This window comes from Humulus lupulus, chromosome 9 (assembly GCF_963169125.1).
Source record: "Humulus lupulus chromosome 9, drHumLupu1.1, whole genome shotgun sequence".
Taxonomy (NCBI): domain Eukaryota; kingdom Viridiplantae; phylum Streptophyta; class Magnoliopsida; order Rosales; family Cannabaceae; genus Humulus; species Humulus lupulus.
Window position 1 is genome coordinate 43,722,661 of NC_084801.1, and position 144,179 is coordinate 43,866,839.

Genomic DNA, 144,179 nt, shown 5'->3' on the forward strand with positions numbered 1-144,179 from the left:
CGAGTTGATTACAGTACAAAATGGCCACTACTGTTTCAAATTTACAATCCCCGCCGACCTAAGCGGCAAAAATAGGGTAAACCCCCTAGTCCCTCTAAGAACTCCTTGGCCGTGGTGGTCAAGCGGCCGCATATGTACACATCACCACCTAAGCTCTCCACTCAAGGCTGGGTGAGCTTTTCCTTCCCTTTACCTGCACCACATAGCACCCATGAGCCAAGGCCCAGCAAGAAAACACAATAAAGCATGATATAATATCAACAATGATCATAATAATCATTCAGGACTATCAGTCCAAAACATATAGGTGACAGTAGCAAAAGTCACAAAAGTGGGTACAACTCCCTCTAGCCATGTGACGATAGGGTCACCAGGGCTTAACTAATAAGTGATCCTTTCGAAAGTTTTACTGGGATAGGTGTATGGTGAATAGTCACCAACATAACCTTCCTCATGACCATAAAGTCACAACCCTGGAACATCGTTCCCTAGCCATGTGACCACAGTCACCGGGGCCTTACGCTCTGGCTCTGAGTACTAGTCTTAGACTAGCCAAGCGCTTATAAGTTCATCGACCTAAGGGTCGGTCCAGCATTAATGTCATAGAGCCATTCAATGTTGATATCGATTAGATCTAATCTTCATTTGGCTCGACGTTCATAACGCTATGCCATTTCTGACTCTTAGGTTAGTGTCCCTGACTAGTCAGTGCCATATACAGATAAACAATATTTGCTAGCATTCAATATGCAATCCATGTCCACATTTATCAATCAACATGCCTCAATACAAACACGCATGTCACTTATACACAGGGTGCAGTTTTCTTACCTCTGGTTCGAGTGGAAATAAATATAAGAACGACTCTTGAGAACGATCAATCTTTTAAATCCTTAACGGTCACCTGGTCATAACCAAAATATAGGATTCATCAATGAAAATGATAAGCAAAGGTTCCCAAACCAAAACCTAGCCTCCAAGACATCGAATCCTACTAAACCGGGTAGTAGGATCGATCTCGAGGCCTAAGGTTTGAATCCCCAAGCTAAAAACTCATTTCTAGTAAAAAATGCCCTTATGGGCTGCGACCCTCCCTAGCCACGCCGCGGCACGCCCCCCAGACAGAGGCAGCCTTCCCTGCCATGCAACGTGGGCCACAGCTCACCATAGCCATGCCGCGGCTCATTACGCAAAACAGCAAGAACCAGAATTTCTTCCCCTGCGTTCTCCTTGAAACCAACCCATCAAACCAATTCCAAACATCAAACTAACACCCAATTCAACCCCTAAACTTCATCTACAAATCACCCTCATCAAAACCCAAGTTAAACACCAACCTAGCTTCCATTAATTCCAACCATCCATAAGGAAATTACAAGCTGAAAACTTAAAGCCAAAACAGAGTAAAACCATAAACCAATGGCTGAAACTCACCTCAAACTTGAGATTAAACCCCCTTCAACGAATGAACCAACCCTATGAACTCAGCTCCTTGATTTCCTAGCTTGATTCCTCACTTTGAACTCAAAAACTCCAAAGGAAGACAAAGAGAAGGTGATGTACGGGAAGGAGAATTCTTTGTTCTGTTTTGTTCTATTTTCTACAGCCAACTAAAGCCTCATATAAATCCATACCAAATGACCTAAATGCCCCTAGGTCATTTAAGGTTTCTAAAGTCATCCCAAGGGTAAAATCGGTATTTTCCCCTATCTCGTTAATCATAATTAACGCTTTCCAATTCCCGCTAATCTCAATATTCCCAAGTACCAAATATTCTTATCCCGTTACCCTCTAATTCCTGGTAACACTCTATTCACCAAAACACCCTGAGACTCACCCCGAGCCCCGAGCCCCGAGCTCAAGCCTGTTATGACCAAACCGATAATTTACATTTAAAGATCGTCTCATGCCGAATAACTCGAACCAATCCACATTATAATGTGGCCTCACAATATATCATTGACATGCAAACAAATATACAATTATGCCCTCAACGGGCCAAATTACCAAAATACCCCCTGTAACCAATTGTGGACCCACATGCATGCATTTAACATCATATTATAATATAATTCTCATAAACATGCATAAATTCATTTAATGGCATAATTAAACAGTTATGGCCCTCCCGGCCTACTAATCCAGCCATTAAACCATATTAGGGATTCTGGGGCATTACACCCACTATGTTTCTTTACTTTGATACCGAGTATGGTATCAACTTCTCCAAGATCTTTCATCTTGAAGGTTGATGATAGAAACCTCTTCGTTTCTTCTATCCCTTTCATGCTATTACTTAGAATAAGCATGTCATCCACATATAAGCAAACAATGATCACATATCCCTTACAAGTTTTGGAATACAAACACTTGTCTCCATTGTTATGTCTAAACCCATTAGACATGATGGCTTGATCAAATTTCTCATGCCATTGCTTAGGAGCTTGTTTCAATCCATAGAAGGATTTTACAAGTCTACATACTTTATGTTCATATTTTGGTAGGACAAACCCTTCGAGTTGTTCCATATAGACCTCCTCATTGAGGTCACTATTAAGAAATGCTGTTTTGACATCCATTTGATGAACATACAAGTTGTGTATAGAAGCTAAAGCGAACAAAATTCTTATAGAAGTTGTTCTTGCAACAGGCGCATAGGTATAGATATAATCGATACCCTCTTTTTGCCTAAACCCTTTAGCTACTAATCTAGCTTTAAAGGTTTGGATAATGCCGTCAGTGTGGTATTTTCTCCTAAATACCCACTTACACCCAATTGGCTTAGACCCCGGTGAGAGGTCTACCAATTCCCAAGTGTAGAACAAGTGTAGTACCCTATGTTGGGTTTTCTTCCTTTCCATAACTCATATGGAGATATCTCATTTTTCTTCATCGGTATTCGATTAAGAATGTGACAAGCGGTTAAAAGCGCTTCATCCCATAAGTTGAAGTTCAACTTAGAATACACCAACATAGAATTTATCATCTCTAGATAAGTCCTATTTTTCCTTTCGGAAACACCATTGTGTTGTGGTGTATAAGGTGCAGTGCACTCATGAATTATACCATTTTCTTCACAAAATGTATTGAATTCATTAGAGAAGTACTCTCCTCCTCTATCACTTCTTAGCACCTTAATCTTTTTATTTAGTTGATTTTCAACTTATAATTTATACAATTTAAAAGCATCAAAAGTTTCATCTTTATGCTTTAAAAGAAACACATAGGTATATATACTAAAATCATCTATAAAAGTAAGAAAATACATTTTATCACCTCTAGTTAAAACACCATTTAATTCACAAAGATCACTATGGATTAAATCTAGTAAATTAGATGATCTTTCTACACTAGGAAATGGTTTCTTAATCATTTTTCCTTAACACATGTTTCACATTTACCATAGTTTTTAATATTGCATGTGTACGCCCTGATTTTCCCACGGGCTGATTAGCAGGACGAGCCTCGGACTAATCAGGTTTAGTCCGAGGTGCCCACAGGACGAAGATCCTATTTCCAGGATGGATCTTCTCAGCTCGAGAGGGGGCATCAGAAGGCCACGCCAGGAGAACAGCTCGTAATACGAGCTGTTCGTGTCACGAGGAGCCCAGGAAGCTCCGAGCCTTTATGAAGTCAACGCACGCAAGATAAACGTGCATATATCTGACATCACGTGTCTGATATCCCCCTGACTTCTCGGACACGCAGCAGGAACGTGCGTGTCAGACACCCACGGATGGGTTGGGCCGTGCGACCCATTATCTCCTTCCATGATGATTAGACCACACTTATGTGTCAGGTTTAGGAATTAATCATGAATGCCACAGAGTTGATATGACAAATGGTAAGGTCACGGGATGACCTCCCTACCAACTTCCAGGTGCCTTCTCCTATAAATATGGAGACCCCGGGAGTTGATAGGGGTTGGAAAAAATAGTCTTTGAAGAACTATATACTGTGTAAACCAAATACCCAGAAGATATCAATAATATCGACTAGTGGAGTAGGAGGATTTTAACCTTCGAACCACTTAAAAAAAGTGTCTGGAGTCACCTAGTTCATCCTATAAGATTTCATATCTGTGACGGTTCTACTTTCAGTACTAATCCCTTTCTCTTCTCTTAATTACCTGTTGGCGAAGAACCGCGTCAACAGCATGCAATCATACCACATTTAACTACTCTTTTCATAGTTGAAAAACCTATATGTGATAGTCTAAGATGCCAAAAAAATAAAGAATCATACTCAACAATATAGGCGAAATTAGCATTTTTATTGATAACATTGAAAGTTACATCATTGGTGCACAATTTAACCATACCCTCACAAGAGTACCCCTTTCCCAAAAATACATTTGATTTGGTAAGTATAAGTTCACCAGACTCAAAAACAGCTTTAATGCCGGGCTTGCCAAGCAAATCACCACTTACCAAGTTTCTACTCATTTCGGGAACATAAAGTACATTCACTAATGTAACTTTCTTGCCGGAGGTGAAAAAGACTTCAATGGTACCTTTGCCAAGTACCTTGGATTTGCCCTCATTGCCTATTTGAATCTCATGGTTTCCCTTTGACTCTTCAAAGGTCTTGAACAATGATTTGTCATAGGTGACATGGACGGTGGAACATGTATCATACCACCACCCTTTCACCTTGCCTTGGACCGCATTCACCTCACTAAGGGTAGCAACTGTGTTTTCCTCTTGAGTTGCGTTCACCTTAGGTCCTTGTTGGTCTTTTCTATGCCTACGCTCTAGCATAGTGACCCTTTTTCCCACACACAAAGCAATGACCTTTCTCGCCCTTAAACTTGTTTGGGTTGGTTTTTGGACCCAAAGGTTTCTTGTTACCCTTTTTCCCTTTGTTTTTGTGATGTTTTAGTTATGACACCGCATTTTCTTTGGAAGTCTCTCCATTAGACCCCTCCACAAGTTTATCTCTACATATCGATTCCTCTTCGATTCGAATATGCTTTTGGATTTCCTCCAAAGAATAATCCTCATTTTTATGAAGGATTCTTTTCCTATAGCTCTTCCAAGTTTGTGGTAATTTAGTCACTATAGCACCAACTTGAAAGGCCTCGGGAAGCTCAATCTTTAAAACTTTCAGTTTGTTAACAATTATTTGCAATTCATGAATTTGAGGAAGAATAGGTTTATCACTAAAAAATTTGAAATTGAAGTATTGAGATATCAAAAACTTTTTGGTACCTTCCTCTTCCGCCTTGAACTTTTTCTCAAGTGCATCCCATATCTCCTTTGCCGATTTGGTCTCGGTGTAGAGGTCATAGAGCCTATCGGATAGGGCATTGAGGATATGACCCCTACAAAGGAGATTGTCCTCCTCCCTCTTCCTTATTTTCTCCACCTCCTCGGGAGTGTCCTTGTCATATGGCGTTGGGAGAGGTTCTAGAGTGGATTCTAGAATGTAGGCGATTTTGAGAGTGGTCAAAAGGAATCTCACCTTGTCTTGCCACCTAGTGAAATTGGACCCATCAAACCTATCCAACCTCACTAAGTCTTGATTCATGATTTTGATGGTCTCACCTTCCATTGAAACAAACAAAGGGATAAGCTTTTGAATGTTAGGAAAAAAATAGATTGCCTCAATGGAAATGGTAAGAAAATACAACTCTATGCAATATATTACAAATAAATAATGATTGATTAAATGAGTGTTACAACTCTATAATTGAAAATACAAATAAAAGGAGACGAAGATGTAAGATGATAGAAATAGAAAGTACAACTTTATTACAAAAGATACAAATAAACTAGAAGTGTTTGAACAAATGAAATAAAATGATTACAACTCTTAAACAAAAGTACAAGTAAATAGAACAAAAAGAAAAAGAGGAAAAGAAATAGAAGAAAATAAGAACAAAAACAAAAACAATAAACTCTCACTCACACAACCAAAGTGAAGAGTGTTGGGGATCACCAACTTGAACAAGGTTTGAAACCTTTGTCCAAAAGCTTATTTCCCCCTAACTCAATCACTAAGGGATCTCTCACAGATATTGGAAATGCTTTATGGAATTATCAAGCCTCAAGGTGTTTCTAGCCAAGTGCTCTAATAGATAGAAATCTTGTGTCTTTCAAGTGAGCTATAGGCTCCTATTTATAGAGTTTAGAGACACCATTTGAATTTCAAATTCCACCAACTCCCATGGTTGTTACCAATGTTTAATTGGATTAATATGGAATTAAAAGTGAGATTTGGGAGTTATTTGGGTTTTTTGAGTCGTTCAATAAAAATTGAAAAAACTGAAAAATTGGTTAGTTTTTGGCCTGTGGTCGCGGCCAGAGACATTAGTGGCCGCGGCCACTACTTTCTATCCCACAGGCCGCGACCACCAACATTCAGTGGCCGTGGCCATTGACCATTTTCAGCACAAAATTTTGTGCTATTTTTCCAAACGGTTCCAAACCCTCCCAAATGATTTTGTAACCCCCAAAACACATTATTAGGGTTAAAATCATATCTCTAACAAGCCATTTCTCAGATGGCTTTATGAAATTCATCTCAATATTGTGTAACACCAAATTTACACAATAAATGGTAATATTTGGAAGTTACAAATTTGTAACACCAAATATGTTACATTATTTGGATATGTCTCATATATCTAAATATTGTAACTCTCTATTATATGTTACAATATGTGATATTCTTTGTCACATTTATTTAATCTAAGACATTATAATATAATATAATATAATATAATATAATATAATATAATATAATATAATATTACATTATATTATAAAATAATATAACAGCAAATGCTCTAAATGATGTGTTTTGCAAGTCTAATCCTATTGGTTCAACCTAATGACGGTGCCTACTGTATATATGGGTCAAAAACAATGATTTGGGAGACTTGATCACTCTCTCTAATCTCTCTCTACCCTCATTCTCTCTCTAGCTCCAAGAATCTCTAGTTTTCTCCAAGAACTCTCCAAAAAAGTGCTTGACTTGGAGAGTTGAAGGCTTGTTCAATCATAATCCTCATTTCCTCAAGAGAAGGCCTCAAGCATCAATGGTGGCTGGGAAATAGAGTATTAGGACAGCGTTTCTCAACGTGTATAAGCCTTGGTTCGTGTTTAGTTTGCTCAAGGGTTTGCTGTAACGATAGTTCAAAGTGATGATTTGCCTAGGGTTTGAAGCTTCATCAAAACTTGAAGAACACCGTTGTTCTACTTGGGTTTGCATGTTCTTTCTCAATTTTTTAAGTCTCTATCAATCCAAATTTTGTGTAGATTCTATTTTTTGTGGTGGTGTTATCTCAATCTCCCCCAACATATACCACCTCTGGTCTCTTTGGAATATCCCACAAACATGCACAATTCAGTGTAAGATTCCAACTTTCTAGTCTTTCCTTTCAGCACGTGTGCTGGACACCCCCAAATACAAAAATGGTGTAACCTAGGTTCAATACTATTCCATAATTCCAACAGTGTCTTCTTGATAGACTTGGATGGAACGACATTCAATACGTACATTTCACATTGAATGGCATAGCCCCAGAATGACAGTGGCAATGATGAGTAACTCATCATTGATCTAACCATGTCTAATAACGTCATTTTCCTTCTTTTAGGAACACCATTCTGTTGTGGCGTTCCTGGTGCGGTGAGTTGGGATTGAATTCCATGCTCACACAAGTGGTCATTGAATTCATAATCCAGGTACTCTCCTCCTCGATCGGATCGAAGAACTTTAAGTGATTTACCTAATTGCTTTTCAGCTTCAGTTTGGAATTCTTTAAACTTACCAAAAGTCTCAGATTTCTTTTGCATCAAATATTGGAAACCATATCTTGGATAATCGTCAATGAAGGTGACGGAATATTCAAATCCTCATCTTGCTTGCAGATTAAGTGGTCCACACATATTAGTGTGTACAAGTTAGAGTGGTTCTATGGCTCTCGAGCCTTTTGCAGAGAAAAATCTTTTAGTCATCTTGCCTTCCAGATAGAATTCACAGACTAGAAGAGAACCAATAGTTAATTCTCTTACAGGTCCATCCCTTCCTATCTGTTAATTTTATCCAAACTAATATGCCCCAATCTTAAATTCTATAGATATGTTTCACTGTCGGAATCAGTCTTTTAACGTTTAATAGACCCTGGGTTTGCAACTTTTAACATTTCAGAGTTGTATACAGATCGCTCTTTTGCCTTTTATACAACCCATCATTGGATTTTGCATAACATATTTCAATACCAGATCTTAAGATAACAATCGAATTATTATTGAAAGAAGTATCAAAACCTTGTTCATGCAACATAGAAATAATAAAGTTCCCAATTAATAATCACATTACTAATCATAAACTAAAAAATTTCTAAAACATTAGTTTTCTTGTTCTAAATAGAAATAAAAAATCTCTAAAACTAAATTAAAGAAATAATATTGTTCGAAATAACAACAAATTTCTAAAACTAATGATGGGCCTTCTGCTTGTTCTTTAATGCCAATGTCTTCCCTTTAGAAGTTGACTCTTGGAGGAAGATCTATCGTTTATGCAAGGAACAGAAAAATAATTTTAGAATCATGCATTATAACATTCATAATGTTAAATAATACATCAATCACATAAGTGTAAAAGTAAAGTAAAGGCAAATATGAATTTACCTTATGTGTCCTTTTTTGCTAACTCCATTATATTTGGAGATCCAACATCTTTATTTATGAATCATATGTCACAACTCATACAATATATTGATGTGTTCGTACTTGTCTTTGTACCCTTTTGGCAGTCTTTTGAGTATACAAAACTGCCCCATGTTATTATTTTTTAACCATTTGGTATATTTTTCATGCATGTTATAGATATGAACTATAGGTGGTTCTTCAAGCGTTGGTTGACATACAATATAAGAAATCCCAATTTCGCTTAGAATGTACAACATACAAACGTGCCAAATGTGAATTCTTTTGGGATCAAAATCAACATTTACTAGAGTATAGTTAATTATTACTAATTCCGCAATAAATTAATGGACCAACCTTAGGGTAGGCCAGACTAATCTCAAATTAATTTTGAGACAATTCCCAAATTCATAAGTGAAAACATAAAATCAACTGTTTTCTCTTTTGACTTACGAACAACTGCTTATTTGTCAAGATTAACTAGTTTGCTCAAAATCCTAGTTAAGCTTTGTGATTGTATTCCATTATTTTAGATTAATGATTTAACTCAAGAGTGTGCCTTAGGGTCACTCAAACTTGAAATACATCATCAATCCTATTTTTTTTTATAGAAGTTAACCTTGAATAATAATACAGTCAGAAACCTTCCTTAGGGAATGCAAACAAGCCCCGATGCCCATTCCATGAAACATTAGTGTTAACTAATAATAGAGACCATAGGAGTTATTCCATGAAACCGAGTTTTGAATCTTATATTAGCAAGTTAGGATTGATCGATATATTCAATCCAACTTGAGGGGGAATGTAGAAAAATGTAAATTAATTGGGAAAATATTTTTTTTTCTATTTTACTGGAAACTTTCTAGGAATAGAATGTACAAATTTATCTTTCCTTGTATAGTTTGGATTCTCCTAGTATTTTAGTCAACTATGTATTCTATAAATGCCTTGGCATGATTATTTTTCCTCCAAACTTTTATGTATTATATATTATTATAGAAATTTACGGCATAAATACATATGTAGTTTGACTTGTTGCACTTAAATGCTTATGTAAATATTTTGGCTGCAAAAATATTTACCGTTACTCTTTTGGTGCAGACGTTGGCCCCTAACCAAAAATACTTACTGTTACTCTTTCGGTGTAGACGTTGGTTCCTGACCATTAAAAGAGTCAGGAGGTACACGTGGTGTCACTCGATTGAGTCAAATTAATTTTAATTTATTAAATATATTAAAAACCATTAAAATTTATTTTTAAAAAATTAACTAATGTAAACAAAATAAAAGAAATCAATAAATTAAAAATAAATCATATAAAAAAAATCTTCAAATTTAACTAATGAAAAATTTCAAACCTAAAATTTAAATAATAAAAACTTAAAAACTAAATCTAAAAAAACACGTTGTTACGTTGTTCTCGAGACCCACTTATCCCATGCCCATTAAAAACTTCATACCCAGTCATCCCAAAACTCCTCTGTATCTGCCTCTATTGTTGTAACTTCTATTGTTGTTATACTTTAAGTCATTGGAAGTTTTCTTGACTTGAGAAACATTTGCTATACGTCCATTAAGATCGAGAAGAGTGGTTTCATAAATGGATGACATTAATCAACTGAAGAAAAATGCAGAGAGAAAAGTTTGAAAGAATAGAAGCTCAGTTAATAATGAGCTTACTACTGCATGACATTCAAAAAATTCTAAAATCACACCCAAGAAAAACCCAAATCAGTATTAGCTCCCTGCATCATAGCCAAGAAATCATAGCAAAAAATCATACAACCTACAGACGGATAGTTCTATTGTGATTTAGTAAGGTGTAGAGTTTGTTCCGTGTGACTTTCATTCTGTTTTAATTTTGCTCTTACCAAGCTTGTTAAAATGTTTCTTTTTCTTTTCCACACCTTTTTATTTCCTTCCCTTTCCCTTAACTTTTTATTTCCCAACTAAATTTAAAACTGCAAACACAACCTACAATTGATGCGACTCGAATTTGAAAATTACAGCGACCATAATAGATATTGTCACATCAAATAAAGTTTAATCAAACTTGTATAGTTGGTAGAAATATCAATAAACGTGACTAATATGAATTTGAAGCACCTAAACACTAATAAGGACATGTTCTTGTCTCTCCCCAATCTTCTACTTCTATAATTGTCTTGCACAAGGGCCCTACGTCTTATTCACAGAGCTTCATCATAAAGAACCACCAAGAAAAAACTCCAAGTTGTGGTGACATCGATCATATAGAGTTGGCCATAAGACAACTACTGCTCTTGAACGAAATGGATGGAGTGTACGCCTCACTTAAAGAGCTAGCAACAGTACTAAAAGTAGTGGTATCTCTGTAATCCATATCTGTTAAATAACTTGGCTTCGATCTTGCGTTGTCTATTTCAATATCTCCAACGAGCATTCCGGCCACGCGTGACATTGGTGGCCGAACTGTTGGAGATCCTTGAGTGCATAAGAGAGCCACTTTTATCATTCTCTTGGCTTCTATTTCGTCATATTCAGCTAGTAAAGGATCCACCAGCTCCAAACTTTTGTTGCTTTCATCTAATGTCCAGGCCTGGGGAACAAGTCCACACATGAGTAGTTGATAAACTCTAGCTACTTGATACATTAAAAACAAGCATTTACTATTCTAGCCATTTCTATTTTCAGTACAATTTTCACTGTCTATTTTTAAGAAATTTGGAAACTATCTCTCTGTTTTACAAGCTATCAGTACAAACTCTAAGCTCGTTTTTTGTCAATTTTTTTTCTTCTTCTTACATGTTCCTTTGCTTTAATTAAAATCATCAATTATATTTTATCTATATTCATGTTAATTTCTAATAATATATATAATTATGAAATGGTTTGATTAAAGATGAATTTAGTGTTTATTGTGGTAAATATTGTAAAAATAGATGGCATTTTTGAAAGTTTTGAAACTAGTATTTAGCAAATAAATAGAATTAAATGATATATTATATATATTTAGGGAGTGACTACAATGTATTCTTTTTTTTGCAATACCGATTTATCTTTTTTCTATTTCAGCACCTGAATAGTTATAATCCTAAATTTTTTTTTATATGAAAGTGTACATTATAGCTATCTAGAACATCCTACAAATTTTCAAGAAATTTTGAATAAATTATGGTAACGAAACATGATTTAAATTGTCTGTTGCACGCGTGTCTGTTTTTTTGTGTACGCATGTAAAATTTCATATTTTGAACTCTGTTTTCGGCTTCGTTAACTATTCAAAATTTCTTGAAAATTTACAGGATATTCTAAATAGCTACAATGTACACCGTCATATAAAAAAATTGAGGATTATATCTATTTAGGTGCTGAAAATAAAAAAATAATGCACCGATATTGAAAAAAATAAGATGTGTTCTAGTCATTCTTATATATTTATATAAATTCCCGTAAGAAAAAGAAAAAGAAAAAGAAAAAAGAAACCCCTATGATATGCTATACTATTTTTAATCTAAATACCTAATGCCTGAGAAATTCTTTATCATACCCGTTCAAGAAGATGAACATTGTCCTTGCCATGGCTATAAAAGTTGGGTTTCCCGCTTAAAATCTCCAAAGCAACAACACCAAATCCAAAAATATCAGCCTTTTCTGTCAGGTGGCCCCACATTGCATATTCCGGAGCCAAGTATCCTCTGCAGCATATCATAAATCATATGGCTCAGTAATCTTTTCATCTAATCAATTCTTATTATGTAAGCTTCCATGTCACGTCTTTCTAGAACTAAAAAATAAATATAATCTAATGAGTTCATTAGTTAAAAATGTATGTGTAGGAGCTTACATTGTCCCTGCAACTCTTGTGCTCATGTGTGTTTTTTTGTCATCATAAAGCTTTGCCAATCCAAAATCTGATATTTTCGGACAAAGTTCTTCGTCAAGTAGAATATTACTAGCTTTGACATCTCGATGTATAATCCTTGGCCTGGATTCTTCGTGAAGATAAGCAAGCCCTCTTGCCGTACCTAAGCATATATTGAATCGGGTAGGCCAGTCTAGGCGCAAATTATTCTTCCCTGCAATGGTTAGCAACTTATAAGTAGTTTCTTCCAATCAAATGAAACTACAACTATCATAGAATAATACTAAAACATTTAAGTCATGATAATATAGAAACTGCCATAAGAGATAGTTCAATTAATGAAGACTACGACACATTGAATGGAAGTGTAAGATAACTGACTAGCTATATACCAAATAGTGCTTGATCAAGACTCCTGTTTGGAAGAAACTCATAAACCAGGATGTGCCTATTTCCTTGAATGCAACATCCATACAATTTCACTAGATTGCGATGTTGTACAACTGATATTGTGGCAATCTCAGCTATAAATTGAGTCTTTCCATGGTTAGAATTTACTGAAAGTTGCTTAACAGCTACTTCCCTTCCATCCAAAAGCGTACCCTACAAAGTTGAATTCAAAATCACTTTGTTTCACTCTTCAGATTGAAAATTTATTGTTTGAAAGTTGAAGAAAATGTAATACCTTATAAACGTTGCCAAATCCTCCTTCTCCAAGCTTGTTTGAAGCACTAAAGTCCCCTGTGGCAGCTCTTAGTTCAGCATAGGTAAAAGTATCTGGTTTGGGGCCTATTCCAAGTAATTCTGTACAGATTGAAGTAGAAAATATAACATGTAAAACACTGATATGCATATCAACAAGACTTGACTTTTAACTATTCTTCTTTTAATGATCTACTTATACCTTCATCCCTATCATTTGGTTTTCTCCTCATGTAAAATTCAATTAGCAGCCATGCAAGACCCACAACCACAGTAGGGATTACAATACCAAGAACCAGCCCTGTCTTATTGTCTCCTTTTTGTGGTACTTTGAAATCTGATCAATATATATACATATAAATACACAACATTTCAAAGTGTCAAATATTTTGAGCAGTGAAGCATGTTGAACCCATTGACAATTATATATGTGTAGCCATTACCAGCAGTGGCATGGACAGCCGTTATCAATGGACCGTAGTAACCACGTTTAGGTATGCAACATGTCCCTTTACCAGCCCAGAATAAGTGAATTTCAAGATAGTTCTCTGTCACATTGGCTCTGAAAGGCCTTGAGATTGCTTTCAAAACTCCACCCGCCTCCTTAGATATGTCAAAGTCCCTTTTTACGAGAACTCCCTTTATAGAAAATGAAGAAATTATAATAAGTTGAACATAAATGTACATGTTTTGTGGAAGTGCACAATCATTTCCTTAATACATTTGACAAACTTACCTGAATGTAAATATTGAACACACGCCTTGCTAGACTAGCCCACTCATTTGAGTTTCGACCAGGAAAACCAATTTCTGCAAAATGCAAGGTCACATTATAATATCCATTGACAAGACCAAGACCATAGTATCTTAGTGATCCTTGGGACATTCTTGCAGTCTGAAAGAACTCTGGTTTCTCATTATTGGTCTGTGTGACTTGTTCCGCGGTGTCTTGAAGATCTAGTATACTATCTGCATTATCCAAACCCACCTTGCATACTGCCCACTTCTCTGAACTGGTTAAAGCACATGTTGATGAGGCAATATTTGTAGCTTCATCGTCATACACAATCCCGTTTGATGCTGTCAGTTGGTGTCCTCCACACTTGATTGCGAATTCCGTATTACCGTCTGTGTGATTTAGTGGAAATGTGTCATGACTTGATGAGTGATAATGCTGAACAAGAATATATACTGAGCTATGTTTGATCTTGTAACGTTTGTTATGGTCATATTTCATTTCTTTGTATGGAGATATAATTAAGCCTCACTGCTATAGTGAGTTATATAAATAGAGATATGATTATGAGATACTCTAAGTAATTCTATTTATAATTTATATAATTTTTGCCTCAGTTTTTATTTTTTAGTAAAATTAAAGGAAAGGTTTGTGCTAGGGAATACGAGTACAGACTCTTCTGACTATTTATCAGATTGACTAGTACAGTCCTGATCCCCACTGTAGACTTATCCTAAATTACATACCGCGCCGTATTATGCACTTTTACCCATGTGGACAAGTTAGCCGAAAATAGGGTTCAAGATTTCCAGTACAATTGAGGACGCAACAATCTGTTTAAATACTGTTTTTGACCCCCTAAATTATTATACAGAGTAAAAAAAAACTAGGATTATAATTTATCTACACGTGTAAAAATGTATAGTGCTATACCCTAGGAATTCCCTAACTTACCTATTACATCCAAAATCGTATAAATTAATATATATATATATAAATATCTATATTTTATATATTAAGTATTCAGTAAATAAGAAACACGAAGTACTCAAATGGAATGGAAGTGATTACGAGGTGGATTAATGCAGGGGAAGTTCTTTTGGAGACAAAACCATGTACGTGCATCACGACTGCAGCCAAAAAGTAATAGTTAGTCTTCTTTCATGTCAAATACAAGAGTGCTTCTCAGAAAATATGAGAGAAAGAGTGGTGAGAAGATAAGAGAGATGAGAGAGTGAAAAACAGAAAGGAGAAGCTTCAGTTTTAGCTCTAAACTTTTTTTATTGTCAAGAAAACTACTTATATTTGCTGCAATTAGTAGAAAATTACATCTTGAATTTTATTTTATTTTATTTTTATAGATAAGATATTTAAAAAAAAATGACATGACCACGCTCTTTAGTATACGTATCAACGTTTGGCATACCAAATGTATCAATTATTTTCATATGGTCGAAAGTTATGGACAGAATATATATCATAGTAAATTAATTGTAAATAAAATATATGAATTGATAAAAACTAGAAGGCAAATTATAGGATAATTTGTTGTGTTTATCATGTGTAGTTTTCAATGCTCACTTTATGCCTGAGTCGCTGACTGTTAAGTTGTTGGCTGCAAAGTTCCTGTACAAGTTGTTTGTTTACCATCATATATTACTATTCAGAAATCTAAAACTGCGAAACTTTAGAAGAAAAAGATGCAAAAGACATACAATTCTAACTGGAGGCCTGACCAACGCGGTAAATTTCCTGATAGGTTATTGTAAGACAAGTCTCTGAACATATTACAGTGTCAATGTATAGTAAAGAAAATTTTAAAAATTAAAAAACGAACTTGGGTAAAAACATCATCAGATAATCATATTAAAGAAAAAAAATCCAAAGAAAGAAATTAAAGTGTCATTAGTAACGTGATAACACGAAAAATGCACAGAAAACTTCAATTGGAATATATATATATATATATGTATATATATATAACAGATAAAAATAAGATGAAATACAAATTTATTTAATTTTAAAGTTATAAACATGTTTATTTATTTTTATTATTTTTTAATTATCATATAAATTTTAAATAAATAAACAATATCATAAAAATAAATAAAATATGTTTAATATAATGTATGACATAATTTTATTAAAAAAATAGGACAAAATATTATCTATAATTTAATAAAAATCAGTTCATTTTTTTTAATATATAATAGAATGAATTATAGTTCTATAGTATATATAAATATTGATATTAATAATCTCTACATATATGACATCTAAACACAATGTTGACATAGATATATATTTACATGGCTACATGACATATATATAAATTATAATAATATTTAAAAAGAAATTAATAATAGAATAGAAAAAATCATAGTGTAGAGTAGTATAAATGCATCAATTATTTTTAGTTTCTAATGTAACTTGCAATGTTTTTTGGTGAATTTAACGAAGAAAATGAGCTCAAATCATATTAATATTATACATGGATTTTAAATTTTAGTTTATTGCTAGTTTTTTTTTTTTTAAAGAAGTTTGTTTCTAGTTGATAGTAGATTATATTATGATATATGTTTAATATGATATTATTCTAATACGTGAAGTTTAAGTTTAATTAAATTTTATTTAAGTTATAAAACATATGGTTTTATTATTTTTAAATAATTGTGATTGTAAAATATCTCAAAAATATTATATTTTAATTTGTTTAATTATTTATTTATTTAATTTGATTTTAAGTTTAAATCATGTTTACAATCTACCGTTAAATATACTATAAGAATATTATGTTATATATAAGAATATTAACAAAAAAACCGTTCAAATCAAGAATTTTCGTTATTTACACACTTATTATATAGAAGAGATGTTGAGATTTCTAAAACAACATCTTAAATATATCTTATATCAAGAACAAAATGAAAAAGTGTTCCTACTTTTGCTCATTATTTGGCGTTGAACTAAAAATTTGAACAAATCAAATGTATCTACTCGATTTTGCTATATCATTTTGCCTATGCAATGTGATCAATTGAGTTTTCCCTAGAGATAACAGTATGATGATATTTTAGCAGAGATTTGGTGTCACCCTAAAGCAGGCAACTTTTCGCTAGATGCGATTTCAAAAGTTTAAAAAATTGGCACGTGATGTGTCGCCTCTTGGGTGGTGACGCGTCACCTCGAGGCCTAGTCTACATCTCCAAAAGGAACCTAAAACACCTTCAAATGTTTCCGAATTTTTTGGGCATGCCTACCCCATTATACCACTTTAAACCAAAAACTGTAAATTTAGAATTAGATGCCTATAACTCAAACTCAAATTTCACATTCATTATGTGAAATTGTTAAGGGTTTTACACCAACTTGTGTAATACCATTGGGGCTTTGTATTTTAACTAATCCTAATAGAAAATGTATATTGGCCCTTCGTGACTTACGGTTGCATAGTGAATCTATGTGTTTGGTTGCATAATGCAAGTATGTTTGTCTATAGGTCTAAACGAATCTAGTAGTGTTGAACCTTGATTTGGTCAACGACATGGAGTCAAATAAACGAAAAAGAACAAAAAGGAAATCAAGAAGAGAATCAAATGGAAAGAAAGTGACACAAGCGATTTATAGTGGTTTGGCCCCAACTAGGTGGTAATAACCTACGTCTACTTAGTGTTCTTATTGATATTGAATCCCAATACTGTGATCAAGGAACTAGGGTTCTTGAGTTTCACAGGTCTTAGGAGAATTACAATTTCGGTGGATAATCACCCTGCTTTTCTCTCTGAATACAAAGATTAAAGGTGCCAAAGTCAAAAGTCCCTCCCTTGAGCCCTTTCCTTCTTATTTATAGGCTCAAGGGGGTTAGATGGGCAATGTGCCTTAATTACAATTAAGATCAGCGTATCAAGGTAATAAAAAAAAATATAATGTATATAATTATTACAAGATTGCATATCTCAAAGGAAGTAAATGGAAGTATGCGACCAGCCGGGTCGCACTTAACCGTGAGACTTGACGAATCAACACTTATTTGGTCGATGATCGAACAAGATCCCTTCACTCAGAACTGCCACGTGCCAACTACGTGTAAGAAACTCTTGCCACGTGTCATCATGAGCCATTTTTGGGTAAATATTTGCCCCCTAAGTTTATTTTACTGCGAGCAGCATACAGTAAACTTAGGAGACCAATCCTTCACATGCCCCATCAAATCTGTCAGAGCCGTCCATGCCTTCTCGAAAAAGGCAACTAATCATGTCTTTTCGGTTTCCCAAAACTGGTTTGACGGCTACTACACTTCCCCATGTCTTGAAAAGTTACCCTTTATGATTACCTCGGTAACTGCTCCTCGACTAATATAAATAATCCTTAAGAATCAATTTTTACTTTTTACATTTTACGTAAAATCTTTATCCTCAAGAAAACCGAAGAACAAGGCGCAAAACCTCCAGAAACTCAGACGGTTCTTGGATCCAGAAACTCAGACGGTTCTTGACGATCCACAAAGCTCCTGCCCAGCCTAATCGAGTTTGCGTCTCAGAACTCTACTCCATCTTTTATACAAGTACTTTTCTCAAACTTTTCAATTGTTGATATGCCATGCAATATTTGTTTTATCTCTATTTTTTATTGCTAAGTTTATGAGTTCTTTAGCATTTTTTACTGTTCTTGAAAAAATTTGTTTCGGGGTAAAATGGCACATAGACTTGAACTTGAAATAATACTTGGTAGGGGTTAAGGATCAGTTTGGTAGTTAGGATCATGAATTTAGGGCGTAAAATCGAAGTAAAAATTCAATTTTTAAGCTTGTAGAAAAACTGGGTTTTTCCCGCTCCTTCAGAGTCGAAAAAGTTTTTCCTGAAAAACTTTTTACTTATGCTTTTTTATCCGTTTTCCAAACTGCTCGTATGTAATTTAATATTTTTTCTAGACCCAACTTTTTCACTTTATTGTTAGATTTTTAATTATTTAAAAAGAAAACTGCTTAAAAAATAGTTACCCTATTATGAAAGTGTAAATTGAGAAAATGAATTGATTGTATTGTATAGTCTTACTGTACAAAGTATATAAACAATAGAGAAAGCCAGCTGCAGCTGGGTACAGCTGTCGAAATAGAATAATTAATAGCCTAAAGTATATACACTAATTACAGTAACAAAATTGTAACATAATCCTAACTAGCTAGAGACTCTCTAACACCCCCCTCAAACTTAGGGTGGACAAAGAGACCACACTAAGTTTGTCTCGTAACAACAGAAATCGAGTGCTAGAGAGTGCCTTTTTTAGAATGTCAGCAGTTTGATCATGAGCTGGTGTATGTTTCACAAGGAGCTGCTTGTTGAAGATCTTTTCACGAACGAAATAGAGGTCAAGCTCAATGTGCTTTGTTCTCGCATGAAGCACGGGATTAGCCGACATGAGAACCGTGCTTTGATTATCACACTAGATTATAGGAGTGGGAACTTGTGTGAGTTGAAGTTCTGACAAAAGAGATTGGATCCAAACAAGCTCTGTTGTGACAACAACTAAACTGCGATACTCAGCTTCTGTACTTGAGCGAGAGACTGTCCGTTGCTTTTTGGAAGACCACGAAACCAGGTTTGAGCCAAGATAAATGCAGAAGCCAGTGGTAGAACGCCTGACATCACGGTCGGAAGCCCAATTGGCATCACAAAAACCAGTAAGACTTAGCTAAAAACACCTGCGTAAAAGCAAACCATGGTCCAAAGTGCCTTTAAGGTACCGTAAAAGCTTCTTGACAACTCTAAAATCACTTTGAAGTGGAGTTTGCATAAACTGAGAAACTCTGTTTACAACATAAGTAATCTCAGGCCTTGTGATTGTGGCATATTGAAGAGCCCCAACAAGACTGCGGTAGAAGTACGGATCTAGTATTGGATCACTCCCAAAGGCCAAGAGCTTTTCTCCAGCAGTCATATTCGTGTTGAGACTATTAGCAAACTGCATTTTGGCTTTACACAACAAATCAGTAATGTATTTCTTTTGGCATAAATGAAGACCTTGAGCAGTGTGTTCAACTTGAATGCCTAGAAAATAATTGACATCACCAAGGTCTTTAAGTGCAAATAGCTGATGAAGTTGAGTAATTAAGGCTTAAATGATAGGAGCTGAACTACCTGTAATTAAAATGTCATCCACATAAACAAGCACAAAAGAGCAATGATGAGGAGTAATGCAGATAAACAAAGAGGAATCAGCCCGAGCACAGGAAAAACCAAAAGTAAGTAAAGCAGATTTCAGCTTATCAAACCAAGCTCGAGGTGCTTGCCTCAAACCATATAACACCTTGTGAAGCTTACACACCAAATGAGGAGATTGAGCATCTTAGAAACCAGGAGGTTGGTGCATAAAAACCTCTTCATTGAGCTCTCCATTAAGGAAAGCTTTATTAACATCCAGTTGTTTGATTGACCAGCCTTTAGACAAGGAAATAGTGAGGACAATCCGAATAGTTGTAGGCTTCACAACGGGACTAAATGTCTCTGTAAAGTCAAATCCATACTGTTGCAGAAATCCTTTTGCAACCAGCCGAGCCTTATGCTTGGCAACAGTACCATCAATATTTTCTTTGAGCCTATAAACCCACTTACACCTTATGGTATTTTGACCAGTAGGTAGAGGGACTAAAGACCAAGTCCCATTTTTATGTAAGGCATCAATTTCAACCTGCATAGCAGCTTTCCAATCTGCACTTTGTAAAGCATCAACAAGAGTAAGTGGTTCTTTGGAGGCAATATAGACCTTAGATTTATAAACCCGAACTTTGGCTCCAGTAACCATGTTATGTGTGTTGGTAGTACCTGTAAAAGATTATGTTGGTAACACTGTTTGAGTAGTTGTAGTTGTTCGGGGTTTTATGCCCTAATTAAAACCAAAATTCTTTGTAATATCATTTTATTATCAATAAAAGAATAGAAATCATTTTTTGACTTGGTCAATCACTTTGCTCACATGTTTTATTTTCATGATTATTTGTTTAATATAAACTTCTATTAAATCCCGAGCATATAGCTAATCTTATTTATAGTGACGTAATCACAGTGGAATATAAATATGATTATATGTTCAAAATAAGTTAGTCCTAAGATTAGTCAGTGCACATGATTTACACTGACTTGCCAATCTACGATATGATCGACTTACACATTACAGTGTTATGTTCTTTCCAGAACATTAGCAAAGTAGATAAGATCGGATGTATTTGTTACATCAGACAGGACCGATATTGACAGTTGATAAGATAAGTAAACATACCGTTATTATCTATTCTAGTCATATCATATAGTTGACCATAGGTCAATTCAATCTCAATTCTGAATGGTTAGTATTCTAACTGATTGTATTATTTGAGTTCTTTGACTTGTTCGTTACCAGCTTACCCTACGGACTAGCCCATACTTACATCTTGGGAACTCGGTAGTATAATTGAGTGGGAGTGTTAATCATAGATATGAACATCTATAGCTTCTGATGAAGAAGTGAAACGATGGTTTCCTTTTAGTTTGGTTCAAGGTGTTAAATGATAGAGATCTCATTTTAGTAATTAAATTAGTATACTGAAATATCATTTACAAGGAACTAAGTGTTTTAAGGATAAAATACAATGAGGGGTAAAATAGTGTTATCCAGATTTCCGGATAGCGTTTAGATTGATGTCCTCGGGGAAGCAGAATTATCGACGTCTTTCACGGTAGGTGACCAGAGCTCGCGGATCCACAGAAAGGCTTTGCCTCTCCTGTTTAGTATCCGGATTACTCTTCCAAGCAAGCACAACACGGAAACTCGTCGACTCTCCCGGACTCCCGAAGGATACCCCTCGGGGAGGCCCTTCCAGGAGAGGCTCTTCGAGTGGTCTCCGCGGAAACAGTTCCGTGCCTCGTACAGAACAAAACCGATCGGTCGAGTCCGGGAGAAGGCATATTTGGAATGATATCCGTCTGACACAGGATCCCGCCTGACACGCCCGTCAGGTCAAAGCCGCACACATCCCAGCACGCCTAAGGGTACCTTTTCGCCTATTGTTCCGCTGACAACTTGGAAAAGACGGCTGACTTTGTGTGTTCCCCATACTTTCACGTAAATATACCCACATAGAGTCTTGTAGCCATGCTACTACAGTAATTGTATCCCCTATTTATGGCTGGTGTAATTAAGACTCATGTACGTAGAGAAAAACCCTAATCCGAAACCCTAGCTATAAAGACCCCTTCATTTTACAAGAAGAGGGACGAACAAATCACATAGCAAAAACTCTACTAAAATCTCTCTAGCTTCATCTTCTTCAAGAGAACCCGAGAGAAACACTGTGAGTGTGTGAAGTTCTTGTGCACCAGCCATCTTACTGTAACCTTTTCCAAGTATAATAACATCGACTCGTGGACTAGGGCTTGTTAACGCCTGAACCACGTAAAAACACTGTTTGTTTAGTTACATTTCAGCATTTCTACAGTTCTTATCTTTTTATTATTCTGTTAGTTATTCTTTCCGAAAAACTCGGTAAACATTTTGGTGCTTTCATTGAGAGCTGTAGGAAGTTGTTAGTCAGCTCTTTTTCTGTGTACATTTTTCGTATTCACTTCGTGCTAAAGAGATGGTGACTACGAGAAAATCCGCTGTTGACAAAAATGCTACGGTCAACCCCGATACCGTGATGGAAGATGTGGTGCAAAGCGAACCCTTGGACTACCAAGGTGAAGACCCGACATCCCGCCAGGATCGGGTCAGTACCGAAGATACAACATACTTAGAAGACGAAGAAGAGTATGTCCAAGACGGTTATTACAAGGACGGCTGCTACTATGAGAAGGACCCAGAACTGGTCCAAGTAGCCGAAGAACTGGAGGTCACCAAAGCCAAGCTTGCTGAGCAGGAGCGCCTCTCCGAAAAAATGCAGCGCATGATGGAGCGCCTCCAAAGCAAGTTCGGAGACCTAGGCGACTCGAACGAGGACGCCTCTGTTTTAGGTGGTGCTGATGCCGCTATACCGGATCCAGCCGCTGCTGGACCATCCAAAGCCGCCCCTAACAAGGGCAAAGAAAAAGTTGGAGAGCCTGTGCGCGCTGACGCCCCTGCACCTCCTAAAGGCGTGAATCACAAGGCCGACTGCCCCCCCCCCCCCCCCCCCCCCCCCCGCGCGCAGAAGGTCTCTGGCGCTCCTAAGCCCAGACGTCCTTCAGCCCCAAGGGGGCACTCCGTGCCTAAAGGGCCCGGTGCTAAGGCACCCAGGCCTAGGGGAAGGAACAACCGCCCCAGTGATTCCGTCAACCAGGACGGTCGGGCTGCGAACTCGCACTCCGAAGATAGCTGGTCCACGGTGGACCTAAGAAGAAGGTTGGAGGCCAAGTATGAAAAGGCCAAAGGAGAAAAGGCCCGGCCTCGCGGAGATGACCTCCGAAATCATATTAATGACAAGCTCCGGGGACGTGACCTCCCGGAGAGTGATACGAAGAGGCTCGAGGAACAGATTGCTGCCTTGACCAAGCTGGTCCAGAAGCAAAGTGGGGCCCTGTCAGACTCTGAGGAGGAAGACCCGGAACCATGTATTCGGAGGATCGCAGAAACGTCCCTCCCGGATAACTTCAAAATGCCCCACATAGAATTATATGATGGGAGGACAGACCCGCGTACCCACCTAGCTAAATACAACAAAATGATGCAAGTGGCGCGTGTCAGTGAGGACGCCAAATGCATGTGCTTCTCACTCACCCTTACCAGGTCCGCGGAGGACTGGTGGAAAAGATTAGCTCCCGGATCAATCCACAGTTGGAAGGAGCTACAGTCCGCATTCAGGAGGCAGTTTATTGCTGCCCGCGACCACGACATGGAGGTTGGTTCCTTAACCAACATCAAGCAGCAACCCACTGAGAACCTCAAAGCTTTCATTCAGAGAATGATGGAAGCTGCTGCAAAGACCAAGGTCAGCGATGACATGAAGCTGATCGCCCTCCAATCGGGCCTTACTGTCGGCTCCCTGCTATGGGGGGAAATGCAGAGGAGACGGGCAGAAACGCTGTCTGAATTCATGTCAAAGGCTCAGGGAATCATCAACCTTGAGGATGCCTACCAGCAGGCCTTTGGAGTTCCCCCAGCTCCAACGCCTTCCGTGACCGCGCCGAGCTTTGCTTCGCAAGCTCCCGCACCAGCCCTCACGCTTCCAGGAGCCCAATTCACTCCAAGTGTGTACGGGCCTTCCGCGTCTGCTCAGACGCCGAGTCAAACCCATTTCTCTGGGTACGGAGCTGTACAAACCGGATGTAGTATCGCTCCTGGCATGCCGCAGCCGCAAGCGGAAGCCCCAGAACGAAATTTGAGCCAATCGCGGAACAAACGAAGCGGAAGAAACTCCAACCGGGGAGACCATTCAAAGAAGCCCCAGAAGGACTATGAGCCCAAGTTCACGGAATATACCAGTTTGATAGACTCGCGAGAGAATGTCTATCGGGCGACCTGTAATATGGTCAACTACAGGAAGCCCCCGAAAGTGTCTCACGGAGGAAGACGTCCGCGAGACTCCAATAAAAGGTGTGAGTTCCACGGAGACGTGGGGCACACCACGAACGAGTGCCTTCAGCTGAAGGATGAGATTGAGTCCCTGGCAAGAGCGGGACACCTCGGTCAGTGGGTGAGGATACCCATTATCTATCCCGGACAGGGGGTAGTTCACGGAGCTGCATATTCCCCGGGACAGAGGGGGACCGCTAGCGCTCCTGGAGCCGGTCACCCCCAAGCTCCCGGGTCTCAGTACCCGGCGCTTCCTGCTCCACCCGCTCCGGCGCCCATTGCCTTGTTGGCTCCAGGACCGGGCAACCCATATCCGCCCGGCCTTGCTCCGCCACCCGTTGACGGACACGTAGCCACCATTTCCGGAGGACTGCACCTTGCCGGAAGCACCCGCAACTCCCAGAAGAGGTACTTGAGGGAGTTAGAACACGCCGAGGAGATGTGCGCCTTGGTTCAATCACCTGCTCAACGTCCCCGAATGATGGATCTTCCCATCACCTTCACGGAGGACGATGCTCGACATGTGCACTTCCCCCACAACGATCCCCTCGTGGTGGAAGCCCAGATTGCCAATAAGAAGGTCTCGCGGATCTTGGTCGATAACGGAAGCTCCGTAAACATCCTCTTCAAAGCGGCCTTCCACGCGATCGGATTGACCGAGACAGACCTGGCCCCATGCCCCATCCAGCTTCAAGGGTTCAATGGGGACGCACTCATGCCATTAGGCAAAATTCAACTTCCAGTCACCCTCAGAGGAGAAAGCGACGCTTGTGCCTTCAAGCATAGCACATTCGTGGTGGTCGACTGCCCCACGGCGTATAATGCCATCTTAGGCCGACCGGTCCTGATCGATTGTGGGGCCATAACCTCGATACGCCACTTATGTTTGAAGTTTCCATGCGACGATGGGCGTATTGGCACCCTCCGAGGAGACCAAAGAAGTGCACGGAGCTGTTATAACGTCTCCGTCCGATCCGTCTACACGGTCCAAGAGACGTTTGCTGCCATTCCTTTGGCGGAAGAATTACCAGAAACTGGGGATGCTCAGGAGGCATACTTTGACGAACTCGACCCAAGAGTGGGAATCGAGAAAGCAATAGAGCCGATGGAGGAAGTCGAAGAGGTGATCCTCAACCCGGGAGAACCCACCAAAGTCATTCAGGTGGGGAAAAACCTGCCGTCGGCCATTCGAGATAAGATCGTGGCCACTGTGAAGGATAATCAGGATATCCTGGCATGGTGCCACGCTGATATGACGGGGATTAATCCCAATGTTGCGTGCCACGCACTCAACATAGACCCATCTGCAACTCCAATTCGCCAAAAGAGGAGGCCGCTGGACCCAGTGAGAGCCGAAGCCGTCAAAGCTGAAGTGGAAAAATTGATGTCCATAGGCTTTCTCCAGGAGTCGCACTATCCCGTGTGGTTGGCCAACCCAGTTCTGGTCCCGAAACCCGATGGGTCCTGGAGAATGTGCATTGACTTCACGGACCTAAACAAGGCCTGCCCAAAAGATTGTTTCCCTCTTCCGCGAATCGATCAGATGGTAGACGCTACTTCCGGGTACGAACTCTTATCCTTCATGGATGCGTACTCCGGATACAACCAGATCAAGATGCATGTCGCGGACCAGAAACACACCAGCTTCCTCACGGACAAGGGTGTCTACTGTTACGTGGTCATGCCTTTCGGTTTGAAGAATGCTGGGGCGACGTACCAGCGTCTGGTAAACAAAATGTTCAAGGACCAACTGGGGAAGAACATGGAGGTGTACGTGGACGACATGTTGGTAAAGTCCAAGACCTCCGGGGACCACAGTGACGACCTTGAGGAAGCTTTCGCCGTGATCCGAAAGTACGGGATGAAACTAAATCCAATGAAATGTACTTTCGGGGTCTCGTCTGGGAAGTTCCTCGGTTTCATTGTCAGCTCCCGCGGAGTGGAAGCCAACCCTGAGAAAATAAAGGCGTTCATAGATATGCCTTCCCCCCGGAAACATAAGGATGTCCAGAGCGTTACCGGAAGGATAGCTGCTCTCAGCCGCTTCGTCTCCAAGGCCACTGACAAGTGTATCCCCTTCTTCAATGTGTTGCGAGGAAACAAGAAGTTCGAGTGGACCCCCGAATGCGAAGCAGCCTTCCAACACCTCAAAGAACATTTAACCCGAGCTCCCATTCTGTTCAAACCTGTCGAAGGAGAGGCGTTGTTCTTATACTTAGCTGTGACTCAGCACGCAGTGAGTGCCGCTCTCGTCCGGGAAGATGGCCGTATCCAGCTCCCTGTGTATTACGTAAGCAAGAGGTTATTGGACGTCGAGTCCAGATATTCAATGATCGAGAAACTCTCCCTCTGCTTGCTAATTGCTTCACGGAAGCTGAGGCCATATTTCCAGGCGCACACCATCAAAGTACTCACCAACCACCCTCTCCGACAAGTCCTGCAGAAGCCCGAGTCTTCTGGCAGATTTCTTAAGTGGGCCATGGAACTGAGCCAGTTCGACGTCCACTACCAACCACGTGTTTCCATAAAGGGTCAAGCTCTCGCGGACTTTATTGTGGAATGCTCGGGAATGAATGACCTCCCGGAAGATCCTGTCCCGGAACTTCCCACCTGGAAGGTCTATGTAGACGGAGCCTCAAATGAAAAAGGAGCTGGGGCGGGGGTCATCCTAATATCTCCCCAAGGGCATCAGCTCCAGAGTGCCATCCGTTTCGCGTTCCCAGCATCCAACAACGAGGCAGAACACGAAGCCATGTTAGCTGGGTTACGACTGGCCAGAGAAATCGGAGCCCAAAAAATCGAAGTATACAGTGACTCCCTACTTGTGGTAAACCAAATATCCGGGGAATACCAGACGAAAGGCGAAAGGATGGGTCCTACGTGTCTCTCTCCCGCGACCTACTGCAGCATTTCAAAGGCTACCAAATCCGCCAGGTCCCCCGGGACCAGAACTCACTCGCGGACACGCTGGCCAAGCTTGCAACAGACCCGGAGATTGAACAGTATGGCTTAGTCCCCATCGGGCACTTAGAAGCCCCCAGTACTGAGACACGAAGGATAAACGCCATCATCGACCATTCCCACTCCTGGATAGGACCCATCCTCAGATTTCTCACCACCGGAGAGCTCCCCACTGATAAAGCTGACGCAAGGAAGCTCCAATATCAAGCTCCCCGATACGTGGTTATGGATGGAAAGCTTTACCGCAGGGGGTTGTCCATACCCTTCCTTAGGTGTGTTGCCGGAACCGAAGTCAGCACCATCATCCATGAGATTCACGGAGGCTTCTGTGGCGATCATACCTCCGGGCTGAGCCTCTCCAAAAAGATCCTTCGACAAGGATACTTCTGGCCCACCATGAAGAAGGATTGTGTGGATTATGTCAGGAAATGTGAGCAGTGCCAGAGGTACGCCAAGGTTCCGCGAGCGCCGCCTACAGAAATTACCCTAATGACCAGCCCCTGGCCGTTCGCCGTTTGGGGCATTGACCTAGTAGGTTCCCTCCCAACTGGAAAGGGTGGAGTGAAGTACGCCATAGTCGCGGTAGACTACTTCACCAAATGGGCTGAAGCTGAACCTATGAACACGGTCACATCTAAAAAAGCACTGGACTTTGTCATCAGGAATATAGTGTGTCGTTTTGGGCTTCCACGAAAAATTGTGTCTGACAACGGAAAGCAGTTTGACAGTGAACACTTCACGAACTTCTGTGCTTCGCATGGAATTATCAAAAGCTTTTCCGCAGTCGCCAGACCCCAGGCTAATGGGCAAGTGGAAGCTGTAAACAAAATATTAAAGACCACGTTGAAGAAAAAACTCCAAGCCTGCAAGGCTCACTGGCCGGAAGAACTTCCGCGAGTACTTTGGGCCTATCGCACAACAGAGAGAACTTCGACGGGGCACACGCCTTATTCCATGTCCTTCGGTTGCGAGGCTGTCATCCCAGTAGAAACTATGATCCCCTCTCACAGGCAAGATACCTACGATCCTACCCGGAACCATGCCCTTCTCCAGGAGTCCTTGGACATGATTGAAGAGCTCCGGGAGCAGTCGCATGTCCAACTAAAAATGTACCAAGGCAAGATAGCCCGACACTTTAACACGAGAGTCCAGAGCCGTACATTCGAAGTTGGGGATCTTGTCCTACGGAGAGTATTTCCTGCTACGCAGGATCCGGGAGTAGGAGTCCTCGGACCCAACTGTGAAGGCCCCTACGAAGTCCAAGAAAAAGTGGGCCATGGGACGTATCACTTAAAGAGACTCGACGGATCTAAAGTCCCGCGCGCCTGGAACGCGGAGCACCTCCGCCGTTACTACCAGTAGGCCCCGGACCATCCAGTCGGAAGTCCTTGGTGAAATTAGCAAAAGTGAAAAATGTGGAAATAATCCTCCCTGTTGTAAAACTCACGCCTAGCAGGCTAATTTAATGAAACACGGAGAGATTCACTCCGCTTTTACTGCACTTTTTATCCCTGTGTTCAAAGCTGCGTTTTAACAAGTGACCACGCGGTCCGGAGACGTCCGGACCCCACGCTCACTTGGGGGGTATACATGGCTAAGGCATAGCCATACGCCCCTTGAACAAAACGTACACAGAACACCACTTATGTGCTAGCATTGTGTTTGAAAATTTTAAATTGTTTGAAATGTTTAAATTGTTAAGCTTAGGTTTATTTGTTGCCATGAACATGCTTGCATTACGTGTCATATGTGCATTATGTGCTTATGTGAAAATTGCCATGGAAATGCCTGCCATTATGTATCATGAAAATTATCTCCTGTGTAGCCCAGCGATGGACGGGACTGGGGGTTGAGGCACGTTCATAGAGCTACGCCAAAACACCCCCAACTCCCTGACAAGTCCTTTGCAGAATTCTCCGCGATCGCTGTAGAGCTTTGCTTTGCAAGCTCCAGCTCCGGGTCTCGGAAGGCGAAAGATGGCAAGATCCGCGAGCGCTGTAGAGCTTTGCTTCGCAAGCTCCAGCTCCGGGTCCCGCAAGGCGAAAGATGGCAAGATCCGCGAGCGCTGTAGAGCTTCGCTTCGCAAGCTCCAGCTCCGGGTCCCGCAAGGCGAAAGATGGCAAGATCCGCGAGCGCTGTAGAGCTTTGCTTCGCAAGCTCCAGCTCCGGGTCCCACAAGGCGAAAGATGGCAAGACCCGTGATCGCTGTAAAGCTCTGCATCGCAAGCTCCAGCTCCGGGTCCCGCGAGGCGAAAGATGGCAAGATCCGCGACCGTTGTAAGCCTTGCTTCGCAGGCTCCAACTCCGGATCTCACAAAATAATGCATGGCAAGCTCCATGGCCATTGCAAGTTTCAGCTCCAGAAGCAGACATGCTCGATCCCCCACTCACAGCCGGCCTTGCTTCGCAAAGCCCCTGCTCCAGGATCACACCTGGTGGGCGTGGCGATTTCCCCGACAGCAATGAGCCTTGCCTCGCAGGGCTCCATGCCAGGTCCCTGAAGTCAGCCACCATGAGGTTCGCAACAACAGTTAGTTTTGCTTCGCAAAGATCTAACCTTAAGTCTAGCGACGCTCACCAAAAGAACTCCCGTTCCAAACAATGGAACGACTCACCTTAGCAATCCCAGCGAACAGTATAACTACAAGTCCCGGGATTGGCTATTTGCCTCAGGAAAGCTGAAATACGGTGAAAGGAGCCTGGCCGTTGGAACCAGGAAACCTTCGTAACCTAGAAACTACGTGGGAAAAGACATCATCCGTTAAAGCTTCAAGTGGGAAGTGCATAGGTTTTGGCCGTTGGAACCAAAACCCCATACGCCCCTACAACAGTTTCTACCGTATAAATGTCTACCCTAAGCGCAAAGATAAATAAAGAACTCGGCAGAAAAGAAAGGAGAATGCTATGATTATGGAAAAAATGTCCGCAATGAAAAACTCAAAATGAAAAATAATTAAAGATAAAATCCCTTCAAGCATTGGGGGTAACTACAGCTTCCACGACCGCAGCTTCGGGGGCATCGGTTTCAACTGAGGCTGGCGGAGTCGGCTCATTGGAAGGCGGAACTTTGTCATGAGAAGGTTCAGAGGTCCCCGCCTCTCCGGGATCTCCCGCCTCAGGAGCTCCAGCACGTTCGTCAATGTTGTAAGTTTGGACGTACGCCTCTGGGCCCTGATCCCACACGAGTAGCTTCTCCCTCATGGCTTCGGCATCATCTCCCAGATAGCCTAATACCTCCGGGTTCACTTTCCAGAGTTGATGCATGAGGACCACATGCGATATATTAATCGTCCTGTTCAGTATCACCTCAGCATCCTCCTTCTCCTTCAAGCGCTCCGCCTCGGAGGTTGCCAGCTGTGCCTCCGCGACAGTTAGTTGAGCCCTCAATTTTTCCATTTCGGCCTTGGAGGCATCCCGCTCCCCCTTAAGAGAATCAATCTCCTTGCGCTGCTCCCTATTTTGGTTCAGCACGGATTGCTTCTCGGTCACATGCCCCCTGGCAGTGAATTGCAAGGCTCCGATCTCTTTATCCTTCTCGGCGAGCCCCAACTGCAGCATAGACACGAGATCCCTGCTCCTCTTATGGAGTTGCTCCTCCTCGTGCAGCTTACTCTGAAGAGTGGAATATTCCTCTTGCCGCTTAAGGAGGATATCATTTTTTGATTGCAAGCGAGCTTCCAGGGTATCCTTCTCCACCTTGGCTTGGGACAGCTCTTCCCGGAGCTTGGAGTTTTCGGCCTTCATCCCATCCGACCGCTGTCTAAACTCATTCTCTGCCTTGGCCCGGTACTCTTGATATTTGGCAAGATATTTCTTCTCCGCCTCTTCTTCAGCCGTGCGCCGGGCCTGATCAATCTTCTCCGAAGCCCCCAAGGCCTGTTGGGTCAGTTTCTGTTTCTCCGCCTCCAAGGCCTGGCGAGCCAGTTGGCTCTCCTCCAGCTGAACCAGAACTGCACCAACCTCCCGGAACGAGCGTTCCGCGATCATAGAGGCCTGCAAGGAAAGACAACAGAATGAGCTAAAGCCGGACCAAAAGACAGGTGATCCCAAAAAATAACAACTGACGGCTTACCCCGGACAGTTGCTGCTTCACAGCGTGTGTCAGCAACAACGGATCCTTGCTGCTACTGATGACCCATTTCTCAGAATTGAGCTCGCATAAGCTCAGGGCCATGTCCTCCATCATCTCAGCTCCGAACGGCGCCAATGCACGTCCGAGCCTAGGCACCAGCCTCTTCTCCAAGGCTGGACCATCCAGAACCGCTCCGGCCGGGTGAAGGGATCTCACCCCCTCGGCCAGCTCAGCTCTTTTCACGGCAGACAAGTTATCTGCCCTTCCCTGAGTAACAGCCTTCTCCGCCTCTAACCGCCTCTTCAAAAAACTATCGGCCCGTCTTACACCCTCCAGGAGGGCAGCGGGGAAACTGGTTGGCATCCGTGGGAAGTGGAACTTCAGGCCAGGCAGAGGAAGGTTGGTTGTCTGAGAAGAAGGAGACCCCGGAAGGGTGGACCCCCTTTGGGCTGGGGGAGGAGGCAGACGGGGTATTAAGGCCCCGGTCTGTTGCTTTTGCTGCTGCGGCAGCAGAAGTAATTGCCCTTGTTGCTGCTGCTGGTTTGGATGTTGTGGTTGCTGCGGCTGTGACGTTGGTGATTGTCTCTGTTGTTCTTGTTGCTGCTGTTGTTGTAGTTGTGCTTGCTGTCGTTGCTGTTGTTGTTGCCTTCAACCAGGAGAAGAGTGTCTAAGGCGTTTCTTCTTAGCACCCTCAGCATCTTCTCCGGGACGCTTGCTCACCCCAGTTGTCTTCACGGGGAACACAAGCCCTTCCCCGTCGCTGCTGCTACTCGAGACCATCATGGTCTCGGAAGGCCCGTCAGCAGGAGACTTCTCTACCCTCGGAGACACTTGCGCCTCGCCACTCGTCTTCTTGGGGGAGGAAGTTTTACCTCCCCTACCAGCCTTGGTCTTCCGTCCTTTCCCCGTGGACGGGTCTTGGCTAGTGGCAGCCTTCTTAATGAGCAAAGTCACTCTCCCCAACATCTTGGCTTCTGGATACTCTGCAAGAAACGTACAAAGCAAGGTTAACGACCCAACAAGCAATGAGAAAGAAAATAAGTAAGAAGCGGCAATCAACAAAAAAGCACAAGCAAGCGCGCCAGCAGGGAACAAGAAACGAGAAAAAGAAAAGTTTGAAAAGGACGACCATGCACGAGAAACGTGGATGGCCTTCCCCGAGCAAAACAAAACATCGCTTCCTGCTCCAGGAAACTCCCGTACTCCTTGAAGTCCGGGAATGACATGCTGAGGGAAGAAGGGTCAACCATGATGACACCTTCTGGCAGACTACCGTCACTCAGACACCCGAGGAGCTCATCTACCCTATCGCAATATCTGTCGAAGGGTATCCTACGCGGATCTAGCCTAAGGAAACGGGGATCAAACCCCATCTGAGAGGTCCGAGAAACCTCAGACAGGCTGGGGGTGTGGATCAATCGAAACTTAGTCTTACCTCTCCCGGAGGTACTAGCCCCCGGAGCCCCTTCGTTAGGGTAAGCCGCAGCGTGGCGAGCCTCGATCTCCTCTTCCTCCGGCTGGGGGTCGGGGAACCTCTCCGGCCAACTAGGAGATAAAGTATTTTCGTCCCGGGCTGCTTGGGTGATCACCTTAGACAGCTCCAGGGCAATCTGCTCCCGGATGTCAGCTGACACCTGAGTTTGCCCCCTGCCACTCACTGGCTCGATGTTTTGGAAGGAGGCAAGTAACCCATACTCCCTCAACGATTCGGAGGTCACAAGTCCCTCCACTTTCAACTCTTCCTCAAAAAGCCCTTCGTAGAACTTGGACCTCCTTATCATCTCCGCGCAGCGAGGTGTCCGCGGAACGACTTCTGCAAAATTCAAATACGAGCGTTAGAGATCCTACCAAAAGGCAAATCAAACGCAAAGAAACAAAGTTGAAAAGGAGAGGAAGGAACACTTACCAGGGATTTTGAAGTCCAAAGATAGGGCTGGCACCCTCTTCAGCGGAAAGCCAGTCGTCAGGAACCAGTATTCCCGGAGGTCTGGAACCCTCGCGGTATGACAGGTGGGGCACATCACGTCCGGGTGCCTTTCCAGCCTGTAAAACCCCACCTTGTCTGAATGACCCCTCATAGGCTGAGACTTCAACCCGTAGAAGTACAGCACCTCCTCCGGGGTAGGAGCCTCCAATTTCCGGGACTTGCAAAAGATGAACCACCCTGCTAAGAGCTTGTAGCTGGGAGGAATCAACTGGAAGGGGGCAATCCCCGCCTTCACACAGAAATTGGCAAAGTAGCTCCTTAGGGGAAAGTGCGCCCCACACACTATGTGTGCCCAGCTCCAGGCACCGAAGCCTTCATGACTATGACTAGCCGACTCGCCCAGCACCGACAGACAATGCCACATCAGACCTGGGATGTTCTTCAGGCCTGCCTCGGAGGAATACAGCTCCAGCATGCCATAATTCCTGAAAAGGTTCGGCTTTTGGTCCATTTCCCAGATGGAACTATTGGAAGTCGGTGGACTAGCCGCGACCACTTTCGCCTTTCCTTTCCCCTTTGCGCCAGCGACAGGGGAACCCTTCTCTTGGGCAGAATCAGCCTCCCCCACAGCAAGGAGTTGTTCCTTTGGGATGTTCGTCACTGGACAAAAGAAAGAAAGAAGAAAACACTCTAAGCAGTCAGCACCCTTGTCATACCCTAGTGGTATCAAAGGCGTCGGGGAGACCCTCCCCGAAAACTGCTTGGAGAGGCTCCCACCGAGCTTACCGAGGGATTGGCACCATGCCACCCGAAGGGCAGCAAGGAACCAGACTCCGACTCCGAGCCTAAGCCCACCAAAAGAAGTGTTTTTCCAGAGAAAAACACCCTAAAGGTGTTCATGCTTATGCCCTAAAACAGCATGAACATGCCTACTTATCGACTCACATCAATCACATGCCTACCAAAGCCCTATTCACACATGCACATAAGCAATAATGGCAGAAACATCTACTCTAACAACTACCAACAACCTAAGGTTTGGGAGGAAAGAGCAAAGTAGAAATACTTACTGATATTCGGGTAGTTGGAGGTTGAAGGGGTGACTGGATCACTGCACAGCACGATCGCGAGAAGTAAAAGCTGCAAAGACGAACAGCGATTCAAACCAGGAACTTCGGCGAATAAACCCACTGCCAAATCAAAAGAAAAGTTTCCAGATACTTACCAAAAGAAATGGCAAGTTCGGGGGAACGTAAGCTGGGAAGCCTGAGAGTTCGAAGGTTTGGAAATCTGAAAATCCTAAAGATGGAGAATCTGAAAGCGTAAAGAGGAAGAAAGGTCCTTTCCCTCGTTTTTATAGCAGGGAGGAAGTCGTTTCGAATTCCTCAAATGAACGGTCCCGATCTTCCCATTCCGTGTGCATCAGATCCAACGGCTGGAGAGGAAGCGACGATCCTATTTATGACTCCTCGGATGGGAATAAAGTATTTATTTCCCATCATTACACCACCTCGGGCCCGGAGTACCATTAAAAACCGTCAAATCATTATTCAGATGACTGACGCACGCATACTCAACCAGTCGCCTCACGCACACGTCTTGGTCGCAGAACCATTCCCAGAATGACACGTGGTCCTTGCCGCACTTGAGTACTTAAGTTCAAACAGAAGAAATTCCCTTTCTTTTTCATACTAACACTCAGGCGGGAAAAAGGAACCCTTCCGGGAACACAGAAGGTACCCCCTCGCCTAATCTAAGAAATCAAAATACCCGGAGGACTGTACAAGCTCCCGGATCTCTCAAAGCTCCGTGACCTTGGGGGGTAAATGTTATCCAGATTTCCGGATAGCGTTTAGATTGATGTCCTCGGGGAAGCAGAATTATCGACGTCTTTCACGGTAGGTGACCAGAGCTCGCGGATCCACAGAAAGGCTTCGCCTCTCCTGTTTAGTATCCGGATTACTCTTCCAAGCAAGCACAACACGGAAACTCGTCGACTCTCCCGGACTCCCGAAGGATACCCCTCGGGGAGGCCCTTCCAGGAGAGGCTCTTCGAGTGGTCTCCGCGGAAACAGTTCCGTGCCTCGTACAGAACAAAACCGATCGGTCGAGTCCGGGAGAAGGCATATTTGGAATGATATCCGTCTGACACAGGATCCCGCCTGACACGCCCGTCAGGTCAAAGCCGCACACATCCCAGCACGCCTAAGGGTACCTTTTCGCCTACTGTTCCGCTGACAACTTGGAAAAGACGGCTGACTTTGTGTGTTCCCCATACTTTCACGTAAATATACCCACATAGAGTCTTGTAGCCATGCTACTACAGTAATTGTATCCCCTATTTATGGCTGGTGTAATTAAGACTCATGTACGTAGAGAAAAACCCTAATCCGAAACCCTAGCTATAAAGACCCCTTCATTTTACAAGAAGAGGGACGAACAAATCACATAGCAAAAACTCTACTAAAATCTCTCTAGCTTCATCTTCTTCAAGAGAACCCGAGAGAAACACTGTGAGTGTGTGAAGTTCTTGTGCACCAGCCATCTTACTGTAACCTTTTCCAAGTATAATAACATCGACTCGTGGACTAGGGCTTGTTAACGCCTGAACCACGTAAAAACACTGTTTGTTTAGTTACATTTCAGCATTTCTACAGTTCTTATCTTTTTATTATTCTGTTAGTTATTCGTTTCCGAAAAACTCGGTAAACAAATAGTATTTTAGTCCTATCTCATTGTAAACCGTCTATAGAGGATTGAGTGACAAATTATGGTTGTAACAATGGATAATTAATAGCGTATCTATATTTTTTATAGAGCGTTCTATGAATTCAAGAGTGCAATTCCGAGTCTATAGTGGAGTCACGAGGAATTAATAAGTTAGTAAATTTATTTGTTATATTTATGATAACTTATTGGAGCTTGATTTCACAGGCCCATGGTCCCCATTGTACCTTGGATAAAATCATCTAGACAGTCTCAATTAATTGATTTAATTATCAATTAGAATTATCAAAGTTGACCAGGTCAATTTTGGATAGTTTCACAGAGTTGTGTAATTTTGAGAAGAAAAGAGAAATTATGGCAGATTTATTAATTAAGATAAATTGGTATCTAAATTTATAAATAAATTTAAATCAAAGTTCAAATTATAAATAATTAATTTGATAAATGATTTAAATAATTAAATCAATTGAAAATAATATAGGTCTTGATTTTAAGTCCAATGGACTTATAATCAAATGGGAAATTTCACGGGCCTAAAGCCGATGATAATTTCGACCTAGGGCTTTAAAATGACTATTATTTTATTGATTTTTTAATTAAATTAAATGACCTAATTGAGTCTATAAAAGGAGTGCTTAGAGAGAAGTCAAAACAGAAGTTTAATCACTGGTTTTCTGATAGTTTCAGATTCTCTCTAAACATAAGTCCTTTTCTAAGCCTCTTTGATTATTTTCTCTTCTTCTTCTCTATATCTATCTCATGTGTTGAGAATTGTCCATACTAGTCTAGGTGGTTCTAAGGATACATTGGAAGATTGTGAAGAAAATAGAAGATCGGTTCAGTTTCTTGATAATACTCTGCAACAGAGAGGATACAAGAGTTAGAGAAACTGAATGAAGGACTCTTTCATTCTGATGCGTATACTGTAAGTATTCTTGTCTTTGTTTCTCTTTGAATTCAATTTTAGAAACATGTTTTAGTCTATCTTGTATTAATTTGTTTAATATTAGATATACATGAAAATAAATAAAGATCATGTATAAGTTTTTCCAATAGTAGTGGGAGGTGGAATGGGAGATGTAGGCGCAATAGAAGGAATGACAAGAGGTGAGGAGGATAAGGGTGGGTCAGAAATGATAGGAGGAGAGACAAGATTCGATGTGGAGGAAGAAGGTTGGGCGGAATGAGGTGAAGAGGAAGTGGAAGAAGAATGTGAAGTGATAGGTGAAGAAGTAGAAGGAGTAGATAGAGAGGAATTAGATGATAGAGTGGACTGAAGTGGAGAAGAGAATGAGAAAGGAGGAGAATGATGAGAGGAAGTCAGAATGTGAGCAGATGTAGAAAGCAACTGAGACAAGGCAGTGGTAGTGGCAGTAGTATGATGTGAATATGGAAAAGAAAATTCATTAAAGATCACATCCCTTGAAATATAGACCTGACCACTAAGAGATAAACACTTATAACCTTTGTGTTGAAGACTATAACCAAGAAAAGTGCACTGGACAGATCTGAATTCTAGTTTATGTTTATTATAAGGTCTAGTATTGGGGAAACAAGCACAACCAAACACCTTTAATTGGTTGTAATCAGGGTTTTTACCAAAAAGAACTTTTAAAGGTGTTGAGTTGTTAAGAACAAGGGAGGGCAATCAATTTATTAGGAAGGTAGAAGCCTGAATAGCTTCATCCCAGAATTTTAAGGGCATGGAGGCATGCGCAAGTAAAGTAAGGGCAGTTTCAACCAAGTGTCTATGTTTTCTTTCAGCTAAGCCATTTTGTTGGTGAGTCGTTGGACAAGAAAGCCTATGATGAATGCCATTTTGTAATAGATAAGACTTGAAAGCTTGGTATTCACCTCCCCAATCAGATTGAATGGCCTTAATAGAATAGTCAAATTCTTTTTCAACTTGAGTTTTAAAATTAATGAAAGTTTGTAAGGCATCTGACTTAGCTTTTAAAAGAAAAATCCATGTATAACATGAATATGCATCAATGAAATGGATATAGTACTTATAGCCACTTGAGGAGGTCATGGGAGAAGGACCCCAAAGGTCCGAATGTATAAGCTGTAAAGGTTTGGTATATTGAGTATTAGACGTAGGAAAATGAAACTTGTGTATTTTACCCTTACAAAGCATCACAGAAATCAAGTGAAGTTTTATTAATATTGGGAACATTATAGTGAGGCATTATTTGCTTGACAATTCTAGCAGATGGATGTCCCAACCGACTATGCCACAAAGAAAAATGAGAATTATGAGAGGAATGAGATGAATTACAAGAGCTCTCTTGAGCATGATTGACAGAATAAAGGCTGGAACTAGGCTGAGAAGAGGAGGAACCAGGTGGATGAACAAACTTCATAGTTGAGGGATGGAAGACATAAAGGCCATGCTCAACCGTGCCTTTCATTAGAATTTTCTTGGAAGCCTGATCTTTCACAAGACAAAAATCAGGAGAGAATTCAAAACAGACATGATTATCTTTGGTAAATTGAGAAACACTAATTAGATTTTTTGTGAGTTTAGGAACATGCAACAAACGATTGAGAACAAGATGTTGTGAAGAAAGATTAGGTTGGAAAACAACCTTACCAACATTTTGAATAGACAGGCTTGCACCATCACCCATATGAACCTGATTAGTACCAAAGTAGGGCTCCTTTTGAATGAGATTGCTTTCATCAGCTGGGCAATGACTTGTTACTCCAGAGTCAAGGTACCAAGCTGAGTCTAAAACCGTATCGGCAGTGGCAATATTTGCATAGAGTTATCAACATTAGCAGCACCAACACCAGGGAAATCCATGTTTAAACGTTGATAACATCGAGAAGCAAGGTGGCCTGTGCGAAAACATAACTGACAAACAGGTCGACCACTAGTAGGGCTAATGACGTTAGCACTCCAAGCAGAGGAGATACGACCAGAACTGGCAAAAGGACCACCAGTAGTGCTTGAAAAACCACCTGAGTTGTTGGAGAGACCACTACGATTGGAGACAACATAAGGATTCCAAAAGGCACGATTACCACCACGACCAATAGAAGTAGGAACCGAGGATGGAGTGAAATGAGATCTGTGATCAGTAGGAGGAGAGAAAGAATTCTTGCCTCTATAAAGACGAATGTAAGAAAGATTGACAGAGTCCAAATCCTTAGCATGAGAATCCATTCGATGTTCTTGTGAAAGGAGCAAAGATTCAATTTTAGCAACAAAATAAGGTTGATTTCTTGAATTGACAGAGATAACAAATGTATCATAGTCAGGAGGTAAGCCCTTGAAAATTGCAGCAACGTGTTCCTTAACAGGAACATGATGGCCAACAGAGCCAAGACGATCCACAATAGCTTTGATGCGTAGCAAGTAGTCATTGACAGACAATGAGCCTTTCTTGATGTTCTGTAATTGAGTTTGAAACTGGTCAATTTTAGCAGAGGTTTGAGTTGCAAAATATACCTCAATTGTTTTCCACACTTCAGCCGAGGTCTGACTGCCAACCACACGCTTGCATAAGAACTCCTTCTGTCATGGAGGAGAGCAACTGATCTTGAACCTTCCATTGAGTAAACTTAGGGTTAATCAAGTTTGAAGTTTGATCAATTTCTGTGAGAAATTTCTTCAGCGGAGTGACAGATTTAGAAATGAAGTCATGAAGCTGATGACCTTTGATCTTTGAGAGAACTTGTGGACGCCATAGAAGAAAATTATGGGTGTCAAGTTTGACAGAAATCTTGCGAGAAAAAGTAACAGGAGATAAGGCAGCGGAATCAGAAGTATTGGATGCTGGAGTAGCAGTTTGAGACGCCATGGCCGGAGAAGACGATCAGAACCGAAGAAGAAAAAAAAAACAATGTAGAGAGAAAAAGGATCATAGTGGTTCTGATACCATATTATGAAAGTGTAATCTGAGAAAATGAATTGATTGTATTGTATAATCTTACTGTACAAAGTATATAAATAATAAAGAAAGCCAGCTAGGTACAGCTAGCTATCGAAACAGAATAATTAACAGCTTAAAGTATATACACTAATTACAGTAACATAATTGTAAGAGAATCCTAACTAGCTAGAGACTCTCTAACATACCCAACATGACCGATGGGTTTTAGGTCACAATTTTATCAGTCTAGTCCAACATATCTAGCTCATTGACTAATAAATTTTGGGGACTATAATAGGAACGTGTTTCTGTAATTTTCTCAAGATATGATTATACGTACTTCCCCTAAATAATGAACTAGTTTAATCTATTTAACTGGATTATTTGGATTTTTTTTTACTGAATATAGAATTGGTCGTCCCTCAATTGATCAACAAAGGATATTGCCAAAACTTGAAGACTTACATTCTCAAAAGACTAACACTACTCTTTTCCTGAGGAATCTTGCCTGATAGTCTATTGCTTCCAAGAAATCTGACATATAGTAGAATAAGCAAAGTTAATTAGGGTACCATAAAAAAAAAAACTTAAACAAAAGTCGAGGATGGTCTTTTATTAGGTTTTAAATTCTGAATTCTACAGAAGGAGAAAAAAAACTCTAAAATGCAAAAATAAAAGCACTACCAATTAATTACTTACAAATTTTCGAGAACTTTCATGTCGAACAATGAAGTAGGGATCTTTCCTGTTAACTGGTTGAAACTCAAATCACTGGAAATATCCATGAAAAAGTTAAAAGGAACAAATACAATAAAATTAAGCTATTAAAAGTCTTTGGCTTCTATTTTATTTATGTACATGTTAATACATACAGAGTTTTCAACTTTTGCAAATCTCCAATATGAGGTGGAATTGGACCAGAAATCAACGCATCCCTTAAAATTCTGTCAGAAGAAAAAGAAAATAAGAAACGGCAATGACAGGATACCAGTATTAGTACTCAAATTATAATAAGAATGCAAAAATGAATATGTTGATTTAATCTAATAATGAAGTGAGTCATTATATGATATACATCATAATAACTTACAACTCAGTCAAGTTCTCCATATCTTTATTGATAAAATGATCAAGAAGGGAAGGATTCCCATTGTATAGATCACCAATTTTCCTACAATATTAGTAATTTAGTAAAGCACATATACATATTGTTAACATAAACTATTCCTGTCCTTATTAAGGTATATAAATATATAAGAAATATTTTATTTACAAATTAGAAATGGCTGAATTTTTAAATGTACATAAAAATTATTTCTATTTTAATGTATATATTTTAATTTTATTCATTAAATTAACTTAAGTTATTAGTATTTATATCATACTATAAATACATATATATTCCCCCTAAAAAGAAACATATATTTATTCAAAATTTCTCACAAGTATACATAAACTTACAGAATTGTCAATGAGATCAGTTGAGAAAAACTAGACGGTATGGGCCCTTCAAGAGAGTTCCCTTGAAATGTCCTGCATAAAATTATTTTAGAGCTATGTGAGCTTATTTATTTATTTATTAAAAAATGCTCAAATTAAGAATTTTAAATAATTAGCCATAATTAAAATAACATCATAAAACTGTTAGATGTTCGAACACATACAAACTTGTCATGTTTCTCCAGTTTCCTATGAATTCTGGTATCTTTCCTGAGAGAGGAGTGTCTAGTGCATTCCTGAAAAATAGCTTAAATATAAGACACTAGAATTTGAAAGCTTAATTACACACAATTATGCGCACTCAAATCACTTCAGCTGGACAAAAAAAAAAAAAAAAGAGTAAAATGTGCAGGATATTTTTTGGAGTTAAAAAGGGCAAAAAGAATGTACATAATTTTCATATTTGTAAGCTTGGCAAAAGTATCTGGAAGTTCACCACTAATTCCAGAGCTGTCAATGTAACTGCAGGAGAAAGAAAAAGAAAAGAAGAACTGTAATTTGAAGTGATAAACATAAGATAGATGACTTTCTTACATAAATTTAAAATATATTTTACAAATAATCTTTCAATTAATATTTAGTACTATGTACTCTATATGGCCACGTTTGTAACATATGATTAGAATGTATTTGATAAAAAATATAAGTGAAAAAACATAAAATAATGAATGAGTTGATCATTGCCAATACTAAATCACAAGAAAATAAGTTGGATACAAAGTAATAAACTTTTTCTTATCATTGAAATACATAAAGATGGGGGATTTTTTTTAAAGGGAATTCATTAACCCAGCAACGGACTACAAATTTGGATGAGGTAACTCAGCTTTTGCAGCTGAAATCACACAAAAGGCTTACTTAGCTAAGTTATGGACATGAACATTACCCCTCCCATTTAACATGCAAAAAAAACCCCAAAAGAAACTCTCTGAACCAAATTCTTTATATCATTCAGAATAGTCCCATATTTGTATAAAATCATCCTTTTGCCCCTAAAAGCTTGTACCACCTGGAGGCCGTCCGATTCCATCATGAAATTGTTGAGATTGAGTTGAAACACCATTTGAACTCCCAACAGCAGCGCTCTAGCTTCAGCAGCAGCTACTGAAATCACCAAAGGTAACCATGCATCAGCAGGCTCAATTAGCATCCCATGATCATCTCTGCACACAGCTCCCTAACTAACCTCACTGTTATCCGTGTCCATAGCAGCATTTAAGTTGATTTTGAACATACTCTGAAGTGGAGATTTTTAGGATATTGGTTCTGTAACTGCTCTATCCTCCACCCCTCTATTAGTTGTCTTATACTCCATAATGTAGTGTTAAACAATGATCTCTCATTAGGCTACCTTAATGACACAATTACAGCTACATGATATTTTTCGCTTATCCTTCAGTATGTACACGTTGCATAACCATTTTCTGTTACATTCTTGGGAATGCTGAACCATGACCCTATATATGTAGCTTGTATCCTTTCTTCTGTTCCCATGGAATACAACATTTATTTTCCTTCTTACCGTTTTTTATATTTTGTCATGGTATCATACCATTAACAGCAGCATGGCTTCAAGCATTAGGGCAGCTCCAACCGGATTGCAAAACAACAAATATAGTGCTAAAAATGCACAAAATCAAATCCAACCCAACTCCATTTATCTCACCATTATGTTGTTAAGCTACAATACCCCACCAAATATGGTGGGGTACTGAAGCAAAAGCAAAAACAAAAAGCAGTACTATTTTAATTTTTATATTAGTATTTAACAATAAATATATATGTGTATTATTTTATATATAAGATAAAATAATAAAGAATATACTTTTTGGTGTAATTTTTGGTGTTGTGGTTGGAATGAAAAAAAAATGGTGCTAAGATTCCTTAGTTTTTGTGTTGGTGCAACACCATATATGGTGTTATGGGTTGGAGATGACCTTAGTACTACTGCCTCTAGTGGTACCCCACCACCGCCTGCACCGCCCATTCCACCACTCTCTACACAACATACTGCCACTTCTGACACCCCCACCCATACCCCTGTCCCTATGTCCTTTTCGTTGACCCCTCCTTTGTAAGGTCTTGAGTAGTTCCTTGATGGTTCTTATTCTTGTCCTTCTCCATTTTCAGATGTCGCTCAAACCCAACCCAACCCAGAGTATCAACAATGGCAGAGATATAATCGCCTGGTGATGAGCTGGGTTTACGCCTCTATCCATGAGTCTATGCTTGGCCAAATCGTTGGCTACAACACTGCTTCTGAGATCTGGGTGGCTCTTGAATAGATCTACTCATCTGCAGCTTTCTCTCATATTTCTAAGCTTCGGTAGAAGCTTCAAACCATGCAGAAGGATGGCCTCACTACTCTTGCATATATCCAGAAATTTCGTATAGCTTGTAATATACTTGCTTCTGTCAGCGGCTCTGTTTCTCATCGAGGCCAGCTGCTCTATTTTTTGCAGGGCCTCGGACGTGAATATAACTCCTTTATTGATTCCATCAACATTCGGGTGCCTAAACCCTCTATTGAAGAGCTTTATAGTCTCTTTCTCACCTGTGATGCTCAGTTGGAGAGGCAACTTTCCACAGACACTTTGAGCTCCCTTCAAGCCAACATAGCTCATTTCCCTACTCAACCAAAGAAGCCTAAACAGTCTCCCCATCCTTTCTCTTCATCTCCTCAGATCCCGACCTCTCGCTCAAACACTTATCCTCACCCTCGCCAAAACACTTATCCTCGTTCCCCTGACCATTCTCGGCCCTCGTGGTCTCCTAAACCTCCTTACTGATCCTGTTGCCAAATATGTCTCAAGCCTGGACACAACGCGAATTTTTGTTACCATCGTGGCAATTTTCAGTACCAACTTGCTCCATCCTCTCCCCGAAATTTTCACACCACCACCTCTCCCAACCCTTCCCCTTCCCTACCAATGCTTCGTCCCACTACTGCTACTTCCCTTGTTTCGGATCCGAGTTGGTACATGGACTCCGGTGCTACCCATCACTTTACACCAGGCCTCAACATGCTTGAATCTGCTTCTCCTTATCATGGGTCTGATCAGGTAACGATTGGTAATGGTAAGGCTTCCCCTATTTCTCGCGTTGGGTTTACTTTTCTCCCTGCCTATAATACGACGCTTAAGCTTTGAAATGTCTATCATTCTCCTGCCTTAACTAAGAATCTCCTTAGTGTTTCTAAATTGTGTCAAGATAATCAAGCATTTATTGAGTTTTATCCTTCTTTTTTCTTGGTGAAGCATCAGTTCAGCCGTCAAGTACTCCTCACGGTTTTCTTGATCAGGGCCTCTATCGCATTTGTGTTCCTTTTCCTGCTTCCTCTTCGTCTCCTTCCACCCCTCAGATTCACTTGGCAGTTAGCAATCCGTCCAACTTGTGGCACTACCGTTTGGGACACCCTTCCAAAGATGTTGTTCATTTTTTAATATTTTCTTGTAATCTTTCAGCTGCAAAAATCAATTGTATGGACTTTTGTCCCTCTTGTCAATTAGTGAAATCGCATAGGCTGCCCTTTCCTTCATATGTATCATGGGCTTCTTGTCCCTTTGCTTTAGTTCATACTGATCTTTGGGGGCCTTCCCTTGTCCCATCTGTTACTGGTGTTAAATATTTTATCTTGTTTATTGATGATTACTCTCATTTTTCCTGGCTTTACCTCTTAAAATCTAAAGATGAAGCATACTCGACATTTGTTCAATTTAAAACGCTGGTTCATACTCAGTTTCAAGCCACTATCAAACATGTTCGTTCTGATTGGGGTGGGGAATTTCGTTCCCTCTCTACATTTTTTCAGTCTCTTGGCATTCATCATGAACTCTCTTGTCCTTATACTCCCCAGCAAAACGATAGTGTTGAACATAAAAATCGACATGTTGTCGATACTGGTTTGGCTCTTCTTGCTCACTCTTCTATGCCACTCTCCTACTGGCTATATGCATTTAGTACAGCTGTATACTTGATCAATCGCCTTCCTTCTCGTTACCTTTCCAACGTCTCCTAATTAGATTCTCTATACTAAGTCTCCATCCTATACTCATCTCAAAATCTTTGGCTGCCAATACTTTCCTTTTCTCCGTCCCTACAATTCCCATAAACTCGAATTTTGATCACGTCCATGTGTTTTTCATGGCTACAGCAGCCATCACGAGGGTTATCTCTGTTTGCAGGTTGATTCTGACCGTCTGTATGTCACCAGACATGTTGTTTTTAATGAGCAGTGTTTCCCTTTTGCTCAAACTAGTCTTTCAGCCTCCACCTCTCCCGTGTCTCCTCCCTCTGTTATATTTTTTCTTCCATTTCTTGGTGGTTGTTTTCTACCTTGACATCCTCCCTGTCCACATCCCACTTCTCCTCTCTGCCCCTCTCCTATTCGGCCCTCATCTCAGCCCCTCTCCTATTCGGACCTCCTCTGTCCCGTCTTGTTCTGCATCTCCTCCTGCTGTACATTCTCCTTCTAATTTTTCCTCAGTCCCCTCCCCTTCTCCACCTGCTCTTCCTCTTGTTGTTGACCTTTAGAGTACTCTCTGTCCACCTACGAAACCAACCGTGAATGAGCATCCTATGATAATGAGATCTAAAGTTGTTATTGTTAAACCTCGTGTATTTTTTAGTGTAGCTGCAGGTACCCCGTGTGAACCATCTTCTTTTTCTGAGGCACACAAAGATCCCCATTGGCAAGCTGTTATGCATGCTGAGTTTACTGCATAACAAACTCAGAAAACTTGGTCCCTTGTTCGTTTGCTTCCTGGCTCTCATGTGGTTGGCTGCAAATGGGTTTATCGAATCAAGCTTCGCCCCAACGGCTCCATGGATCAGTATAAGGCTCGACTTGTGGCTAAAAGGTTTCCATTAAACTGCAGGCTTGAACTACCACGAGACCTTTAGTCCAGTTATTAAGCCTACCATGATTCGGCTTATTCTCAGTGTTGTTGTGTCTCTTAACTGGCCACTTCATCAAATTGACATTCAAAATGCTTTTCTTCATGGCGATCTTCACGAGGATGTGTTCATAACCCAACCCCAAGGCTTTGTTGATCCTCACCATCCAAACCATGTTTGCAAGCTTCACAAGTCTCTTTATGGTCTCAAGCAATCACCTTGCGCTTGGTTCACTAAGCTTAGTTCAACTCTTATTCACTGGGGTTTTACAGGTTCGAAAGCTGATACTTCCATGTTTATTTGGCATCGTCGGGGTCACACCATTGTTGTTCTTATCTACGTCGATGATATTATTATTACTGGTTCTTCTACTGAGTTTATCTATCAATTTATGGTCTTTCTTAAGTCTTAGTTTGCTGTTAAGGATCTCAGTCCCTTGCACTATTTTTTGGGAGTGGAAGTTCACTCTTTCACCAACTGTATTCACCTTAGCCAGACTAAATACATTCGTGACCTTCTTCAGAAAACTGGTATGACTGATTCGAAGCCTCTTCCTACTCCTCTGGCCCTTGGCTCTCTCTCCTTGCATGATGGTAATCTTCTCCCCTCTGCCATTGAGTATCATAGAATTCTTGGCGCGTTGCAGTATTGCACTTTGACAAGGCCAGACATCTCCTTCGCAGTCAAAAAATTATGCCAGTTTATGCATGCTCTGACTGATGTCCATTTTCAGGCAGTCAAATGGGTTTTGCGTTATCTAAAAGGGACTAGACATTATGGACTCTCTACGCACCGCAACTCTGCTTCTTCGTTAGTTTGTTATACTGATGCGAACTGGGCATCTTGCCCCGATGATCGTCGCAGTACTAGTGCCTATTGTATTTTCCTGGGCCATAATCTTATTTCTTGGTCTTCTTCGAAGCAGCGAGTGATTTCTTGGCCCAGTACGGAATCTGAGTACCGCGTGTTAGCCAATGGTGCTGCTGAGTTATCTTGGATTTAGTCTTTGTTATGTGAGCTTCTTATTCCACTGTCTTCTTCTTCCATTCTTTACTGTGACAATGCCAGTACCCTGCATTTGGCTTCCAACCCGGTGTTGCATTCTTGTACCAAACACGTTGAAATTGACCAACATTTTGTTCATGAGAAAGTGGCTCAAAAAGCCTGGACACTGGCCTGTGCGCCTACCTCCGACCAACTTGTAGATTGCTTAACCAAGCTGCTCGTGATAGCTCGCTTTCAGGAATTACGTTTCGAACTTACAGTCCTTCCCTGGCCTGTTAGTTTGCGGGGGGATGTTAAACAATGATCTCTCATTAGGCTACCTTAATGACACAATTAACTACATGATATTTTTCTCTTATCCTTCAGTATGTACATGTTGCATAACCATTTTCTGTTACACTCTTGGGAATGTTGAACCACGACCCTATATATGTAGCCTATACCCTTTCTTCTGTTCCCAAGGAATACAACATTTATTTTCCTTCTTTATTACCGCTTTTTATATTCTATCATGTAGTCATCCACCCATTTTCCTAAGTGAGGATTCATAGTAACAGACCTCCCATGTAGAATATTTTTTCTGTCATTCCATAAATGCCACATCATAGTAATGAAATATTTGAACTCAGCAGCCAAAATTGTATTTGATACAGAAAACAGAAACTCACCATGGTCCTTGGTAGGGGGAGTTCTTATCTTTTTACAACACTTACAACTTTTCCAGTAATTCCTTACCACGTGGTACTTGCATAGACAATGAACTATAGTTTCTTGGGCCACTCCACATCTTAGGTATCTAACATCAATAGACATACATCTCTTAAGCAAGTTACATCAAATTGGGAGCCAATCTCCACCCAAAGTGTATTATTTGTCCTGGGATGTTGAGTTTCTAGTAACTTCTCCACCAACCGCTAGTGTCATTCATATTAAATGCTTAGGCTAGCCTTTGTGACCAATGGCCTGTTTTGTACTCATTCTGAACATTGTATATACCGTCATCTGTGAAGCCCCATATACATTGTTCATAGATCCCACTGGTATTGCCAAAATCAGCCACACATCAGCTGGGTCAAACAGTTGTTTCAATAATATGGTATTCCAAAATCCATTTGCCAATCTTAGGTATGCAACACAAACATTGTTAGGGATAAACAGAGAGTTAGTAAACCCAACCTCATCCTTTCGGAAGAGCCGCTAGTCACTAGTAACCTAAATGTCATCTCCTGAACCCATTCTCCATTTGCAACCCTTCTCTAATATTTCCTTCCCCCACACAAACGAAGCTCTGGCCCAACTCTTAACTGTAAGTAAATCAGTATTAGGAAAATATGAAGCCTTAAGCACCTTGCTGATCAACAACTCCATGTTTTCCATTGTTCTCCACCCTTGCTTAGCTAGAAGGGTTTTGTTAAAAGCTTCTAAATCTCGAAACCAAGCCTTCCCATTTCTTTCGGTGTACATAACTTCTCCCAACTGCCCCCAATGCATCTTGTTTCCCCTCGTTTCTACCCCACCATAAATTAGCCATCATTTTGTAGATGGCATTAATAAGAGACTTGGGCAACCTAAAATACCACATGGAATAGTTAGGGATTGCCTAAACCACTGCCTTTATTAAAACCTCTTTTCTGGAACTAGAAAAGTTGTGAGATTTTGAATATTTTTCACTGTTTCATTATATGAGGATATATATATATATATACAACCTAGAATCTGAACCAATAAATACAATTAGCTAATTCTAAAAAATACAACATTAAAATCTCATAATTTTAGAAAGAATAAATATACAAAAATATTTGGTATTAATACCAAATTGATTCCTATATACACCTGTGTCAACTTCCTAATTAGGAAATAAATCCCCACTCCCCCTCAAGCTGGGTTGTGTATATCAAACATCCCAAGCTTGCACATCAATTCTTCAAAACCGATTCTTGGGAGAGCTTTGGTGAGGATGTCGGCTATTTGAAATCTTGATGTAGTATAAATGGTTTGAGCAATGGCATTCTCAATTTTCTCAGTGATGAGTGTCTATCTATCTCAATATGCTAAGTCCTGTCATGATGAATAAGATTTCTTGCAATATTAATGGCAGCTTGACTGTCACAAAATATTTGTATAGACTCTTCTGTAAATACTCCAAGTTCGTCAAGTAACTTTTTCAGCCAAGTCCCTTCACAAATGCTGAGAGCTAGAGCTCTAAATTCGGCTTCAGTTGAGCTTCTATAAACAACTGATTGTTTCATACTTCTCCATGTTACTAGATTTCCTCAAACATAATAATAGTAACCTCAAGTACTCCTTCTATCTGTTATATCTCCTGCCCAGTCTGTATTAGTGTAAACTCTCATTTCTTTATTGTCATTCTTCCTGAAAAGCAAACATTTTCTTGGAGTCATCTAGAGGTATCTAAGGATTCTTGTAACAACTTCCATGCGTTCTTCTGTTGGATTATTCATGTATTGACTCACCACACTAACAGGAAAACCAATATTAGGTCTAGTGTGAGATAAATAAATAAGGCGTCCAACTAGCCTTTGATATCTCCCCCAGTCCACAGGTGTTTGATCCGTCTGTGAGCCAATTTTCTTGTTTAAATCCATTGGAGTTGAGGCTGGTTTACACCCAAGCATTCCTGCTTCCTTGAGTAAGTCTAGAACACCTTTACGTTGAGAAACAAAGATGTCATGTCTTGATCGTGCAACTTCCATGCCAAGAAAATATCTGAGATACCCGAGAACTTTAATCTCAAATTCCTTTGATAAGAAACTTTTTAGCCTTCCTAGTTCCTCCTTATAATTGACTGTCAATATTATATCATCAACATAAACAATTAGGATAGTTATCCTTTTATCTGAGTTGAGTTTGACAAACAATGTGTGATCTGCCTGACATTGAGTATAGCCATTCTGAATGATTGACTTAGTGAATTTTCCAAACCATGCTCGTGGAGATTGCTTAAGGCCATATAGTGATTTTTTGAGTCTGTAAACTTTGTCCTGGTTGGATGAATTCTTGAAACCAGGAGGAATATCCATATAGACTTCTTCTTCAAGATCTCTATTCAAGAAAGCATGCTTAACATCGTGGTCACTCTTGATTTGCAGCAAGAGAGAGTAGAAGACGGATGGTCTTGAGTTTAGCATGGGCGCAAAGTTCTCTTGATAATCTATCCCGTAAGACTGAGTGAACCCCTTAGCAACCAAGTGAGCTTTAAAGCTTTGAATGCTACCATCTGCTTTATGTTTAATAGTGAATACCCACTTGCATCTCACGGGTCTTCCCAGTTGGTAATTTTGTAATTTCCCAAGTACCATTCTTCACCAAGGCATTAATCTCATCTTGTACAACCTTTTTCCAACTAAAATCAGTCAGTGCCTCTTGAATTGTATGAGGAATCTGTACACTATCAAGAATAGAAACAAATGCCTGATAGGATGGAGATAAGATTTTATAGGACACAAAGTTGTCAATGGGATGTTTAGTACAAGCACGAACTCTCTTTCTCAAAGCAATAGGTAGATCATCATTTATATGAATAACATTATCATGACTAGGATTACTCAAACCTGAATGTATTTCTGGAGGATGTGGATCCAGTTTCGATTCATGGTGGTCCTCGAGGTGTGTTCGATCTTTTAATTCTTTTCCAGAATTTTTTCTTCTTTGGTAGACACGAAGCTCTTTAGGTTCTGGTTGAGACCTAATAGTCATAGGTGGATCTTGATTTTCTATGATTGAAGAAGTAGATGTAGTGTCCATGGCTGGATTGGAAGAATTATATGGACCTTGATTTTCTATGACTAAAGATGTAGATGGAGTGTCCATGACTAGATTGGAAGATTGAACAAGAGGTGGAGTATGAGTATGAGTAGCCGGGATAATTTTAGTATGGGTACCTGGAATACTCTCCCAAAGATGAGATTCATTTACATTCTCCCCCTGAATCTCAGACTTGTAGTAAGCATATTTTTCAAAAAAAGGTTACATCCATAAAGTTACAGGTTTTTCGAGTAGTGGGAGAATAACACTTATAATGTAACGACCCAAATTTACTAATAAGGCTTAAGGGCCTTGATTAGTGCGTCAGGAGGGCATAATTGGATTATATGTGATTTATTGATCTAAAAGCATGTTATATGACTATTTGAGTATTTGTGATGCATGACTATGTGTATTAGCATGCATGTAGGCCCTATTTAGGTTAGAAGGGCATAATCGTAATTTTGGCCTGTTGAGGGCATAACTGTATATATTTGTGATAAATTGTCGAGACCACATTATTATGTGGATATATCTGTGATCTGTGATTCGAGATGATCCTAGTGAGCGGGTTAGCGAAAAAGTCACGGCGGGGATTTATACCCGGCTCGGGGTGAGCCTGGGGGTATAAATGGGAATTTAGAGAATATATTGGGGTCAATTTTGATATTGAGGAATATAATTGGTGAATAATTAGGTATCGGGAAGTAAGCGGAAAATAATAGAGACACTCGAGGAATTATCGGGAATTAGGTGAAATGACCAAAATGCCCCTAGGTGGATTAAAAGATTTAGAATTAAAGGGGAGGGTATTATGGTCATTTGGCTTATAAGAGGTAAGTATTATCAGGCTTTATACTTAGTGGAATTTGTAGAAGGGGCTAGAATGCTGAAGGAAAGATAAGAAAGAAAAAGAAGGGAAAGAAAAGTGAAAGAAAAACAGGGCATTTCCAAGGTCGGTTTGAGATTTCTTCACCATTTCTTGGGTTCCTTGGGAGCAAAAAACTCAGGAGGAGTTTGGGTAAGAGCTAGAGCTAGGCTCCCTGTACTAGCTTTAGGAATTGGTAGAGCAATCCATCCAGTTGAGGTAAGACTTTGAGGTTTTCTTTGGTTTCTGGTTTTGATGTTGAACTAAGATTTCTAAGCTGAATTTGGTGGGGAATTCTACGGAAATTGGAGCTGAGCTTTGAGGAGGCCAAGCTTGTGAGGAGGACAACCTAGGCTAAATTTATCCAGCAAGGGTAAGGGATTCTAGTTTGAACTTTGTGGTTTCAGTGACTGTTTTGCTGAGTTTTTGAATTCTAGGTTCAACTATGGTGAAATGTTGGATTAGGGGTGCATGTATTTAAGTTTTGTATGGTTGGGATGCTTGGGATGAGTTAGACATGTTAGTAAGCTTGATTCTAAGTTTGGTGGAAGTTTGGAGAAGTTTTGATAAGGTTTGGCTCGGGGAAAATCGAAGGAGGGAAAAACAGCATTTGCTGTTCTGTGACTAGCGCTACAACGCTAGCCTTTGGGCGCTGTAGCGCTAGGCCATTTACCCAGGGATGATTTTGGGCTCTGTTTGTAGCATTGTAGCGCCCTCTTTAGAGCGCTGTTGCGCTACCCTGTTTCCAGAAAAGGGTTTTTGAGTTATTTTCAAGGGTTTTTTCCTGGGGGTTCGGGGTTCGATTCCACCACACCGTTTGGTGGAATTGGGGCTTCCCGAGGGCTCAGGATTGGTCCCAAGGCTAGGTTTTGGACTAGAGGTTTGGTGATGATTTTGATCTATGTTTGTGACTAGGTGTGCGCTAGGACTCAAGAGGGATCATGCTTGAGGATCAAATCGAACAAAGCTAGCAAATCCAAAGGTAAGAAAACTGCACTCGGTTATGTGTTTGTGATGGGACTAAGTGCTCCTGATATCTGTATAATGTCAAAGATGGTATTATGCCATGGGACATGTGATAAACGGCCTAAGGGTGCCGTATACAATATTTGCGCACAGGGTGCAACTTGGCCACTTGTAGCCGAGGACAACTTAATATTCACTGAGCTCGGTTTAAGCGGGCCGAAGTCGGTGGGATAAACAGAGGGTGTGGCCTAAGGGAGCTAACCCTAGTTATCATTTGTGAAATGATTATTGTTATGAAATGATATGTTTGGTATGCTAAGTACTTGATTATTATGGATGCTTAGACTGTTGAGAACATGTTTATGTGATGTGAGATATTGGATTGCCTGTTGATTGATTATGCTTTATTGTTGTGTTTTCTTGCTGGGCCTTGGCTCATGGGTGCTACGTGGTGTAGGTAAAGGCAAAGGCAAGTTGGACCAACCCTGAGATGGAGGGCTGCGGGGCTGAATGTACATAGTCAGCTGTTCGGCCGCCATGGCCGAGGAGTGGATCAGGACAAGGAATGCTTAACAGTCTGTTTTGCCTTAGAGTGGCTAATTACTGTATTTAAATCCCAAATATTTTGTGAACGGTCTTAATCTTATTATTCTTGGGATCCCATGTTTTAAAGATAATGTTTATTTATAAAAGATGACGCTTTTGAGACCAAAATCTTTCAACCCTAGTTCCACTGTAGTTTCAGTAACACATTTTTAATTAAATGATTTGATTAGCAAGTCCAGCACCTTTATAAACACACAGTGTAACGGTCTTGGATATCCAGGGCATTACAACTTGGTATCAGAGCATCCTAGGTTTATGGGTTCCTGAAGACTGGCTGGACATGTACATTCGCCGTGAGAGACAAGCTCGACTCAGGGTTTGGTAATTGTGTACATATGATTATGTGCTTAAATGATTTGAGTGAGATATGACTGTTGATATCAGTTTGATTAATAGGGAGCATAAGATACTGATAGGGCCTGTCCCTTGACTATTGCATAATGATATTGAGGCATGCTTATCAGCATTGCTATGCATGTGAATGAATATATGGGTAAATATTTGGATAAATTGCTATATCTTGATTGCTTGTGAATGATTGGAGTTCCAGTGATGGATCATGAAAGGATTATTACCCTATCATCATAGTCTGATTGCCGAGTCATTGATTACAGATTGACTTGGATAATTATGCGTCCAAGAAAATCTACGCGACTAGCTGGCAGGTCTGAGACTAGAGATGATGATCGGGGTCAAACCCCTCCACCATTCCCTAAGAACTGCCAACAACTTATGGCAGACATGCAGGCTCGGCTACAGAGCCAAGTTGAACAGATCCGAATTCTGCGGCAGCAGGCTCCATCAGGGAGTGTTTCCCCTATTGTGCCACCTGCAGTGGTACCTGTTGTGCAACCAGTTGAGGTTGGGAATAGATGGGAGTCATTGTATGAGCGGTTTAGGAAACAGCAGCCTCCGATCTTTGAGGAAGGACCAGATCCACTGAAGGCTGAACAGTGGATGACCATGATTACTACCATTTTGGACTTTATGAGGGTAGAGGGAAAAGACAGAGTGGCCTGTACCACATATATGTTGAGAGAGGATGCTCGAATCTGGTGGGAGGTGGCATCATAGACCAGGTATGTTACTACTTTGACTTGGGAAGGATTCAAGGACCTATTTAGTCAGAAGTACTATAATGTTGCCATCAGGGCAGCGAAAGTAAATGAGTTCATGGGGCTAGTTCAGGGCAGCATGACAGTTAAAGAATATGCCCTGAAGTTTGATAGACTTGCAAAATTTGCACCAGATCTTGTGCCTACCAATGCAGCTAGGCGGGACAGATTCATTAGAGGGCTTAATGCTATGATAGCTTGAGACGTGAGGATTACCATGGTACCTGGAGGGACAACTTATGCCCAGGTTGTGGAGAAGGCTCTTACCGCTGAGGAAGCGAAAAATAAGATTTGGAGGGAGAGTGCGGCAAGGCGGGAGGGCCGCAGGGCAGTACCCCCATATTCTGGTTCTGGTAGGGGCGGAGGCCCCAGTGATTTGAATGGGAAGACCTCTGATGCTTCGACCGCTCCTGGTCCTGACAGGAAAGGTCCGGGTACTCAGGGTGGTCGTCAGGGAGGCGGTGATACATGGAGGACTAATCCTGAGTGCACAAGGTGCAGAAGACGCCATCTGGGCGAATGTCGGGCTAAGGCCTATTATGTGTGTGGGGTGGTGGGACACCTCAAGAAAGATTTCTTGACAGTGAAGAAGGGAGATGCGGGGAAGGTGGACAGCTTGACTCTAGCTTGAGTGTTCATCCTGACGCAGGCAGAGGCCGAGGCTAGCCCCTCGGTAGTGACAGGTCAGCTTTTTAGCGCTGGCACTCCTTTTACTGTATTGATTGACTCTGGTGCTACACATTAGTTTGTTTTTAGTAGGGTGATTGATAGACTGTGTAGACCTAGTGAGTATTGTGTTTTAGGGTTTGGGGCTATTTTTCCTACAGGAGAACTGGTAGTATCTAGGAGATAGATTAGGGCACTGCCAGTGATAGTTGATGGTAGAGAGTTGTGGGTAGATCTGATTGAGTTAAGTATGGAGGACTTTGATATGATTTTGGGTATGTATTGGTTGGTTAGATATGGAGCTACCATTGACTGCAGAAAGAAGATGGTGACTTTTGAGCCAGAGGGCGAGGATCCCTTTGTTTTTGTGGGAGTGGTGCATGGACCCCGCGTACGCAGGATATCAGCGCTGAGAGCCAGAGATCTATTACAAGGAGGCTGTATAGGTTTTCTGGCTACTGTGGTGGATACCACCAGGGTTTCGCCAGTAGGACCGGAAGAGACCGGATTGGTTTGTGAGTTCTTGGATGTGTTCCTCGAGGACTTGTCGGGATTGCCGTCGTGTAGAGAGATTCAGTTTGTCATTGAGTTTGCGCCGGGGACAGAGCCAGTGTCGAGGGAACCATATAGGATGGCACTGGCAGAACTAAAAGAATTGATGATACAGTTGCAGGAGCTTCTGGATTTGGGATTCATCAGGCCTAGTTACTAGCCATGGGGTGCTCCAGTTTTATTCGTGAAGAAGAAGGACGAGACCTTGAGAATGTACATAGACTACAATGAATTGAACAAGTTGACCATCAAGAATAAGTATCCCCTACCAAGGATTGATGACTTGTTTGATTAGCTGCAGGGTAAGACGGTGTTCTCAAAGATTGATCTTCGATCTGGTTATCACCAGCTGAGGATCAAGGGTGAGGATATACCGAAGACGGCCTTCCGAATGAGGTATGGGCACTATGAGTTTCTGATCATGTCATTTGGTTTGACCAATGCCCCAGCAGCCTTTATGGACCTAATGAACAAGGTGTTCAAAGAATTTCTGGATCAGTTCATCATTGTCTTGATCGATGACATCTTGGTGTACTCCAGTTCAGAGGCAGAGCACGAGATTCATCTTCGACAGGTTCTTCAGAGATTGAGGGAGCATCAGTTGTACGCCAAGTTTAAGAAATATGAATTTTGGCTACCTGAAGTGACATTCCTTGTACATATCGTGGGTGCAGATGGGATTAAGGTGGATCCATCTAAGGTGGAGGCAGTTAGGGATTGGCCGAGGCCAAGGAACGCCTCGAAGGTGCAGAGTTTCCTTGGTCTAGCGGGTTATTATAGACGGTTTGTGGAGGGATTCTCAAAGATAGCGGCACCAATGACAGAATTGACACAGAATAATTTGAAGTTTATCTGGTCGGACAAGTGTGAAGACAGTTTCCAAGAGCTGAAGCAAGACTTATTTATGCGCCTGTGTTAAGTCTTCCTTCGGGGGAAGGGAAGTTTGTGGTCTATTGCGATGCATCGAGGTTGGGTTTAGGCTGTGTGTTGATACATAATGAGAAGGTCATAGCTTATGCGTCACGACAGCTGAAGGAATATGAGCAGCGGTACCCTGCCCATGATTTGGAGTTAGCAGCAGTGGTATTCGCACTGAAGATTTGGCGACATTATTTGTATGGGGAGAAGTGCGAGGTATACACTGACCACAAGAGTCTGAAGTATTTCTTTACACAGAAGGACCTGAACATGAGACAGAGGCGTTGGCTAGAGTTGGTGAAAGATTATGATTGTGATATTCTTTATCATCCGGGGAAAGCCAATGTAGTGGCGGAGGCATTGAGCTGGAGAGGCCCGGGTCAGTTATACAGTTCTACCCAGATCTCAAGAGAGTTAGCTGATGAGATGGTTAGAGCATGGATAGAATTAGTGGTGGGCCGGTTGGCCAATATTACTCTGCAGTCGACCCTGCTAGAGCGGATTAAAGAAGGACAGTTGGTAGACGCTCAGTTACAGGAGGTTAGAGAGAATGTCTTAGCAGTAGTAGCTAAGGACTATTCTATTTCTGAGGTTGGTTTACTTCGGTATCAAGGGCAGATTTGTGTTCCAGCTGATGAGGGGATCAGACGAGAGATACTAGATGAAACTCATACGACGCCATACTCACTTCATCCGGGTACCACGAAGATGTACCAGGATCAACAGATGTTATATTGGTGGCCTGGGATGGAGAAGGATGTGGTGGAGTACGTAACCAGATGCTTAACCTGTCAGCAGGTGAAAGCTGAGCATCAGCGACCAGCAGGGTTGCTTCAGCCTTTGGGTATTCCCGAGTGGAAATGGGAGGATATCACGATGGATTTTGTGGGAGGTTTACCCAGGACGGTTGGGCTTCATGACTCGGTGTGGGTGATAGTGGACAGGTACACCAAGTCCGCCCATTTTATTCTAGTGAGGTCGACATATACTGTGGATCAGTATGCTGAGTTGTATGTGAGGGAGATTGTACGTCTCTATGGGGTTCCTAAGTCTATAGTGTCAGACCGGGATCCTATCTTTACTTCCAAGTTTTTGAGTGGTTTGCAGAAGGCTATGGGAACTCAGTTGAGGTTCAGTATAGCCTTTCATCCTCAGAATGATGGACAGTCTGAGAGGACAATTCAGGTGTTCGAAGATATGCTCAGAGCATGCGTGATCGACTTTGAAGGATCATGGAGTAAGTATCTTCCGTTGATTGAATTTTTGTATAACAATAGTTACCAAACAACAATTGGAGTGGCTCCCTATGAGATGTTATATGGGAGGAAGTGCAGATCACCCATTCATTGGGATGAGATGGGTGAGAGGAAGTATTTGGGGCCAGATATGGTACAGAGGACAAGTGAAGCTACAGAGAAGATCCGAGCTAGAATGCTCGCTTCTCAGAGCAGACAGAAAAGCTACGCTGATCCTAAGCGTAGGGACGTGGAGTTCCAGGTTGGGGACCACGTGTTCCTTCGAGTTTCACCATTGTGAGGGGTGAGGACGTTTGGTAAGAAGGGAAAGCTAAGCCCTAGGTTCATCGGACCTTTTGAGATCTTGGAAAGGATTGGTCAGGTGGTTTACAGGTTAGCCTTGCCACCATCGTTGTCAGGATTCGATGACGTGTTCCATGTTTCTATGCTCTGGAAGTACGTCTCTAATGCGACTCATGTGTTAAGGTATGAAGACTTGGAATTGCAGTCAGATCTAGCTTATGAAGAACAATCGAGTCAGATCCTAGATCAGAAAGACAAAGTACTACGAAATAAGACAATTCCTCTGGTTAAGGTGTTATGGAGGAATAGTAGGGTCGAGGAAGTGACCTGGGAGCTTGAGACAGCAATGCGGGATCAGTATCTCGAGTTATTCAGGTAAATTTCGAGGACGAAATTCTCATTAGGAGGGGATAGTTGTAACGACCCAAATTTACTAATAAGGCTTAAGGGCCTTGATTAGTGCGCTGGGAGGGCATAATTGGATTATATGTGATTTAATGATCTAAAAGCATGTTATATGACTATTTGAGTATTTGTGATGCATGACTATGTGTATTAGTGTGCATGTAGGCCCTGTTTAGGTTAGAAGGGCATAATCATAATTTTGTTCCATTGAGGGCATAACTGTATATATTTGTGATAAATTATCGAGACCACATTATTATGTGGATATATCTGTGATTCGAGACGATCCTAGTGAGCGGGTTAGCGAAAAAGTCACGACGGGGATTTATACCCGGCTCAGGGTGAGCCTGGGGGTATAAATGGGAATTTAGAGAATATATTGGGGTCAGTTTTGATATTGAGGAATATAATTGGTGAATAATTAGGTATCGGGAAGTAAGTGGAAAATAATAGAGACACTAGAGGAATTAGCGGGAATTGGGTGAAATGACCAAATTGCCCCTAGGTGGATTAAAAGATTTAGAATTAAAGGGGAGGGTATTATGGTCATTTGGCTTATAAGAGGTAAGTATTATCAGGCTTTATACTTAGTGGAATTTGTAGAAGGGGCTAGAATGGTGAAGGAAAGAAAAGAAAGAAAAAGAAGGGAAAGAAAAACAGGGCATTTTCAACGCCGGTTTGAGATTTCTTCACCATTTCTTGGGTTCCTTTGGAGCAAAAAACTCAAGAGGAGTTTGGGTAAGAGCTAGAGGCTAGGCTCTATGTACTAGCTTGAGGAATTGGTAGAGCAATCCATCCAGTTGAGGTAAGACTTTGAGGTTTTCTTTGGCTTCTGGTTTTGATGTTGAACTAAGATTTCTAAGCTAAATTTGGTGGGGAATTCTAGGGAAATTGGAGCTGAGCTTTGAGGAGGTGAAGGCCAAGCTTATGAGGAGGACAACCTAGGCTAAATTTATCTAGCAAAGGTAAGGGATTCTAGTTTGAACTTTGTGGTTTCAGTGACTGTTTTGCTGAGTTTTTGAATTCTAGGTTCAACTATGGTGAAATGTTGGATTAGGGGTGCATGTGTTTAAGTTTTGTATGGTTGGGATGCTTGGGATGAGTTAGACATGTTAGTAAGCTTGATTCTAAGTTTGGTGGAAGTTTGAAGAAGTTTTGGTAAGGTTTGGCTCGGGGAAAATCGAAGGAGGGAAAAACAACATTTGCTGTTCCGTGACTAGCGCTATAACGCTAGCCTTTGGGCGCTGTAGCGCTAGACCATTTACCCAGGGACGATTTTGGGCTCTGTTTGTAGCACTGTAGTGCCCTCTTTAGAGCGCTGTAGCGCTACCCTGTTTCCAGAAAAGGGTTTTTGAGTTATTTTCAAGGGTTTTTGCCCGGGGGTTCGGGGTTCGATTCCACCACACCGTTTGGTGGAATTGGGGCTTCCCGAGGGCTCGAGATTGGTCCCGAGGCTAGGTTTTGGACTCGAGGTTTGGTGATGATTTTGATCTATGGTTGTGACTAGGTGTGCGCTAGGACTCAAGAGGGATTGTGCTTGAGGATCAAATCGAACAAAGCTAGCAAATCTAAAGGTAAGAAAACTGCACCCGGTTATGTGTTTGTGATGGGACTAAGTGCTCCTGATATCTGTATAATGTCAAAGATGGTATTATGCCATGAGACATGTGATAAACGGCCTAAGGGTGTCGTATACAATATTTGCGCATAGGGCGCGGCTTGGCCACTGGTAGCCGAGGACAGCTTAATATTCACTGAGCTCGGTTTAAGCGGGCCGGAGTCAGTGAGATAAACAGAGGGTGCGGCCTAAGGGCGCTAACCCTAGTTATCATTTGGGAATTGATTATTGATATGAAATGATATGTTTGGTATGCTGAGTACTTGATTATCATGGATGCTTAGACTGTTGAGAACATGTTTATGTGATGTGAGATATTGGATTGCCTATTGATTGATTATGCTCTGTTGTTGTGTTTTCTTGCTGGGCCTTGGCTTACAGGTGCTACGTGGTGTAGGTAAAGGCAAAGGCAAGTTGGACCAACCCTGAGATGGAGGGTTGCGGGGCTGAATGTACATAGTCAGCTGTTTTGCCTTAGAGTGGATTAGGACAAGGAATGCTTAACACTCTGTTTTGCCTTAGAGTGGCTAATTACTGTATTTAAATCCCGAATCTTTTGTGAACGGTCTTAATCTTATTATTCTTGGGATCCCATGTTTTAAAGATAATGTTTATTTATAAAAGATGACGCTTTTGAGACCAAAATCTTTTAACCCTAGTTCCACTGTAGTTTTAGTAACATGTTTTAATTAAATGACTTGATTAGCAAGTCCAGCACCTTTATAAACACACAGTGTAACGGTCTTGGCTATTCAAGGCGTTACATATAACCATTTTGATGAGATGAATAACCAATACTGATGCATTTGATAGATTTAGGATCTAACTTACTACGATGTTGTGAATAGAGATGTAGAAAAATGGTGCATCCAAAGATCTTAGGATCAATAAAACTAATGAAACTTGTATGAGGGAATAGTTGCAAAAGAATTTGACAAGGATTTTGAAAGTTTAAAACCTTGGACGACATCCGATTGATGAGGTAGGCAGCAGTAAGAATGGTATCACCCCAGAAAAATTTGGGAACATGAGTCCCAAACATAAGAGACTGAGCAACTTCAATAAGATGTCGATTTTTGCGTTCAGCAATTCCATTTTGCTGAGGAGTGTCAACACAGGAACTTAAGTGAATGATGCCCTATTGTATCAGAAAAGGGCCAAGTATAGAATTAAAAAGTCTTTAGCATTGTCAGTTTTGAGAATTTGAATCTTAGTTTGAAACTGAGTTTGAATCATAGATGAAAGCGCTAAAATATTTCACTCCCTTCTGATTTATTTTTCATAAGAAACATCCAAGTTAATCTAGTGTGATCATCTATAAAAAAATATAAACCATCTTTTTCCCATTATAGTGTTAACGTGCGAAGGTCCCCAAACCTTACTATGAATTAATGAAAAATGTTTGGATGGTTTATATGTTGATTTAGAATAACTATTGCGAGTGTGTTTTGCAAACTGACAAATTTCACAGCAAAAAGAGTTTGGATTTTTTTTACTAAATAAAGAGGGAAACATTTTGACAAATACAAAAAATTCGGATGACCAAGACGATAATACCATTACATAGTACCACTATCCTTATTAGAACAAGAAATAGAATGATTATTCAAAGAAAGAAAATTGAACTTTTGGGCTGTGCTAGTGGATGGAGTTTCGTTTCTTAGAACATAAAGACCAAAACACATCTCAGCACTACCAATCTTCTTCCCTGAATCCAAGTCCTGAAATACACAAATATTTGAGAAAAATTTAGTCACACAATGGTGGTTACGAGTAAATTTACTAATAGAAAGTAAATTACAATCCAATTTAGGCACATAAAGTACACATATGTGAGAGTTAGGTCCTTATTTATTGTGAGTGTACCCGAACCCTCAACTTTAGAGAGTGTGCCATTTGTAATTTTAACAGTATGATTTCCTATACTCGTGTGAAACTCAGAAAAAATGGATGCATCTCCAGTCATGTGATTTGAAGCCCCAAAGTCAAGAATCCAAGATTTAGCAGTTCTTTTATTGAAAAAATAAGCTATTGATTTATTACCTCGCATTGCCAACATTCCAGTATCCTGAATGACAGTTAACTAAATGGAGGATTGACTAATAAGCTTCTGAAGGGCCTCAAGCTGAGCTTTAGTGAATGGAGTTGATTCAGATGCATCATTCTTTCCTTCAGCTGTGGAATCAACAGTGGCAGCAACATTCCCATGACTTTCACGATCTCCCCGCGACTTTGACTTCCATTTGGAGGCTTTCCATGGAGTTTCCAACACGTTTCTTTGTAGTGTCCAGGTTTTCGGTAGTGATCACACCAAGGACGTCCCTTATTCTAACGAGCATCAGGATTATCATCATGGGGTTATCCTCGGGCAGCAAGGGCTGATGATTCCTGATCTGAAGATAGATATTGAGATCCCATCATAACCTTTTTCCTGCTTTCTTCATGACGGACTTCAAATAATGCTTCTTTGACCTTAGGAAATGGCTTGGTGCTCATGAATCGACTCTGAACCGCAACAAGATTTTTGTTGAGGCGATGAAGAAATTTGAAAGTTCTATTTTTTTCCACAATAGTACGATACAAAGTAGTATCCTCAGTGCATTTCCAAGAATATTTTTCAAATAAATCTTGCTGCTGCCAATACCGTGTGAGTGTGTTGAAGTATTGCGTGACCAATGTATCATCTTGGTGGAAAATGTACAAGACAACTTCGATCGCAAAAAGTTATTAGGTATTTTCAGAACTTGAATAGGAATCTTTGACAACATCCCATAATTCCTCTACTATGGCATATAAGAGAAAATTTTCTCCTATATCATTGTTCATAGAATTGGTCAGCCATGATTTAATCATTTGATTGTCAGATTTCCAAGTTTTGAATGTAAGATCATCTTGTTTTGGAGCAGAGATTTCACATGTGAGATCCTCCTCCTTGCCTTTTTCCACCAATATACATCACCACAGATTGGGACCATTGAAGATAGTTGTGTCCATTGAATTTGTGGCTGGTAACCAAGGAGATAACTACATTGCCGTGAGAGAGAGTTGGAGTAGAGAGGGTCTGATCTGATGAAGATGTCCTTGGAGGTTGCCTTTGAGATGGAGTTGTCATTTTCAGTAGCCATGGCAGTCAGGAAGGAAGGACAGAGATGGGCACACGAAGAGGAGAAGAGAACAAAAATATTGAAGAGCTAGGCAGCAGATTAAAGCTCTGATACCATGTAATATTTTGAATACTTTTCATTGTTTCATTATCTCAAAGTGAGGAAATATATATACAACCTAGAATCTGAACTAATAAATACAATTAGTTAATTCTAGAAAATACAACATTAAAATCTCCTAATTTTAGAAAGAATAAATATACAAAAATATTTGGTATTAATATCAAATTGATTCCTATATACAGTTGTGGTCAACTTCCTAATTAGGAAATATATCCACAAAAGTTTTTCTCATTCAATCCCCTCAGTTTGGACCACATCTTTTCTTTAATATAATTAAAACGTTCATTTTTCCTTCTCCCAGAGCAAATGGGCAGCCCCAAATATCTCTTATGCCACTCCACCATTTTAACCCCCAACATATTTTGTAACTCCCTTTTGCTATCCCCAATTATATTTTTCCCAAAGCAAAATTCTGACTTAGAAAAATTAATAATTTGGCCTGAAACTTTTTCATAAAAATTAAGAATGTTTTTAATAGTCTCACACTCCTCCTTATTAGCACCACAAAAAACCAACCTATCATCCACAAAAAATAAATGAGAGACGGTAAGATCACTTGTGCCAAAGTGAAGGCCTGTAATGAGATCTCCTCTTTCAGCTTATGCCAACTTGCAAGATAATCGTTCAACATAAAACAAAAATAGATAGGGTGATAGTGGATCGCCTTGTCTTAAACCCCTTTTAGTTCTCACTTTCCCCCTGACCTCCCCATTGATAAGTAAAGAGAAAGAGGTTGTATTAATACAAGCTTCAACCTTTTTAATCTATTTCTCATCGTACCCAAGCTTTCCCATCACCTCAAACACAAAGAGCCACTCCACTCTGTCATAGGCTTGCGACATATCCAGTTTGAGAGCCACAGAGCTTCCATGGCCAAAGTTGCCTTTCTTCATGGAGAAAAGACCTTCAAAACCCAATATAGAGTTATCATGAATTTTTTCGTTTCCCCAAAAAAGACTCTTGAGTCTCTGAGATTGAAACTTCCATAGTTTTTTGTAACTTGTTGGCTAAACACTTTCAGACAAGTTTATAAACCACATTACATAAACCGATTGGTCTATAATCAGCCACCTCCTCAACATTTTTTACTTTTGGTATGTGTGCAATTAACTTAGCATTGATATAGTCAAAGAGCTCACCTCATTAAGAGCTTTTAAGCACATTGCTGTAATATCCTTTCCCATAGTAGGCCAGAATTTCCTTTTTATAGAAATGTCTAGGAAACTTATCTATTCCAGGGGCCTTAGAAGGGTTTATTTCCAAGAAAGCATCATATATTTCTTCGTCAGAGAACTACTGCTGTAACTTCTCATTCATATCTCTATAAATTTTACAACTCAAAGGGTCTAGAAAATTATGAATATCAGGCAGGGAAGGGTTGGTAGAGGAGTTATATTCACAAAATAATTAGTAAGAATACCTTCCATACTACTACAATATGCACGTTGGACATCGGTGATGCTTTGTTATGAAATGTTTTAGAGTTTTTGTCTCCCTTAGCGAGCCAAAACACCTTACTTTGTTGTTTCCAAAGCATCTCCTCCTATAGCAACAATTTATTCAACTCCTTTTCCTCACCTTTCAGAGCCAACTAATCCTCCACACTACTTGACAAAGAAAACCTCTCCACTTTCTCCTTTTTCCAATTAATTTCGACAAAGGTCTCTTTTTTCTACATTTCCCCCATTCATTTATTTTTTTCCCACATTTCTTAAGTATGCTCGCCATATTGCAAACAACATTATGGGACCAAACATGGGGCCACTCCTCTACAATTTCCTTACATTTATTTTCATTTTCCAAAGCCTCCTCAAAATGGAATATAGTATTCCTTTCGCTTTATTATAGTCATTTCCCTCTGAGCATCCAGAAAACTAAAAAACAAGAGGACAATGATCAGAGCCTTAGTGGCTCAAGTGTTTCTCGACAGCCTTCGGGAAAAGCCTACTCCATTCTTTGTTTGAGAATCCTTTGTCAAGTTTTTGCAGGATCAAGTTGCCATCATTTCTATTCCCTTAAGTGAAATCACTGCCTTCTACCCTAAACTCCTTTAGACCACATTCATCCACCACCTCTCCAAAATTCCTCATCAAGTACTTGTTATATCCCCACAAATCATCCAAGGATCCGATGTGTCGAAACGCAAGGTTCGCTGTTTTAGAATCATTAAAAGATGAACTAGAATTCATTGTCATAAGAAACTGGCCATCACAATTTCCCTCACTTCCTTACCTTCTTCCTGAACTATGTAATTCTTTGGTGAAGAGATGACCTCAAATATGGCTGACTCATTCCCTTTACTTTGTGTGTTGCTTCTTCTTTTAACTACTTTGATCTTCCATCTTTCTCTTATCCCCTTTTTCTGTTCCTCAACCCCTAGATTAGAGATTCCACCATTGAATACCAAGCCCTGAACTTCGTTGCATTCCCCAAACTAATTTTTGGGTAACTTAAGCCAAAATAACCCTCTCTTCTAAACTATTTCCCAGCATTCCCAGGCCTTTCCCCAATCGTACTATCTTCCTTACTTCTCTTTTTCTTTGAGCAAATTTTGACAAGTGTCTACTTTTCCTTGTTCTACTTTTCACTACTTTTATGGATCTGCTTTGTATTTTCAAAACAAATTTCTTGACTTTGGTTAAAAAATAAAGTGTCTACTTGTTTATGGCCTGCCTTTCCTTTTAATGTCACGAGTTCAGGCCCAATGCCCATCTTTTGACTAATGTTTTCAGATAGGCCCCCACACTCTCTAGTAAGCATAGTCTCCCTCCCACTCTTTGGGCCCTATATATGGGCTTCAATAGATACCCTTGTTAGGATTTGTTAAATACAAAGCCTAAATGAGTTTACAGAAGGTGGTGTAAAATCTTTAACGATTTCACATAATGGAAGTCTGAAATTGGAGATTGAGTTGTAGGCATTCAAAAATTATATTTTTAGGTCTAAAGCGATGAAATGAGGTACCTAAGCTTACCCTTAAAGTTTGGAATCATTTGGAGGTATCTTTTTGGTGATTTTGGGCACCCTAAGTAGTGGGGAGGTGACATGTTGAAACCTAGGTGGCGACATGTCGCCACAAAGCATAAAACCAAAACCAAGACAAAGGACAGGTGACATGTCGCCTGTCTTATGATGATAATTACGAGTTTTAGTTACAAAATGATGTATTTAAAAGCTCTAATCTTATTGATTGAGCCTAAGGACGGTGCCTACACTATAAAATGGGTCTTTTAGAGTTGTAAAGCCTTGATCACACTTCTCAATTCTCTTTCTAATGTCTCTCTCTCCTTAGCTCTCAAGAACACTCTTTCTCCCCAAGAAAATACCAAGAATTACTTGACTTGTGCTATTTTCAAGGCTTGTTGAATCTTAATTCTCATTTCACTATTGCAGAAGCTTCAAGCAACTTGGGAAAGACCTGGAATATAGAGAATTTGGATAACGATTCTCGTCGTGGCAAGTTTTGTTGCAAGGATTTCAATATTTCTGAGATCAGAAGTTTTAATTTCATTTTTAATTTTCCCATCTTCTTTTGTGTTATTACTTTTGATATTTACATTGCACTTACTGTTTAGAGTTATGTAATTAGGGTGGTGACTACTCACTATCCCAACACCCCTTGGCCCCTTCTCTTTAGCCGTCGAAACCTTATTCTTCCCTCTCCTAAGCTGAGTGCGTGTCTCGGCCCTCCCCAAAAATCTCTGCATGACCTTGTTTATTAATCCCCTTCCTCGGTACCCTCATATAAGTATGGGTAGGTCCTTGGTTCTCTTCACCTGTGCCATTGAATCTGCCACTTGTCCCTTGCAAGCCAACATTCTTGTGTATGGGCTTTGAGTTTTCTTCTATGCATGACGAAAACGTTTTTGAACTAGGCTTGAAAAAGTTGTTGATTCTGCCGGAAATTTCGTCTTCACCTTTATGAAAGGTGACTATCAACTTTCATCCATGTTCCAAGAGTAGGAACTTCTTTCCCTTCATGAACCATAGTTGTAACTGTCTACTCTTTGTAGAACCTCATGTCATGGTTAGTTTTTCCACACTTGAAGTAGATAAAAGGCAATCACTCATATTTGAATTGGATCCATATTCTCTTTCCTTTGAACTTCATTGTTCTTTCAAAGCAAACAACATCATTCACCCCAATACCAACTTTGAACCTCACAAATCCCCTCAGTACAATCTCATTAAGGTCGTCCAATTTTGTGGTGAGCACTTTGGCAGCAAAGCTCCCTATTCTTTCCACATTGTTTTCCGTTAGAAGCTAAGAGGGAACTCCTAAGACTCTAACCCATAATTCGTACCTGTTGAAATAGGCATCCTGCCAATCCCCGCTACTTGGCCATTTATCCATGACAAGCATACCAACATTAAAGATTTGTGGCATCCTATCTAAAATCATGGTGTTACATGACTGAATACCTTGCAACTCACTCCCACTATCACTCTACTATCTTTATGCACTAGTACCTTCACACTCCAGCCCTACAGGTCACCCAACGCCCTTTCTAGTGTCTAACAATTTTTCGGTCACAAGTCGAGTGGTGAATAAACATCTTGCCAAATAGTGTCCATTAACTACCTCCACGACCTTATGATTGAGCTCCCACAACCCCTTCTTCCTCATCCGCATTCAATCTTTTTGTATGTCTCATCAACTCCTCCATTCCTTTACCCACAATATCCATCATGTCCCCAACTAATCAAGACAACCACGAAACGACACAAGCTCTTCTTAATGAGAGCACCGCTATATGGTGAATGTTACAATATATATGTATGTATATATATATCATTCTATAAATATGGGGGATTGGATAGGATAATTTCTTTTCAAACTAGGGTGATTATTTAAGTTGTTGGAATAATATTTTCAAAATATAATCATATTTCATAACAAAATCACATGATAAAATAATACAATCTTATCCAATCCAATCTTACTCCAAAGGTGACCTATATGTTCAAATTTGGCTTATGTTAATATATACAAGTAGAAACTTTGGTAAAAAATAATAAATGTATCATCCATATTAATTAAATAAACACCTATGAATATATATATATATCAATATTAAATGATTATGTCAATATATACTCATGAATGGTTACATATGTTACAATTATTGTTAGATTTTGTTCAAATTGATAGTTGTTAAAAAAATATTTAATGAATTATGATAATTGAAGAAAATAATAAAAATACAATTTTTTTTTAAAATGTAACTATAAAGGAGAGGTAATCAGTGATTTTTTTGGAGTTTATATATTTTTAAACCTTTTGTTTTGACAAATTATTTTTTGGACCTTATGTTTTATAAAATTGTTCAACTACACCCTTAAACCTGATTTTGGTCAAAGTTTATTTGAGCTAATCACAAATAATTTACCAAATTAAGAATTTGGAACAAAAGCACTTTCATTATGTCTAATAAGTGTACTGTTATATTTAATTTTTTTTTTCTTCAATAAAATTAGGTTTATGTATTTATTTGAACAATTTCACAAAATATATGGTTAAAAAAATAATTTATCAAAATACAGAGTCCAAATAAATAGATAATGAGATAAAACATATGGTGCAAAAATATATAATTTTTTTTTTCATATATTTATGTAAGAAGGAAATATACAAAGCACACTGTTTGATATATTTCCCTTTCTTGATATAAGGCAAGGAAATAGCTATATTAAAACATAAATAAAATAGTGTGTATCATTATTGTTTAAAAATCTAGGTTTTTCTTCTTGGTGAAATGTAGAAGCAAAACAAACTTGGCTCTGCCTCCATTCAAAATAAGTGTAGTGACAGATTTAAGGTCTAACCTGCAAACCTTTTTTTGATAAAAAAAAATACCAAATCATTCAAAATCAAAAGAGGTGATGTGGAATATGAGCCTGTATATATATGAGATTCTTGAAATTATTTTTCTTCTTGTTACTCTTCAAGATTGTTTAGAAAATTTTCATTTCTTTGATCATCAAAGTTCCTTTTTGCAGGTGGCACATGAATTTTTCTTTCTTTATTCTCAATGTTCATCATTTCGTCCAATCAAATAATCAATATTTGTACAACAACTTCAAGGATTAAACAAATAAATTCCTTTCCATGTACAACGTATCCTAATTATGAAAAGAAATTAATCCATCAATTTGTTAGGTCTAACAATTTATATATATAAGACAAAGATATGGTGTAGTTTACTATATGGTGTAGTCAATAATTTCTATGGTTGAAATAAAATTCAATAGATGACATTTAAATTTACAATTTTTTTGATAGATACATAATTATGTCCATTTGATATATCATTTTGTGTATTTGATACATTATTTTATGCATTTATATAATAACTATACCTTATAGTTAACTATGTAGTATCTTTGCCATATATATTTATAGAGAGCGACTACAACGTATCTCTTTTTTTTGCAACATCGGTGCATCATTTTTCTATTTCAGCACCTGAATATTTATAATCCAAATTTTTTTTATATGATGGTGTACATTATAGCTATCTAGAACATCCTACAAATTTTCAAAAAATTCTGAATAAATTATGGTACCAAAACAGAGTCTAAACTGTCTGTTGCACGCGTGCCTATTTTTTTTGTGTACGCGTGTAAAATTTGACAGTTTGAACTCGTAAACTATTCAGAATTTCTTGAAAATTTGCAGGATATTCTAAATATTTATAATGTACACCGTCACATAAAAAAATTTGGGATTATATCTATCCAAGTGCCGAAATAGAAAAATGATGCACCGATATTGTAAAAAAAAAAGGGATGCGTTGTAATTGTTCCCTATATTTATATATAGGAGAGTATAGTGACCTTATGTTGGCAAGTTCATATAGTTGATATATCATTATTCTTTTGTTCTAGGTCAAATATATTTAGTTCTTGTAAAAACAATGTAATTAACATAATTGCAAATAAGATTTTAAAAATAGAAAATGAACATGAACAATATATTTTGTTCTCATATATATATTAAAAAAATTAACCCTAAAATTAATGAAAGAGACTTACAGCTGCTCAAGTTTGTGCAAATTGCCAATTTCTGAGGGAAGCGGTCCAGAAAAATTGTTTGTTCCCAAAGCACTACAAAACACATATTGTAAAGAATTTAAATAAATACTTAAAATACAATTAGTGTATAAATATATATATATATATATATTTGTATAATTGAATCATCTGTCAATATGGACAACATGAATGTTGGCCAATATTTTCAAGGGAATATGCATATTTGGTACTCGGTGTTTTGGCCGAGTACAACTTTGGTACCTTCTATTACAGATAATTATCATTTGGTATCCTGTAATTGTAAAATTAGTAAAAAATGGTACCTATAATTGACCAAATTTGTCCTTGCTCAATCTGAATTAATTAATTTTTTTAAAATGGGAATATGCTATTTAGTACCTTATGTTTTGGCCTATTATAGCTTTAGTACTATTTATTACGAATAATTATCTTTTAGAACCCTGTAATTGTAAAATCGGTAAAAAAAATAGTACGAAAAATGGACAAAAAATAAAAGAAATGTTACTTCAATCCATACGAAAAATCAAGAACACCTTATAAAATACACTGAGTCCACAATGTCAAGCTCGGTATAAGTTTAGTCATAGATATTTAAGGTACTTTCAGATTTCATATTTCGGGTTATGTATGATTTTGTATTTAAAATTTGAATAAGGATATTATGCATTTTGATTTGTTTATTTGAATTCTGAATATGATTTTCATTCATTGTTTGAGAATATGAACAAGAAAAATATTTGTATTTGATCAAGTGAAAGAAATTCTGTGACAAAAAGAAATGGAGAAGAGAACTTGATCTAGCTTTGATGTAGATTTTGATTTTTTTTTTTGTATTAGTCTGAATTTTTTCATTTGGTTTGAACTGTGGAGAACAACGAGAAAGATGAATAACAAATTCAAATTTAGGACAAGATTTCACAAAATCTTTTGTTCTTCTTTTCTGGGTTTGAGGCTTTGAAGAACAATGGATTGAAATAGAATAGTTGTCGTTTCAATTATAAATACAATTAATTTAATTAAGTTTTAAGTTATTTTATTTTTATTTAGTTATCAAGTTATGTTTTTATTTTTATTAAAATATTTTAATATAATATTTGAATTATTTATAATTGAGAGTAATTTGTATATTATAAAAACAATGTTGACTAAATTTCTGTCTATGATACAATTTTTTACTGATTTTACAATTATAAGATATCAAATTATAATTATTCGTAATAAAAGATACCAAAGTTGTACTCGATAAAAACATAAGATACCAAATGCTCATATTCCCTATATTTTAATTAGTAGAAGATTTATAGCTGATGGTAGTTAAGGTATGATAAAAGAAATTGATGTCCAAATTCAAGTAGGGGGTACCATTTTTGACTAATTTTACAATTATAGGATACCCGATGATAATTATTCGTAATAGATGACACCAAAGTTGTTACTCGGCCAAAACAAAGTGTAACAAATTAGTCTCAACCCTATTTTCAAAGAGAGTTGATGTTATTGTAAAGTACTGCTTTCAACTTACAGCATATTTAGATTTTTTAACTTTCCAAGCTCCTTTGGTATGGTCCCACTAAATGTATTGTGGCCAACATCCCTAAAAAGAAACCCACAAATATATAAATACATGATGTTGGTACCTATTGTCTAAACTTATAGCAAATATTTACTACAAGTTCAAGTGTTGTCCTTACAAAACCTAATCTCATCTTTCCGATAAAAATAAAAGAAATTTTTTATACACATAACAAAAATATAATTATAATTTAATATTTAGCAAATATATATTTTAGGACTAGTCTCTAAACCCTCATTGAAATCACTTATACCTATTCATATACTCAAACACCAAATTACTCAAGTTAATAATCTCGAGAAAAATATTTATCAAAAGATAAGTATACATGTGTACTTGTATACTTTGTAGATATATGCAAACAAAAACTCAAATTCATTATACCTTATATACATGATTATGTATGCATATTATTATACAAAACTTACAATATGTAACTAATAAAACAAAGAAATACACACTACAAAATGTAGCGCTACATGTAGAAGCTAGTCTAACAATTTTACAATTCCAATACTTACAATTGTTCAAGTGCAAATAAGTTTCCGAGGAATGCTGGTAAAGTTCCATTAAAGTGATTGTACTTGATTTTCCTACACAATATCAATTTAAGGAACAACTTTCAACAGATAAAAACAAAAATTCACAATGAAAAAGAAAGAAATAAACTTAAATGCTACTTAACAAAAAGTCCATACAGATAAGTCAAATATCTAAATGTTACAATTTCTTCCGGAATCATCCCTCTCAGCGTTAAATTGTTCATTATCCTGTTAAAATACAATGAAGTTAGCGAACTATAGTTTATTCCGAAAAAAAATTAATTTGATTGATTGTTTTAATATATATTGGAAGAATATTACTTCCCAGAATAGTAAAAATTGTCATAATTTTTTTTTGTAGTAGGTTCAATATATATATATAGTTATTTATTTATACTAAAAGAGATATGTGATAGGATTAGTTAAAATACAAAAATCAATTGTTACTACACAAGTTAGGTATAAAACACTTGATGATTTCACATAGTGAAGATGTGAAAATAAAGTTTATATTGTAGGCATTTAAAAAATTGTATTTTTTTGGTCCAAAGTGATACAATAAATGTATCTAAGGATGCCCAAAAATTTTGAGAGCATTTGGAAGCGTTTAATGTCAATTTTGAGAGTTTTGATCAGTCGAAGTGGTATTGTGCCGCCACTCTAGTGGCGTTGCATCGCTTGAAACCCTAAGGTTTCAGCAATGCATCGCCAGCTAGTAGGTGACGCGTCACTTGACATGTCCGTAGAGACACGTGTTTTAAGCTCCAAATGATGTGTTTAAATTCTTTAAGCCTATTGGTTGGACCTAATACGATGCTTACATTATAAAAGGATTCTATAAGAGTTTTGAATTACCTGATCACTCTCTCATGTCTCTCTTTAACCATTCTCGAGATCACAAGTTTTCTCCAAGGAATTCATAAAGAAAGTGATTGTCTATGTGAATTTTATGGCTTGTTCAATCTCAATTCTCATTTCCTATTGGAAAAGTCTCAAACATCCATTAAAGGCTAGTAATTAGAGAATGTCGATAGCGATACTCCTCATGTATAAATCTTGTTTTGATTCCCATTAAAGAAGAAGAAAGTTCAAGTGATGTTCTAACAAAGGTTTGAAGCTTTCAAGAAGATCCAAGAGTTTTGGTCTAAAACAAGGGTTTGCATTCTATATCTCAATCTTTTGTTGGTCTCTATCCCAACATTCAAATTCTCTATTATCTTAGATACATCATCATGGAAGAATCATATTTGATTTCAGTTTTGAAATTCATGACACAAGAATTGGTTAGATTGGATAGATTCGATGGAACTAACTTTGATCGTTGGCAAGACAAGATTATTGTTGTACATGAAAATCACGAGCTAACGTGTCATGTTCATGGTACAGGTATCAAGCATTTAAAGAAGTTATTCATAGCTCCGAGAATGCAAAACAAGTTCCCTGAAACTAGTAGCTCGAATCAAGACCTATCCGACCAGATAATAAGGAGATCGCCCAGCAGATATTCTTATCGCATAACAAGTAGCTTGAGCATCTTACTATTTGAGTCAGTGAAAGTCTAGAAACCTCTAGATCACGTAGCACGCATTCAGCTCGTTGTCGATGCATAGAATACACATAATTTTATTCCTGAAGACTCGAAGAGTTTAAATGCTTAATAATTGTCTTGTAACTCCTGCCTGGTGAATGTATAACGAGAGGTAATTTATGTCTATAAGTGTATTCAATTATACGTTTGGGAAATTACTCAAACCTGTACATTACAATGTATCAAACGACTCTCAAATATGTCTAGTGAACCCCTATAAATAGAGGGAGAATGGACAGATTCTTGTATGCCAAAAATCTACAGAAATTGTCATAAAAAATTTCCTCAGAGACATATAGCTTTAACATAGACTCGTGCACTATGTGGATTTTAACCACTGATCCATGTTAAATTCTTGGTGTTTATTATTATTATTGTTGTTGACAAATTCTTGTATGCCAAAACTCTGCAGAAACTGTCATAAACAATTTCCTCAGAGACAAAAAGCTATAACAGAGACTCGTGCACTAGGTGGATTTTAACCACTGAACCATGTAAAATTCTTGATGTTTATTATTATTATTATTATTGTTGTTGTTGTTGTTGTTGTTGGGTTTAAGATAAATTCTAATTTCTATTTCTCGAATTTCTTAATTCATTGTTGCCGAAAAACCTCACCAATAGATTAATGCTTCCATTGAGAGGAAAAAATTAGGCTTACAACTTTTTCATCCTAATACTTTCTCTGCCATCATGGGTTTAACCTGAAGCCGAAGGTCAGCACGTGACAAAGAGTCAGAAGGGCCTAGAGACCAGAGGGACATTTGAGCGGTCATCCCTGCTGGAGAAGGCACTTCAGTGCCTAGGCGTCCTGGAAAACAACCTTAGGTTCATCCTAGAAACAACAAGGAATAGACAGTTCATCGTCACTACCCCAACGTGAAAATCCATTTTATATAGGATGGGTTAAGCAAGAGAATGTTGACCTTAAGAGCCAGCTCGCCCACGCCAACAGGCATATTGATGATATCCTTTCCCGATTGCCACCTCCTATAACCGATCAGAATCTCGGAAGAAGGGCAAGTGGATCTCGAGGGAGTAGATCGCGAAGGCATTGTCACCCCAACGTGATCCGTTCAGTTCAGGCTTCCACTCCGAGCATTGTGCCATCAAAGTTGATTCCTAGAAACGACCGATCTGCACACATTTAGAGGAATGGGCAAACTACTCACATATTTAGAGGATAGGTTGATCAATCTTGAAGGGCTGGTACAAATGCAAGGTGAGGTGGGGTTCCACCGAATCCACCAGTTCAAGTCCCTGCTAATAACCATGGCCAGGAAGAGGGCCTACCCCCTGTAAGGGAGATCAGGGTGGATGATGGATGACCAAGAGTTGTTCGCCCAGATGGAAGACATGTGTCTTCCCCGATAAGGTAACCACCATCTCCCCAGCGAGCTCCAGCACCCTAGAAACCTCGATGGACTGTGCCCCTTCAAAGGAATGACCAAAGAAACTCTGTTCACAAAGAGGTCACCCATGTCACTCGATCCCAAGATACCAGGATTCAAGCTCGTGTTAATAGTCATGCTCACGGACCTCGTCAACAAATGGTGGGTTTTGCTGAGGATAGCTACTGGACGGAGAGTCGTCATGAAGAAAGGCCAGAGAGTGTTCATACCACTCACTCTCGAAGACAAGAGCCTGACTTGAGAGAACATCTCAACTCTACATATTGTTTCCGCAGAAACCGTCAGCCTGACCTGCATGATCATTTAAACTCCTAGCGGGGACAGCCAAGTCAGGACAACAAGCTGAGATATAACTAGCCAAGGTAAAACCCTCACGTGAAGCGTGATGATGGGAACGTCCCAATGAACCAAGCTCCAGCTTGGAGGGACAATAACCCAGATAACACGCAGCCTGGATTGGGAGCTATCATCAGCTCCCAAAAAATTCGATAGTGAGGGATCCAACCCTAGATCGACTTCCTATGATGGAGGAACAGATGAGGCTCCTTCTATTAGAAAGAAACAAGGATGATTGTGACTCTAATGAGGAGCTCGAGCTCTTTTCTCATCACATTGCTGCAGCTCTGTACCCGCATGGCTTTAAGATGCCACATATGGTAACCTACGACAGAATGACTGATCTGCCTAACTACATCGGGACCTTCAACACTTTAATGAGGGCCCATAATGTAGGCATCGACCTACGATGTGTTTTATTCCTAACCGCCTTGACTGGAGCTGCCAAACTGTAACACCTTCCCTAATCCAGGACCGTTACACTGTGTAGTTAAAATAGTGCTTAACTCGCTAAACGAGTCATTTGGACTTAAACACATGTAATTGAAACTAACACAAGGTTTAGGTACTAAATTTTTTGGTCAAACAGTAACCACTTCATTAAAAGAGTTTAAGTTTGATACACGGGATCCCAAAATAGTTTATAAACCAAAACAGATACAACATAAATACAAGGGTCGACCTAGGCGGCAAAATCAGGGTTCAACCCTAGTTCCAACAAGTAACCTCGGTTGTGGTGGCTGAGTAGGCCGCCTATGTACATCCCGCCCCTGAAGCTTTCTAACTCATGGCTGGTCCATATTTTCCTTTCCTTTACCTACACCACGTAGCACCCGTGAGCCAAGGCTAAGCAAGAAAACATAAACATGCTCATAAGCAGTTAATCAATAGATTACATAATCATAAATAGCATGCTAAGAAGTAATATCAATACTCCAACATGCATTCAATCTAAAAAAGCAGCCATAAAGACATATCAGGGCCCCCTTGCCCAATTCCCTTTTTAACTAGCCTTAGAGCTAGCCAAGTGTACCTCGCGCTTTATATTCCAGGCGGCCATAGGATCGTACAAGTGTATGTTACGCTTCTGGGTTGGCCTAACCACATTGGCTTGCATTCAGCATGCTATTACAACTCTTGACTTACAAGCCGAGCTTTTCAATTAGATATAACAGGTAAGCATACACCGCTTAACACAAATTTGCACAGTTCAGTCAAACATGTTTAATAAATCATTCTAAGCACGGTTATCACCATGTTCGATAGCTGGAGCTCAAGTCCTGACCACATGCTAGATGTAGTTTTCTTACCTTAAGTCATAAGCAATTTAGTTTAGCGACCCCAAGTGTGATAATTTCCTCCTGAGCCTAGCGATATATCCTACAAGGAATATCCATCAAGAAACAAACCAATAAAGGCTTCTGGACCAAGTCCTAGCCTCCGAGACCTTGAATTCTACTAAACCGGGCAATAGAACCATTCCCGAGCCCTTAGGTTTGGGTTCCCACAACCCAAAACCTGATTTTATGACTTTTTCCCATTTGAGCCACGACACCCCCACAAAACAGCCGTGACACCTGACTAGGCAAAGAGTCTGACCCAAAAATCCCCTGCACTTACACCGCGGCGCTAAGGCGGTTCGAGGCACCCCTGCTTCGACTGAGTTCATGCGGGTCGCAACACCCAAGAACAGCGCCACAATGCGACACTGCGAACCCAGAATTCCAGCGATTTTCCAAAATCACAACTGCCCCAAATCCATCTGAAAAACCAAGTTTACACATAATTGGCCTTTATAATTGTCACAATAACACAAAAATATAGTAAACAACCTTTAAAAATCTCGCCAAGTCCCAACTAAAACCCAAAATAAAAAACCTCTCCCATGAACACTTAAAATGAAGCCAAAACTAAGGAAAAACAGAGTTGACCTCTTAGAACAACAATTTCCCAACTGTTCCCTTAGCTTAAAAGCTTCTAAACTTCTCCCAAGGCAACTCAATTCCCACCAAGCTTGCCTCCAAGCTTTAGAGTTCAAATGTTTTCTCAAAAACTCAAAGACTTAGAGAGAGAGAGAAAGCGTGATAAAAAGTAGGAGAGAGAGAGAGAGAGAGAGAGAGAGAGAGAGAGAATTATTTACTTCTGAGTTAATTAACTCAATACTTGGCATATATCACTTAAGTGGTCCAAAAGACCAAAATGCCCTCACTTTACCACTTTCCTCTCAAAGCCCCTCAAGGGAAAAAAGGTCATTAGATATTCTAATCCCACATAAACTCAAGATTCTCAATTAATTCCGTCAATCCCGGAATATCACCATTTTTCCAAAATACGAGTCATACTCAATTGACATCCAGTAACTCACCAAATTACCAAAATACCCCTTGGCTCACCAGAGTTGGGTATTAATCCCCATTTTGACTCTACCACTATCTTGCTCAAAAGGGCCGACTCCTGCCGAATATCTCATATATATTCACATAATAATGTGTTCTCAATCACATAATACAATATAAACACAATTATACCATCAACAGGTCAAAATTACAAATATGCCCCTTTAAATAAAAGTGAGTCTTTTACGCATATTTAATACACTTAAGCATGCATAATTATTCGTATCATAATATAACTCATGAAATTCACATAATCACATAGATATTCAATTAAATCATATAATATTCCAATAATGCTCTCATGACCCCCTAACCAAGGCACTAAGCCTTATTAGGAACTTTGGGACGTTACACAAACTATGGTTTGACAGGTTTAAGAGGCACACATTCACTTTTTGGAATCAGTTGTCATCAGATTTGAAGAAGTAGTTTTGAGCTGCTAGGGAAGTACGAGTGGAGGCCAATTTATTGGCCAACATAAAGCAACAAATATTGCAGCTTGAGCGCAAGATGCCGATGACAGTGCTAAGCTCATGGCAATGCAATCTGAAATCACCGTAGGAGGTGAATTATGGAAAGAAGTTAAAAGCACAGATGGATTTTTAGCTTGGGCTCAAGAGTGGATTAACCTCGAGGAGGCGAAGTCCATCGTGGCAGAAGCTAGTAGTGTTCTAGCTCAACCCACTAAAGTGGTGACAAATGTTGTAGCGTCAGCCCGGCCAGTTACCCATAAGAACCAGACGGGTAATAATAATAAAAGGAAAGGGAACAATGAAGGCGACCAAGCAAGGTCTAAGAAGAATAATACAAGGGATAAATACACCTCAATTTTCAATGTGTATGCTGATCTAACAGATACACGTGAAATCATATACCTAGCTAACTCAGTTCGCCTTCCTTGGAATAATCCTAAGCCCCTGAGAAATTAGCGTGCTAAGAGAGATCCATTGAAGTTTTTCCATTACCATAATGACATCGGTCATACTACAGACGAATGTTATCAGCTGAAAGATGATATTGAGACGCTGATTTGGGCTGTACCATTAGCACAATATGCCCAAAATCGGGTAGCTCCTAACCAGCAGGTCTCACAGAATCTGAGTAATCAGCCGAACCCACTTGCAGCTCTTTCAGCTCCGGAAAACCCTCTCATCCCACCTCTAGTAGAAGGGGGAGACATAGCCACTATCGTAGGCGGTCCAAATTTAGCTTGAACTAATAATGGGGTCTAGAAGTATATATAGGAGGTGAAGACCCATGACGGTGCAGTGTATACTCCCGAGCAGCGCTTGCCAAAATAGTAGAGAACATATAAATGTGGCCTCCAATAGGAAAGTCTCATTACTAGTTCAGCTCCCTAGCACGGAAGAGGACACCCGCCAAGTCAATTTTTGCACAATGATCCACTAGTGATAACCGTTCAGCTCGCCAATAGGAGAGTCCGAAAAAATTCTGATCGATAATGGGAACTCAGTAAATGTGCCATTCATGTCCACATTGGAAAATATGGGACTTTCGATCACAGACTTAAAAGCCTCCTCAATAACTCTATATGGGTTCTCAAGAGAAGGATTGGCAGCAATAGAGATGATTGAGCTCGTTGTAACAATCGACAATGAAGCTCGAGCTACTGCAAAGATGCTCAAGTTTACTATTATAGATTGTATGTATACCTATAACACCATCCTATAGCAACATGCCTTGATAATCTTTGAAGCCATAACCTCTGTTTTCCATCTGGACATGAAGTTCCCCTCACCAACAGGATTATGTACGGTGAAAGGAGATTTTCTTGCTGCCAGAGAGTGTTATAGCATCTCGATGAAGGGAAGAACGCAATCTGGGCAGCAAACAATGTTGATTTCTGAGGAAGAGTAATAGCTTCAATTAATGGAGATTGAGGTCGCCGAATTAGAAGAAATTGACTCATGAGTGGGTGAGGATAAGTCAGAAATCCAGGCTCTTGAGGAACTGGAGGAGGTAATCCTCGATCAGGAAGCAACTTCCAACGTTGTGAAGATTGGAAGAAATCTTGGAACTAAGTAGAAGAAGAACCTGATTGAGTTTCTGAGAAATAACCTTGACGTCTTCGCATGGTCACATGCTGACATGGTTGGCATCAGTACTAATGCGATCATGCATGCGTTAAATTTAAACAGGAACGTGTCAACCAAGCAACAAAAAAGAAGGCAGTTGGGAAAAGAAAGAGGAGAAGCTCTAGAGGAGGAAGTATCTCGCCTCTTAAAAAGTGGATTCATCAGGGAGGCAAAGTATCCGATCTAGATAGCTAACCTCGTTCTGGTCCCAAAGTCGAACGAAAAATGGAGGACCTTCATTTACTTCTCCGATCTCAACAAGGCTTGCCCAAATGATTGTTTTCCTTTGCCAAGAATTGATCAACTCGTAGATGCCACGACTAGTCACGAGCTCATGTCTTTCATGGATGCATACTCTGGATATAACCAGATCGTGATGAACCCTGCTGACCAGGAGCTTACAAGTTTTACGACTGAACACAACGTGTACTCCTACAATATCATGCCTTTCGGGCTGAAGAATGTAGGAGCTACGTATTAGAGCCTGGTGAACAAAATGTTTGCTAAGCAGATCAACCAAAACATGGAAGTGTACACCGATAACATGCTATTAAAGTCAAAGACTGCCAATAACCATGTGGCTGATCTGGAAGAATGTTTCGTCGTGCTGAGAAAATACAATATGAAGTTGAACCCCCAGAAATATACCTTTGGTGTCTCATCGGGGAAATGCTTAGGCTTCATCGTAAATTCTAGGGGGAATGAGGCCAACCCAAAAAAGATCAGATCCTTGCTAGAAATTGTTGGGAATTGTGCTCTTGAAAGCATATGTATTGGACAATATTTTATGAAATAAATAATTAAAATAATTTTTTCATATTTTTATTGTTTATTATTATTATTAGAATAATATTATATGAATATAAAAAAAAATTCCAAATTCGTTATTGTGACTACAATTTTGTATTAGTACGAGATGATTAAGATTGTAAGGAACAAATTGAAATAGTTCTCAGTAAAACAAAATTATATGAAATCTTTGGATTAGATATTGTAAGTACGATTCACTAGTATTATGAATACATATAATCTAGATTCGGATTACTGATATAGTAGGACATCTTAGTGGAGGTATTTTGTATAAAAAAGTTATATATGAACAAAACCCAATATGTTATTAATTCTTAACTAAATATCGTTTGTTTTATAAGTATTAATTAAACATATCAATAAGATGATCATATACAAATTGATCTTAATCCTAAAGTTATTATGAACTCATGTTTATGTCATCTGGGTTCCTTGATTCACTCGTTATGGTTTGTCAAAATGATCAGGCTGAAAACTTTTGTTTTGGGAACTCATTGGTGTAAATGGCTGGGGACGTAATATACAGATATGGAATCTATACTGTTCCAAGAGGAATTGAATAATGGTTCTCTTAAGGGTTAACTTTTGGAATTGAAAGGTTATTGAGCGCAAATTCATAAAACAATTTATGAATTAACACTCACTAGTAAAGTTAATGGTATTTAAGGAAACAAGATATAATTAAAGAGATAAAATGATATCTTAACCCTACTTTAATTATGAACCATTAATAGATGACTAAATTGTATGTAATGATTAAATCGATGAACGCTTTTTATATTTAAAAAGTACTCAATAAATAAATGTCTATAATTACAAGAGTGTAGTCTCATATTTTTAGTAGAATAATATTGAGATTAATAAATTAAGGCTATTATATTAAAGAATTTTAATTAATAATATAAATTTATTGGAGCTTGAAATTATAGGTCCATAGGTCCATGAGGTGGTTCTATCAACACTATTCAAGGTAAGAGTTGAAATATGGAAAAGTCAGGGAAATGACATATTTGGAAGAAATTTGTTCTTCGGGGTCAAATATGTAAATGAGACAAATTAAATAATTAAGATATTAGTTTTCGAAATTAATAAATTAATCAATGTAATTTTTGAAAATAATTTTTAATTAGAATGGTATTTTAGAAATTTGCATTTAAATAGTTAAGATAATTAATTTTGAATTAATTAGTTTTATTTATTTAAATAATGTGGAAATATAATTTAGATGATTCAAAATTGGTTTGAATTAATTTGAAATTATTCATTAATTAATTTGATAAGATTACTTATCAGGTTCAGATATTTTTGAATAAATGATTATTAAATAATAATTAAATAAAAGTGGTTAAGACACATATTCCTGAAAAGGGATATGCTACACGCCAATCAAAGTGCTTGCATTGTGATTGTCGTGTGACTAGGTCCAAGACCAGTCTTAGATATTTCTTTTATTTATTTAATTAATTATTCAATAATTGGTTTATAATTTGAATTTTGAATTTATAAATTCTTTTATAAATCTATCTGATAGAAAATTAGTTTCAAGCAGAGAAGAGAATCTAGAGAATTCTAAGTCTTTCACATAGAAAAAAAAATATACTTCTAGACCCCATTATTAGTTCAAGCTAAACTAATGGGCCCATATTGCATTATTTTAAAAAGGTCCCACTAAACTTTTGGACTATTATTGGCATTTTTCTAAGTAAGTATAAAAATGACATTTTTGCAAAGTTAGGCAAGATAGAGCGTTTACATAAATATTATATATATATATATAAATAAATAATCTCCTTTTAGATGTAACAATCAATTGAGATCCAAACAAGGTTAGAGAGTTAGAATGTAGTGTGGACATTACTCTGTGAAAGTGTGAGTCGTTTTACAACAAGAAAGAGGTTTAGAGTTTTGGCCTTCAATTGAGTTTTCTATTGGGTGTGGGATTGTGTTGACAATCATTTTAGTTATATTAACTAATTTTGAGTTGAAAATTTCCCCCATTATATTGTACGTGGAAAGCTTATGAGTTAGAGGGTTACCCTAGACAAATTGTCTTAAGATGTATGTAATCTGTTTTGATTTTCTCTGCTAGTGGAAAATTCTCACAGGGGAGCTCTAATTGGACATAAAACATTGATAAGGGTCAAAACCAATATAAAACTTTGTGTTCCTTGTCTGGTTGTTTTGTTATAGAAGGTTCTTTTGAAGTTTCTTGCATCTAAGCTTAGGTTGTATAGAAATTTTACAACAATGGTATTAGAGAGACAAGTTTTGTTTCTAGGTGAGAAGAGTTTATTTTTACAAAATTTTAATGAAGAAACATAAAAGAAACCGATTCTTAATTCAACACAGGTTTGAGCTTGTGAGCTTCGATGGTAATGGATACATTGATGTATGGAGGAAGAAGTTGAAGGCCATATTGGTGCAATAGAAAGTTATGAAGACTTTTGAAAAACTAAAGAAGCTTATTGGAATGATAAAATGATGCAAGATATCACCTACACCCTAATTATTCTCCATCTTTCTAAAAATGTTACGATGTAAGTGGATAGCGAGGTGGTTTCAATTATGACTTTAGATCAAAATTCGGATGAGTTCAACAAGATCATAATTGGTTTATCCATCATGGGTGAAAGGTTGAAGAAGAGAACCAATCAGTTATTTGTTTGGAATATGGCTTAACACGTAATTTGAATGTTGTAATTCAAATAAATCAAACCCAAGATAACTAAGTTCACAGTGAAAGAATAACACAAATGAAATCAAGCGATAGAGTGGACCTTTGGAGAGAAACCTTTAGTTACATAAAATCATAAAGACTATGATTTTGTGTGAATCAATGGAGATGACAAAAGAATTGACACAAATTGAATTTGTTGTCCAAAAATCTCTATTGATATTGATTGAAGCTACTACAAGTTGTAATGAGATTGAGATTTACAAGCCTTAATCTTCAAACAAGTAGAGTTTTCTTGATGAAGATCTTGGAGAAAACCAGTAACATTTGTGAGTTAGAGAGATAAATAGTGTTTTGAGAGAGAGAGAGAGGGAGAGAGTGGAGAGTGATCAGTTCACCAAAATCTCAAATGAACCCCTTAAATAGTGTAGGAACCATAATTAGTGTTAACTAATGAGATTAAAGCATTTTAAAATAAGTTTTGGAGCCAAAATCACGTAACTGTACGATCTAGTACGAACTGCCTAAGCGATGTGTTGCCTGCACATAGGCAATGCATCATCTGTTTGGGGTTTTGCGTGCCGAGCGATGCGTTGCCTCCCATAGGCGATGCAACACATATGCCTCTGTAATGACACATCAGATATCACCCCAAAATGTCTCCAAATGCCTCCAAACCGTTTTGGTATTCTTATATACTCCAAAGAAACACTTTGGACCAAAAAAGATAATTTTTAGATGCCTACACTAAAAGTCAACCTGCTCATGTTGACTTTAGTTAAATTGTTATAGTTTTGCACCTCTTTGTGCTTAACCAATTTCACTATGTATTTAACCAATCCTAAAAATCCTATGCTTTGTTAAATACATCCTCTTTCTCTAGCCCAAATGATATTAGTGCATAAAACAAAGTGTCTTTCGGTTTAAACTTTATCTTAGTGAAAATACTACAAAGCTTTATCGAAATGCTAAGATATTCTTAAAAGATGGAATCTAACATTCCTAGTGACAAAACTGGTAGTATCTCACACACATTTTTCCTAGCCTTTTCGGCGAAGAACACCTGTGTTGGACATGGGTGGTGGTGCACATAAGTTCATAGCGATAATGGTCGTTAATAGAATAGGACATATGACCACCCTATGACCATCCTAGTCTAACAAGGCAAGTTTTTTGTGATGCTCAAAATAGTCTCCTAGCATCATGTGAATTGATCAAAACAACCATGGTCATTGGCCCTGGCTATTGCTTCATCATGTTTGATGTAACATGAATGTAGAACAGAAAGTGGCCCAAGGACAATTTTACAAAATTAAATAGAGTTATTTGGTTTTTTTTTTAAATACTGTCTTAGCCAAATTAATTCATGTAATTAAATAAAATATTTTATTATTATTAATTAATTGAGATTATTAATAATAAACAAATTGTTAAGAAAAAGCTCGAATGGAAGGAGGTCCTAGCCTCGCCCGACCCTTGTTGAGAAAAAGCTCGAATGGAAGGAGGTCAGAGCCTCGCTCGACCCTTGTTGAAAAAAAGCTCGCCAAACCCTTAAGGCTTAGTGAGATTGGATCTCGTGAGATCATACTTAAAGTGATATTTGCACCACATTTTGATTGTTGATGTATACTAATCAATATAATTATTTTCTACCTTGACTGATTAATAGAAATATATAAATAACACCCAATGAGACCTAAAATGGGACCTTAGATTATTTTCATTTTCACACTTATACTTTCTTGTTGATGCTCACGAGAGAATCCTTGCTGACTTAAGCATCAGAGTGCCTTTGTGTGAGTATCCTAGGATGTTTCTTTCATTTCAATACAACAAAGACATTGATGATCAAATCCTTGGAATTTATTTCCTTAAATCATTCTAAGTGATTTCATTCCATATGCAATCCTTAACCTATGCGATTTTTCCAAAAATGACCTTAAAGTCCTCCAAATGTTCCCAAACTTTTTGGGCATACTTAGATACCTTATTGTACCATTTTTTCAATGCCCCAAAACTATTAACAAGGTTTAGTACCTTGGTTAGTGTACTGGGAATGCATAATTTGAATTTTGTGAATTACACGAGTTATATTATGATATGAATGCCTACGTATGTTTATGTGTATTAAATGTGCTTAAAGACTTGCTTTTGTTAAAAATGTGCATTTTCATAATTTTAACCTGTTGAGGGTATACTTGTAATTTTATATGCTATGTGCTTGAGACCACATGTAACGACCCAAATTCGCTAATAAGGCTTAAGGGCCTTGGTTAGTGTGCCTGGAGGACATAATGGGAATTATGTGTGACTTTAATGAGTAAACTGCATGATTATGATCTAAAGCATGTTATAAGACTATTTGAATATTCGTGATGCATGACTAAGTATATTGGTATGCATGTAGGCCCTGATTAGGTTAGAATGGCATAATCATAATTTTGGCCATTATGGGCATAACTGTGTATATATATATGTGATAATTGTTGAGACTACATTATTATGTGGATATATTTGTGATTTGTGACTCGAGACGATCCTAGTGAGTAGAATAGCAAAAACGACAAAGCGGGGATTTATACCCGGCTCGGGGCGAGGCTTGGGTATAAATGGGAATTTAGTGAGTATATTGGAGTCTATTTTGATATCAAGGAATATAATTAGTGATTAAATAGGTATCGGGAAGTAAGCGGGAAATATTAGGGATACTCGAGGAATTAGCGGGAATTGGGTAAATGACTAAAATGCCCTAAGTGGATTAAAGGGTTTAGAATTAATAGGGAGGGCATTTTGGTCAATTGGCTTTTCAGAGATAAGTATGTTAAGGCTTTATACTTAGTGGGAATTTTAGAGAAAGGTGGAAGGCTGTGGAAAGAAAGAAAAGAAGGAAAAGAAAGGAAAAGAAAGGGAAGAAAACAGAGCTGTTTTCCTAGGAGTCGGTTGGTGATCTCCATCACCATTTCTGGGCGTTTTCTTGGAGCAAAACTCAGAGGGGAGCTAGGTTAGGCTGAGCAACATGAATCTTGAGCTAGGATTGAAGATTTGGAAGGGCTTAGCAAGAACACACCATCACTTGAGGTAAAACTTTGTAGTTCCTTCAGTTCTGGTTTTGGTTTTTAACTAAGGTATCTAAGTTGTGTTGATGGGGAATTCTAGGGAAGTTGGAGCCAAGGGTTGAGGAAGAGCAAGCTAAGGAGGTCTAGAGGCTAACTTGAAATTGAATTTCAATCAAAGGTATAAATTTTGAGCTTTTAACTTTGATGTTTTGACTGGTTTTTGCTGAGTTTTGAAGTCTAGAAGTGGCTATGGTGAATTTTGCGATTAGGGATGCATGTGCTTGGGTTTTGAGTATTTGGGATGCTTGGAATGAGTGGAGTGTGTTAATAAGCTTGATTTTGAGTTTGGTGAAGGTTTGGAGAAGTTTTGGTTAAGTTTGGTTCGAGGAAATCGCAGGAAGGAAAAATGGGATGTTGGCTATCTGTGACTAGCGATACAGCGCTAGCCTTTGGGCGCTGTAGCGCTAGGCCATGCTTTCTGGGGGATTTTGGTTCTGCTTGTAGTGCTATAGCACCCTCCTATGAGCGCTGTAGCGCTACCCTGTTTCTAGAAAGGAATTTTAGGGTTATTTATAAGGGTTTTTGACCAAGGGTTCGGGGTTTGATTCCACCACCTTGTTTGGTGGAACTAGGACTTCCCGGGGGCTCGGGATTGGTCCCGAGGCTAGGTTTTGGCCTTGAGGTTTGGTGATGACTTTGACCTATGGTTTTGTTTAGGTGAGCGCTAGGGCTCGAGAGGGATCGTGCTCAAGGAGTTAAGTGATCAAAGCTAGCGAATCGAAAGGTAAGAAAACTACACCCGGTTATATGTTTGTGATGGTACTAAGTGCTCTTAATATTTGTATTATGTCAATGATGGTATTATGCCATGGGACATGTGATAGCGGCCTAAGGGTGCTGTACACAATATTTGCGCACAGGGCGCGGCTTGGCCACTGGTAGCCGAAGACAGCTTAATATTCACTAAGCTCGGTTTAAGCGGGACGGAGTCAGTGGGATAACGGAGGGTGCGGCCTGAGGGTGCTAACCCTAGTTATCATATGTGATTTGGTGTGTGCTATAAACTGATATGTTTAGTATGCTGAATGCTTGACTATTCGGAATGTTGATATGGTTAAGAATATGTGATGTTATATGAGATATTGAACTGTCTATTGATTGCTTATGCTCTGTCGTTGTGTTTTCTTGCTGGGCCTTGGCTCACGAGTGCTACGTGGTGCAGGTAAAGGCAAAGGCAAGTTAGACCAGTCCTGAGATGGAGAGCTGCGGGGCTGAATGTACATAGCCGGCTGTTCGGTCGCCGTGGCCGAAGAATGGATCAGGACAGAGATTGCCTAATTGTCTGTTTTGCCTTAATATGGCTAATACTGTATTTAGTTCTTGAATCTTTTGTAAACAGTTTCAAACTTAACATTTTTGGGATCCCGTGCAAACAGGAAATGTTTCTTTATGAAAATGTGACTTTTGAGACCAAAACATTTTAACCCTAGTTTCTTTGTGGTTTCAATAACACGTTTTTGATTAAACGACTTGATTAGCAAGTCTAGCACTTTATAAACACACATTGTAACGGTCTTGGCTATCCAGGGCATTACAACTTGGTATCAGAGCGTCCTAGGTTTATGGGTCCTGAAGACTGGCTGGATATGTACATTCGCCACGAGAGACAAGCTCGACTCAGGGTTTGGTAATCGTGTACACTTGATTATGTGCTTAAATGATTTGAATAAGATATGACTGTTGATATCTGTTTGATTAATAGAGAGCATGAGACTCTGATAGGGCCTGGCCCTTGACTGTTGCATGATGTCATTGAGGCATGCTTATCAGCATTGCTATGCATGTGGATGAATATCTGCATAAATTGATATATTTTGATTGCTTGTGAATGATTGGAGTTCCAGTGATGGATCATGAAAGGATTATTACCCTGTCATCATAGCCTGATTTCCGAGTCGTTGGTTGCAGATTGACTTTGATAATTATGCGTCCAAGAAAATTGACCCAAGGTTGCAGTTTTTGGAGGATTTGGAGTGCTTAAAACACGTTTGGGAATGACCCAAGGTTGGGGGACGCGGCCCTGTTCTTGAGCGCCGCGGCCCTAGATCGAAGAAGCAGGTGTTAGGAAATTGGCCTTGCTGGGCGCCGTGGCCCTTGATGGAGGGCGCCGCGGCTCTAGCCTCAGAGAACCCTGGGCGCCGCGGCCCAAGGTGCTAGGGCCGCAGCCCTTGCCCTGTTTTCACCCCGTTTGCTCGTTTTGACCCCGGGAACTTAGCTATAGGCCTCGGGAGTGTTCCTACTACTTGGATTAGTTTGGATTGATCTCTTGGAGGCTAGATATTGGTTTAAGAACCTTTTATTATCATGTTATTAATGGTGTTCCATATTTGGTTATGATTAGGTGGCCGCTAAGGGTTTAAAGGTTGATCGTTCTCAAGGGTCGTTCTTATATTGGTTCTAGCTAGAATCTGAGGTAAGAAAACTGCACCCCATATGTGACATGCATGATTATGATTGATGTGTGTTGGATGTTTAAATGTAAACATTGATAGCATAATGAATGCTTGACAATCTTGCCCATTTGCATATGATTACTACTGAGGCATGCTGGATGATTAAGTGTGATGCATGTGATGCACGAGAAACATGTGATTAGGGCATGCCATGGTTGATGAATATGAGATTGGTCAGAGCTTGAGTCTCTATGTTTGTGCATGATCATAATTATGCTAGCAACTGTTTAGTAAGCATGTTGAATGCCCTATTCTTGGATAATTGGCATATGATACACATTGATAGCATTGCTTACCTGTGCATGGTACTGACTAATTAGTCAGATTTGGCAAAGGTGTTAGTATCAACTGTGAAGCTGTGACTCATTAGTCAGGTTCGGCGGTGGTACTGGGCACTTTTCACACAGGGCTGACTCATTAGTCAGAATTGGCAAAGATGTTAGTATCAACTGTGAGGCTGTGACTCATTAGTCAGGTTCGGCAGTGGTACTGGGCACTGGTCACATTGTGCTAACTCACTAGTCATGACAACCCTAGTGTGTTTAGCGCAAGCTATGTCGATTGGACCAAATCGACCCTCTGCATTGAATGACTCAAAGAGCATTAATGCAGGACCGACCTCAAGTTCGATGAATATAAACAAGCATTTATCTAGCCAAAGGCTAGTCATCTAGAGCCATTGCGGGAAAGCCTAAGTAACGATGTTGTTACACGGCTATGGGCACTGGGCCCCTAGTGACTTGGTTGTCAGTCACTCAGTATGGTTTACCAGGACCTCAAGTGATATTCACTCATCTGATCAGAGCTATGAGCTCTGTATGATCATTTTGATCATCATATGCATGGCTTTGGGCACTGAGGCCCCAGTGACTTGCTTGTTGGTCACTCAGCATGGTTTACCAGAACCTATTGAAGGCTAGAGGCTTACCCAACAACCACCCTTCCATTTGAATTAGTGACTTGCATGTTGGTCACTCAGCATGGTTTATCGGAACCTCTAGTGTTACGACACTCATCTGATTAGGATTGACTTGATAGTCCTCCAATCAGAAGGCCAGGATTTCTTATCCTGGATACCCTAGCATCATTTGAACTCATTTGCATGCTGAATAGAGCTATGATTGCTAGGCATGCCAGATATGATTTGATATCATGATAAGACTGTTTATGAGCATACGAGTTTTCTTGCTGGGCTTTGGCTCATTGGTGCTTTGTGGTGCAGGTAAAGGCAAAAGGAAGCTGAACCATCCTTGAGTTGGATAGCTTAGATGATGACGTGTACATATGCAGCTGCTCGACCAATACTTGGGCGAGGTTTGAAAGAGGAACTAGGATTAAACCCTGTTTTGCCGCTTAGAACGGCCTGTTGTAAATATTCTTTTGTTATAGACTCTGAAGTTATATTTTTGGGATCCCAATGTATACAGTAAACGTTATATCTTAACCAAAAATTTTAACCCCTAAACCGCTAATCATACTTAGTTACACGTTTATGGCCAAACGACTCGATTAGCGAGTTTAGCACTGTTTGCAATGTGCACTGTAGCGGTCCTTGGAGTTGGGGCGTTACAGTGGCATCACAGAATAGAGATGTTACTGCATTGACTTGGGAGGGGTTTAAAGAATTGTTTAGTCAGAAGTATTATAATGTTGCCATCAGGGCAGCGAAAGTAAATGAGTTCGTGGGGCTGGTTCAGGGCAGCATGAAAGTTACAGAATATGCCTTGAAGTTTGACAGACTTGCGAAGTTTGCACCAGATCTTGTGCCTACTGAAGCAGCTAGGCAGGACAGGTTCATTAGAGGGCTGAATGCTATGATAGCCCGAGATGTGAGAATTACCACACTTCTTGGAGGGACAACTTATGCCCAGGCTGTGGAGAAGGCTCTTACCGCTGAGGAAGCAGAGAACAAGATATGGAGAGAGAGTGCAGTGAGGAGGGAGGGCCGCAGAGCGGTGCCTCCATATTCTGGTTCAGGTAGGGCGGAGGACCCAATGATTTGAAGAGGAAGACTCCTGATGCTTCGATCACTCCTGGTCCTGATAGGAGAGGTCAGGGTACCCAGGGTGGCTGCCAGGGAGGCGGTGATTCATGGAGGACTTATCCAGAGTGCACGAGGTGCAGGAGACGCCATCCGGGCAAGTGTCAGGCTAAAGCCTGCTATGTGTGCGGGGTGGTGGGACACCTCAGGAAGGATTGCCCAACAGTGAAGAAGGGAGACACAGGAAAGGTGGACAACTTGACTCCAACTCGAGTGTTCACCCTGACGCAGGCAGAGGCTGAGGCTAGTCCCTCGATAGTGACAAGTCAGCTTTCTAGCGCTGGCACTTCTTTTACTGTTTTGATAGACTCTGGTGCTACGCATTCGTTTGTATCTGATAAGGTGATTGATAGATTGTGTAGACCTAGTGAGTATAGTACTTCAGGGTTTGGGACTATTTGTCCTACAAGAGAACGGGTAGTATCTAGGAGATGGATTAGAGCACTGCCAGTGATGGTTGATGGTAGGGAGTTGTCAGTAAATCTAATTGAATTGAGTATGGAGGATTTTGATATGATTCTAGGTATGGACTGGCTGGTTAGATATGGAGCTACCATTGACTGTAGGAAAAAGATGGTGACTTTTGAGCCAGAGGGCGAGGATCCCTTTGTTTTTGTGGGAGCGGTGCATGGACCCCGCGTACCCAGGATATCTGCATTGAGAGCCAGAGACTTGTTACAGGGTGGATGTATAGGTTTTATGGCTAGTGTGGTGGATACCACCAGAGTTTCACCAGTAGGACCGGAGGAGACCAGATTGGTTTGTGAGTTCCTGGATGTGTTCCCTGAGGATTTGCCTGGGTTGCCACCGCGTAGAGAGATTCAGTTTGTTATTGAGTTGGCACCGGGGACAGAGCCAGTGTCGAGGGAACCATATAGGATGGCACCGGAGGAACTGAAAGAATTGAAAATACAGCTGCAGGAGCTTCTGAATTTGGGGTTCATCAGGCCTAGTTACTCACCATGGGGTGCCCCAGTTTTATTTGTGAAGAAGAAGGATGGGACATTGAGGATGTGTATAGACTATCGGGAATTAAACAAGTTGACTATCAAGAATAAGTATCCCCTACCAAGGATTGATGACTTGTTCAATCAGCTGCAGGGTAAGACGGTGTTCTCAAAGATTGATCTTCGATCTGGTTATCACCAGCTGAGGATCAAGGATGAGGACATACCTAAGACGGCCTTCCAAACGCGATATGCGCATTATGAGTTTTTGGTCATGTATTTTGGTTTGACCAATGCCCCAGCAACCTTTATGGATTTAATGAACAGGGTGTTCAAGGATTTCCTAGATCAGTTCGTTATTGTCTTCATCGATGACATCTTGGTGTATTCCAGTTCAGAGGCAGAGCACGAGCTTCATCTTCGACAGGTTCTTTAGAGGTTGAGGGAGCATCAGTTGTACGCCAAGTTTAAGAAATGTGAATTTTGGTTACCAAAAGTGGCATTCCTTGGACATATCGTAGGTGTAGATGGGATTAAGGTGGATCCATCTAAGATAGAGGCAGTCAGGGATTGGCCGAGGCCAAGGAACGCCTCGGAGATGCGGAGCTTTCTTTGTTTGGCAGGTTATTACAGACGGTTCGTAGAGGGCTTCTCGAAGATAGCGGCACCGATGACAGAATTGACACAGAAGAATCTGAAGTTTATCTGGTTAGACAAGTGTGAAGACAGTTTCCAAGAGTTGAAGCGACGACTTATTACAGCGCTTGTCTTGAGTCTTCCTTCAGGGGAAGGGAAGTTCATTGTTTATTGCGATGCATCGAGGTTGGGTTTAGGCTGTGTGTTGATGTAGAATGAGAAGGTTATAGCTTATGCATCATGACAGCTGAAGGAGTATGAGCAGCGGTATCCTACCCATGATTTGGAGTTGGCGGCAGTGGTTTTTACACTGAAGATTTGGCGACACTATCTGTGTGGAGAGAAGTGCGAGGTATACACTGGCCATAAGAGTCTAAAGTATTTCTTTACACAAAAGGACCTGAATATGAGACAGAGGCGTTGGCTGGAGTTGTTAAAGGATTATGATTGTGATATTCTTTACCATCCGGGGAAAGCCAATGTGGTGGCAGATGCATTGAGCCGGAGAGGTCCAGGTCAGTTATATAGTTCCATTCAGATCTCAAGGAAGTTAGCTGATGAGATGGTCAGAGAGAGGATAGAGTTGGTGGTAGGTCGGTTGGCCAATATTACTCTGCAGTCAACCCTGCTAGAGCGGATTAGAGAAGGGTAGTTGATAGATGCTCAGTTACGGAGGGTTAGAGAGGATGTCTTAGCGGGAGAAGCTAAGGACTATTCTATATCAGAGGTTGGTTTGCTTCGGTATCAGGGACGGATTTGTGTTCCAGCTGATGAGGGGATCAGACGAGAGATACTACATGAGTCTCATACTACGCCGTACTCGCTTCATCCGGGTACCACGAAGATGTACCAAGATTTACGGACCTTATATTGGTGGCCCAGGATGAAGAAGGATGTGGTAGGGTACGTTGCCAGATGCTTAACCTGTCAGCAGGTGAAAGCTGAGCATTAGCGACCAGCAGGGTTGCTTCAGCCTTTGGGTATTCCTGAATGGAAATGGGAGGAAATTACTATGGATTTTTTGGGAGGTTTACCCAGGACAGTGGGGCTTCATGACTCGGTGTGGGTGATAGTGGATAGATACACCAAGTCAGCCCATTTTCTACCAGTGAGATCGACATATACTGTGGATCAGTATACAAAGTTGTACGTGAGGGAGATCGTATGTCTCCATGGGGTTCCTAAGTCTATAGTGTCAGACCGGGATCCTATTTTCACTTCCAAGTTTTGGGGTGGTCTGCAAAAGGCTTTGGGGACTCAGTTAAAGTTCAGTACGGCTTTTCATCCTCAGACTGATGGACAATCTGAGAGGACGATTCAGGTATTGGAGGATATGCTCAAAGCATGTGTGATTAATTTTGAGGGTTCATGGAGTAAGTATCTTCCGTTGATTGAATTTTCGTATAACAATATTTATCAATCAACGATTAGAGTGGCTCCCTATGAGATGTTGTATGGGAGGAAGTGTAGATCACCCATTCATTGGGATGAGATGGGTGAGAGGAGATATTTGGGGCCAGATATGATTCAGAGGACAAGTGAAGCTATAGAGAAGATCCGGGCTAGAATGCTCGCTTCTCAGAGCAGACAGAAAAGCTACGCTGATCCTAAGCGTAGGGACGTGGAGTTTCAAGTTGGGGACCATGTGTTCCTTCGAGTTTCACCTCTGCGAGGGGTGAGGAGGTTTGGAAAGAAGGGCAAGCTAAGCCCTAGATTCATTGGACCATTTGAGATCCTGGAAAGGATTGGTCAGGTGGCTTACAGATTAGCTTTGCCACCATCGTTATCTGGGGTTCATGACGTATTCCATGTCTCTATGCTTCGGAAGTACGTCTCAGATGTAACTCATGTGTTGAGGTATGAAGATTTGGAGTTACAGACAGATTTGGCTTATGAGGAGCAACCAATTCAGATCTTGGATCGGAAAGATAAAGTATTGCGGAATAAGACGATTCCTCTTGTTAAAGTGCTGTGGAGGAATAGTAAGGTCAAGGAGGCGACCTGGGAACTTGAGACAGCGATGCGGGATCAGTAGCCCGAGTTGTTCAGGTAAATTTTGAGGACGAAATTCTCATTAGGAGGGGATAGTTGTAACGACCCAAATTTGCTAATAAGGCTTAAGGGCCTTGGTTAGTGTGCTTGGAGGGCATAATGAGAATTATGTGTGACTTTAATGAGTAAATTGCATGATTATGATCTAAAGCATGTTATAAGACTATTTGAATATTCGTGATGCATGACTATGTGTATTGGTATGCATGTAGGCCCTGATTAGGTTAGAATGGCATAATCATAATTTTGGCCATTATGGGCATAACTGTATATATATGTGATAATTGTTGAGACTACATTATTATGTGGATATATCTGTGATCTGTGACTCGAGACGATCCTAGTGAGCACAATAGCGAAAAGGTCAAAGCGGGGATTTATACCCGGCTCGGGGCGAGCCTGGGGGTATAAATGGGAATTTAGTGAGTATATTTGAGTCTATTTTGATATCGAGGAATATAATTGGTGATTAAATAGGTATCGGGAAGTAAGCGGGAAATATTAGGGACACTCGTGGAATTAGCGGGAATTGGGTAAATGACTAAAATGCCCTAAGTGGATTAAAGGGTTTAGAATTAATAGGGAGGGCATTTTGGTCAATTTGCTTTTCAGAGATAAGTATGTTAAGGCTTTATACTTGGTGGGAATTGTAGAGATAGGTGGAAGGCTGTGGAAAGAAAGAAAAGAAGGAAAAGAAAGGGAAGAAAACAGAGTTGTTTTCCTAGGAGTCGATTGGTGATCTCCTTTTCCATTTCTGGGCGTTTTCTTGGAGCAAAACTCAGAGGGGATCTAGGTTAGGCTGAGCAACAGGAATCTTGAGCTAGGCTTGAAGAGTTGGAAGGGCTTAGCAAGAACACACCATCACTTGAGGTAAAATTTTGTAGTTCCTTCAGTTCTGGTTTTGGTTTTTAACTAAGGTATCTAAGCTGTGTTAATGGGGAATTCTAGGGAAGTTGGAGCCAAGGGTTGAGGAAGAGCAAGCTAAGGAGGTCTAGAGGCTAACTTGAAATTGAATTTCCATCAAAGGTATAAATTCTGAGCTTTTAACTTTGATGTTTTGACTGGTTTTTGCTTAGTTTTGAAGTCTAGAAGTGGCTATGGTGAATCTTGAGATTAGGGATGCATGTGCTTGGGTTTTGAGTATTTGGGATGCTTGGGATGAGTGGAGTATGTTAATAAGCTTGATTTTGAGTTTGGTGAAGGTTTGGAGAAGTTTTGGTTAAGTTTGGTTCGAGGAAATCGCAGGAAGGAAAAATGGGATGTTGGCTGTCTGTGACTAGCGCTACAGCGCTAGCCTTTGGGCACTGTAGCGCTAGGCCATGCTTTCTGGGGGATTTTGGTTCTGCTTGTAGCACTGTAGCGCCCTCCTATGAGCGTTGTAGTGCTGCCCTGTTTCCATTAAGGGATTTTAGGGTTATTTACAAGGGTTTTTGACCAAGGGTTCGGGGTTTGATTCCACCACCTTGTCTGGTGGAACTTGGACTTCCCGGGGTCTCGGGATTGGTCCCGAGGCTAGGTTTTGGCATTGAGGTTTGGTGATGACTTTGACCTATTGTCGTGTTTAGGTGAGCGCTAGGGCTCGAGAGGGATCGTGCTCAAGGAGTCAAGTGATCAAAGCTAGCGAATCGAAAGGTAAGAAAACTGCACCCGGTTATATGTTTGTGATGGGACTAAGTGCTCCCGATATTTGTATTATGGAAATGATGGTATTATGCCATGGGACATGTGATAGCGGCCTAAGGGTGCCGTACACAATATTTGCGCGCAGGGAGTGGCTTGGCCACTGGTAGCCGAGGAGAGCTTAATATTCACTGAGCTCGGTTTAAGTGGGCCGGAGTTAGTGGGATAACGGAGGGTGCGGCCTGAGGGCGCTAACCCTAGTTATCATATGTGATTTGGTGTATGCTATAAACTGATATGTTTAGTATGCTGAATGCTTGACTATTCAGAATGTTGATATGGTTAAGAATATGTGATGCTGTATGAGATATTGAATTGTCTGTTGATTGCTTATGCTCTGTCGTTGTGTTTTCTTGCTGGGCCTTGGCTCACAGGTGCTACGTGGTGCAGGTAAAGGTAAAGGCAAGTTAGACCAGTCCTGAGATGGAGAGCTGCTGGGCTGAATGTACATAGCCAACTGTTCGGTCGCCATGGCCGAAGAGTGGATCAGGACAGAGATTGCCTAATTGTCCGTTTTTCCTTAATATGGCTAATACTGTATTTAGTCCTTGAATCTTTTGTAAACAGTTTCAAACTTAACATTTTTGGGATCCCGTGCAAACAGGAAATGTTTCTTTATGAAAATGTGACTTTTGAGACCAAAACATTTTAACCCTAGTTCCTTTGTGGTTTCAATAACATGTTTTTGATTAAACGACTTGATTAGCAAGTCTAGCACTTTATAAATACACAGTGTAACGGTCTTGGCTATCCAGGGCGTTACACCACATTATTATGTGGGTATATTAGAGATATTTGGCATAAGTCGATCCTTTTGAGCAATTAGCGGAAAAGTCACAATGGAGATAAATACTCGGCTCAGGGTGAGCCTATGGGTATCTTTGGTAATTTGGTAAACTATCGGGATTTATTGGTAAATGGAATTAATTGGGAGAACAATTGAGATTAATGATTTAATTTGGAATTAGTAGTGAATTTTTAGGTTTAGTAGGAATTTAGGTGAAATGACCAAAGTACCCTTGGGGTTCTTTTGAGGTTAAGTTGGAACTAAGGGGAAATGGTCTTTTGACCAATTAGACTAAGTAATTTGACCAGAGGCTGAAGGATTCTGAGTCATTCATGTATAACCCCTTCTCTCCTAGTTTTCCCCCTTCAAAAGGTCTGAAGGCAACATTTAGGCATAAGGATCAAGTCTTGAAATTATATGGAACTTGAGTCAAGATTCAAGCTTCAAGGAGGAGTTGAGAGTTGTTTAGGATCAGCACTTCCCACAGGGTTCAAAATTCTCAGCAAGGTAATCATCTTTTCTCTTGGTTCATAGTTGTTTTTGGGTGTATTGATGCAATTTGGAGTTCTAGAGTAATTTATGAATTTGAGGTTTGTTGAGTTGTCCTTATGGCTAATGTAGGATGGGGATGAGTTTAAAAACTGTTTAGTAGCCTCTTTTGCCTTTGATTATCTTGGTTTTGGAAGTTAATTTTCGGATTGGAGAAAGCTTGAGTTTGAAAAACTCATGATTGTGATTCTCGACATTTCTATGTTTTTGGAGTGTTTTGATGATATTTATGAGTTCTGAGTTGTTTGATTAGGTGTATTAATGTTAGAAATCTGTTTATAATCTGTTGGAAGCTTGCTTACATATGGGTTTGATTTTCATAGTTCTTGAAGGTGGAAGTTGAATTTGGAACTCAAAAGTTTCAATTGAACTGTTTGATTGAAACTGATGGTTGGGTTGGGGTTTAAATGAGGTGTTAAGTGAATTCTAAGTGTCTTGAGGCTTGAATTCTAGAATTTATATGCTTTGAGGTTGATTTTTGAGATCTTAGGTTGGTTATGGGCAAATTTGGGGCTGAGAAATCCCAGAAAAGAAGCCCAGAATTCTGGGTTTGTGATGTGGTGCCCTTGCGCTAGGAGTTGGCGCCTCTGTGCCAAAATAGAGGATTTGAGGGCTCCTCTGTGGCTTCTGAGCGTAGCAGTGCTAGGGGTGGTGCCTCTGCGCTATCACCACTTCAACATGTGGTTTTTTTTAGTTTTGGGAAAAGGATCGAGTGCTCGAGGGACGGTTCCATCACCCATATTGGTGGAATTAGAAGTCTAAAGAGCTAGGGATTAGTCCTAGAATCGATTTTTGAGATTAGTTCTTAATGTGGTAATTTTTTATGTTGTGACTAGGAGTACCGCAAGGCTCGGGAAGGGAATCGTGCTCGGGGTCGTGTCTTTTCTTGCATAGGACTCAAGGTAAGAAAACTGACACATGCACATAAATCTGATTGGTTGCTATGCACACTAGCATTGAATTATCTGTGAATGATTGGTATAATCAATAGTCGATAAGTTTATGTAACGCAGGTCGTCGGCAAGCGTGTGTAATGCAGGCTGTGAAAGCGAGTTCATCTTGAGGGAGCAGTCCTTACTCGCTCAGCAAAGCTATTTATCCTGGGTTGTGTAAATGATTTATATGATTGGAATGAATATACTTGTAAATTGTGAATCATGCTTACGATTTATATGTCTGGAGTGAATATACCTGTAAGCTATGAATCATGTTTACAGTTTATATAATTGGAATGAATAGACTTGTAAATTGTGAATCATGCTTACGATTTATATGACTGGAGTGAATGTACCTATAAACTATGAATCGTGTTTACAATTTATATGATTGGAATGTATGCATTTACTATCTAAGAAGCATGTTGTTTATTGTTCGTGATTATTTGGATATTCGTTATGCCATGTGGGGTTTTCTTGTTGGGTCTTGGCTCACGGGTGCTCTATGGTTCAGGTAAGGGCAAGTGAATGCTGATCAGCCATGGGTTGGAGGGCTTTGAAGCAGCGCATACATGTTCGGTCTGCTCGGTTGCTACGATTGAGATTAATTGAGGGACTTAGTGTAAAAGTCTGAATTTTGTCACTTAGGTCGACTGTTTGTAAACATGTAATTGTAATTATGTTTTTAATCAGCTTTTGGGGATCCCATGTAAACTCTTTTACAATCTTAATGAAAAGTTAAATATTTTTATCCAAAAAATTTACTACTTGGACCTTTATATTATGTAAATTATACTTTTGAGTCTAAACAACTTGCTTAACGAGTTAAGCACAGTTTTAAACACATAGTATAACAGTCCTGGATTAGTAGGGTGTTACAATGTTAGACCCAAAAAATAAATTTTTTAAATGTCTACAACAAAAATTCAAATTTCATATTACCATTATGTGAAATTGTTAAGTGTTTTGCACCACTTTGTGTAAAACACCTAACCTTATATATAACCAATCATAACACTTCCAAAATCTTAGGCGCTGGAATTGGAGTGGTATTGGAGTCACCATCCAATCTTTAGATTGAAGAAGCACTATGCTTGGATATCCAAGCCAAAAACAATGAAGCATTATATGATGCACTATATATGGATTAGAGCTTGCATGTACCGTGGGAGTGAAGAAGATCTAGGTTTGGGGAGATTTCCTTCTAGTAGTCGAGAAAATGAAAGGGAATTTCCAAGCCAAGGAACCTCGGATGAATGAATACAATGATCGAGTAGTTGTATTGGTGAAGTAATTTGAATCCTTCAAAATCAAACAAGTTCTGAAGGAACTAAATCAACAAACAGATGAGTTAGCAAAGAAGGCTTTTAATAGCGATTGCACTAAGCACACTAGGATTTCAATTAGTTGAACTTGTGATCGCAAACAGGTGCTCATTGCCAAGCTAGAACCTTAGTATTGGATGGATCCCATCATTCGATACCTCACAAATGGACTTAGCCAAAGGATAAGAAAGAGCATAATCTTTGCAAATGAATCCACGTAGATGTTCCATATTAAATGGAAATCTTTTCCAAAAGTACTAGAAGAGATTTATGAGGGCTTGTGTGGGAATAGCACACAAAGGCCTCATAACAAGTTACTATTGGCTATATATGATGATAAAATCTCAGGACCATGCTAAAAAATGTAATAGAAGCAACAAGGTTTGCATATTTCTTCCACTTGCCAGCCATGAGCTTAATTCAGTGGTTACACTGTGGAGATTTGCCAAATGGGGAATTGAGATAGTTGGAAAGGTTTAATCTTCTCACGAGAGTTAGGATCCCACAAGAATTTCAAAGGCTCACTTATTATTTTTTCCTAATTTTAATAATAAATCTTAATTTGTTGAAGATTGTAAATAATTATTGTAGTTAGTTTAAAGTTGTTGGACATCTAATTGGTTACAATGGATCACATCTTTCAGTAATGTGAGTATTATTTATATCTATATTTAGTCTTGCATTAGATAACAACATTTAAGATGTTAGAGATCTAAATTATAATGCCAAATTTTATGTTAAAGGATGAGAGTATACGTTTTAGAGCAAGAGAGAGGTTTAGAGTTCAGGTGTTCGATTGAGATTTCTATTGGGTGGGATTGTGTCAACAATGATTTTGGTTGTGTTGTCTAATTCTGTGTTAGAGTTTCCACCATTTTTTTTTTGCAAGTGGAAAGCTCGTGAGTTGAGGGTTTCCATGGTAAAATTGTCACGAGTTGTGTATGTAATCCATCATGATAATTCTTTGCTAGTGGAAGGTTCTCATCAAATAACTCTAACTAGATGTAAGACATTGATTAGTATAAACCAATATAAAACTTTATGTTCTTTTGTGTGATTGTTTTGTCATAGAGGGTTGTCTTAAGTTTTCTTGGTTTAAATTTTGGATAGTATAGGAATTTGACAATAATCTACATATTCTAAAATTGACAAAAGCTACCATGGCAATGTAGGATAAATCTTTGGTGTAGGCGTATGAAACACTTACACCCATGCAGTTGATTTATAGTTACACTATAACAGGAAGTTGCAATCTTTCACAATAAGAATGAGTGTACACTAACTTTCTTTTCCTATAAAATAAAAAAGAACTATTTTATTTCTTTTTTCTAATTTTCATCTAGTTTTCTTGTAGTTGAAAAAGCAGTTAATGAATATGTATTCATCTTCTTCAAGTAATTCGAATTGTTAGTTTAATCAATAACTTTTTCTAAGATATATATATTTTTCCTTAAAAGAAAATAGAGGATGGGGGTGTGTTATTTATGATCGAACTTATCTTTTTATCTACTATTGGTGATTTGGATGACTTATGCTCTTAATGAGCACTTTGGACATTTGTATTTTATGATAGAAGAGCGATTTTATGCCTTCTGTCTATTGTTGCTAAATTGAGCTTCTACCAAACCTTTCTCTATCATAAAATACATATAAATGCAAAATAAAAACAAAAGTTTTTATGAGAGAGAGATCAATGCCTCATCTCCCTGGATCACCAGCACCCTTTGCACAGACATGTGTGACCCTGAGCAAATCAAGTTTTTCGATTTGGTCGTGCAATTCTTCAATGTGAAACCACACAACAGTGACAAAGATAGTAACAGTGTAGAGATAGTCTCACTGTTGGTGTTGGCTAGTGTATGGTTTTCAAATTCTATGAGGAGGATTTTTGATGTATTTATTTTTGTGAAATGAAAAAAAAATAAAAAAACACAACCAAAGCATAAGATCGACTTTCTCCTCCAAATTAAAAGCTTTGTTGTCTTTGGCCTCGTTCAGCTAACCTTCTATTTTTGTTTATAGCTAAAAGAATAAGATAAGTAAAAGTTGTGACTTATTTTTTTTATTTGGATAACACTTATATAAATATTTTTTTTAATGAAAAGTTCTTTTCAAAATATTTGGATACGAATAAATCTTTTAGGAGTAAATTAGAAATTATGAAAAGTATTCTAATTTAGAAAATTGCTTCTCAAAAATCCTATTGGGAGAAGCTAAGAGACTGTAACTTCTCCAAAATGATATTTTAAATAAAAAGGAATATTTTATTTTTTACCCAAACACCTCCAAAAGAACCTTTTCAATTCTAGAAACTAAAAAAAGAGCTTGAAGAAGAGAAAAGTCAATGAGAGACTTAAAAGAAAACCCCCATACCACACGAAGAAGGCAAAAGCAAAGGTGAAGAAGAGCGTGAAATGTACTAAGCAATATTATGATAAGGTGAGGCACACCATAACTTAAGCGTGTCTATGAAAGCAGATTTTTTGGTTTAAATATCAATGGTAATAAAAGCAATCGCATGGGTGCAGGCATTTTGTATGCCTACACCACAGATTTTTCCTAATGAGGTGTTTGGTGAGAGGGTCTAATTTGATGAGAATTAGTTAAGATTAAGGGAATCTTAAACTCAAGTATTCAAAGAGTTTGACATTACCAAAAAGTAAACTAAAAATGGAGCCCACAAAAACATAAACCCTGCCTTAAAAGTTACACCAATCATGGGTTGATTTCATATTCCCATTCTCAAGAACCATAGTCCCTATCAAAAACACACCCTAACAGTTTATTAGGTAGTTCATATTATTCAACACTTCCAATATATCCCATTATAGCTCACATTTGTCGGTACTTTATTAGATATTTCGTATTTTTTAATAAGAAATCCTTTTATTTCTATAGGTTTTTAGAGTCCTACAACTGAAAATGAAATGATAAACACACACATATAAATATATATATATATATATATACATACGTACAAGTGAGTGATATGGCAAGTATTGTTGTTGTCATAGGTACATTTGCATTTGATCGCTGGGCTCTCCAAGTGTTCGAGGCGAACTGTGTCATCCATAACATTTCCAGAGCAAGCATCCCTTCCTTTTGTTATGTTCCACTCGTATAACTTTGTAACTTCTTTGCCCCATTTTCTCGATATAGCAATAAGTGCTTCCACTGTATTATTATATCACATTAACAAAAATTATACATATGAATAATGTCAAGAAATTTACAAGTGATGTCTTGTTATTTTGACGTATTTTGCTAGTACGGAGATAAACCACAATTTATCTTCATAATTAGCAAATCAAGTAAAAGTTTAACCCTTGTAGTTTTAAAGAAACTTTTTTTTTTTTTAAATTTTGTGAAACCAATATAGAAATATTGTGAATTTATTTTTCTATCTTCTTCTAATATTTTGCTACATCATTAAAAATTTTATTCTCTAATTAAAATTATCTTTCTAAAGGTAAACTCAATATGTGACTCGATCGGTAATAAATATTTTCTAGCTTTTTGAGTCTTGCCTCTTAAGAAGAAGGCTCAATACTAATAAAGACACGAGATTTTACATTAATGAACGTGGGGTAAAAAGAGACGTTTATCTTTCTGTGGAACAATGAATCAAGTTGAGAGAGGGTTACTTTCTTTATTTTTTTTTAAGTTGCTTAATTTTTTTGGTTTTCTTATTGGATTTAGAGGAAGAAAAAAACATATATAACAAATTTTGATGATATGGATTTTGGGAATTTTGGACAGGATTTTAGTTGTTGGAGTGGAGAAAGAGAATAAAAATGATAACAAAGAGATAGGGTTAATGAAGTGGGTAGCTGGAAAGACTAAAATTTTTAGGCATTATTTTTTGGGATATTTACAGCTAAAATACCCAAACATTCATTTTACTCTTAAATACCTAAATTGATTTTTTGGAGGCAAAAAAAAAACTAAACGTTAGATTTCCTGGCATTCTGTAAGTATGGTTATTTTTGACAAGTTAGAGGACACGTGGCGCCAAACAATTGGTTCACAATATATGGTACGTGCACATACCTTCAGAAGGGTCTGTAATGGTGCTTTGAGCCATGGAGTGTTGAGTTGATACAGATATGCTGAAGAGGATAGTGAAGGAGTACATCCAAATATTCAACCCCATCTTCTAACTATTTCTTTTTTTTTTTCCGATGAAAACTAGAGGATATATATCCACAGTAGATCTAATAGCATATGTATACCATACAAATTTGAGATTGACAAGAGATTTTTATATCCCCTTGCCCCACAGGGCCACAAGTCCAATGAATGCCTACCCACCTCCAGCAAAGAAAATTAAGGATAAGGAAGACCTTCTAGACAATTATCATTTGTTGTCAATTTATCGTTTGAAAATTTTGGGAGAGATTGGATTTTTCTAGAGCAAAATTTGAACCAATATTAGAGCACTCTTAACGGAGGAGGAGCTAAAATGTTTAATAGAGAGAAAATTATTAAATAGTCTTCTAATAGATGATGTAAATTTATATTTTTTTTTACTTAAATGAATAGTATTTCTCTATACGTAGTGAAACACTATTCATCAAGCTATAAATATTTTATTATTTTTTTATAAACTATTGTATATATATATATGATTATGATACAATTATAATTAATTATTTTATTTCTTAAAATGAATAAAATATTTTTTAAAAAATATAATATTTAAATGATGTAGAGAAAAAAATAGAGAAGTTGGTGTATGGTATAATGTAAAAGTTTGAGGTAAATTATAAGAAAATATGTTTTGGTGATGTATTTTGTAATACACTTTCTCTATAATATTTAGCTAAAACTCACAAAAACATCTTCCATCAGCTCCTTTATACATATATTTATAATAGCTATGCACAAACTCCAATTAATTCATATCTATATTTACATATTCTTTATATAATATTTTAATATTATTTTTTTATAAGCTTTCTCTCTCCCATTTAGTATATATTTATTATTTCTTTTTTCTTTTTCAATTATTTTATTTTACTTTAACTAATAAAATATGTTTAAAGATATAATATTTAAATGTTGTAGGGAAATATATAGAGACTGATGTATGGTATAATGTAAAACTTGAAGGTAAAATAGAAAAACGTGTGTTTTGGGAAGGTATTTTAAATGATGGAGTAGAGCATCCATTAAGAGTGCTCTTAATATATTTATATATATACTAGATACAAATAAAATTTAACACATTTACTTATTTTTATTTATAAAATTTATAAATTATTTTTATTAAATTTATATTAATGTCATATAAATTTCAAATAAATATCTTATTTTAATTAAATAATTTATTTATTTTTGTTTAAGTTTATGTTTATTATAGTTTTTGAATTTAGGAGTGACAACAAGAGATTATATATTATATGTTTACTGTAATATTAAATATTATACGTGGATTTTAAATTTAAGTTTCTTACTAGTTGATCGTAGATTATATTATATTATATATTTAAATTTAAATATAAGTTTAATTAAATTTTATTGAAGTTATAAAACGTATGGTTTTATTATTTTTAAATAATTATCATTATAAAATATCTCAAAAATATAATATTTTAATTTATTTAATTATTAAATTTTATTTAAATTTAAGTCATGTTTACAATCTACAATTAAATATAAGAATATTCTATTAAACATAAAAATATTCCATTAAAGTTAACATAATAGAAATAAAAAACTGTTAAAAAAAAAAAAATTATTATCTACGCAATTTTTTTGTATATAGAAGAGATATCAATGTTCCATTCGAGGGCAAAAAAATTAGTTAGAAGTTGTTATTGCAAGTGGTTCATTATTTCCCGACATTTTATAAAAAGAAAATAATTTTTTTCTACATAAATTGTCAATTCTATGACTTTTCAACAACTGGTATGTACGACAAGATGTGAAGTATAATTATCAATTTATAATACAAATTAAGGAATAATCCCTCAGTTTATCAAAATATAAAAATAAATAAATGTTTTATATTTTTTTAGACCATGTATTTTGTCCCATTACCTGTTTGGACCCTATATTTTGACAAATTACTTTTTGGACCCTATATTTTGTAAAATGGTTAAAATAGAATCATAAACTCAATTTTGATGAAGAAAAAATTGAATATAACAATACAGTTTTTAAGCAGAATAATTTTATTTTTATTCTGGATTGTTAGTTTGGTAAATTATTTGTGATTTTAGTCGAGAAAACATTGACCAAAATTGGGTTTAGGGGTTCTATTTTAACTATTTTACAAAATATAGGGTCCAAAAAATAATTTATCAAAACATATGGTCAAAACAAATAATGAGATAAAACACAAGGTCTAAAAAGGTATAAACCCATAAATAAATAAGGCTTCAACCCCATTGGAATTCTAAAATTATATTATACATATTTTGGACAAATTAATTTATCTATACTAATGCAAAAGTGAAAAAGGTTGAATTTTTAGTCTTTTTTTGTTAAATCTCTTCTATATAATAAGTGTGTAGATAACAAAAGTTCTTGATTTTAATATTTTTTTATATTTTTTCCATTAACTTTAACGGAATATTTTTATATTTAATATAATATTCTTATATTTAACGGTAGATTATAAACATGACTTAAACTTAAATAAAATTAAATAAATGAATAATTAAAAAAATTAAAATAGGATATTTTTGAGATATTTTACAATGATAATTATTTAAAAATAATAAAACCATATATTTTATAACTTAAATAAAATTTAATTAAACTTAAACTTAATATTATATTAAACATATAATATATAATCTTTTGTTGTCACTGCCAAATTAAAAAAAACTGGAACAAACATAAACTTAAACAAAAAAATAAATGAATTAAAATATAGCACATTTTAAAGATATTTTATGATAATTTAAATAATTAAATCATATTTATTTAAAAATAATAAATACATACATATCATTTTTTTTATCTTATAAATTTGTGTGATGGTTTGTTTTCTATCAAGTGATTGAAGTTTTTTTTCTTTATCAAATTCACCAAAGAACATTGTAAGATACATTATATGGAAACTAAAAATAGTTGATACATGTATATTACTGTCTCCACTATGACTTTTTCTATTATAATTATTATTTTATTTCTATTATTAAATTCTTTTTAAATATTATTGTATTTTAAATATATATATATAAGTTATGTAGCCATGTAAATATCTCTTTTATATAAAAAGTATGTAGATAATGGAAATTCTTGGTTTTAACAATTTTTTATTTTTTTCCCGTTAATTTTAACAGAATATTCTTATATTTAACAGAATATTCTTTTATTTAACAGTAGATCGTAAACATGACTTAAACTTAAATAAATGAATAATTAAACATGATATTTTTGAGATATTTTACAATGATAATTATTTAAAAATAATAAAACCATATATTTTATAACTTAAATAAAATTTAATTAAACTTAATATTATATTGAACATATAATCTATAATCTTTTGTTGTCACTGCCAAATTCAAAAACTTGGACCAACATAAACTTAAACAAAAACAAAAAAATTAATTAATTAATTAAAATATGATATTTTTAAGATATTTTATGATAATTTAAATAATTAAATGATATTTATTTAAAAATAATAAAGACATACTATTGACGGTAAGAACTCATCAACAGAATATGGATGGAAAACTCAAAAACTTAAATCAGTATCTAATGAACACAAATGAACTCATAGAAACTCAAAGGAAAATTGCAAGTAAAAAATAGAAAGAAAACTCGTATATTGCTCTTAGATTAATATGATCTTATAAGAATTTTTCCAACCCTTTTGTTTGAGGGGTCAGGATCAATTTATAGTGGAGCTCTAATGGCTCATGATACATTGTGGTCCAGGGGGACCATATGATACATGGGTACATCGTCAGTGTGGTGACACAGGTAGTAGTTGTAACAAACCAAAATTGCTAATAAGGCTTAAGGGCCTTGATTAGTGTGCCAGGAGGGCATAGTTGGTATTTATGTGAATAAATGATTAAATGCATGGTTATGTGGCATGCATGATTATTTGAGTATATGGATATAGTTAGATGCATGTTTATGGGTATTAAATATGCATGTGGGCCTTGTTTTGTTCATAAGGGCATGTTTGTAATTTTGACCTGTTGATGACATAAATGTAATTGTATGTGATAAATTGTCGAGACCACATTATTATGTAGATATATTGGCAGCTTGTGGCTCGAGGCGATCCTAGTGAGCGGTTTAGCGAAATAGTCACGGTAGGGATTTATACCCGGCTCGGGGGAGCCTGGGGGTATTTCTGGGAACTTGGGAAATATATTGAAGATTATTAGGCATTGGAGAAAATAATTGTTAATTAATTAGATGATGGGGATTAAGTGGTAAATGTTAGGGACACTCGAGGAATTAGCGGGAATTGAGAAAAAATGACCAAAATGCCCCTAGAATGACTAAAAGGCTTGATTTAAATGGGAGGGTAAAAGTGTAACGCCCTGGATACCCCAAGACCGTTACGGTGAACGTTGAACCGTGAATTTAACTCGCTACCCGAGTTCTTTGGTTAAAAACGTGCTTCTAGGTGTTATTAATATGTTAAGGTGGAAAATCAATCAAAAGGAAATGATATATTTTATTTAAAACATAAAACTGTTCATGGGCCCATAAAACGTTTACAAGCTATTTACAACTCAAAATGGTTATTATAGTTTCAAATTTACAAACCCGTCGACCTAAGCGGCAAAAATAGGGTAAACCCCCTAGTTCCCCTGAGAAGTCCTTGGCCGTGGTAGTCAAGCGGTCGCATATGTACACAGCACCACTTAAGCTCTCCACTCAAGGTTGGGTGAGCTTTTCTTTCCCTTTACCTGCACCACATAGCACCCATGAGCCAAAGCCCAGCAAGAAAACACAATAATGCAAACATATAATATCAAATGATGATCATTATAATCATACAGAGCTTATAGCTCTGAACAGATGAGTGAATATCACTCTAGGTTACAATAACCGTGAAGGAGCTTATAGCTCTTAATCAAATGAGTGGTTTAACACTTGAGGTTCTGGTAAACCATAATGAGTGACTGACAAGCAAGTCACTAGCTTAAACATATGAGTGACTGCTGGGTAAGTCACTAGCTTAAACAGATGAGTGACTACTGGGTAAGTCACACGGGGCTCGGCACCCACAGCCATATGACTAAATAGTCACTGTGGCTCGAAGTAACTAGCCTTTGGCTAGACAAGCGCTTATAGTATTCATCGAACTTGAGGTTGGTCCGACATTAACGCTTTTCTGAGTCATTTAATGCAGATTTCGATTAGATCTAATCTTTACTGGCTTGCGTTGAACACGCTAAGGCCGTTCCTGACTTATGAGTCAGCACTGTGTGACCAGTGCCCAGTACCACTGTCGAACTTGACTAATGAGTCACAGATTCACAGTTGATACTGATACCTTTGCCAATTCTGACTATTCAGTCAGTATCAGGCACAAGTGAGCAAGATTTGCTAAGCATTCAATAATCAATCCATGTCCACATTTAAACATTCAACATGCCTCATGAATAACCATGCATGTCACATATGGGGTGCAGTTTTCTTACCTCTGATTCGAGTGAGAGTTAATATAAGAACGACCCTTGAGAACGATCAACCTTTAAGTTCCTTAGAGGTCACCTAGTCATAACCAAATATGGGATACCATCAATAAATTGAATAACAAAGGTTCCCGAACCAAGATCTAGCCTCCAGGACATCGAATCCCACTAATTCGGATAGCAGGAACAATCTCGAGGCCTAAAAATGAGTTCCCATGATCAAAACACCCAATTGGCCTCAAAACCCTTCATGAGCCGCGACCCTAGAATCTTGAGCCGTGACGCCCAATACCTAGTGCTGCGGCCCTTAACACACACAAACTTCACCACCTGCTTTTTCGAGCTTGGGCCGCGGCCCCACCTGAGAAACCTGCCATAACTTCAATTTTCTCCACTTTAAACCTTCCAAAAACATACCTAAACATCTCCAAATCCAAAAATCAAAGTTCCCAAACATCCCCTTGATCCAAAATCATCAAATCCCGAGACTAAAACAAATAAAAAACCCATCGATTCACAAAATCCAATTCAAAGCTTAAAAACTCTAAAACTTAAAACTTAAAGCTTGAATTACCTTTGATTGGGTTGTTTCTCGTTAAATCCTTCGGTCAAGAAGTTTCTAATCTTTCCTAAGATTTCTTCGAAATTGCCACGAACGTCACAAAGGTTAACGGGAGAGAGAAAAAGTGTTTTTAACGTACGGTTCTATCTGTCAGACTACTTCAGGCTTAAGTAACCTCAAATAAAACCTAATGCTCGAGGTCCCAAAAACATCCCCAGAGACAAAATAGTCAAAACTCCCAGAATTGCCTCCTGATCTCAATAACTCCCAATTCATCATCAAATAAACATTCTCATCTCCCAATATCCCAATAATTGACCCCATTATGACAAAACCGCTAATTTGCAATATAGTACCGTCTCATGTCGAATAGCTCGAATATATCCCCATAATAATGGGATCTCATCCATAAATCACAATATGCACCGAAATACACAAATATGCCCTCAACAGGCCAAATTATCAAAATGCTTTAATAATGAAATGTGGACCCACATGCATGCATTTAACATCATATTAAAATATAATTCACATAAACATGCATATAATCATTTAATGGCATTCTTAAATAATTATGGCCCTCCCAGCCTACTAATCTAGCCATTAAACTGCATTAGGGATTTTGGGGCATTACAACTATCCCCTCCTTACAGAAATTTCATCCTCGAAATTTACCTGAACAGCTCGGGATACTGACTCTGCATATCTGACTCCAGCTCCCATGTCGCTTCCTCGACCTTGCTGTTCCTCCACAATACCTTAACCAAAGGTATCATCTTATTCCTGAGGACCTTGTCCTTTCTGTCAAGTATCTGGACTGGCTGTTCCTCAAAGGAGAGATTTGCCTCAAGCTCCAGATCTTCATTGTTCAAAATATGATTCACATCAGATACATACCTCCGAAGAGCTGAAACATGAAACACATTATGCACGGCTGACAACGTCGGTGGCAAGGCCAACCTGTAAGCCACTTGACCAATCCTCTCCAGGATCTCAGATGGACCTACAAATCTAGGGCTCAGCTTTCCCTTCTTCCCAAACCTTCTCACCCCTTTCCATGGCGAGACTCTAAGGAAGACATAGTCTCCCACTTGGAACTCTGCGTTCCTGCGCTTGGGATCTGCATAGCTCTTCTGTCTACTATGAGAAGCGAGCATCCGAGCTCTAATCTTCTCAATGACCTCACTGGTCCTCTGAACTGCCTCAGGACCTAAGTATCTCCTTTCACCTATCTCATCCCAATGAATGGGAGATCTGCACTTCCTACCATACAACATCTCATAAGGTGAAACTCCAATGGTAGACTGATAATTGTTATTGTAGGAAAACTCTATCAAAGGTAGATACTTACTCCAAGATCCACCAAAGTCCAGCACACATGCTCACAGCATGTCTTCCAATATTTGGATCGTCCTCACAGATTGCCCATCTGTCTGAGGATGATAAGCAGTACTGAACTATAACCGTGTTCCCATGGCCTTCTATAAACTCCCCCAGAACTTGGAAGTAAAAGTGGGGTCACGATCTGACACGATCGACCTCGGTGCTCCATGAAGGCGCATGATCTCTCTCACATAGAGATTTGCATACTGATCAACTGTATATGTAGTCCTCACTGGCAAGAAGTGAGCTGACTTGGTATAGCGATCCACTATAACCCAGATATAATCATGCTGACCAACAGTCCTGGGTAAGCCCACCACGAAATCCATCGTGATGTCCTCCCACTTCCACTCTGGGATATCCAGAGGCTGCAATAACCCTGCCGGCCTCTGATGCTCAGCCTTGACCTGTTGACATGTCAAGCACTTAGCCACATATTCCATTACATCCCTCTTCATCCCAGGCCACCAATATAACGATCTCACATCCTGATACATCTTCGTGGTGCCTGGATGCAAAGAGTAAAGTGTAGTATGAGATTCATCCAGAATCTCTCTCCTCAAAGCAGTGTCTAACGGAACACATACCCGCCCCTTGTATCTCAATAAGCCTAACTCAGACACTGTATAATCTCTGGATGCTCCAGCCAAAACATCCTCTCTGATCTTGATCAGCTGTGGATCACTCAACTGACCCTCCTTGATTATCTCCAATAGTGTAGACTATAGCGTAATAATGGCCATCTGGCCTACCAGTAACTCTATACCAGCTCTGGTCATGTCATCTGCTAACTCTCTGGCTATCAGCCTTGCACCATAAATTTGTCCCAGACCCTTTTGGCTTAAAGCATCAGCTACCACGTTGGCTTTTCCTGGATGATACAAAATCTCACAGTCATAGTCTTTTACTAACTCCAGCCAACGTCTTTGTCTCATATTCAAGTCCTTCTGGGTGAAGAAGTATTTCAGGCTCTTGTGGTTTGTGTAGATCTCACACTTCTCCCCATAAAGATAATGCCTCCATATCTTTAAAGAAAAAACCATAACCGCTAATTCCAAATCATGAGTGGGATACCTCTTTTCATACTCCTTCAACTGACGTGAGGCATAAGCAATTACCTTCTCTGACTGCATCAGAACAAAACCCAAACCCTGATGAGAAGCATCACAATAAATCACAAACTTATTCTGATCTGTGGGAAGACTCAGAATCGGAGCTGTAATCAATCTCTACTTCAATTCTTGGAAGCTGTTCTCACATTTATCTGACCACACAAATTTCTGACTCTTGCGTGTCAGCTCAGTCAACGAAGTAGCAATCTTTGAGAATCCTTCCACGAAACTTCTATAATAACCTACCAATCCAAGGAAACTTCTAACCTCAGAAGCATTTTGTAACGACCCAAATTTGCTAATAAGGCTTAAGGGCCTTGATTAGTGTGCCTGGAGGGTATAATGGGAATTATGTGTGACTTTAATGAGTAAACGGCATGATTATGATCTAAATCATGTTATATGACTATTTGAATATTTGAGATGCATGACTATGTGTATTAGTATGCATGTAGGCCCTGATTAGGTTAGAAGGGCATAATCGTAATTTTGGCCATTATGGGCATAACTGTATATATATATGTGTGTGTGTGATAATTTTTGAGACCACATTATTATGTGGATATATCTGTTATCTGTGACTCGAGACGATCATAGTGAGCAGAGTAGCGAAAAAGTCATGGCGGGGATTTATACCCGGCTCGGGGTGAACCTGGGGGTATAAATGGGAATTTAGTGAGTATATTGGAGTCTATTTTGACATCGAGGAATATAATTGGTGATTAATTAGGTATCGGGAAGTAAGCGGGAAATATTAGAGACACTCGAGGAATTAGCGGGAATTGGGTAAAATGACTAAAATGCCCCTAAGTGGATTAAAGGGTTTAGAATTAATAGGGAGGGCATTTTGGTCAATTGGCTTCTCAGAGATAAGTATGTTAAGGCTTTATATTTAGTGGGAATTGTAGAGAAAGGTGGAAGGCTATGGAAAGAAAGAAAAGAAGGAAAAGAAAGGAAAAGAAAGGGAAGAAAACATAGTTGTTTTCCTAGGAGTCGGTTGGTGATCTCCTTCACCATTTCTGGGCGTTTTCTTGGAGCAAAACTTAGAGGGGAGCTAGGTTAGGTTGAGCAATAGGAATCCTGAGCTAGGCTTGAAGAGTTGGAAGGGCTTAGCAAGAACACACCATCACTTGAGGTAAAACTTTGTAGTTCCTTCAGTTCTGGTTTTGGTTTTTAACTAAGGTATCTGAGCTGTGATGATGGGGAATTCTAGGGAAGTTGGAGCTAAGGGTTGAGGAAGAGCAAGCTAAGGAGGCCTAGAGGCTAACTTGAAATTTAATTTCCATCAAAGGTATAAATTCTGAGCTTTTAACTTTGATGTTTTAACTAGTTTCTACTGAGTTTTGAAGTCTAGAAGTGGCTATGGTGAACTTTGAGATTAGGAATGCATGTGCTTGGGTTTTGAGTATTTGGGACGCTTGGGATGAGTGGAGTGTGTTAATAAGCTTGTTTTTGAGTTTGGTGAAGGTTTGGAGAAGTTTTGGTTAAGTTTGGTTCGAGGAAATCGCAGGAAGGAAAATTGGGATGTTGGCTATCTGTGACTAGCGCTACAGCGCTAGGCCTTGCTTTCTGGGGGATTTTGGTTCTGCTTGTAGCGCTGTAGCGCCCTCCTATGAGAGCTGTAGTGCTGCCCTGTTTCCAGAAAGGGATTTTAGGGTTATTTACAAGGGTTTTTGACCAAGGGTTCGGGGTTCGATTCCACCACCTTGTTTGGTGGAACTAGGACTTCCCAGGGGCTCGGGATTGGTCCCAAGGCTAGGTTTTGGACTTGAGGTTTGGTGATGACTTTGACCTATGGTTATGATTAGGTGAGCGCTAGGACTCGAGAGGGATCGTGCTCAAGGATTCAAGTGATCGAAGCTAGTGAATCGAAAGGTAAGAAAACTGCACCCGGTTATATGTTTGTGATGGGACTAAGTGCTCCCGATATTTGTATTATGTCAATGATGGTATTATGCCATGGGACATGTGATAGCGGCCTAAGGGTGCCGTATAAAATATTTGTGCACAGGGCGCGACTTGGCCACTGGTAGCCAAGGACAGCTTAATATTCACTGAGCTCGGTTTAAGCGGGTCGGAGTTAGTGGGATAACGGAGGGTGCGGCCTAAGGGCGCTAACCCTAGTTATCATATGTGATTTGGTGTATGTTGTGAATTGATATGTTTAATATGTTGAATACTTGACTATTCTGAATGTTGACGTGATTAAGAATATGTGATGAAATATGAGATATTGAATTGTCTGTTGAGTGCTTGTGCTCTGTTGTTGTGTTTTCTTGCTGGGCCTTAGCTCACGGGTGCTACGTGGTGCTGGTAAAGGCAAAGACAAGTTGGACCAATGCTGAGATGGAGGGCTGTGGGGTGGAATGTACATAGCCAGCTGTTCGGTTGCCATGGCCGAGGAGTGGATCAGGACAGAGATTGCCTAATTGTCTATTTTGCCTTAATATGGCTAATACTGTATTTAGTCCTTAAATCTTTTGTAAACAATTTCAATCTTAATATTTTTGGGATCCCGTGTAAACAGGAAATGTTTCTTTATGAAAAATGTGACTTTTGAGACCAAAACATTTAAACCCTAGTACCATTATAGTTTCAGAACACGTTCTTAATTAAATGACTTGATTAGCGAGTCTAGCACTTTATAAACACACAGTGTAGCGGTCTTGGCTATCTAGGGCGTTGCAACTTGGTATCAGAGCGTCCTAGGTTTATGGGTCCTGAAGACTGGCTGGATATGTACATTCGCCGCGAGAGACAAGCTCAACTCAGGGTTTGGTAATTGTGTACACTTGATTATGTGCTTAAATGATTTGAGTGAGATATGATTGTTGATATCTGTTTGATGAATAGGAAGCATGGGATACAGATAGGGCTTGGCCCTTGACTATTGCATGATGCTATTGAGGCATGCTTATTAGCACTGCTGTGTATGTGAATGAATATCCAGATGAATTGCTATATAATGATTGGAGTTCCAGTGATGGATCATGAAAGGATTATTACCCTGTCATCATAGCCTGATTGCCGAGTCATTGATTGCAGATTGACTTGAATAATTATGCGTCCAAGAAAATCCACGTGACTAGCTGGCAGGTCTGGGGCCAGAGATGATGATCTGGGCCAGACCCCTCTGCCAGTTCCTGAGAACTGGCAACAGTTGATGGCAGACATGCAGGCTCGGCTATAGAGCCAAGATGAACAGATTCGAATTCTGTGGCAGTAGGCTCCATCTGGGAGTGTTGCCCCCATTGTGCCACCTGCAGTGGTACCTGTAGTGCAGCCAGTTAAGGTTGGGAACAAATGGGAACCGTTGTATGAGCGGTTCAGGAAGCAGCAGCCCTCGATCTTTGAGGGAGGACCTGATCCACTGAAGGCTGAGCAGTGGATGACTATGATTACTACCATTCTTGATTTCATGAGGGTAGAAGGACATGACAGGGTGGCCTGTGCCCCTTATATGCTGAGAGAGGATGCTCGAATCTGGTGGGAGGTGGCATAACAGACTAGAGATGTTACTGCATTGACTTGGGAAGGGTTTAAGGATTTGTTTAGTCAGAAGTATTATAATGTTGCCATCAGTGCAGCAAAGATAAATGAGTTCGTGGGGCTGGTTCAGGGCAGTATGACAGTTACAGAATATGCCTTGAAGTTTGACAAACTTGTGAAATTTGCACCAGATCTTGTGCCTACTGATGCAGCTAGGAAGGACAGATTTATCAGAAGGCTGAATGCTATGATAGCCCGAGATGTGAGAATTACCACAGTTCCTGGAGGGACAACTTATGGCCAGGCTGTCGAGAAGGCTCTTACCGCTGAGGAAGCGGAGAATAAGATATGGAGAGAGAGTGCTGTGAGGAGGGAGGGCCGCAGGGCGGTGCCTCCATATTCTGGTTCAGGTAGGGGCGGAGGCCCCAGTGATTTGAAGAGGAAGACTCCTGATGCTTCGATCGCTCCTGGTCCTGATAGGAGAGGTCGGGGTACCCAGGGTGGCCGCCAGGGAGGCGGTGATACATGGAGGACTTATCCAGAGTGCACGAGGTGCAGGACATGCCATCCGGGTGAGTGTCGAGTAAATCCTGTTATGTGTGCAGGGTGGTGGGACACCTCAGGAAAGACTGCTCGACAGTGAAGAAGGGAGATATAGGAAAGGTGGACAGCTTGACTCCAGCTCGAGTGTTCACCCTGACGCAGGCAGAGGCCGAGGCTAGTCCCTCGGTGGTGACAGGTCAGCTTTCTAGCGCTGGCACTTCTTTCACCGTTTTGATAGACTTTGGTACTACGCATTCGTTTGTATCTGATAAGGTGATTGATAGATTGTGTACACCTAGTGAGTATAGTACTTCAGGGTTTGGGACTATTTTGCCTACAGGAGAACTGGTAGTATCTAGGAGATGGATTAGAGCACTGCCAGTGATGGTTGATGGTAAGGAGTTGTCAGTAGATCTAATTGAGTTGAGTATGGAGGATTTTGATATGATTCTAGGTATGGATTGGCTAATTAGATATGGAGCTACCATTGGCTACAGGAAGAAGATGGTGACTTTTGAGCCACAGGGCGAGGATCCCTTTGTTTTTGTGGGAGCGGTGCATGGACCCCGCGTACCCAGGATATCAGCGTTGAGAGCCAGAGATTTGCTACAGGGTGGATGTATGGGCTTTCTGGCTAGTGTGGTGGATACCACCAGAGTTTAAACAGTAGGGCCGGAGGAGACCAGATTAGTTTGCGAGTTCCTGGATGTGTTTCCTGAGGATTTGCCTGGGTTGCCGCCGCATAGAGAGATTTAGTTTGTCATTGAGTTGGCGCCAGAGACAGAGCCAGTGTCGAGGGCACCATATAGGATGGCACCGGCGGAACTGAAAGAATTAAAGATACAGCTGCAGGAGCTTCTGGATTTGGGGTTTATCAGGCCTAGTTACTCGCCATGGGGTGCTCCAGTTTTGTTTGTAAAGAAGAAGGACGGGACTTTGAGAATGTGCATTGACTACCGAGAATTGAACAAGTTGACTATCAAGAATAAGTATCCCCTACCAAGGATTGATGACTTGTTTGATCAGCTGCAGGGTAAGACGGTGTTCTCAAAGATTGATCTTCGATCTGGTTATCACCAGCTGGGGATCAAGGATGAGGACATACCTAAGACGACCTTCCGAATGCGGTATGGGCACTATGAGTTCCTGGTCATGTCTTTTGGTTTGACCAATGCCCCAGTAGCCTTTATGGATCTAATGAACAGGGTGTTCAAAGATTTCCTAGATTAGTTCATTATTGTCTTCATTGATGACATCTTGGTGTATTCCAGTTCAGAGGCAGAGCACGAGCTTCATCTTCGACAGGTTCTTCAAAGGTTGAGGGAGCATCAGTTGTACGCCAAGTTTAAGAAATGTGAATTTTGGTTACCAGAAGTGACATTCCTTGGACATATTGTGGGTGCAGATGGGATTAAGGCGGATCCATCCAAGGTAGAGGCGGTTAGGGATTGGCCGAGGCCAAGGAATGCCTCGGAGGTGCGGAATTTTCTTGGTTTGGTAGGTTATTACAGACGGTTTGTAGAGAACTTCTCGAAGATAGAGGCACCAATGATAGAATTGACACGAAAGAATCTGAAGTTTATCTGGTCAGACAAGTGTGAAGACAGTTTCCAAGAGCTGAAACGACGACTTATTACAGCGGTGTTGAGTCTTCCTTCGGGGGAAGGGAAGTTTGTTGTTTACTGCGATGCATCGAGGTTGGGTTTAGGCTGTGTGTTGATGCAGAATGGGAAGGTTATAGCTTATGCATCACAACAACTGAAGGAGTATGAGCAGCGGTATCCTACCCATGATTTGGAGCTGGCGGCAGTGGTTTTTACACTGAAGATTTGGTGACACTATCTGTATGGAGAGAAGTGCGAGGTATACACTGACCATAAGAGTCTGAAGTATTTCTTTACACAAAAGGTCCTGAATATGAGACAGAGGCGTTGGCTGGAGTTGGTAAAGGATTATGATTGTGTTATTCTTTACCATCCAGGGAAAGCCAATGTGGTGGCGGATGCATTGAGCCGGAGAGGTCCAGGTCAGTTATATAGTTCCATTAAGATCTCAAGGGAGTTAGCTGATGAGTTGGTCAGAGCGAGGATAGAGTTGGTGGTAGGCCGGTTGGCCAATATTACTCTGCAGTCAACCCTGCTAGAGCGGATTAGAGAAGGGCAGCTAGCGGATGCTCAGTTACAGAGGGTTAGAGAGGATGTCTTAGCGGGAGTAGCTAAGGGCTATTCCATATTTGAGGTTGGTTTGCTTCGGTATCAGGGACGGATTTGTGTTCCAGCTAATGAGGGAATTAGAAAAGAGATACTAGATGAGTCTCATACGACGCCGTACTCACTTCATCCGGGTACCACGAAGATGTATCAGGATCTCTGGACTTTATATTGGTGGCCTGGGATGAAGAAGGATGTGGTGGAGTACGTTGCCAGATGCTTAATCTGTCAGCAGGTGTTGATGGTGAGAACTCGTCAACTAAGTTAAGTTAGAAAAATTACAACGCAGAGATTATCAAAAGAAAAGCTCTAGAAATCTCAGTAGAAACTTCAAGAACAATTGCAGAAAAAAATGGTGAAATCAACTTGTATTGATTATGGTGCAATGCTACAGTAATTTTTCCAACCCCTTTCAATGTTGAAGAGGGGTTCCCTTTATAGGGGACTCTAATGGCCCCTGATACATTGTGGTCCAGGGGACCAGATTGTACACTAGTACACTATCAGGAGAGTGGTATCAGATGTTGTGGTGTTGGCTCTAGTACATGGTCAGAGTTTGTGGGAACACTTTAGCTTTTGTACTCGATTATGTCTCCACTACTTGCCTTGTACGGGTGTCAGAGATGGGCTGGTGAGGATCACAACAGATACCTCATTTGTACTACCACTACCTGTTTGGCACGAATATTATGTCCGTACTCTGACTCCTTCTGACTTTGCATGAATCACTATGAGGCTCCCCCTCTCCGTTCTTAAGGGTGCGTTAAAGAGGTCCTTGATCCTACCTCATGCTAGACCCACAGTAAGAGTGGTTTCCCGTCACCAACACCTATCTAAAGGGGAGAGACTAGGCCCCTGCAACGAGGCCCACTATGTAGGCAACCCCTAACGGCACGGATATGATGTGTTGAGGTGGGGGCGTCTCTTGCGAGCCCCTGGCGCGGTTGGTGCGTGGGTGTGGTGACGGTCTCCCGAGCCCCTGGCGCGACTGGTGCGTGGGCGAGGCGAGGGGTGTGGTAACGGCGCGGCTGGTGCGCGGGCGAGGTGAGGGGTGTGGTAACGGCCTCGCGAGCCCCTTGGCGCAGCTGGTGCGCGGGCGAGGCGAGGGGCGTGGAGTCGGCCTCGCGAGACGCTCTTGCGCTAGACACCCCTGCGCGAGACGGGGCCTCGCTGGGTGCATGCGTCTGTGATGCGCGAGATGTCGCCTCGCTTGGTGCGCCGAGAGATGATGCGAGGTAGGGGCCTCGTGAGACGCACTTGCGCAAGATGGGGCCTTGCTGGGTGCGCCGAGAGGAGGCGCGAGACGTCGCCTCGCTGGGTGCGCTGAGAGGTGCTGCGAGGCAGGGGCCTCGCGAGACGCACTTGCGTGAGATGTGGCCTCGTAGGCAGTTGCCAGATGACGGTGGCCCGAGGGTCTCGCGGCTCAGACATGTATTTAGGCCTTTATGGGACCTTAGCATGTACCTTGGATCTTTTACAAGCATGGAATATTGAGCATCCACACTTGCCCCCCAGTCTAGGAGAGGACCTTTAGGTGCTTTGGTAGACTCATCTTTTTAATTCTTATAAATAGGCCCCGATGCCAGGTCCATTAGTTACACTCAATCTTCCTAGCCTAGTGGTATTTAGTCTTTTGCTCCTTTCAAGAGGTAAGGGGTTCAATCCCCCACATCCTCACTTTTGCTATAGTTCCCTCATTTTTTTATATATATATGAGCTAATTTTTGGTCTATTTATTTGGAGGCTAACACATCCTTTTTGTTTATTTTTGCAGACACGTGCTTTCGACCATTTAGCTCTTTTTGACCGTGACAACGCTTTTGGCCCTCGACCTCCTTTTGACCACGACAGCGCTCCATTTTACCTACTTGAGGTATATTTTCTTTTTCCCTCATGTTCATTGGGTCTAAATTAGCATTACTCGGGATGGGGCACTTTGGCTTGAGCTTGCCGTGAATTAGCCCAGTGGCATGCCCCCTTGTTTATACCCTGTAGTGGATCATTTAGGGCGTTTGCATCTAGAGGTTTTAAGCCCATTCCTTTGTGTTTTGTAGCAATCCTCTCATTTATACGTGAACCCCTTTTTGCTTTCGAGACGAGGTCTCATGGCCAGTGACGGTCCATTCGGCATACCTCAGGGGGTCGGGTTTGTTGACTTGTCTTCAGACTCAGAGTCCCCTGAGGAAAACCCTTACCAAGACTATGACTCCTTAAGGCAGGCCCGTATCCGTCATCTTGAGCACATGGCTGAACTTAGGCGTAAAATTTGGTTGGTTGAGAGTGAAATTGACTCGGCGTTGAGAGGAGATGGAGCACCTTCCCCCCCTGACCTTAGTGACCATGTAGCGAGCCTTAGGGTGACCCTTTTAGAGTTGCAGAGGGAGTTAGAGTTTATGGAGGGACACCTTCCGCCTGAGCCCTCCAGCCCATCCTCGCCTGATGACTGTCATGGGGCCGCTTCTGCTTCTCCTCAGCCCTTAGTTTCGATCTTCCATAGCTTAGTGCTTCCATAGCCGGTCCCCCGGTGGAAGACTCTTGCTAGGAAGAGAAAATGGAGGGTCAAGTGTTCTGTCTCTTTCTCACCTTTTTCTTTTGGTTTTGCAGATATGCCGAGGGCATGACAACAGGTATCTACCATTGAACCGGACGATGCTCCTTTACTGGCATCCGAACTGGCGTCACATGTGTCAGAAAATAAACTAAGGGAAATTGTGAAGCACTATCGCGTTCCTCCGGAGTACGCATTATACACTCCTTTGGAGACATGCCGGGCTGACCGCCCTAGCACCGGCTTCGAGGCCCTTAGTGAGCACATCCTGAAGGCGGGTGGAACCATCCCGTTACACCCGTTCTTTCTTACGGTCCTCAATTACTTTGACCTTGCTCCACTTCAGCTGGCACCCAATAGCTGGCTGACTTTGAGCTGCCTTTTCGTTGCGTTTGCGGAACTGGTGGAACGTGCTCCTACGGCGCTAGAGGTGCATTTCCTCTACAATCTCATGCCCTCTCCCAAGTCAAAGGGCTTCTATTATTTACAAAAAGCCAACAGCGAGGTCTCTTTGATAGAGGGCTCAGTGTCCAACTCGGGGTCTTGTAAACAGGACTTTTTCTTCGTGCAAGGCCCCCTCTTTGTTCGCGAGCACTTCCGTGCCACTCCCAGTAAGTACCCTAAGCCACATTTTCTCTCTTCTTCTTTTTTGCAACTTATTGTTTCATGACTTATGTTTGCGTCGACCATGGCATGGATTATGCAGAGCAATTCGCCAATCCCGCAGTTGTTGGGACGGAAGCGAGAGCTGTGAGGAAGTTCCTCAACGCTGACCCCGCTATGGAAAAGGCTGTGTACCTATTCATCGTGGAAAATCTGAACCTCCACAAACTGTCCCTAGTCTCAGATCCCAAGTTCTTGTGGACCATCTCTGGGTCCAAGAAGATGAAGGCGGTGTCGGCCGAGCCTTGCCCAGACGAAGGTGAGGCTGAGGATGAGCCGGAGGAAGCCCCCCTTGAACGCGGGGGATGTAATAACCCGGAATTTTTTTTTTATTTGTTTATTGTGTTTTATGTAAACATTATTCTGTGAATTAATTTTTTTTAAGAGTATGAATAATAATTAAAATAATATTTGGTGAATATTATTTTAATTAAAGAAATGTGAGTTGATCGCTTGAGACCATAATGTGGGGATTTAGATGTGAAATAAATCTAAGATGGACATCTTGCTCAAAGGGTTTAAGTATATGATTTTACGTGTTTGGCATCCACGTAAAATCTTAGAATTATTTTAGGCTATGATTTTGTGACTTATTCACCAAGAGTCTATGAATAATTCAAGAGGAATTTTATGGGATTAAAGTTGTGATTTGTGATTTTATGTTGAAAGGATTCACATAAAATCATAAACATAAATTTAAGCTAAAGTGAGACATTTTGGTATTTACACTATAGTTTTTATTTAATTATTTTTAGATATAGTTAAATGCATTTTCTGAACAAATGCATAGGTTCGGCTGGTGGGAATTTTTTTTGAATATTCAAGGCAGTTATTAGAGGTTAGAAGGGTGGGAATTAGAATCACTTTCTTCCTTATCTCTTTCAGCCATTGTCAAACTTGAGAGAAGAAACTGAGAAAGATATAGGAGAAAGAGAACATTGTGTTCTTATAGTGCACGACCATTTCGGGTCCAAGAAGGAGAAGTCAAGGTGATTTTTTCTTTGGTTTTTCTTTGGGTTACAGGCTTTAAACACATCCTTAGAGCCTCTGTTTTGATTGTAGAAGAAAGCAAGAGAAAGAAGGGGGTGTTATAGGGAGTTCGGTACAATAATAGTCACAAGAAAAATGTAAGTCCGAACATACCTTTGCGTTGATTTTTCTCTTAGATTCTGAGTACCAAATTCATGTAAAATGATTTTGTTGTGTTCATAGCATTGTGTACTAAGTTGAGGAGAAGAAGAAACCCCCATGAACCGGCCACACTAAGAGGTACAAATTCATAGATTTCCTTCGTAGTTTACGGTTCCGATTTTATATTTTCATTTCCTAGGATGGCTATGAATTTGTGGGGTATTTTATATGGACTTAATATGTGTTTTGGGACTAGAAACTTTCATTAAGGGGTTAGAAATGGTTTAATATGATAAGGCTTGAAGTTTGTGATGTTTTGGTGATGGGTGATGAATGGTAGAGGCGGACATGGAAGTTGGTTCCATGGTTGACGTGGAGGAAGAGTTAGGTCGGTGGTGGTGATGGGGTGGTTGTGGTGGCCGAGAAGATGGTTGTGATGGTGTAGAGGAGAAGCCATGATTGCCTTGTTGTTGAACCATGGGGTCGGGCAAGGCGTGAGAGAGAGGGGCTGAAGGTGTGTGTGAAGATGGTGACAATTGGTGGTCGCGTGTGCATGTAGTAGGGTGCATGTGTTCAACTGGTTACAAATGGTTATAGATTTGTAACCAAATGGGACAAAATGTGGTATTTGGTCCCAAAACTTTAGAAAGTTACTGCAAGACTTGGGATTAGGTACTTTAAGACCAAAAATCTGATTATTGAGAATTAAGGATAAAAAATCTCTAGTTAATTGTCCAAGTATAATAATTTACCAGCTAGACTCGGGAATTATTATGTAAGCTTCAAGAAAATTCTAGGCTCGGGGATTAGTTCCAAAGATTAGATTTGGTGGTTTAGAACCTATGAAATATTTTCAAGGACTTAGAAAATATTTTAGGATGTACAATATTACCTCTTTTAAGTTTTAAGATCAGGAAGTGAGTTCGGGGCTCGAGAATTGAACTCGAGCATCGGAAAATGGAATTTTAAGAAATAATTTGAGTTTTGGCTTGAAATTTCGGACATGGTCTAGGATAAAATTATTATTGGAAATAATAATTTTCTAAGTTGAGATCGGGATTTTGAGAGGGGTATTATGGTCATTTTATCCCAAGGGCTCGGGTTTGGGCCAGGGTCGGGAATTTCAGTTTTGTTTTTTCTAAAATTTCCTTATATATTTTAGAATCTTAGTAAGCATAAATGTAACGACCCAAAATCGCTAATAAGGCTTAAGGGCCTTGATTAGTATGCCAGGAGGGCATGTTGGGATTTATGTGTGATTTTATGAGTTAAATGCATGGTTATGATTTAGAGCGTGTTATATGACTATTTGATTATTTGAGATGCATGGCTATGTATATTAGTATGCATGTAGGCCCGGATTGTGTTAGAAGGGCATAACTGTAATTTTGGCCATTTTGGGCATAACTGTATTGATATGTGATGATTGTTGAGACCACAGTGGTATGTGGGTGTATCTGCGATCTGTGACTCGAGACGATCCTAGAATGAGCGGGTTAGCGGAAAAGTCAAAGCGGGAATTTATACCCGGCTTGGGTTAAGCCTGGGGAGTTTAAATGAGAATTTGGAAAATATATTGAGATTAATTTTGATAATGGGGAATATTATTTGGTGACTTTTTAGGTATTGGGAAGCAAGCGGGAAAATATTAGAGATACTTGAGGATTAGCGGGAATTGAGTAAAATGACTAAAATGGCCCTACTTGGACAAAAAGGGTTTAGAGTTAATAGGAAGGGCATTTTGGTCAATTGGCTTTTAGAGATTGATTTATGAGGCTTTATACACTTAGTGGGATTTATAGAGAAAGAGTGTTGGCTGTGGAGAGAAAGAAAGAAAAGAAAGAAAAAGGAAAGAAAGAAAAGAGAGAAAACAAAGGGGTTTTTCCAAAGGATCGGTTTGTGCATTCTTGCACCATTTCTCTCCATTTTTCTTGGGGCAAAGCTCAGTGGAGAGCTAGGATAGGCTGAGCATCAAGGATCTTAAAGCTAGGCTTGAAGATTTGGCAAGGATTAGCAGGAACACATCAATGTTTGAGGTAAGTTTTTAGAGTTTTCAGTTTTAAGGGTTTGGCTGGTTTGAGCTGTGTTTTGAGCTAAGATGATGGGAATTTTAGGGAATTTCTGGGCAAGCTTGAGGGAGAGCAAGCTATGGAGGTCTAGGAAGTGAATCAAGGTCGAAATTGCATCAACGGTATGAATTCTATGCCTTTAACCTTGTTGTTTGACTGAATTTCTGGGTTTAGGGTTGATCATGGTGAATTTTGAGATTTGGGTTGAATGTGCTTGGGTTTTGAGTTCTTGGGATGCTTGGGATGAGTGTGAGGTGTGGTTAAGTTTGTTTTTGGGTTTGGAAAAGGTTTGGGCAAGTTTGGGGTTGAAATGGTTGAAGGAAATCGCAAGATGCGATTTTTGGGTAGTGCTGGTCTGCAACTAGCGCTAGTCAGGGGGCGCTGTAGCGCTAGCCCCTGCTTCTGGGGGTGTGGTTCTGCTTGTAGCGCTACAGCGCCCTCTTTAGAGCGCTGTAGCGCTGCACTGTTCACAGAAGGGGATTTTTGGGCTTTTGCTAAGGGATTTTGACCTAGGGTTCGGGGCTCAATTCCACCACTTTGTTTTGGGGATCTAGGACTTCCCAGGGGCTCGGGAGTGGTTCCGAGGCTAGGTTTTGGACTTGAGATTTGGTAATGACTTTGACTTATGGATTTTGCATATGTGAGCGCTAGGGCTCGAGTAGGATCGTGCTCAAGGAGTCAGGTGATCAAGGCTATCGAATCGACAGGTAAGAAAACTATAACACTCGTAGGATAGGGCATGGGCCCATAGTGTGATTGCGGGGCACGACCCTATATTGCATTACATGTTAGGGTGTAGCCTTGATTGAATTGATATATGTTCGAATGTTATTTGAGTTAGACTATTTGTGATTATAGTTGAATGATACGGGGATGAGCCGAGAACGGCAATGGAGCCGAGAACGGCGAAAGGCCGAGAACGGCAGTGGGGCCGGAAGTACCACATAGCACGTGGAGTGCTGGTATTCAGGGTGGGACCCCATGGATACATGTGATATCCTTACGGTGAGGACCGAGACCCCAGGCTTTGGTAAGGCTTCTGGGGCGGCATGGCCGGATTGCTTAAGTCTAATGGTTGACTTGTTTATCTGTGGACTATCTGATATGATTAACTGTATAAATTGCATATGTTATGAACTACTTGAGTTTTCTTGTTGGGCTTCGGCTCATGGGTGCTCTGTGTTGCAGGTAAGGGCATAGATTGAGTCAACTAGCCATGAGTACGGAGAGCGTGAAGCGACGCGTACATGTTTGTCCTGCCCGACTGCTTTGGTTGGGGGTTTATTTGAGAAATGGCTGTAATAATCCGAGATTTTATTAATTGAGCAATTGTAAACTTATTTTAGGTTGTAAACAATTTTCAAACCTTATTTTGGGATCCCAAATGTTTAATACTAGAAGTTTTAGTGAAATAACGCATTTTCAAAGATTACAGCCTTAAACTTTTGATTAGTCACACTTTTGTTTTAAAAACCTCGGTTAGCGAGTTCATGCACACTGTTTTCTTTTAAAACTCACTTGGTAACGGCTCTAAGGAAGTAGGGCGTTACAATAAACTAAGACATATTGTCCCAATATGATTATAGGGTCTAAACGCGATCGAAAATACTCACAAAGACATAATTCACGAAAGCTAAGGACAAGAGGTAAGGAAGTATACACCAAGAGTAACTTAGCTTGTTGTGATCTTAGTGAATTGTTTGCATGTTTGTATACTGCTGGTTAAATTCTAGATGCTATATATATGTGTGATTATATGGCTGGATGCGCATGATAGTACCCATCTATCGGGTTTGAATGTGCTTAGTGCAGTAAAGTTATCATGAATGCATGTTGTTATACCCAAAAATTGGAGATCAATGACATGGCAATAGAGGTGACAAATGGCAGTACATGGTCCGTAAAAGACACATTAAATAGTCAATAAATACATTGACTCCTCAGAGTTGTGATAAGGTGACCCGGTAGACTGACGAAGAATAGGGACTGCTTGAGAGATGTCATAACCAAGCCAAGTGCACCTTGGTCCGAGGAAAGCTAAGGAGAGTGCATCCTAGGAGGCTAAGGAGAATGCATCCTAGGAGAGCTAAGGAGAGTGCATCCTAGGAGGCTAAGGAGAATGCATTCTAGGAGAGCTAAGGAGAGTGCATCCTAGGAGAGCTAAGGAGAGTGCATCCGAGGAGAACTCAAGAGAGTGGTCCTAGGAGACCCCAAGGATGTGGTCCTAGGAGACCCCCAGGATGAGGTCCGAGGAGGAGAGCCCAAGAGACCTTGGTCCGAGGAGAACTCAAGAGAGTGGTCCTAGGAGACTCCAAGATAGTGGTTCTAGGAGACCCCAAGAGAGTGGTCCTAGGAGACCCCAAGGATTTGGTCCGAGGAGAAACATGGCATGCTAGAGGAGAGTGCCATGTTAGGGGAGAGAAGTGCATGTCCTACCACCATGCATGTCCTACCACCATGCACATGTCCGACCAGCACTTGCATGGGTGGTCAGTAGGAGGTGGATCAACTAGCAAGAGGAGGACTAAGTCAAGATTCCCAGAAACAACTTCAACAAGATATGCGGGAATCTCTCATTCTTCCCACAAATGGGGGGTTTGTTACATTTTGAATTTTGAATGTTTCTTTGTAATTTAAATGTAATAAATATAATAAAATATCCCGGTTCTAGGGGATGCCGTATGTATGACCCTAAGCCTATAAATAGAGGGCTTATGGGATGAGAGAGGGGCTTCTTCTGCTTCTTCTTTCTAGAGAGAGAAAATTTGGGCCTGAGTATTCTAGAGAGAGAAAACTTGGGTCTGAGTATTCTAGAGAGAGAAAGTGCTGGCATTTGAAAGAATTCTTGTATCTTTGTAATCTGTACCGGAGAAACTCAGTTGGCTCAGTCCATCTGATCTTGAGTACAGATCTATAAATCACAACTCTAAGTGGATTAGGCTATTACCGACAATCGGGGCTGAACCACTATAAAAATCTTGTGTGTTCTTTATTTTCTTTATTATACCGTCTGTGTTGTTTAAATTCTCTTGAAGGTTTGTCGTATTTGACGTTCTCACGTCGTTGGCTAAAAACACAGTCAACACATGTGAAATGTTTATGACTATCAAGGGAAACCTTGTGAGGGTGGATCCCATGCAGCCGTGTAGTGGGGTTCGCCGTCCAGTCCGTAAAGTCATCGAGTTTTAGCGGAGTTTACCCCTTTGACACGGGATGTGAGTATTCTCTGGGCCGCAGAGGCCACCCAGGGATCATGACCCCACAGATAGCTCAATGGCTCAGTACAAGGCCTTGTGAGGGAGGATTCCCCATGCAGCCGTACAATGGGGTTATCCGCCAAGTCAGTAGAGTCATCGTGTTTTAACGGAGTATACCCCTTTGGTACGGATGTGAGTATTCTCTAGGCCGTGGAGGCCACACTGGGATTAAAACCCCACAGATAACACGATGGCTCAGTTATATGTTTTCAGTATGTTACGTAGCATTTTGACTTATGTGAATATGCTAGACGTGTTGCTCAGTTTGCAGTTTCTAGATATGCATTTCTATTATGAAAAGTTTATTTTGAATAGTAGAATCATGAGTTGTAGCTAGCTTCCTTACTGAGCGTTATAGCTCATCAGTTAATCTGTATGTGTAGGTAAGGGCAAAGCTTAAGGAGCAGTGCAATGAGCTGGAGGGGATTCTGTCTGAAGTATGCATACTGTGAAACAACCGACCTGCAGGGTTGTCAAGGTTCTCTTAAGTTTTCTGCTGAGTCCAGTAACAGTTTATCAATTTCATGTTTACTAGTTTATTTAAAGAAAGCTATGTGGCTACAGATTATTTCTTAAGTTACGTTTAACTACATTTTGTTTTTAAAGCTATGGGATCCCATCCAAATACTATTTTATTTCAAAGTACACCAATGTAAAATTTTCTAAAGTTTATTTAGTTTTTAACGTCCGATTTTTACCAAAGTTGACCGTAAGGGTCCAGTTGACCCCAGATAGTCATAGTCGTGTTTGGTGGGTCTAGTTAAGAAAAGTCGGGTCGTTACAGGGGACCTCACCAGCTGTCCTCGTCTCCTGGGGGATGTCCTCCTTATGCCTCTTATGACCCAGACATAGCCTCCCAATCTCATGACTAGCATGCCGTTCTGGGGTGTTTTGTTTGCCTCAAACCTGAGGACTATGACGCTTTCACTCAAGCCCCCCTCGACCCTGGTCCATCGGGGGCTTACTTTTCCAATCTTCCAGCACCCCCCTCTCATCTACCGGGGCCTCACTTTTCCATTTTTTCTGCGCCCCCTCCCGTTTCGGCGAGCGGGTTGTCTGTCCTCACCCAGCCAGGTGCCCCTGGCCTGGATGGGGCGCCCTGGGTGAATCGTATGGCGACGTCTTATGGGCGGCGGTACGTCCAAATCGTCTCGAACCTCCCTGAATCTGACTGGAACGGTCTTGGGAGTTTTGCTCTGTCAGACCTTGGGGAAACTCTAAGGCACACCACTGCTTGGGTGAGTTCATGCATCTTGTGTCGACCCTATTATATATGGATGTACATACCCATTTTTTCTTTACTTATTATTTTTGTTGTTAACTTTCTTGTGCAGGCCCATACTATGGCTCAGTGGTTTGCCGACTCGGTCAACAATCTCTCCGCGTCGAGTACTGAGAGGGACCGTCTCACGGCCCGGGTCCAGGAGCTCGAGAAAGAGCTTGAGGAAACCCAGACTAAGCTAAAAAGGGTTCGGACCAAACTTTCTGTCTCGTCAAAAAGGAAGTAGAAGGCGGTTGCCAAAGCCACGACGCTGCAGGACAAAGTTACCAGCCTAGAGGGCGAACTCCATGGGACCAAGGCTATCGCGGCTGCGTCGCAGGAGAGAGTCACTTATTTAGAGGCTGAACTCGAGGCTGTTAGGGCCGAACTCGAGGCTGCTAGGGCCGATGTAGCCATGTTGCAGGGGGGAATTACTTCCTTAAAGGCAGATAAGACTGCTATTGAGTACAGGTCCATAGACCGCACCCTTTACGGTGTGTGGAGGCAGGATCCCAACTTTGATTTTTCTTCTTTTGGCGAGCACGCCGTTGCTCGAGCGGCCGTGTGGAGCGCCCGTGGCAGGAGGCCCTGAGTTTGTCATATCATCATTCCTGTCAGCTATCCCGCTGTGGGCGTATGCTCGTCTTTAGCCTTTGTAACATTATTATTTTTATTTTGTAAATCTTTCCATGTTACCAAGACTCCTTTTTCAATATATATATATACATGTGTGGTTACTTATCTCTTATTCTTCTGTGTTCGAGGTCTTTTTGAGCCTGTATGATGGGGTTTGGTAGGTTCCCCTCTTTTATTTACCAGGCTAGAGGTCCTTTGGAGCCCATGTGAAAGGGTTCAATGGGACCTTTTTTGGTGCCTCTTGATTATTTCTATAAGGATATTTTGACCCCTTGGGTTCTAGCTATCCTTTTATATATTCTTGCGCGCGCTTATTATTTTTTGCGAGAAGTGTCCTTCTTGTCATTATTCATAGTACTATTTTTGCAAAGGTCTCTTTTAGGACCCTTTTTGGCTAGACGGCTTGGTGGACGCTCTAGGCTTATTGGTGGGTGCTCTCTCTAAGGTCTTTCCTCTTGTGGGAGCCTCTGCCTTTATTTGGAAGTGTGTTGTTGTTTTTTTTTTTTGTAAGACCTTTTGGCCTCCTTGATGTTCATAAGGGTAGCTCCCTGTGAACCCAAGAGATGCCTTGTAAGGTCCTCTCCCTATTTCATTTTTTTTGTAAGACCTTTTGGCCTCCTTGATGTTCATAAGGGTAGCTAATCCTTGTGAACCCAAGAGATGCCTTGTAAGGTCCTCTCCCTGTTTCATATATATAAGGACTTTGTTTAAGGCCCCAATATCAGGGGTCCTTTCGGGATCCCCTGTTAGAGGGTCCTTTTTAGGATCCCTTGTTAGAGGGCCCTTTTTAGGATCCTCCTGCTAGAGGGTCCTTTTTAGGATCCTCCTGGTGCATAGGGTCCTTTTTAGGATCCTCCTGTTAGAGGGTCCTTTTTGGGATCCTGGTGCATGGGGTCCTTTTTTGGGTCCTCCTATTTGCTGTATGCTTTATCTTCACGGGCCCCTATTGCCCCCCCAAGTGTCTGGTGAAGTTTACTTCGGCAGGCACTTTGATTGATGCCCACATAAAGTAGAAAAAATAGTGTGCGAAGATGTGGCCAGTTTCATTAATAGAATTCAGGTTACAACGACATATTTAAAAAAAGGTTACATCTAATTGGGAGGTTACCTAGGTGGCCTCTTTGATTCCTACTCACTAAGCTAACATGACAAGGAACAAACTAAACATAGGCCCTCTTCGCACCGGGTGCCGAAGCCTCACTGGTAGCATTTCTCGAGGTGTTCCGTAACTCGTGGGTCCAACTCGTGTGGGTCGCGCCTTCATACACAACCATTGCCATCGGCACCGATGACTTTGTGGCTATGCGGAGGGACATGTTATAGCATTCCCTCGCTTCCTTCTGCTCCCCTTTCACGCATGCTACTCCCCCAGGGGTTGGGAACTTCATAGCTAGGTGATATACAGAAGTTATCGCCTTCAATTCTCTCAGAGAGGGTCTCCCTAATACCGCGTTGAAGGCTGAGGCGCAATCCACCATGACAAAGTTTGCCATTATGGTGGTTTGCCTGGGTTGTACCCCCATGGTGAGGGCAAATTCAATTGCACCTAGGGGCTGTATCGAGTCCCCTGTGAACCCGTAAAGGGAGGAATTGCAGGGTTTCAGATGCCGGATGCTCAGTCCCATCTTCTCCAAAGCGGGGTGATACAGGATGTCCACAGAGCTTCCATTATCCACTAGGACTCGATGTACTCTCATGTTCGCAAGCTGGACAGTTAGCACCAGGGGGTCATTATGAGGGAAATGCACCCCCTACACGTCTTCTTCAGTGAAAGTTATTGAGTCATTCTTGCCCTTGAAACTCTTCGGGGGGCGTTGCTCCAAACTTAAGACGCACGATGGTGGACTTCGTCTGGCCTCCTTGGCATATTTGTCTCGTCCCTTCCTTGAATCGCCCCCGAATCCTGGTCCTCCAAAGATGGTCTTGACTTCTCCCTGTACTTCTGGGGCCACCTCTCGCGCCCACCGCGGGGACGCTCCTTCTTCTGGTCTCTGGTTCTCCTTGCGCACATATCTGCCCAAATGTCCCCTGCGGATGAGCTTCTCGATTTCCACCTTCAAATGGTTGCATTCCGCGGTGGTGTGGCCGATATCCTTGGGATACTGGCAATACTTGCTGGGGTCTCTTTTAGACCGGTCTTTTTTCATTGGCGGGGGCCTTTTGAAAGGGACCTGGTTTTCGTTCGTAACGAAAATATGCTCTCTCGCATGGGTGAGGTCAGTGTAAAAGGTGTAGGGGCCCTGTAGGCGCTCATCAGAGCGTTGATGCTTCCGGGGTCGATCATCTCTCATTCCCTCATAAACCCCCTTCTTCTTTGCACAACTTTGGTTTGCTCGGATTGAAGGTTTCGGGGGCGACGGGCCTTTTCTAGCTTTGAGGTTCTCATGACCATCCTCCACACGAATGTATTTTTGTGGCCGCTCGTAGAAATCATCCAAGTCTGTGACCTCCCTCTTGAGCATGTTATTCCATAACTTGCTTCCTGGGCGTACTACAGCTGTGATGGCCATTTTCAGCTCTTGGCGGGCCAGGCTCCCTACTTTAGCTGCCTCCATATTGAACCTGTGAATATAGCTCTTCAGACTCTCATTTTCTCCTTGCTTCACATTTGTGAGCTGGTGCCTGGCATCGTGTAGTCTCGCACGACGTGGTTCTGCTGGAGGAACTCATCAGAAAGCTGTTGCCAAGATCTGATGGACCCCGGTCTAAGTCTTTTGAACCATTTGTATGCAGGTCCCATTAACGTGACAGCGAAGCAATGACATCTCGCCCCGCTGCCAATCCCTCTCAGCTTCATCAGGTTGTTAAATGTATCTAGATGGTATTTTGGATCTGTGCTTCCTTCGTAGGGGATCATATGGGGCTCCTTAAAATTGGCAGGGAGCCGGATGGCTTGGATCTCCCTCACGAAGGGGTCTTGTGGTCGAACTCTTCCTCAAAAGCTTGACCTCCAGAGGTAGTGACGATCTTGCTTCATAGGCTCCTCATTTCTGTGTCCAGGTCCTGCCTCCTCTTGCTTAGGGAGTCCCTTAAAGCGGACAGGTTAAGTTCCCCCTTTCCTTTGCCCTCTGGAGGCGCCGTAGGGGGCGTGGTCCTTTAAACCGCCCTCTTCTTGTTGAGCTCCTCCCGTAAATCTGAGGGTGCTCTCTTTGAGGTGACCTCGTCATCGTTGCGAGGAGTAGCATTGGTCTTCGGTTCTGGTTTCTGGGCCTGCTTCGGTGGTTCAGGATGCTCTCATTGCTTCGTTCGGGGGGTGTTACTAGGGGAGTGTCGAGTCCTCCCATCGTCTACCAGAACGGTGGTCTCTACCCCCTCCTGACCTTTCTCTTTTCTCTTGGGCAAGGTCACGCTTGACTTACCTTGCAACAAGCCATTCAACACCTCTTACATATTCTCCAGGGTGGTCTCCAACCTTTGGTTCTTACGGTACAACTCACATATTTCCTCTTCATAGAACCGAGATTTAGAGCTCGAGCTCATGGAATGGACCCGGGGATGCTTATCATGTCTACGCGTCGAGGGGCCCAGGTCCTTCCGGCCGGAGTTCGGTACTTGTGGTGGTTTGGGAGGCGGGAACTCGTTGGCATTCTCGGGTGGTGCGGTGGTTGTCCTTGGAGGATTCTCACTGGGTGGGATGGCCGGTGATGAGACCTCCCTATCATCCTCGTGAACCTCAGGGTCCCTTGGGGGCTCCATATCCCTGGGTGGAGGAGGATCCTTCATGGAGGCCTTCAGCTGAACTCCGTTAAGGTGGACTTCCACCTCTCATGGCTCCCTGAGTCACTTTGAACGTCTCAGCATTTCTTCCTGCTGGGAGTAATGGTAGAACAGTAGCTTGGTACTTAGCTTCCCACAGACGGCGCCAAACTGTTGACTGTGAGAATTCGTCAACTAAGTTAAGTTAGAAAAATTGCAACACAGAGATTATCAAAAGAAAAGCTCTAGAAATCTCAGTAGAAACTTCAAGAACAATTGCAGAAAAAATGGTGAAATCAACTTGTATTGATTATGGTGCAATGCTACAGTAATTTTTCCAACCCCTTTCAATGTTGAAGAGGGGTTCCCTTTATAGGGGGCTCTAATGGCCCCTGATACATTGTGGTCCAGGGGACCAGATTGTACACTAGTACACTATCAGGAGAGTGGTATCAGATGTAGTGGTGTTGGCTCTAGTACATGGTCAGAGTTTGTGGGAACACTTCAGCTTTTGTACTCGATTATGTCCCCACTACTTTCCTTGTACGGGTGTCAGAGATGGGCTGGTGAGGATCACAACATGTACCTCATTTGTACTACCACTACCTGTTTGGGACGAATATTATGTCCGTACTCTGACTCCTTCTGACTTTGCATGAATCACTATGAGGCTCCCCCACTCCGTTCTTAAGGGTGCTTTAAAGAGGTCCTTGATCCTACCTCATGCTAGACCTACAGTAAGAGTGGTGTCCCGTCACCAGCACCTATCTCAAGGGGAGAGACTAGGCCCCTGCAACGAGGCCCACTATGTAGGCAACCCCTAATGACACGGATATGACGTGCTAAGGTGGGGGCGTCTCTCGCGAGCCCCTTGCACGGCTAGTGCGCGGGCGAGGCGAGGGGCGTGGTAACGGCCTCGCGAGCCCCTTGCGCAACTGGTGCGTGGGCGAGGCGTCGGCCTTGCGAGCCCTTGGCGCAGCTGGTGCGCGGGCGAGGCGAGGGGCGTGGAGTCGGCCTCGCGAGACACTCCTGCGCTAGACAGCCATGTGTGAGATGGGGCCTCGCTGGGTGCATGCGGCTGTGACGCGCGAGATGTCACCTCGCTGGGTGTGCCGAGAGATGATACAAGGCAGGGGCCTCGCGAGACGCACTTGCGTGAGATGGGGCCTTGCTGGGTGCGCCGAGAGGAGGTGCAAGACGTCGCCTCGCTGGGTGTGCCGAGAGGTGGTGCGAGGCAGGGGCCTCGCGAGACACACTTGCGCGAGACGTGGCCTCATAGGCAGTTGCCAGATGACGGTGGCCCGAGGGTCTCGCGGCACAGACATGTATTTAGGCCTTTATGGGTCCTTAGCATGTACCTTGGATCTTTTACAAGCATGGAATATTGAGCGTCCACAGCAGGTAAAAGATGAGCATCAGCGACCAGCAGGGTTTCTTCAGCCTTTGGGTATTCTTGAATGGAAATGGGAGGACACTACTATGGATTTTGTGGGAGGTTTACCCAGGACAGTGGGGCTTCATGACTCGGTGCGGGTGATAGTGGATAGATACACCAAGTCAGCCCATTTTCTACCAGTGAGATCGACATATACTGTGGATCAATATGCAAAGTTGTATGTGAGGGAGATCGTACGTCTCCATGGGGTTCCTAAGTCTATAGTGTCAGACCGGGATCCTATTTTCACTTCCAAGTTTTGGGGTGGTCTGTAGAAGGCTTTGGGGACTCATTTGAAGTTCAGTACGACCTTTCATCCTCAGACTGATGGACAGTCTGAGAGGACAATTCAGGTATTGGAGGATATGCTCAGAGCATGTGTGATTGATTTTGAGGGTTCATGGAGTAAGTATCCTCTGTTGATTGAATTTTCGTATAACAATAGTTATCAATCAATGATTGGAGTGGCTCCCTATGAGATGTTGTATGGGAGGAAGTGTAGATCACCCATTCATTGGGATGAGATGGGTGAGAGGAGATATTTGGGGCCAGATATGGTTCAGAGGACAAGTGAAGCTATAGAGAAGATCCGGGCTAGAATGCTCGCTTCCCAAAGCAGATAGAAAAGCTACGTTGATCCTAAGCGTAGGGATGTGGAGTTTCAGGTTGGGGACCATGTGTTCCTTCGAGTTTCACCTCTGTGAGGGGTGAGGAGGTTTGGAAAGAAGGGCAAGCTAAGCCCTAGATTCATTGGACCATTTGAGATACTGGAAAGGATTGGCCAGGTGGCTTACAGATTAGCTTTGCCACCATCGTTATCTGGGGTTCATGACTTATTCCATGTTTTCATACTTCGGAAGTACGTCTCAGATGTAACTCATGTGTTGAGGTATGAAGATTTGGAGTTACAGACAGATTTGGCTTATGAGGAGCAACCAGTTCAGATCTTGGATTGGAAAGATAAAGTATTGCGGAATAAGACGATTCCTCTTGTTAAAGTACTGTGGAGGAATAGTAAGGTCGAGGAGGCAACCTGGGAGCTTGAGACAGCGATGCGGGATAAATATCCCGAGTTGTTCAGGTAAATTTCGAGGACGAAATTCTCATTAGGAGGGGATAGTTGTAACGACCTAAATTCGCTAATAAGGCTTAAGGGCCTTGATTAGTGTGCCTAGAGGGCATAATGGGAATTATGTGTGACTTTAATGAGTAAACTGCATGATTATGATCTAAAGCATGTTTTATGACTATTTGAATATTCGAGATGCATGACTATGTGTATTAGTATGCATGTAGGCCCTGATTAGGTTAGAAGGGCATAATCATAATTTTGGCCATTATGGGCATAACTGTATATATATGTGATAATTGTTGAGACCACATTATTATGTGGATATATCTGTGATCTGTGACTCGAGACGATCCTAGTGAGCAGAGTAGCGAAAAAGTCATGGCGGGGATTTATACCCGGCTCGGGGTGAGCCTGGGGGTATAAATGGGAATTTAGTGAGTATATTGGAGTCTATTTTGACGTCGAGGAATATAATTGGTGATTAATTAGGTATCGGGAAGTAAGCGGGAAATATTAGAGACACTCGAGGAATTAGCGGGAATTGGGTAAAATGACTAAAATGCCCCTAAGTGGATTAAAGGGTTTAGAATTAATAGGGAGGGCATTTTGGTCAATTGGCTTCTCAGAGATAAGTATGTTAAGGCTTTATATTTAGTGGGAATTGTAGAGAAAGGTGGAAGGCTGTGGAAAGAAAGAAAAGAAGGAAAAGAAAGGAAAAGAAAGGGAAGAAAACAGAGCTGTTTTCCTAGGAGTCGGTTGGTGATCTCCTTCACCATTTCTGGGTGGAGCAAAACTTAGAGGGGAGCTAGGTTAGGTTGAGCAACAGGAATCCTAAGCTAGGCTTGAAGAGTTGGAAGGGCTTAGCAAGAACACACCATCACTTGAGGTAAAACTTTGTAGTTCCTTCAGTTCTGGTTTTGGTTTTTTAACTAAGGTATCTGAGCTGTGATGATGGGGAATTCTAGGGAGGTTGGAGCCAAGGGTTGAGGAAGAGCAAGATAAGGACGTCTAGAGGCTAACTTGAAATTTAATTTCCATCAAAGGTATAAATTCTGAGCTTTTAACTTTGATGTTTTGACTGGTTTCTGCTGAGTTTTGAAGTCTAGAAGTGGCTATGGTGAATTTTGAGATTAGGGATGCATGTGCTTTGGTTTTGAGTATTTGGGATGCTTGGGATGAGTGGAGTGTGTTAATAAGCTTTTTTTTGAGTTTGGTGAAGGTTTGGAGAAGTTTTGGTTAAGTTTGGTTCGAGGAAATCGCAGGAAGGAAAATTGGGATGTTGGCTGTCTGTGACTATCGCTACAGCGCTAGCCTTTGGCGCTGTAGCGCTAGGCCTTGCTTTTTGGGGGATTTTGGTTCTGCTTGTAGCGCTGTAGCGCCCTCCTATGAGAGCTGTAGCGCTGCCCTGTTTCCAGAAAGATATTTTAGGGTTATTTGCAAGGGTTTTTGACCAAGGGTTCGGGGTTCGATTCCACCACCTTGTCTGGTGGAACTAGGACTTCCTGGGGGCTCGGGATTGGTCTCGAGGCTAGGTTTTGGACTTGAGGTTTGGTGATGAATTTGACCTATGGTTATGATTAGGTGAGCGCTAGGACTCGAGAGGGATCGTGCTCAAGGATTAAAGTGATCAAAGCTAGTGAATCGAAAGGTAAGAAAACTGCACCCGGTTATATGTTTGTGATGGGACTAAGTGCTCCTGATATTTGTATTATGTCAATGATGGTATTATGCCATGGGACATGTGATAGCGGCCTAAGGGTGCCGTATAAAATATTTGTGCACAGGGCGCGACTTGGCCACTGGTAGCCAAGGACAGCTTAATATTCACTGAGCTCGGTTTAAGCGGGTCGGAGTTAGTGGGATAACGGAGGGTGCGGCCTAAGGGCGCTAACCCTAGTTATCATATGTGATTTGGTGTATGTTGTGAATTGATATGTTTAATATGCTGAATACTTGACTATTCTGAATGTTGACGTGATTAAGAATATGTGATGAAATATGAGATATTGAATTGTCTGTTGAGTGCTTGTGCTCTGTTGTTGTGTTTTCTTGCTGGGCCTTGGCTCACGGGTGCTACGTGGTGCAGGTAAAGGCAAAGGAAAGTTGGACCAATCCTGAGATGGAGGGCTGCGGGGTGGAATGTACATAGCCAGCTGTTCGGTCGCCATGGCCGAGGAGTGACTCGAGACGATCCTAGTGAGCAGAGTAGCGAAAAAGTCATGGCGGGGATTTATACCCGGCTCAGGGTGAACCTGGGGGTATAAATGGGAATTTAGTGAGTATATTGGAGTCTATTTTGACATCGAGGAATATAATTGGTGATTAATTAGGTATCGGGAAGTAAGCGGGAAATATTAGAGACTCTCGAGGAATTAGCGGGAATTGGGTAAAATGGCTAAAATGCCCCTAAGTGGATTAAAGGGTTTAGGATTAATAGGGAGGGCATTTTGGTCAATTGGCTTCTCAGAGATAAGTATGTTAAGGCTTTATATTTAGTGGGAATTGTAGAGAAAGGTGGAAGGCTGTGGAAAGAAAGAAAAGAAGGAGAAGAAAGGAAAAGAAAGGGAAGAAAACAGAGCTGTTTTCCTAGGAGTCGGTTGGTGATCTCCTCCACCATTTCTGGGCGTTTTCTTGGAGCAAAACTTAGAGGGGAGCTAGGTTAGGTTGAGCAACAGGAATCCTGAGCTAGGCTTGAAGAGTTGGAAGGGCTTAGCAAGAACACACCATCACTTGAGGTAAAACTTTGTAGTTCCTTCAGTTCTGGTTTTGGTTTTTAACTAAGGTATCTGAGCTGTGATGATGGGGAATTCTAGGGAAGTTGGAACGAAGGGTTGAGGAAGAGCAAGCTAAGGAGGTCTAGAGGCTAACTTGAAATTTAATTTCCATCAAAGGTATAAATTATGAGCTTTTAACTTTGATGTTTTGACTGGTTTCTGCTGAGTTTTGAAGTCTAGAAGTGGCTATGGTGAATTTTGAGATTAGGGATGCATGTGCTTGGGTTTTGAGTATTTGGGATGCTTGGGATGAGTGGAGTGTGTTAATAAGCTTGTTTTTGAGTTTGGTGAAGGTTTGGAGAAGTTTGGTTCGAGGAAATCGCAGGAAGGAAAATTGGGATGTTGGCTGTCTGTGACTAGCGCTACAGCGCTAGCCTTTGGCGTTGTAGAGCTAGGCCTTGATTTATGGGGGATTTTGGTTCTGCTTGTAGCGCTGTAGCGCCCTCCTATGAGCGCTGTAGCACTGCCCTATTTCCAGAAAGGGATTTTAGGATTATTTACAAGGGTTTTTTACCAAGGGTTCGGGGTTCGATTCCACCACCTTGTCTGGTGGAACTAGGACTTCCCGGGGGCTCGGTATTGGTCTCGAGGCTAGGTTTTGGACTTGAGGTTTGGTGATGACTTTGACCTATGGTTATGATTAGGTGAGCGCTAGGACTCGAGAGGGATCGTGCTCAAGGATTCAAGTGATCAAAGCTAGTGAATCGAAAGGTAAGAAAACTGCACCCGGTTATATGTTTGTGATGGGACTAAGTGCTCCCGATATTTGTATTATGTCAATGGTGGTATTATGCCATGGGACATGTGATAGCGGCCTAAGGGTGCCGTATAAAATATTTGCGCACAGGGCGCGACTTGGCCACTGGTAGCCAAGGACAGCTTAATATTCACTGAGCTCAGTTTAAGCGGGCCGGAGTCAGTGGGATAACGGAGGGTGCAGCCTTAGGGATAACGGAGTCAGTGGCGGTAACCCTAGTTGAATTCTTGACTATTCTGAATGTTGACGTGATTAAGAATATGTGATGCAATATGAGATATTGAATTGTCTGTTAATTGCTTGTGCTCTGTTGTTGTGTTTTCTTGCTGAGCCTTGGCTCACGGGTGCTACGTGGTGCAGGTAAAGGCAAAGGCAAGTTGGACCAATCCTGAGATGGAGGGCTGCGGGGTGGAATGTACATAGCCAGCTGTTCGGTCGCCATGGCCGAGGAGTGGATCAGGACAGAGATTGCCTAATTGTCTATTTTTCCTTAATATGGGTAATACTGTATTTAGTCCTTAAATCTTTTGTAAACAGTTTCAATCTTAATATTTTTGGGATCCCGTGTAAACAGGAAATGTTTCTTTATGAAAAATGTGACTTTTGAGACCAAAACATTTTAACCCTAGTACCATTATAGTTTCAGAACACATTCTTAATTAAATGACTTGATTAGCGAGTCTAGCACTTTATAAACACATAGTATAGCGGTCTTGGCTATCCAGGGCGTTACACATTCTTTGGCCTTGGCAATCTCTGACTGCTTCAATCTTTGCTGGAGCTACCTTAATCCCCTCCTTACTAACAATGTGCCCAAGAAATGACACCTAAGAAAACCAGAACTCACATTTCTTGAATTTTGCAAACAATCTATGTTCCCTCAGTCTCTGTAGAACCAACCTCAGATGCTGCTCATGCTCTGACTCAAACTGAGAATATACCAGGATATCATCGATGAAAACGATCACAAATTGATCCAGATAATCCTCGAACACTCTGTTCATCAGATCCATAAAGCAGCAAGGGCATTAGTCAATCCAAAAGACATAACTAAGAACTCATAATGCCCATACTTGGTACGAAAAGCAGTCTTTGGTATGTCTCCCTCCTTGACCCTCAACTGATGATAACCAGAACGAAGATCAATGTTTGAGAATACCTTCTTACCTTGCAACTGATCAAACATATCATCTATCCTTGGCAAAGGATACTTGTTCTTGATTATTAACTTATTCAGTTCCCTGTAATCAATACACATTCTTAGAGAACCATCCTTTTTTTTACAAACAGAACTGGTGCTCCCCAAGGTGAGAAACTAGGTCTGATAAAACCTAAATCCAACATCTCTTGCAACTGTACCTTTAATTCTTTCAACTCAGATGGGGCCATTCTGTAAGGTGCTCTAGACACTGGCTCCATCCCTAGTGCCATTTCTATCACAAACTCTATTTCTCTGTGCAGTGGCAACCCTGACAAATCTTCTGGAAACACATCCAGGAATTCACAAACAAGTTTGGTCTCTTCTGGTCTCACTGGCATGACCTGAGTGTTGTCAACCACACTGGCTAAGAATCCAATACAACCTCCTTGTAATAGATCCCTAGCCCTCAATACAGTTTTCAATGGTATGCGAGGTCCATGCACAGTACCAACAAACACAAAAGGATCCTCACCTTCAGGCTTAAAGGTGACCATTTTCCTTCTGCAATCAATGGTTGCCCCATACTTTACCAACCAATCCATACCCAATATCATGTCGAAGTCAGTCATAACCAACTCTATCAAATCCACTGACAACTCTCTGCCCTCCACTGCCACTGGCAAAGATCTGACCCATCTCCTGGATACCACTAACTCCCCAGTGGGTAACAAAGTTCCAAACCCCACAGGATAAAAATCACAGGGTCTACACAATCTATCAACAATTCTACTAGCAACAAAAGAATGTGTAGCACTAGAATCAATCAAAACATTATAAGGGGTTCCAGCACTAAGAAGCTGACCTGTAACTACTGAGGGAGAAGCCTCAGCTTCTGCTTGTGTCAATGCGAACACTCGAGCTAGGGCTGAGCTGTCCGCTTTCTTGGGTTCTTTTTTTCTTGCCTTAGGGAAATCCTTCTTAAAATGGCCTACTGCTCCACACAAATAGCAAGCATGTGCCCTACACTCTCCCAAATGATGCATCTTACATCTAGGGCATTCAGGACGAGTCTTCCAGGTTTCACTACCACCTTGACGACCCATTGAAATACCACGGGGCCGCCTATCAGGACCTGGAACTGGGAAGGTGTTAGGAACCTTCCTCTTATGCTCACTGGGCCTCCACCCCTACTTGAACCCACAAAAGGAGAAGCTGTTCTCCTAAATTCCTTTATGGCTGCATTATCTTGCCAGATCTTATTCTTTACGCTCTCAACTGTGAGTGCCTTCTCAACTACCTGTGCATAGGTAGTAACCCTAGCCACAGTGGTAATACGAACATCCCGGGCTAATCTGGGCTGTAGCCCCTGGAGAAATCTCTCCCTCTTGGTCCCATCAGTGGGCACCAGCTCCATGGAAAACTTTACCAAACGATCAAACTTTAGGGCATACTTAGTCACTGACAAACCTCCCTGAAGCAATCTGATAAATTCCTCAGCCTTTGTCGCCCTAATGGCATCATTATAATATTTCTCATTGAACAGAGTCTGAAACTCTTCCCAACTCAGGGCATTTACGTTTCTAGTCTGGGTAATAACCTCCCACCAAATTCGAGCATCCTCCCAAAACATATAAGTGGCACAAGCCACCCTCTCGTTACCAGTCACCCTCATGAAGTCCAGGATGGTGGTAATCATACTCATCCACTACTCTGCTTTGGTAGGATCTGCATTGCCCTAAAAAACTGGAGGTTGCTGCTTCCTGAACCTTTCATAGAGAGGCTCCCATTTATTACCAACCTCAAGCAGCTGCTGGCACCAACATAGGAGGTGCCTCTGATACACTGGCCACTGTAGGAGCTTGTTGTTGTCTCAAGAGGTGGAGTTCTTCTCCCTGTCTTAACACTATAGCCTGCAGATCGCTAATTAGCTGCTGCTAGTTTGTAGGAGCTGGCTGTGGAATCTGTCCCTGGTCATTCTCTTGATCCTGATTATTTTTATTCTGGCCTTGATCACTCTGGCCAGCTGAAGTATTTTTCTGTCCAGGATACATTATTATTAGCTTATACCTTGCTAAAACAATAGTCAATACGACCAGTCAGGTAGTGATAACTAAACCTCTTGCCGCCTTACGGTCCAAGA

General features: G+C 40.3%; 1 protein-coding gene across 10 annotated transcripts; it reads right to left on the reverse strand.

Annotated features, from left to right (window-relative positions):
- Positions 1-10,637: 10,637 nt before the first annotated feature.
- Positions 10,638-104,956, reverse strand: LOC133802314 (probable LRR receptor-like serine/threonine-protein kinase At1g56140). 10 transcript variants are annotated; one of them, XM_062240602.1, is made up of 24 exons: positions 104,728-104,956; positions 103,656-103,851; positions 73,001-73,072; positions 72,824-72,895; positions 72,252-72,323; positions 70,709-70,780; positions 41,916-41,987; positions 41,690-41,761; positions 41,487-41,558; positions 41,116-41,196; positions 40,898-40,969; positions 40,725-40,796; positions 40,491-40,559; positions 15,655-15,717; positions 15,521-15,565; positions 15,011-15,069; positions 13,940-14,331; positions 13,647-13,842; positions 13,406-13,540; positions 13,187-13,305; positions 12,894-13,104; positions 12,484-12,715; positions 12,187-12,334; positions 10,638-11,235 (listed from the first exon to the last, which is right to left on the reverse strand). In XM_062240602.1, exons 1-24 carry the CDS (start codon positions 104,828-104,830, stop codon positions 10,906-10,908), a joined length of 3,027 nt encoding a protein of 1,008 aa, XP_062096586.1. In that variant the 5' UTR covers positions 104,831-104,956; the 3' UTR covers positions 10,638-10,905. The 10 variants fall into 10 exon arrangements, with proteins under 10 accessions (XP_062096586.1, XP_062096594.1, XP_062096595.1 ...); XM_062240610.1 differs by lacking the exon at positions 104,728-104,956 and adding an exon at positions 76,863-76,997 and having other exon boundaries at positions 103,656-103,790; XM_062240611.1 differs by lacking the exon at positions 104,728-104,956 and adding an exon at positions 76,863-76,997 and having other exon boundaries at positions 103,652-103,779.
- Positions 104,957-144,179: the final 39,223 nt, after the last annotated feature.

What these genes read in the sequence shown, in the direction of transcription:
- LOC133802314 (XM_062240602.1), bottom strand. Translation starts at nt 104,830, where the DNA reads ATGGGGTTGAATATTTGGATGTACTCCTTCACTATCCTCTTCAGCATA. An exon ending in ACTTGCCATATCACTCACTT is followed by an intron (nt 73,073 to 103,655) that starts GTACGTATGTAT and finishes GTATTTTAACAG; the next exon opens with GATAATGAACAATTTAACGC. An exon ending in ATGGAGAACTTGACTGAGTT is followed by an intron (nt 40,970 to 41,115) that starts GTAAGTTATTAT and finishes TTCTTCTGACAG; the next exon opens with AATTTTAAGGGATGCGTTGA.